Source organism: Lycium barbarum, chromosome 12 (genome assembly GCF_019175385.1).
Source record: "Lycium barbarum isolate Lr01 chromosome 12, ASM1917538v2, whole genome shotgun sequence".
Lineage (NCBI taxonomy): Eukaryota > Viridiplantae > Streptophyta > Magnoliopsida > Solanales > Solanaceae > Lycium > Lycium barbarum.
Window position 1 is genome coordinate 78,514,676 of NC_083348.1, and position 135,294 is coordinate 78,649,969.

At 34.8% G+C, this 135,294-nt stretch overlaps 13 protein-coding genes across 17 annotated transcripts in view; 8 read left to right on the forward strand and 5 right to left on the reverse strand.

Annotated features, from left to right (window-relative positions):
- LOC132621702 (two-pore potassium channel 3-like) overlaps positions 1 to 315 on the reverse strand; it is a 9,801-nt gene extending 9,486 nt beyond the window's left edge. Inside the window, exon 1 of one of the 2 annotated variants that reach the window (XR_009575636.1) lies at positions 1 to 315. This exon is cut by the window's left edge and continues 940 nt beyond it. Coding sequence is in view for 1 of the 2 variants with exons in the window: in XM_060336058.1 (XP_060192041.1) it covers positions 1 to 145 (145 nt within the window). In the remaining variant the exon portion in view is untranslated. The other variant, XM_060336058.1, reaches the window with a different exon arrangement.
- Positions 316 to 9,185: 8,870 nt separating this feature from the next.
- LOC132621868 (uncharacterized) lies at positions 9,186 to 15,312 on the reverse strand. 3 transcript variants are annotated; one of them, XM_060336336.1, is made up of 7 exons: positions 15,153 to 15,310; positions 13,796 to 13,861; positions 13,632 to 13,684; positions 13,466 to 13,530; positions 9,741 to 9,832; positions 9,571 to 9,642; positions 9,186 to 9,478 (listed from the first exon to the last, which is right to left on the reverse strand). In XM_060336336.1, exons 1-7 carry the CDS (start codon positions 15,153 to 15,155, stop codon positions 9,440 to 9,442), a joined length of 390 nt encoding a protein of 129 aa, XP_060192319.1. In that variant the 5' UTR covers positions 15,156 to 15,310; the 3' UTR covers positions 9,186 to 9,439. The 3 variants fall into 3 exon arrangements, 2 of the variants coding, with proteins under 2 accessions (XP_060192319.1, XP_060192320.1); XM_060336337.1 differs by lacking the exon at positions 15,153 to 15,310 and adding an exon at positions 14,467 to 14,539; XR_009575720.1 differs by lacking the exon at positions 9,186 to 9,478 and adding an exon at positions 12,293 to 12,399 and having other exon boundaries at positions 9,586 to 9,642; positions 15,153 to 15,312.
- A 1,499-nt stretch (positions 15,313 to 16,811) lies between these two features.
- LOC132621548 (probable methyltransferase At1g29790) lies at positions 16,812 to 20,893 on the forward strand. The gene is made up of 2 exons (XM_060335868.1): positions 16,812 to 18,337; positions 20,505 to 20,893. Exon 1 carries the CDS (start codon positions 17,203 to 17,205, stop codon positions 18,322 to 18,324), a length of 1,122 nt encoding a protein of 373 aa, XP_060191851.1. The 5' UTR covers positions 16,812 to 17,202; the 3' UTR covers positions 18,325 to 18,337; positions 20,505 to 20,893.
- Positions 20,894 to 25,165: 4,272 nt separating this feature from the next.
- On the forward strand, positions 25,166 to 29,248 carry LOC132622681 (coatomer subunit zeta-2-like). Its single transcript, XM_060337334.1, has 6 exons — positions 25,166 to 25,329; positions 26,714 to 26,873; positions 27,447 to 27,594; positions 27,690 to 27,767; positions 28,738 to 28,822; positions 28,948 to 29,248. The coding sequence occupies exons 1-6, from the start codon at positions 25,327 to 25,329 to the stop codon at positions 29,005 to 29,007; spliced, it is 534 nt and encodes a 177-aa protein (XP_060193317.1). The 5' UTR covers positions 25,166 to 25,326; the 3' UTR covers positions 29,008 to 29,248.
- Positions 29,249 to 33,573: 4,325 nt separating this feature from the next.
- On the reverse strand, positions 33,574 to 44,659 carry LOC132623353 (uncharacterized). 2 transcript variants are annotated; one of them, XM_060338097.1, is made up of 10 exons: positions 44,267 to 44,659; positions 43,043 to 43,086; positions 42,423 to 42,522; positions 42,197 to 42,311; positions 41,410 to 42,005; positions 39,783 to 40,065; positions 38,917 to 39,190; positions 35,992 to 36,153; positions 34,552 to 35,013; positions 33,574 to 34,137 (listed from the first exon to the last, which is right to left on the reverse strand). In XM_060338097.1, the coding sequence occupies exons 1-10, from the start codon at positions 44,439 to 44,441 to the stop codon at positions 33,850 to 33,852; spliced, it is 2,499 nt and encodes an 832-aa protein (XP_060194080.1). In that variant the 5' UTR covers positions 44,442 to 44,659; the 3' UTR covers positions 33,574 to 33,849. The 2 variants fall into 2 exon arrangements, with proteins under 2 accessions (XP_060194080.1, XP_060194078.1); XM_060338095.1 differs by having other exon boundaries at positions 41,410 to 42,026.
- Positions 44,660 to 48,375: 3,716 nt separating this feature from the next.
- LOC132622282 (carboxyl-terminal-processing peptidase 1, chloroplastic) lies at positions 48,376 to 56,270 on the forward strand. The gene is made up of 13 exons (XM_060336866.1): positions 48,376 to 48,811; positions 50,451 to 50,570; positions 51,231 to 51,368; positions 51,926 to 52,030; positions 52,114 to 52,282; positions 53,024 to 53,100; positions 53,183 to 53,227; positions 53,353 to 53,436; positions 54,235 to 54,273; positions 54,394 to 54,456; positions 55,469 to 55,598; positions 55,677 to 55,733; positions 55,809 to 56,270. The coding sequence occupies exons 1-12, from the start codon at positions 48,425 to 48,427 to the stop codon at positions 55,730 to 55,732; spliced, it is 1,413 nt and encodes a 470-aa protein (XP_060192849.1). The 5' UTR covers positions 48,376 to 48,424; the 3' UTR covers position 55,733; positions 55,809 to 56,270.
- A 1,535-nt stretch (positions 56,271 to 57,805) lies between these two features.
- Positions 57,806 to 60,702, forward strand: LOC132621956 (leucine-rich repeat extensin-like protein 5). The gene is made up of 4 exons (XM_060336442.1): positions 57,806 to 58,395; positions 59,185 to 59,889; positions 60,000 to 60,078; positions 60,167 to 60,702. Exons 1-4 carry the CDS (start codon positions 58,350 to 58,352, stop codon positions 60,348 to 60,350), a joined length of 1,014 nt encoding a protein of 337 aa, XP_060192425.1. The 5' UTR covers positions 57,806 to 58,349; the 3' UTR covers positions 60,351 to 60,702.
- A 471-nt stretch (positions 60,703 to 61,173) lies between these two features.
- On the reverse strand, positions 61,174 to 66,624 carry LOC132621957 (cold-regulated 413 inner membrane protein 2, chloroplastic-like). Its single transcript, XM_060336443.1, has 6 exons — positions 66,367 to 66,624; positions 65,883 to 65,999; positions 63,444 to 63,539; positions 63,282 to 63,346; positions 61,691 to 61,760; positions 61,174 to 61,613 (listed from the first exon to the last, which is right to left on the reverse strand). Exons 1-6 carry the CDS (start codon positions 66,525 to 66,527, stop codon positions 61,448 to 61,450), a joined length of 675 nt encoding a protein of 224 aa, XP_060192426.1. The 5' UTR covers positions 66,528 to 66,624; the 3' UTR covers positions 61,174 to 61,447.
- An 8,471-nt stretch (positions 66,625 to 75,095) lies between these two features.
- LOC132624940 (amino acid permease 6-like) lies at positions 75,096 to 76,552 on the forward strand. Its single transcript, XM_060339706.1, has one exon. The coding sequence runs from the start codon at positions 75,096 to 75,098 to the stop codon at positions 76,542 to 76,544; it is 1,449 nt and encodes a 482-aa protein (XP_060195689.1). The 3' UTR covers positions 76,545 to 76,552.
- A 12,458-nt stretch (positions 76,553 to 89,010) lies between these two features.
- On the forward strand, positions 89,011 to 90,468 carry LOC132622944 (amino acid permease 6-like). The gene has a single exon (XM_060337637.1). The coding sequence runs from the start codon at positions 89,011 to 89,013 to the stop codon at positions 90,457 to 90,459; it is 1,449 nt and encodes a 482-aa protein (XP_060193620.1). The 3' UTR covers positions 90,460 to 90,468.
- A 10,356-nt stretch (positions 90,469 to 100,824) lies between these two features.
- LOC132622945 (amino acid permease 6-like) lies at positions 100,825 to 102,273 on the forward strand. Its single transcript, XM_060337638.1, has one exon. The coding sequence runs from the start codon at positions 100,825 to 100,827 to the stop codon at positions 102,271 to 102,273; it is 1,449 nt and encodes a 482-aa protein (XP_060193621.1).
- Positions 102,274 to 113,612: 11,339 nt separating this feature from the next.
- On the forward strand, positions 113,613 to 115,061 carry LOC132623530 (amino acid permease 6-like). The gene has a single exon (XM_060338301.1). It carries the CDS (start codon positions 113,613 to 113,615, stop codon positions 115,059 to 115,061), a length of 1,449 nt encoding a protein of 482 aa, XP_060194284.1.
- A 6,891-nt stretch (positions 115,062 to 121,952) lies between these two features.
- Positions 121,953 to 123,523, reverse strand: LOC132623024 (two-component response regulator ORR10-like). The gene is made up of 2 exons (XM_060337722.1): positions 123,091 to 123,523; positions 121,953 to 122,967 (listed from the first exon to the last, which is right to left on the reverse strand). Exons 1-2 carry the CDS (start codon positions 123,200 to 123,202, stop codon positions 122,528 to 122,530), a joined length of 552 nt encoding a protein of 183 aa, XP_060193705.1. The 5' UTR covers positions 123,203 to 123,523; the 3' UTR covers positions 121,953 to 122,527.
- Positions 123,524 to 135,294: the final 11,771 nt, after the last annotated feature.

The window sequence follows — 135,294 nt, forward strand, 5'->3', positions numbered from 1 at the left end:
CTTTAAGTTCAGAAGGGGTAAGAGGGACATTTAAAGGTGGGACTGAAATTTCATTGTTTTCAAGTAAAGGGCATAGGGAGATAGGGGTGGGGCGGGGTGATGCTCTAGGGCTGAGATAACAGGGGAGGAGTGGTTCTTTTTCCATTGCCGGAATACAAGAAAGTGGCAAGAGACAGTAATTCTTGATATGATTGGTTTTTAAGGTGACAGAATTTGTGAGTCTTCGGGGCTGGCTATGGAACAGGCGAAAGAAGAGAGACGGGAAAGGTCTTGTTTAGGTGTGAAAAAAGAAGTACATTACTTGGCACAATAAACAGTTACATTAATTAATCGATACACTAATTTAATTGTATAGATTAGTACTGATTTTGTTGGGGCCCACTTTATTTTGATCGAAAACATTGAGCTCAACATCTGTACATTCATATTCTATTCTGTTTTACTACTCCCTCCTTTTCAATTTATGTGAATCTATTTCCTTATTAGTTAGTGTTAAAAAAAATAATTCCTTTCTATATTTGGAAACAATTTACTTTTATGCAATGATTTATAGCCACACAAAATATATGTGACTCATTTTACACCACAAGTTTAAAAGTGTTCTCTACTTTCTTAAATTCCGTGCCCAGTCAAATGAGTTCACGTAAATTAAAACGGACGGAGTATAACTTATTTTGGCATCAAGTGAAAGTGCAGGTCAACATGCCTGCTTTGGCAATTTGAGGGCATTCTGGTCATTTCAATTTTATTTATATGCATTGCTGCTTGTTTGTTCTGTTGGCTTATATTGTTATCTAGAGACAATTTTGCCCTTTGGAGGGCGCATGCTGTATCGCTTATGTCACTGAATGAGGTGGAGCCACTGAATTTCCAATTTTGACACGTAAGTAACACATATGCTCCTAATTAGACTTTTGAGTTATCACTCGTCAGCCCATCACCCAAAGGATAAAAAGGTACTCCTATTGGCTGTGATAATATTCTCCCGGAAGCTTGAAAATCAGATTTTTGAGCTGATTGAAAAAAGCAAAAAAAAGGAGGTACTCCCATTCTTGGACTTGAACTTTATGTTAATTGAAAGTAGTTGAGTATCAAATTTTGGCATTTGATATGCCTAACTAAAGCTAAAACAGGTAAAAAAAATAATTTAGTTATATTTTGTCCCTTTAAGCCTTGTCATTGTCGTTACTTTTTTGGGTTAATATATTATTAAAAAAAATGAGAACTTTAAATGAATTTTTTAAAGATTTTAAATATGATATCGCATAAAATAAAATGAAGGAAGTAATAAATGTCTGAAGTTCATTCATTTTTGCCTGAACTTTAGGGAGAAAGCATGTCTGATTAGTTTAGAAGTGAGTAAACGTTCCAAAAAAAATTTAAAAATTGAGTATAAATTAAATGACAGTGTCAAAATAAAATATGTGAATAGTATTAAACCTAGAGAAATTTCCATAAATAGCTGCACCAAAATAATAGCTAGCAAATTATTCTTTGTATATTAATGTTTTATATACATATATGTAACTTTTCCTTAAATATATAATGCTTGGGCCCGTGCTGTAACTAGTTGTACAATGTACGTACATAATATTCGCTCTGTCCCAAAATAAGTATCATCTTAGCAAAAAAATATTGACCAAAAATAAGTATTGTCCTACAAATTCAAGACAAAAATTGACAAGTGTTTCCAACTATGTCTTTAGCATTAAAGAAGTAGTCTTCTTTAATATTGTTCATTCTCAAAAAACATCTATGGAGTAATAAATAGGGATAGTTTAATAAAACTTCACATTGTATTTATTGATTTCTTAATAGGCATGATGTTTGATAAGGTGACACTTATTTTGGAACGAATTAAGTACAATAAATGTGGAAATAGATTAATATGGTGAAAAAGAGAGTAGTATTAATTGGAATCAAATAATAAATAAGGATAATTTGGTCAAATTACCCTTCAGTTAATATTTTCTCAAGGGACATAAAAATAAAACATGGCAAGTAAAATGGATCGGAGTGGGTAGTAGATTTGTACGGGTAGTAGATTACTACTACGTTTGTCCCAATTTATGTGACATCATTTGACTAGGCATAGAGCTTTAAGAAACAAAGAAAGACTTTTGAAACATGTGGTCCAAAATAAGTCTTAAATATTTATGTGACCATAAATCATCTCATAAAGTTAAATTATTTTTAAATATAAAAAAATGACATTCATTTTTAGACAGACTAAAATGAAAAGTATGCCACATAAATTGGGACAAAGGGAGCTAATTAATGATCAATTTTATTGGGGCCCTCTTGGTTTTTTTTTTCCCAAAACATTGAGCACAATATTTCTGCATACATACTTGTACATAAATTATTTTTCTCATTTTATCCTTACGGCCTGTTTGGAAAGCCACCTGATAATTGGAATCGGTGTAATTACTAGGGTAGTAATTATACATCCTAGTAATTACACTACTGTGTAATTACAACGACCTGTTTATCTGTCATAACATAATTACAGTGTAATTACAAGCGTGTTGTTTGGTTGCACAAGTGTAATTACACAGTTAGTTTAAGTATAAAAAATTTAAAATTAATATTTAAAAATATTTGCCTTTAGAAATGATATTAAATTGGTTATTTAATAACACGTTGTTTCTTTAAAATATATTAATTAATAATCATATATTTTTAACTAATATTGTAAAAAATAATTGATATATATATATATATCAAATTAATAATATTTAATTTTAATTAAATATAAAACTTAAAAAGAAGACATTTTATGTGAGAACGTCATGGATTGGATTTTTTAGAAAAAAAAATATTTATAAATATAATGCCACAACATTATTCAAATATTTGACACAAAAACCATCAACTGTAAGTGAAAAATAACCGGCATGCAATGTGAAATAACAAGTCAATAGTACTAAAGCAAATAATTTAAAATTGAAAATATAACCTAAATTCAAAATCCAAAATAAAAAAAGTTGAACATAATACTCTTATATCAAATTCCAACATTACATAAGTAAGTTCCAGCATAACTTAAGTAAATAATTTAAAAGAAAGGGAAAATATAAGTCTATAACCTCTTTGACAACGAAATTCTACTTTAATAACGTCACTCGTTATATGCCAAGTTTGTTAATGACTCATTCTTTTCAATATTAAGAGGTGTAGTTTCAAAAATTAGAATAATAACACGGTTATGCTAAATGCATAAAATAAAAAGCATAAAAAAAATACGAGCAATTACATGGAACCACAAGAAGTAAATGTTGGGAATAAGAAGAAAGGAAATGAAGAATAATTAATATAAAAAGAAAAATACATTTTAAAAATAAAAAAGAAATTGAAATAATTGAAATAAAAAAGAAATTAAAATAAAACAAAAAAAGAAACAAACTAAAGTAACTTTGTAATTACATGGTTCTCAACCCCCCCCCCCCCCCCCCCCCCATCCTAAAGAATTGGAGAGTGTAATTACACCCTCTCAATTACACTCAATTCCTACCTAACTCTATAATTACTTGATTAAACAAACAGGTCAAACTCTGTAATTATACCCAATTCTAATTACCTGGGTGGCTTTTCAAACATGCCCTTAGCAGTAATTGTTTTTTGGTGCTACAAACATCGCAAGATGACACATAAATATAGTAAATATTTAATGACGAGAAATTATATCTTAAGACACAAATAAGGGTAAAATAGCTTAAAGCTCTCCTAATTAATGGTTTTTTATGGATGTGGAAAAACAAATAATCTGAGATGGAGAGAGTATAACAATTAGGGTGTCAATGTAATAAAAATATTTACATATTAGGTAACTTATAAAGTAGTTAATTAAAAGTAAATATATATGATAAGCACAATATGCAACATGATAAAAAATGGTAACTTATTATCATGTGTTAAACTATTCTTTACACTATTTTAGTATATATAAGTTAAATCCCAATTGTAATATTTGTTTGTTAACCAAAACAAGTTCATAATATAAATAGTTTTGTTAATTACATGTTGTCACGAATCTAACGAGCAAAATTGCATTCGATATATTGATGAGATTTAGCGTAAGTAATGAATAGATGATACTTATATTATCTTCACTAGTTACCTGCTTGTTTGATTTACGTAATTGGTCAATGATCCCCATACTAATACGCATAGCATTGAATAAGTACAACATGAAAATCCAAATTGCAATAAAAATATTTGCGAGAGTACGGGTCAAATAAGTTTTTAACTTGCAAATGACCTAAGTAACAATATCAGATGCAACGAAGAGGTCACGATAGTATCTATCATCCTGTATATTGGAAGTTTGTAATACTAAACAAGTGTACTCGACTCGAATTTTATAATACATTAAGAATAGTTAGAGATGAGACCAAAGGAGACGTGAATTAACGGGAAAAAGAAGTTCAATTGGGATAACGAAAAAAAAAGGGTCATATTTTACGGAGTTATCCTTTAATTGAGTCACACATATACATAAAATCCAGTTGATATATAAATTAACATTTTATTTTGAGATAAACGTCAAAAACACATCCTAACTATCACTTTTTTTTTTAGTTTCATACCTAAACTATCATAAGTGTGAGAAAACTACCTGAACTATCATTATCTAGTTTGCAGAACACACCTGAACTAACTGTGTGAACTCACTCTCCAAAAGGCAAGTGAAGCTGAAATTTTCTCAAAATATTTGTCCACATGGCATAAGTAATGCTATGGTGGCACCTACATAGAAAATAAAAAATAACATTTTTTTATAAAAAAAACTATATATTTTTTAAAAAAGACTGCATTATTTTTTTTATTTTTTAAAAAATCAGCATTTAAAAAAAAAAAACAAATCTGGATTTAAAAAAAAAAACTGAAAAAAAATATCAAAAAAATTAGAAAGTCAGAAAAAAAAGATTTAAAAAAATGGAAAAGTTGATTTTTTTTTAAAATAACTTTTCCATTTTTTAAACTGTTTTTTTATTTTCTATAATTTTTGATATTTTTCTACAAAAATTATTATTTTTCAGTTTATTTTTTAAAGCAAATAATTTTGTTTTTAATTTCCATGTAAGTGTCATTGTGACATTATTTATCCACGTGGACAACACTTGCCAATATTTTGAGGTGTGTAGATCACATGCAATTCAAGAATAATTTGAGGTGTGTTTTGTAAACTAGATAATGATAGTTTAGATAGTTTTCTCAACCTTCTGATAGTTTAGGTATGAAACTCAAAAAATAATGATAGTTGGAGTGTGTTTTTGACTCTTATCTCTTTTCTTTTCAAGGCAGGACCCGCATATAATATTATAATGTTAACAATATATTGAGAATACAGTGTGCATTCAATCACAAGTTCGAATTTAATGTACGTAATTCCCATGTCCCAAAATTATCGACTGTCACATCATATGCTGATTAACGTGTGCACATATAATATTTTAATATCTATTTAAAGAAATAAATTATTATGGGAAAAGTACACGAATATATATAGGTTTTTACACTTAGAGCCCGTTTGAATTGACTTATAAGTTGCTTATAAGCTGTTTTCAATTTTTTTAAGTGTTTGACTGGCCAGCTTAAAATCATTTTGTGCTTAAAATAAGCTCAAAAAAATAATTGGACCCATTTGACTTAGCTTATCTAAAGCAGCTTATAAGCCAAAAAAAAAAGTTAGACTACCCAACTTATTTTTTAGCTTATAAGCTGTTTGCAACTTATAAGCATAAGCCCATCCAAACAGACTCTTAATTGCAAACCGGTTTCATCAAGACATTCGTATGATTTATGGTTCTCAGCTTGTTTTACTCTATAATATTGGGGAAGATATCTAATTCCAGCAAGAAATTATTTACCAATTCCCCTCAACAAGAAGTTATTAATAGAATTGATATAACTCATAGTCACGCACTACAGTTTCAGATTTCTAAAGAGCCATTTGATCATGATATGAAATCAGTGATTTGAAATCATGATGATTTGAAGTTGAAGTACTGTTTGGACATGTAATTTGAATTTTTTAAGTTGTATTTTTTCTCATAGATATAAAAACCCTACAAGTTGTGAAAAGCATCAAAATTTTCTCAATTCTTATACAATCTTACCAAATGAGCAAATCATAGTTCATAACAAAATTAATATGTTAGAACGCCTTTCTAAAAAATACAACATCAGTTGATTGAACTTTAGTTCAATATAAAGGAACATTGAACATGAGTTGGTAGAAGTAAATGCAATTGATAAATGGTCGTTAAGAGTAAAATTGTTATAAATATATTACCAACTTACATATCTTTTAATATTTGATATAAATGGTTAGTAAATATATCTACCGAGTATGGATCTTATTTTATAAAATATAAACTTACAGGTCAATTTTTACATTTTAAAAAAAATGAAATCATGATTTGAAATCCCAAATTATACCTTTTTTAGAGAATTTGAGATTTGAAATCATAATATGAAGTTGAAGTTGAAATTTCAGGAAAATTACATAAACAAACACGGATTTGAAATCAAAAATATGAAATCATGATTTCATATTGAATGGTCAAACGCCTACTAACTCATATTTCCTCAGGCTCCCAAAAGGAAGAAACTATATAAATTTTTGTTCTTTGGCAACCAAACGCGGCCTTGGAGGAGGCGACAGTATCTGTCTATTTGGATTTTGGGGAAAGTTGTTTGATGCTCTGTTTCCCCGTCACATTGTTTATTTTCCGCATCCAAACGCGGCCTTGTTGTCCATAATTATTTTGATTCAGTCGTGTTTCACGGCCATACTTTTCCCCTTTTCCGTTCTTTGATTCCTTAAGAGCGGATGTACCGTTTACTGTACGTTGTTTAACAAAATTTAATAATTAATAATTCTAATCTCCTCATAATCTTAGTTCAAACTTTATAGTAATTTTTAAAAATGATTTAATATATAGAAATTATAAATTTTATATTCTTACAACAGACGTAATATTATCTTCTTATTTTTTTGGTTAAAACACGTAATATTATCTGATCACAAAAGCCACGCGGTCTTCTTGGATTTTAGCTATGGGTCCCAACAAATTATGATAGGCGTTGAGTCTGTAAATGATTGTACCACATGGGATCAACTCTTAATTAGTGTTTATTAGGTGAAAGATTTAGGACATTTGTGGGGTTTTCATTATATTAAATCATTAAATAAATGAGATGATATTGACATTGTTTAGCTGTCAAAAGAATAAGTTAGACAGTAAAGGATGCAAACATAGACTAATTATTTTAATAGTAATATAAATATGCAAGTTTGCCTATTAAAATTACATAGTAATTTGCTATTGGCTCGTTTTAAGAAATGTCAAAACGCATTCGTCAAATGTACTGAATATTGCAACTGATTGTAAATCGACAACGCGCCTATCTTTTTGTTGGTAAAATAAGCATTCATTTATTTATTTATATATATTATGCATCATTACAACTGGAGTATCTGGCATTACTGCTAGCATAAGATTGTTTGCTAGCATAAGATTGTTCTAGCTTAAATAAGAGGGTTACAATCCAAAATACATAATGGCTTTTTTAGCCTAACAAACGAGTTGCATCTTTGTCAGCCTCCAACACTCTTATTAGAACAAACAAGGGGGGACAATGTGCCTTATGCCAGTAAACTGTATGCATGGTGAAGCGAAGGGACGGAAGGGGTCATCCGAACTTCCTTAGCCTGAAAATTACATTACATATATAAGATCAATTTTTTTTAAAATCTATATTAAATGTTAAACTTTCTAAGCTTCTTTTGTGCATTTACTTTTGTATGAACTTCCACTCACATGATAAATCTGTATAGCACAGTATGTGAAGGTGTTATTGAAAGTCAACAATTTTCTTTTGGTTATAATTCTCTCAAGTAAATTGATAATTTTCACTCACGACTTTTTTCCAAATGAAATTAATGTTCACACTTAATTTTAACTTGCGAATACTCGTTTAAACTTCAACTTTTCATAATATTTTCCTTTTTTTATTAAAAATCTGCACCTTGAGAAGATTAGACATTGACTACTACTCGTGACTTTAGATCAAAAAGTGAATACATTTAGAAAGGTACAAAGAACTTTACCTCATTTAAACCTCAAAAATGTGTCAAACGTTTTTTTTTCTTCTTATTATCAAAAGGGAATAGAGAGGTTAAGAACAATGGAAGGACTGGGTGGCGGATAGCTGAATTCCAGGCTATGATTGGAGAGAGATATATTAAGGGCTTGATAGGTGAGGTGATGAAATAGGGGTCACCGGCACTTATTCCCTATTTTGTGTTGGCCTTTAATTTTTGGCCCTCATAATAAATACTAGTAATTTTTTCGTAAGGAATAAATTTATATTTTCGCATTATAATATATCACAACTTATGTCCCGCATGACTAAAAAACTTATGCATCCCAAGATATAAGTCTGATTGCTAAAGGGAAAAAAAATTAAAGACCAGCCCATTTGAACAGCAATTCATGCAATTTATTCTGTGATGAAATAGCAGTAGGTGTAGGAAAATTTTGGTCCATAAACTGAAAACCAACCAGCCAGTAGCGAAGGTGACAAGATATCCAGCGAATTGATATGTTCATGTCTAAAGAAAGAACCCAAAACACGTCAAAGTGGCCGACAGATTCCTGAAAATGACACTAATTGCCGCAAATTACATCTGGCCAGTTATGTACACCCCCTTTGAATTAAGATTGAGCAACGATAACTAGTCAAACCAATACTATACAAAAGAGAGCCTTCCAGAAAACCTTAATCGTCCACACTGAACCGATATGTCATTCTCAGGCATATAATCGTATGAGAAAGTCACCGACATTGGTACCAAACATATGCACAGTGCTCATACATCTCAATGGTTCAAATATTATATTTTGAAGCTAATTTGACTGCTCCGTTGCTTCGGCTGAGGTGAACATAAACACCCAACACTCTTTATGTGACTAATAAACTGTTGTTCATGATCTCTTCTACTTCTGCTAACAATAACTTTTTTGCTATATCTTATAATTATTGTGCAATTTATTTACTATTAACCACGGTAACAATAACTTTTTTGCTATATCAATTCATGAATCACGATACTAAGTTCTAATTGTCTAGACCAAATTTGGTTGATAAGACATATCTTTAAGAGCATACCGAAATTACCGAACCACAAAAATCGAAATCGATAAGCAAAAAACCGAACCATACCGAATAATAAATTTGGTATGATATCGGTATAACATTCTTGAAACTGAAAATCGAATTCTTTCAAAACCGTACCAAACCGATCGATGAACACTCCTACTCAAGAGTTTGACAAATTGTGAGTATTACAATACACACCACAATCAAGCGTCTCATATAAATTACAAATAGAGCACTATATTATCATGCCTGTCATATGCCGAATCACTCAATCATCGTCCTCAAGAACATTGCGACGCCTCTGGATCTGAGAAGTGGTCAGAACAAGCATGCAAGAAGATTCAGGCTCGGCTTTACAAACCAAAAAGGATCAAAAAGTTGAGCAGAAGAGCGACTTACTGTTACTTTTGTTTGCTTCGTAGTTTGGGTGTTAATTTGTTCAAGCAGTTCTATAAGTTTCTGCTCAGAAACCTGCATATGTAAACATCATCCCACCCAAGGCAGTAAGGACACATAATCAGATAGAAGGAAAAGATTAAAGGAAAGAAGTAAATAAGAACAGAACTTACCTTTTCTGTTATCTGCCCATATTGGGCAGCTCGGAGTATAACATCTTCCACTCCTTTGGCTTTGTCAGGCTTCACAAGAGCAATTCGAGCAACTGCGCATACAAAAATGAGATCCAGACCACAGGTCATTATAATAAGTGAGGAGAAGAAAAAAGAGGCCAAACTTTAATAGGGACTTGCAGAATTATGAGCTAATATTTATAACTCCCAACCCACAAATCCCTGTAATCTCACACTATATAACTGCTTATAACATGAGACTGACGAGAGAATGGAATTCCGGAGATATTGCTTCATTGTGTTGTTATGGCAAGACAAAGCCGAAAAAACTAAAAAATGGAAAGAGCAAAGACTACCAATTTTTCTGGTTATAATCTTTGCAAACTAGAGCAATAGATCAACCATATAGAGTACCTACTTTTTTTTCTTTTGAGAAAGTAACAGCTGTATATAGAGTAACTACTTAAAAAAAATAGAGTGCCAACATAACAAAATAAAGGCAATAACCAATTTCTTGGCCAAGAACTATTACACCCGACCATTAGATAAGACAGGATATAATATCCAGTTCTGCAAGAGAGTTAATGTTTTATAAGTAAGGTAAAATCTACAAGTGTTCATGTGGAGATCTTTAACAACCTCTACAGACAGAATGTCTGTGATCTACAGAACTCCATTTCTTTTTCTTGGAAGGATCACTTCAAGATATCAAATATGCATCACCAATCATGAATGAGCCTATATATGTTGAAGATGTAAAACACCATCATAAGGAAATATTTTTCACTTGTTAGTTGTTAAGCTCCAAGGTACAGTCAAACCTCTCTAATAGCGTCGTTTATCTGTATATTTTTTGGCTGATATAGCGAGATGCTGTCATAGAGAACACATAATATAACATAATACAAAAGTCAGTTCAAGGAAAACTAGGCCGCTTTAGTAAAAAATCTTTTCCTTCTCTGAGAAGTGACTGAACAACTTTGGCAGTTCTTCATCAATTTGAGAGGGCTCAATTGGACTATGCCTTGATGTTCTGGCTTGCTGGAACGGAGATGGTAATTTTTCTGGTCACAGGGAGAGATGGAAGATTGTTCCACTTTGCATCCGGTGGACAATCTGGAGCGGCTGAACCAGAGATGTTTTGAAGATAAGAGTATCACCTTTCAGAAATTGAAGATGAATTGTCTAGTGTTTTTCTATTTTTGATGTATTCATGAATTCCCCCAAGAGGCAGAGGATTTAGCTAGTATTCTAGATTGTTTATAGGGGTGTAGGTGGTAGATTTTGCTTTCTCTAACTACTACTTGTAATTACTACTGAAAAGTACACCTTTGGTCTATTTTCTTTGTTGATAATAGATATGCTAACTGTTCAGAAAAAAATAGTGAAATGTTATTATAGCGGATGACTGTTATAGATAGGTTTAACTGTAAAACATTATACTTACTAGTTGACTGACTCCAGCACAGATTAGATTATGTAGTTTCAACTCGACAAAGAGAACCCGCAAAAATCAACCAACTTGCATGCAGATATATAAAGCATGGAGTATTGAATCTAGACTCGATCTAATATTCCCGCAGTCAAATTGGATCTCCAGATGGACTCTTTACGGGCAGAAAGGAATCAGAGATGTTTTGAGAACAAGAGCTGCAATATTCAGAAGCTCAAGATGAATTGCTTAGGCCTTTTTTATTTTTGGTGTAAACAGGAGTTACTAACACAAACTGAAGATATTTTTGTTGTTATAGACAGTTCGTTAACTAGCTAAGGATATATGAACCCTTTTTGTAAGTGAACACTTTTGAGGGGGACTACACATTCTGTGTAGTATACCTGTGTATATTAATATAAATGTTATCATTATCAAAAACAAACAGTTCTATATTCACACCACATACAACAAAAACGGAACACAAGACTAATTTGACTCGTCGTGATACAACTTTCCCTATATATATTCTTCAAAACCAAACTTAGGGCAACTTTTCCCTCAAGAAACACCACAACATACATTCTTAGTTGTAAAGTTGAATTGCTAATATGTACAAGAAGCTATGTTAACATTGTCAAAAAAAAAAATATATATATATGTACAAGAAGCTAAAATGGAAAATTGGGACAATCTGGTATTGTCAAAATCTGGACAAACAGGGGGACAGGCTATGCTATTCTACGAGCAAAAGGCAGAAAAGGGGGCATTGTGTCACGCCCCCAAATTGGCGTAAGACGTGGTTGGCACTCGACCTAGCAAACTCGCCGAGTGAACCCTAATTTAGTTGATTGAATACTATGTAACATGCTTTTAAGATAAAGAGGCACACTCATAGTAATCCTGAAAAAAGAATGTCGGAAATATATTAAATCATGTCAGGTTGAATATCTTGGGAAAAAAACCCACTAGCTAAGTCAATGTCATGAGCCTCTAAAAGAATACTAAAAAATCTTTTAAAAAAGAAAAGTCTTCGGCACATTTCCCAGAATACTTGTTTGAATTGACTGAGTAACCTCTCCCACGAAATGAATAGTAGAGAGCTGGATACCGATCCTACCTGGTGACCTGGGCTTAGTGGTATCTGTGTCTGCATCCAAAAAAGAAGTGGGCCCTTGCGGGCTAAGTACCGACTTACAGGGTTCTCCGAAGTCTTGTGGAGTATCCCTAGATGGTGGAGCAAGACATACCGAGGAAAACATGAATTACAGAAAAGTACGATGATTTGCAAATTCATAACTAAATCTGAACTGATACTGTAACTGAATCTGGCAAACTGAGAATTTACTTAAAACCGATATCTGAAAATATTCTTAAAACTGGTTTAACTGATAAAACATTTTCTAAATAGATTTCACACAGTGCCATGCGTACGTGAAACTGTCACCATGTACAGGGAAATGTCAGTCTACTCTCCCACCGCAAGTGTTTTTCAGTATTCTTTTAGAGACTCGTGATTTTTACTTAGCTAGTGGGTTTTCAGATACTCTGTTTCAACATGTTTTGGGAGGCATACAGGCAGCTTTTCCAGTATTATTACTGTTTGTCTCTTTGACTTAAAAGTATGATTAAATAGTATTCAGTCAGCTAAATAAGCGTTCACTCAGCAGGCCAGTTAACTAGGTCAGGTCTCAATAACACCCCCTACTCCCTGGTTTGGGGGCATAACACAAGGTCATTTTATGTCTATGTTGTTCGGACTCTTCAAAGACTTGAAGCAGATGTCTTCAAATCTTTTGATTTACTTAAATTTATAAAAGAATTACATACATACTAGTATTAGAGTAAGTTTATGTAAGTCATGAACTGAAGTCAGTGCATAAACCTTATGAGTCGAAAAGATATACCAATTGTGGGGGCTTGGTTAACCCTTCTAGAAGACTTAGACAAGTTGCATCACTGGAAAAGACTTTTAACATTTACTTAATGATGTTGAGTAGATTCTAAAGACCAGCAACTAAATAAGAAAGTGTTAAATTTATCAAAATAGTGTTAACTTCAAAGAAGATGCTTCTGAAGTTTGTAGACTCCTACCGTGGATTAATCTGAAGATTCAAAGAGATGAAATAGAATATTAAGAAACTAACTACTCCACCCAATCTACCAAGAATAGATATACATATATCTAAATATAAACACGAAATTAAATATAAAAAACAAGAAGCCAGTTCTTAAGCCATACAAATTAAGACATCAAATATTTGGAAAATAGTAATTCACAAAATGCACCTACCTCTAGCCCTTGCTTCAGAAGTCAGAATCTGAGTAAGCATCACTTGCCTTCGCTCATCAGCCTCCCTACATCAATAGCTTCTATAGTGGATATCAAATATTGAAAGCGAGAGCTACATTACTAAGGATGACAACGTTTCGAACAAATGAGCTACAAGAAAATAAACCTTTTAGCTTCATCCTGGGCTTTTTGCTGGTCAGGGTTTTGCTGACTTCCTCCCTATTTGCCCAAAACTATTTTTAGTGAAGATATTGTGAAGTTCAAATCTTGACAAGGTATAACAACTCAACTCCAAAAACAGAAAGTATAGATACAGAGATCACTATTTACCGCGCCCTGTTGAGCCATGAGCTCTTGCATTCTCCTTTGCCTAATAGCTTCCAATTCTGGGTCAGCCTACAATTATTGCCAAAAGAAAAGGAATCAATCTCTCATCACAGACCAGATCATAAATTTTCAAGCTTCAGTTTTTATTTTATTTTCCTTTGACCAAGTAAATGTATTTTCATAAAAGTATCAAGGTAAAAAGCTTCAAAGTTAACCACTGATTCTAACATACGTTGCTCGGACTCTTCAAAAATGTTAACGGGTGTGTGTCGGATTCTCCCAAAGTAGTGTATTTTTGGAAAATCCGACACGGGTGCGGCATCGAAAGTGAAGAGTCCGCAGAACTTAGATTCTAACAATAGTCCAAGAATTAAGCTTTACTAGAATTGATAAACTAATTTAGAAGTCAATAAACAAAACCCTTATGCATTACAGGTAAAACCTAAAAAAGAAATCAAAGAAAATGCAATTCTTTTCCAACTTCAGCCCAAGTTACACTAAAGATTCATACAATCCCAGTTATCTCCCTTACCCTTTGTCCCAAAAAAGTTAGAACAACCCTAAAAGTTAACAAATTTAAGATGAATATCGAAAAAAAAAAAAAAACATAACTCAATATAGATGAAATACAAGAATTTGACATAAAGCGAGTAAGGAAAACAAAGAGAAGTAACCATTGTTGGAACTGCTACAACCCTAAAGAGAAGAAATAGTCTTCAAGATTACAAAAATGGCATTCAACCAAAATTGTATTAAGAAAAGCTTCAAAGTTAACCACTGATTCTAACCTACGTTGCTCGGACTCTTCAAAAATGTTAACAGGTGTGTGTCTGATTCTCCCAAAGTTTGTTATTTTTGGAAAATCCGACACGGGTGCGGCATCGAAAGTGAAGAGTCCGCAGAACTTAGATTCTAACAATAATCCAACAATTAAGCTTTGCTAGAATTGATAAACTAATTTAGAAGTCAATAAACAAAATCCTTATGCATTACAGGTAAAACCTAAAAAAGAAATCAAAGAAAATGCAATTCTTTTCCAACTTCAGCCCAAGTTACACTACAGAAGTACAGATTCATACAATCCCAGTTATCTCCCTTACCCTTTGTCCCAAAAAAGTTAGAACAACCCTAAAAGTTAACAAATTTAAGATGAATATCGAAAAAAAAAAACATAACTCAATATAGATGAAATACAAGAATTTGACATAAAGCGAGTAAGGAAAACAAAGAGAAGTAACCATTGTTGGAACTGCTACAACCCTAAAGAGAAGAAATAGTCTTCAAGATTACAAAAATGGCATTCATCCAAAATTGTATTAAGAAAAGCGTAGAGAAAGAAACAGGGGGTATGTGAGATTACCATCTTTTGGGAAGTAACCAAGTTGTAGCAAAAATATGAGAAAAGAAGAAGAGGGACACACAGCGTTTTGAAGACGCGATTTTTGAGTGACAACCCTTAAACTCTTTGGCACTTTGTTATGTGGGTATCCGGTTCCTTCTGTACAACTAGGCCAACCAAGGGCGCAATTTTGTAACCCCTTTACGAGCTAAAGGGCTCTTTTGGTTCGCGGACTATGTTATCGAGAGATTATAATTCTTAGACTACTATTTCTCCCGTTTATTTTTATTTTTCCACTATAAATTTTGCACATTCTTAAAAAATAATAAATAAAGTACATATTTTATCATGATGCTCATATTAATTGGTGTATAATCTTAATGGATTTAAAAAATTATTTGAATTGAATAATTAATGCTCAGTTAAAACATGAAAACGAAATTGTTTTTCTCTTGATATGCGAAAATGGACAAGTAAAAGTGAAAATCTATTTTTTTGAATATTGGACAAGTAAAAGTGAATGGAGGGAGTATAAAATAATTTCAATTTGATGAGATAAGGTGAGATATTTAGAGTTAAGTTTAGGAGTAAATTTATATCGTTAATCAAATGCATTTAATTCTGGGATATTCAACCTTCTAAACGACCACTAAGTTTAGATTTTTTATTTTTTATTTTTTTAAATTTAACCACTTTAAAAGTAATTTAGACACTCACAATTAAGATGTAAAAAATTCATGTTCGGAAGACATATTAAGCAAATCCCGACTTATCTTTAGAAGTTTGACTTGTCACAACTAAACCTAAAATGTAGTTGTTGACATCAAAAATTTGTGAGATTCAACAAGTTGAGTCCAGTATTTGTTAGGACTTGGAGACTACTTTACCCTCTAGTTCACGCCTATATAAAGGGACACATATTCCCTTGAAAAGACATCTTAAAAATCTCGGTGAGAAACTGAAATTGCCCTGAAATGTTGTAAATTGGATATTCACCGTGAGATAAAGGCATCAAATAATGTATGGCGTTCTTGGAGATCAAATACATCGGAGAGAAGAATCAAGGGAATAAACAGATTTGTACCGGCAATATTCATCAATAAAATCTCAATTTCAACATATTTTGTTTGTGATTTGCAGTTATTTTTCCGCACATAAAAAAATTGTTGCAAACAATAGCTTGTTAAGATTAAACGTTGGACGAAATTAAAATATAAAAATTAATAGCTTAAATAGATAATTGAAATCAAATGTAATCGAATGATATAACTTAATAGTTTTTTTTTTTTTGGTTAAAAACTTAATAGTTTAGTTACAACTTAGATTGAATTTAGTGAATTAATATTGAACATAAAATTAACTTCCAAGAAACCATAAGAATTGGCAATAAGTTAAAGAAATTACATGAAGTTATTTGTCTTATTTTTTAAGTTATTAATTTCATTTAACTTGGCCAGTTACCTGCAATAATTTTTCAAAATTGATCTGAAAATATTGATACTAACTTTTGCACTCTCATATATAGAAAGTTAAGCTTGCTCATCATTTTCGGATTATAATTCATGTATAATTGGTTTGGAACCAAATGATCCTTAACAAAGTTACATGAAACATTAGGTGTTCACTCTAGAAAATATCCCCATAAGCTAAAAATAGAATGCGCGAGCAATAATGTGGAGTAGAAATGAAAAGAATCCCATGTTCACGTGCCTCCAAAACTCCACTTGATCATTTTATAATAACACATCTAAGATTCACCAAACCACATTAACAAGTAAAATACTACTATTGCTGAAACACCAAGTTAAAATATATTGACTCAAAAAATACAAGTCCACATCCCAATTGGCCACTCCCATCACAGATCAAAACAAAACATTCACACATTATTAAAAAAAGATGTCCTTGTTCGTAGATCTAAATACAAAACTCCTACATTTAATGTAAACCTCACTGTGTCGGTAGTAGTAACATAAAGCACTAAACTTTATGCTTTTCTTGATCTTTTACACTCTTTAAAGTGTATCAGCAACCCAGAAAATCTTGCAGGAGCAACCCTAAAAAACAAAAAATGGGGTTCACAATGGGACTAAACTTGCTTCTTTTGGTAGCTATGGTCGCTACCAACATTCTATCTTTGTATCACCTTTCTTCTAATATCCAATCAAAACCCCCTGTTGCTCCACCTGTACCTGACCACCTTCTTCATCAACTTCAAACCATACGCGCCACCATTAACCACCTCACGCGCCTCCAACCTCAAACTCCTCCATCTGCTAAAACCAAGAAATCTTCACTTACTATTCCTTCTGACCTCTTACTTTACACTCATCTATCACCTATTGGTTCTTCTTGTAAAGATAATCCTGATTTGCTTCATCAGTACATGAACTATACACCTTTTGCACTTTGCCCCTCAGATTCTTCTGTAGCTGAGTCACTTATCCTTAGAGGTTGCCACCCTTTACCAAGGAGGAGATGTTTCTCAAGAACACCTTCTAGTGTTCCCACTTCACTACCTAAAACCCCATTTTCTACAATTCCTGAAAAGGCTTTGTTGTGGAATAGTTACACTTGTAAGAGCTTTTCTTGTTTGTCTAGGTCTAATCCCAACATGGGATTTGATATGAAAGTTGAGCAATCAAGATACTTGGGTTATAAATCAGATCTAGATCTCCCAATCCCACAGTTTCTTCAGCTAACTAAGTCATCAAAAAGTGTGATTAGGCTGGCACTTGATATTGGTGGTGGTACAGGTACTTTTGCAGCACAAATGAAGCTGAATAATGTGACTGTTGTGACCACAACAATGAATCTTGGTGCCCCTTATAGTGAGACTGTAGCACTTAGGGGATTAGTGCCATTACATGTGCCTTTGCAGCAAAGGCTGCCTGTGTTTGATGGGGTGGTGGATCTTGTGAGATGTGGGCATGCTGTGAATAGGTGGATTCCTCTGACTATGATGGAGTTCTTGCTTTTTGATGTTGATAGAGTTTTGAGGGGTGGTGGGTACCTCTGGTTAGATTATTTCTTTAGTAAAAGAGAGGATCTTGTTAAGGTTTTTCAACCCTTGATCTGGAAATTGAACTATAAGAAGGTGAAGTGGGCAGTTGCAAATAAGAATGATGCTAGTGGTGTGAAGAATGGGGAAGTTTATTTGACGGCTCTTCTTCAGAAGCCAGTTTCAAGATGATCATCTATTCCAGGTAGCCTCTTAGTCTCTCTGAGAATGAGATCATATATTTTTTTAGTGGTTGGAGTGAGAAATATTGATAGTAGTGATAGATCTAGAGTAGTTTAGTACTCCTATTATTTTTGGCCTGGCACTTAACTAATTAAAGCACCTAACAGACGTAATCAAATTCTCCTCGAGTGTCGCTAAGAAGCTAAATCATGTCCAAGTAATGCAAGTTCAGAGCTTTCTGTCTTTATTCTCTACTGAAGATGTTACATTTGTAGTAAATATGCACCTTCATTGGTGCACACTGCGTATTTGCAAGAAGAAATTAATGCTTTTGCTTCACTCACACTCACCCTTTTCTTTTTAAGGATAATTGTAGCTTGAAATTGAAATATCAGATTTCAAACTTTTCCATGACTTGTAGAGCTTTAGTTGATCCAAAGTAAATATGGTTGTATTCTGCATACCTTTTGAGGCTACCCAACTTCCTTAATTATCCAGTTTCTTCTGTTGTTTTAAAATGAGTCTTTGGCAGATTTGTTTCTTGGCACACTTGATTACTCATTAAGTAGAGATCCACCAATCCACTACATTAGATTCTCAATTATGAGATGGCTCAGACCCGCATGGCTGTTTCTCACTTCAGGTTTATCCTGTGGATAAAAAGTTTGACTCTTGATTTTCAGTAAAAGTCTTTTTTCCAGTAAGAACTGCCATCTTCTCAAGCGCATTTCCTATGCACTTAGCCTTAGAGGGAGAAACTGGCTGCTTAAAGTGAAATGTTTCAGTTTTGTACTGTGTCTCTTTCTTGTCAGATCTTCATATTGGACCAAAGTGCTGCAGTGATATCTAGGTTTGCTGTTCTTCGGTGAATTTAAGCTCTTGCCGTTCCAGACCCTATCAAGTTTGCTATTGCACAATTCTCTCAAGATGAGCCTCTTAAATGAGATTCTCAATAAGAGATCCCTGACTTGTCCGTTATGTCCAGCCCCTTAACTCCGGTAGAGGTTTACATGATTTGTCGATCCAATTGCGCTTTGGTAGCTAATTTATAAGGGCCGTGTATTCTGTATTCTATTTTTTTGAACTATGCATATAGTGCCCGAATTTAAAAATGATCTGCAAAAATGTTACCTTCCCTTAACAATGTAAATTTTACGTTAACAAGAAGTCATGTGCCTTACATTTTTTTCAGATGTTTTGAGGGTTCAAAGTGTGTTCTCGTCTATAAATTATTTCTATGGGCGATAAGATTCATTAATTAGCTCCAAAATCTACCCATTACCTCTTTATATATGTGCAGTTCTAAATCATCTGAATGTAGTGATAATAGTAAATTGACAATTTATATTAATGTTAGAGGTAACCAATAGATTTTGGAGTCAATTGATCATCTTATCCTCTCCAAAAATATACGTAGATGAAAACGGACTTTGAACCCTCAGAAGGCTGACAAATGTGTCATGCGCTAAGCGCTTGACTTTTTCATCCAAAAGTTAAATCCATGGAGCGATATCTTCAATTTTTTTTACATTATTTGGAAGTTAGGGTATGCATGTAAGTAGAGAGTATGAGAAGAACACGACTTCTATATAAGCTAAGCAGCCAAAGTGCCAACTGTTATAATTTGTTTGAATTTCCAACATATTTCAGTTGTAATTTGCTTGAATGTCATTTGTGCACTTTCTAGCTGTTTCTTGGATTGTACAAGTTTATTAATATCATACACGGTACCGTCTCACTGTCATTGTTTAACATTCAATTAAACACAGTACCATCCTGCAATTGATGTTTGATGTCCAGTTAGGTCCCGTGACAACTCAAAGTGATCATTAAGACTCTTAGTGAAGGCAGTCCTGAATGATGATTAACAAATTTCCCTTATATGACTGTCATGTGGTGCTACATTTCCCGTCTAGCTTGTATGCCAACTGCATGCCATATACTTCATTTGAAAACCTGATAGATAACAGATCAGACAATTAATACTGACTTGAATAACAGAAATCATTATTTCCTTAATGTGATGGGAAATGATTCTTGGCTCTAAAGTGATTTGCTACCAGATTCAATCATTCTAAGAGCTGCTCAAGTAGATTATCTCTCTACATCCTTTTCGAGGTTGTTTTTTAATTTTAGCTTTTGATTAGGAGGTCTTAAATTTTAGTTTTTTTTTTTTGGTTATTTTGCAGATACCACTGCTAGATGTGGATGATTATTCAATGCCAAATGCTACGTTGTGTCAAGATATTCTCTCCTTCTCCAAGATGGAGATATGTGATTAGTCTGCATTTGGGTTGAGAAAATTTTTAAGGATCAAAACTGTAGAAAGCTGGGCACCGCAGAAATAGAGTCTGCAGAAACAACAGTAGCAGCTCTAATAGATAGTTATTTCCCTTCATTCATTTGTCAGTTTGGTGTAATCTATACTGAATTTGGGACTATACAAATGGATAATTTGGTAGAGAGAACAGAGCTGGAGGCTTGAAAATGATTATTATAGCTGTAAAGATATTGCAGGAAAGTGAAAAATAACTGCAATCCCCTCTGCCATCTATAAACAGTGATGCTACTGTGACAATTGGATTGCTGAGTTCTTTGCTTCTTTCCTTATTTAGAGCCCGTTTGGATTGGCTTATAAGTTGCTTATAAGCTGTTTTCAGCTTTTTTGAGTGTTTGACTGCCAGCTTAAAGTCATTTTGTGCTTAAAATAAGCTCAAAAAAAAAATATTTGGGCCCATTTGACTTAGCTTATCTAAAGCAGCTTATAAGCTAAAAACAACTTATAAGCTGTTTGCAGCTTATAGGCATAAGCCCATCCAAACAGGCTCTAAACTAGTATTAATTAATGGATTTTCTTGCTTTCTGCTTTGGTATCCATTTCTTTAACTTTGTTTTTTGTACAGTGTGAATTAATGAAAAGCTGCACTTCACAATTAGTACAATTTATTCAAGAAAGTCGTAGCATATTTCCTCTTTGATTGCACCCGTAAAGCCATGTGTTTTATTTTTGAGTATATATAACAGAAGAATAAACTACAAAGTTGTACACCAAAATAATGTTTAGAATTAATTGGAAAGGCATATTGGAAACAGATCCTCTACAAATATATATAAGCAAAAAATGAAGAGATTACCTTAATGTAAGAAAATGTTTAATTTGGAGCCCCCTTAGGATCAACTACTACCGTCGGAGCTTGGACCTGCTTTTCTGCTATTTTCCACTTAAATACTAGATCTAGTTCATTCGGTGCGGGACTCGAACTTGTAACCTCAGTCAGAAGTTACTCAACTTTTGCTGATTGAGCTAGGTCCTGAGAGTCACTCTTTTTATGGTTAAATACGGGACCGTTTGCTTACGAAAAGGTATCAGTGGCCCCAAATCATAACGGGTAAAATTAGGATATTTCTTATCGTAGGTAAGTATTTTTTGACATCTTCCCCTTGAATTTATTACTTTAAGCTATTATTTTCTTTCGTAAGTTAAAATGGAGTTACAGAAAGATTGTTAAACAATATTTATGTACTGTACGAAATATCTTTTTACAAGATTATAAATTTCAAATTAATTCAAAACACAAAATAATTTATGCCTCATTTTTATTTTCAATACAAAATTAATTAGATAAGATTGTTTTATAAATATAAATTATTTTATTATAAATTATAATACAATCATAAGCTATAATGAAATAATTAGTAATTGAATTAAACTCTCAAATGGTACACAAACTATTATTTTATTTTATTTTGGTAATTTTTCTTTTGGTAAATCATAAAAAATATTTGAATGGAACAAACATGCAATTTATTTATTTTAATATAATGCTATTGTTGAAAACATATGTGTTCAGGCCATATGTTAATTTCTCTTAGACCAATTACTGTCTTGGTTAACATTAATTAAAAAGAAAAGACATCATTTAACCCCTGAACTTGACACGAAAACATACTTTAGCAACTAAACTTAAATTGTATTTATATACTCCCTTAACAACTTTCATCTTAATTAAATACAACCTCAAATGCTGACGTGGCAAAAAAAAAAAAAAATATATATATATATATATATATATATTATTATACAATTAAAAAAAAAAAAAAAAAAAAAGATGAGCCCCACAACCCTAACCCTTTCAGCCTTTCTCCCTTCTTCTAACCCACCCCTTCTTCCTTCTTCCCCGTTGTTTCAACCTCATTATTCATCCTCTCCTTCTTCACAACCCCCTCCGCCGTTGCCATGCCCCACAGCCCCGCCCCACCACCTTCCTCCTTCTTCTTCTTCACAAATCCCTCTTTCTCTCTATACTCATCATTCTTTTCTTTTCATTTTCACCATTTTTTGGTTTCTTGATTTTGATTTTTGTTTTCTTTCAAAAATAAAGTTATGGAAGAAATGGGGTTGCTAATAATAATCATAACGGTCAATAATAACAACCAAAACAACCAATTTGGACGAATTTGAGTGTAAGTGGGACTAATTTGAGAAGGAGTTGGATGAAATTTGTTGGGGAGATGATAGTGGTGGTTGTGGTTGTGGTTGTGGGTTAAAGATGGTGGTGGTGATTTTTTTTTCCTTTTAAGGGCAATTCGTCAAAACTAATAATATCCAACAATAATAATCAAAACAATCAATTTGGACGAATTTGAGTGTAAGTGGGACTAATGTGCGAAGGAATTGGATGAAATTTGGTAGGGAGATGATGGTGGGGGTGGTGGGTGTGGGCAGGGGCGGAGCCACATTGGCTCCAAGGGGTTCATCCGAACCCCCTCGACGAAAAATTACAGTGTATTTTCAGAGTTAAAATTATTTTGTTATGTATATATCGTAGATGTTGAACCCCCTGACTTCTTCCTGTATTTACCTTTTAGAATTTTTGAACCCCCTGGATGAAAATCCTGGCTCCGCCACTGTGTGTGGGTTAAAGATGATGGTGATGCTTTTTTTTTTGAAGGGCAGTTTGTCCAATTTGGACTGATAATAATAATGATTTTTTTTTTTTGCGGTGGTGGCGGCAGCAACGGTGTAGTGGTTGCTACAAGTAGGGTGAGGATGAGGAGAAAGAAGAAAGAGAAAAGGGAGAAGAAGAAGAAGAAAGAGAAAGAGAAAAAATAATAAAAGAAAAATAAAAAATGAAGTGTTGGTAATTTTTGACATGACAATGGCGTGGCAACGACGTGGCAATGACGTGCCGTGAGTGTAATACACCTCACATTGTGAGAGTGGTATTATTTTTTTAGGGTGAAAAATAATTGAAATGAAAGTTGTTAAGGGGGGTATATAAATACAACTTAAATTTAGTTGCTAAAGTGAATTTTCGAGCCAAGTTCAGGGGTTAAATGATGTCTTTTCTCTTAATTAAAATTAGGATACCTCATGTAGTAGGTAAGTATTTTTTGACATCTTCCCCTTGAGTTTATTACTTAAGCTATTATTTTCTTTCGTGAGTTAGTTATAAGTTAAAGGGAAAACTACATATATATATATACATGTTAAGGAGAAATATTTACGAAACGTTACGATAGTTTTTCTTATTTATTAAACATAATGATATACTACGAAACATGACGGATTTTCATATATTTTTATTTATTTTTTATTTTTTTTCCAGAAAATATATATATTTTTTTTTTAAAATTTTTTATTTTTATTTTTTTGCTCAAACGCTTAAAAAATTACCTCAAATTTTTGTGTATGAAATGTGTATATATGAGCGAAATTGTTAATATAATTTTCATATACAAAATTGTGAGCGAAAACTTTAAGCCTTGAATATTGTATGAAAGTTGTTACAATGTTATTGTAGTTGTATTAATTTTCTAGAAACCTAATATGAACATTATATATGAAAATTGTGAATGAAATTCTAAGTCTTGAGCGAGATATACACATTTTATACCATTCTCATGCATAAAATTTTGAGTGTAATGTTTAATCCTTGATGAGATATACACACTTCATACATAAAATTTGAGCAAACTTTTTAAGCCTTGAGTAAGATATACACATTTCATACACAAAAATTTGAGCGATTATTTTAAGTCTTGAATGTTGTATCAAAGTTGTATACAATATTGTTGTAGTTGTATTAATTTTACAGAAATCTAACATGAACTTTATACACAAAAATGTGAGCGAAATTTTAAGACTTGAGCGGAATACAAATTTCATACTGTTTTCATACACACAATTTTGAGCGGATTTTTAAAGCCTTGAATGAGATATACACAGTTCATACATTTTTCATACTGTTTTCATACACTAAATTTTGAGCGAACTTTTTAAGCCTTGAGCAAGATATACACATTTCATACATACAATTTTGAGCGAAAATAAATTAAAAAATATTAAATATTTTTTTTTAAAATTTAAAAATTTAAAATATTTTTTTAAAAAAAAAAATTAAAAAATATATATATATATATATATTTTTTAAAAGCATGTTTTGTATAGGATTTGTAATGTTATGTTTTGTAAATATAAAACTATCGTCACGTTTCGTAAATATTTCTCCTTAAGATGTATATATACGTAGTTGTTCAGATATTTATTGTAGTAGTGAAACATTTGAACTTGTTTCCCAACAAGAAACTTAAAAAAAGGAACTCTCACAAAGTTGTAAGGGAAAATTACATTTTCAAACTTTTGGGTGATTTAGTTTACAAAATATGACCTTTATATATATAGGAGCGAAGTTTATCCTCTGCGCACTCAAAGAGTAGCAAGTTACATATTCTTTTGTCATAAAAATAAAATACATATTTATACACATAATACATAATCAGGGTATAAATTCTAATATATTTTGGCCACATGAATAAATAAGTTTGGCGGAACTATACGTTTTGGTAAGTTCAGAAGTTGTAACGCCTACAAATAAAAGTTTATAAAAAAAAAAAAAAAAAAAAAAAGAGAGTAAATACCGAGGTTGACGCCACAGCAAATAGGTGCCTTTCTCCTTTCTCTACGGCGTGCGTTTCTGGTGTCGAGCGATCCCCCAATTCTCACTCACAATGGTCAGCTTTCCCTCTTTCATACTTCTCTTTATTTTTCAAGTTTAACTTTTTTTCTTGGCTCAAAACAAGGGAAAAACTTATGCATTTTCGGTTTTAATTTTAGTTGAATTGCTATACTTGGCTTACTGTTTTTTCCGTGATCTCTTTGATTGTGACTTTTTTTTTTTTTTTGTTTAAGTGTTTGTTATATGGAGATAAAATTGAGAGGGTATATCATTCAGATCTAGCATATGTAACTCTCCAACAATTGAAGAAAGTGAAATAATTAACAAAAGGAAGAAAAAAACGTACGGATTAACAAAAGGAAGAGAGAAAAACTTTTTTTTTTTTTATGTGAACCAGTAGGATTACTTACACTATATACAGCACCACTTAATCTTTTTGGAGGCTCTAATTGGAAGAAAAACAATGTTTATGTTGAACTGCAAACACAGAAACATTTAAGGGCTATCTGGGTTTAATCTTAGTTTCATGTTCCTTGAAACGGAGGCGGATCCAGGATTTAAGCTCTATAGGTTCAATTTTAAGGTTATTGACATTGAATCCATTATATTTTTAAAGTTATGAGCTCATCTCTACTATTTATTGCACTTTTAGCTAATTTATGCTTCGCGTTTAAAGTTAATTGAACCCATAACCATAATGCTACATACGCCTCACGCAAGGGTGTGGCCTAGTCGTCAATGAAGTGGGAGGAGAACCATGAGGGCTCAGGTTCAAATCCAAGTGGAGGCAAAAACACTAGGTGATTTCTTCCCATCCATCTAAGCCTTGGTGCACAAAGTTACCTAGTACCTGTTGTTGGTGAGAAGTCCGTGTAATTAGTCGAGGTGCGCGCAAGTTGGTCCGGACACCACGGTTATCAAAAACAAAAAGAAAAGGAAGCAGGAAATGTGGTACTTTATAATGGGGCATATGATGTGAGGCGAAGATATTTTTTCAAATAGTGAGGGTTTTCCATCAAGAGAATAAAGAGAAAAGGCCACTGAGCAAAACTCTGGGTTAAGGTGTTTGGAATTATCTGTTTTGCAAGGTAGTTGCTGGTCGACATTTATAGTTATGTAGGCCATGAAAAAGGGAAGGCAGCTTTGTTTATGCTGTAGTTGTGAATATGATTTATGTTACACTTGTGATTTAACAGAAAACTAAAGGAGAATATTAACAATGAGTGTATTTTGGAATTTTGGGACCACAGTTAAACTTGAACCATTGATAGATAGAACCACAAGCAATTCATGGATGACTTCTATATGTATTAAATGTGGCAATATATGTTTTTAACCTATTTCTCTACGAAGTGGCAAAAGAAATTCATCCCTTTTTCTATAATACGGATTTGTACACAAAAGATCCTGCTATAATGTCTTTCTAATCCTTTTTGCAGGAGTCCTGCCCTGCAATTAAGAACATTCTGCTTCTAGATTCCGATGGAAAGCGTGTTGCTGTAAACTACTTCTCAGATGACTGGCCAACAAATGCTGCAAAGGAAGCTTTTGAGAAGGCTGTGTTTGCCAAGACTCAAAAGACTAATGCTAGGGCAGAAGGTATGATCTCTCTTTTACTGTTGATTTTATTTATCTATATTTGGTCGTGCTCTTCCAAAATCATCTCCCTTTTAACAAGCAAAAGAAGCAAAACTCATCCAGCCAGTTGGTTAGGTTCCATTTTGCAATAGAGTTGTTTGTGGTACTATCTTATGCAGTATGCCTTACCAGTCTCTGGCTCTCTGCAAACATAGAATTTTATTATAAAGCTCTTCTGGTAGAGTCTTAAATCAAGGGCCGAGAACAAAGACAAGCTATTAGAAGTTTTGCTTATTTACCAAATAGGAACTATCGTTGGTGGTGGGTAGGTTGATAATAATAATCTTAAAAGATTTGGTGTTGTGTTGTTTGCTTCCTTCTTGAAGCGGACTGTCTTCAGTTATATGAATCTGAAGTCCTGCTCAGCGATTAATGCCAGTGACTGAATTGGAGTCATGAAAGAATGCCGTTGTGCTTAAGCAGTTCTGCTACATTTTGGTTCTTGTTCCTCCTTTCTTTTGCTGCTGAAACTCTAACTTAGTGATGGAAAGCCAACCTTTGTCTCTCTGATCGCTCTTCTTACTTCTTCTGCAGCGGAGATAACAATGTTTGATAATTATATTGTTGTCTACAAGTTTGCCCAAGATCTTCATTTCTTTGTTACTGGAAGTGACAATGAAAATGAAATAATCCTTGCCAGTGTGCTCCAAGGATTCTTTGATGCTGTTGGTATTCTTCTTAGGTTGTCTACAAGAGCAGTCTTTTCCTTTTCAATATGCATCCCTTGATATATTCATCTTCATGTACTCATCTTGCTGCAAATGCCTTTTATTTTAGGGGCAATGTAGAGAAGAGGGAGGCACTTGAAAATTTGGACATTATTCTTTTGTGTCTTGATGAAATTGTTGATGGCGGGTAAGAGAATCGTGCCATGATTATTTTATTTATTTTGTTTATTTCAAATTCTGAATATACAATCTCTGTTTGAACTTGCTTTGTCTTACCGTTTTTGCTGCAACTTTTACTCAATGTTTGTACAAATACTGCATGTCAGAATCCTTTATTTCTTTTGTAGTTGTAGAATTGGAGTTTCAAAGGCTTATCTAAGACAATTGTGAAGTTAACAAGACATTTTCTTTACTGGAGACTGATTAAGACAAGACTTCTGATCAATTGATTATTGAATCATAGGACACTTCTTAAGTGCTACGTCCAAAATATTCCACATCTATTTATTTGCTTATAGCTCCTTTTCGTTGTGCTCAATTAGCAGACTGAAGGCTAGAAGATTACTGCATAGCGACCAATCATTAAGTGGACCCATATTCATTATACTTAACCCCCCAAAAGGGAAAAAAAGAAAGAAACATCAATTATTAAGCCTGTAACCTGTGGACATATATTTCCTTAGCTTTTAATATTTTGATTCATATATAGATGGTAGTTCATCACACCCCTTATTTTGGATAGTCACTCTATTAGCTACCCTTTTTATATGTCAGTGACTTCATTTGTATGATAAGTTGCGTCGTGGGAGTTGGGTCGAGTAGCTTTTCTCTTTGACAGTATATGTTCATTGATCTTAGTCAAGCAGTTCTACTTTCCTGTTACTTTAGACTCACAAAGTCCACTTCTTGAGCCATCCCAAGCTTCCACTATGGAGCTTTAAGAATTCATACCCTTTTTGACATACCGTGTTTAGTACTTATTACTTATTAGTGTGTTTGACCTTGAGATTTGAAGTAGAGAATGGAAAAGAACACGGGCATTTAATCTTGCTCTCAATTTCAGTTATAGGAAACTAAGCTGATGAAGAATTTGAAACTACCTCTAATTAACTTACAATCTTATGAAGATCTTCCATTTCACTTTCTTATCCCTGTAGTATTATTCTTGAAACGGATGCAAATGTTATTGCCGGGAAAGTGGCAAGCAATAGCGTGGATTCTGGGGCACCTCTGTCGGAGCAGGTGAATATTGCTCTCTTTCCTTATGCTTTGGTCCTTCAAACTGATGGAATAGTTGCTTCATTAATTACCATTGCCTGTCCAATTAACTCATATTTTCACTATATGTCCTTTGTGGTTTTCTACAGACTATAAGTCAAGCATTGGCAACTGCACGAGAACATTTAGCGAGGTCTCTTCTCAAATGATTTGTTGGGTCGACAAAAGATAAGGAGACCAAGGTCTTGCAAGGCCATATTTCTTTCCTTCTGAATGAACTAATCGATGAGCATCAAGTTGCATGTATTTTGGCTCTTAAAGTTTCAGCTTACGCCGAGTCTGTTGTTTCTAAATGTTTGGATTTTGTTGGACACGCTAAGATGTAATGCAAACTTGATTCTTTTGTAGAGCGGGGGAAAGAACTCGTTTGCAATGTGGATTTTGGGCTCATATAGTGTCTCTGACTCTTTTCATGCTTTTCTTTTCTTGTCCCGCTTACTATAATGCTAATAGCAATTGTGCCCTACATCCCTAACATTACCTACCAGCCACGAAACACCATACACCCTATTTCAAACCAACCCCGCAACTACAACAATCCATATTCGACCTCCGACCGCCTATTCGTAAGTTCTTAATACCCAGAGATATCTACAGCGTAGACCAGTTCATATATATAAAGAAGAAGGGATATCTTACTGCGACGAAAAACGGAACAACGAGATCAAAGTAGTGGTAAAGCCCGCTATGCTGCCCCATGAAAAGAATTACACCCGTGCCCCTATGGAACGAAACACGTTGTTGCCGAGAAATCGAGATTTCACGTTCTGCTACATGAGATTATTTCTGCCCCAACTTCCATCAACTTAAATATCAAATGGAGTTAGCTTGTACAAGTTGTAAGAACTTATATAATCTTAATAATAATACTATGTGTTTTTTCCTGAATGAAGCATTTCTTCCAATTGAAAACTAATAGTACGAGGTAAGTACTTGACATCAAATTTCAGACGTTAGAATAAAAAACTAGCACATAATGTGTAACTACCCATTACAACAGCATCTCTGAGACTAGCGCTATTAAACTAATAAAGGGAATCTAGAAGACAAGATAAAATAGCTTAAAGAAGGAGATCAAACCTTGTGATCTTCTTGATAAAGCTTCTTGACAATGGTACTGGTTTCTTGTATTCAGCTAGAAGAAAGAAATATAAAGAGAGAGAAGGGAGTACAGCACCACAATATGTTCTCTGCGTGCAGTCCTTTTTTAATTTGTGCTACAATTTAATGCTCCCCAAGTTTTCTTTTTTCACAGGTTGCTGGTTCACTCAAATGAATAGAATGATTAACTTTTCTGAACTAAATCATTCTTGTAGTGATTTTCAAAAGGCGATTTTTTTGCTAAGATTTAACGCACCATTTTTTTATTTTTTTTTGGGTTTCTTCAAGTTATATGCCAAATTTTTCCATGAAGTGATTCACTTAAATGATACTCCTAGTCAATGAATGAACTTTTCTAATTTTCAGAGTTTTCAGAGATGGATCAGTAGCATCTCGTAGCTTTATTTGATAAGTATGTTGTTGTTGTTTTTTTTTTTTTTTTTTTTTTTTGGGTTTAAGATAAGTGTGCTTTGATATTAGCAGTACTTAAATAATTTTGCTTTCACTTTAACTTGATTTGCATGTTCTCTTTACGGTTTTAATCCCACAAGTGGGGCATGGGGAGTGGGGAGGGCAGAGTATACGCAGACCTTACCCAGTGAGCCGAGAGTCTATCAGAAACAGTCTCTCTAAACATTTTATTTAATTTTCTTTGTCTGTAACTTTTATCGTTAGCACATTAATTCTGAGAAAATAACAAAATGATTCCGTATGTTTTGGCTAGGTCTAAAATGAAGAAGTCCGGGTTCAGCTAGAATGAGGAGTGATGAGGTTAGTTACCAGTGTTAGGGATGTTTTAGGTTCGGCCTAACCCATTAAGTTTGATATAAACCCGGTATTATCTTAATAACTTCATTGAATATGTATAGATTGTTAATTTAGAGCCCAATAACTTAAAGGAATTAGAATTCATTTTTTTGCGCGGATTGCCCTTCTTTTGGGGTGGTCTTTAAATTTTGCTCCTCAAATTTGTGGTCTTTAAATTTTGCCCCTCATATTTGTGGTCTTTAAGTTTTGCCCTTTGCTTGAAAAGGTGGGCGAATACATGAAGTTCTGGGTTCGAACCCCCGCTCAGGCATAAAATTAAAAAATAATTTCGCAAGGCAGGACTGGGGGAGTGTATGTCGGATCCAGCATACAATCTTTAAGGAAAAGCTAAAGTTATGCCGGATCCGGCATAACTAAAAGTCTACCCCATAAGGCATAATTTTTCCTAAGACATAGTTTAGTTATGCCTTATGGGGCAGAATTTTAGTTAAGGCATAACAAAATTATGCCCCATAAGGCAAGAACTTTTCTTAAGGCATAGACTTTGCCTTATAAGGCAAAGTTTAAGTTATGCCTTAAGGAAAAGTTCCGCCTTATGGACATACTTTTAGTTATGTCTTTTGGGCACACTTTTTAGTTAAGGCATAACTAAAAGTTTACCTTGAAAAGTAAATATATATATATATGCCTCAAGGCAAAGTCTGCCCCCTCCGGCAGACTTTTAGTTAAACATAACTAAAAGTCTGCCGGAGGGGGCATAGCAAAATTTAAACTTTGCCTTATAAGGCAAACTTTTAGTTATGCCTTAAGGAAAACTTACGCCTTATGGGGCATACTTTTAGTTATGTTTTATGGTGCACACTTTTAGTTAAGGCATTACTAAAAGTTTACCTTGAAAAGTTAAAAAAAAAAAAAAATACATATATATGCATGCTTCAAGGCAAAGTCTGCCCCTTCCGGCAGACTTTTAGTTAAACATAACTAAAAGTCTGCCGGAGAGGGCATAGCAAAATTTAAACTTTGTCTTATAAGGCAAACTTTTAGTTATGCCTTAAGGAAAACTTACGCCTTATGGGGCATACTTTTAGTTATGTTTTATGGGACACACTTTTAGTTAATGCATTACTAAAAGTTTACCTTGAAAAGTTAAAAAAAAAAATACATATATATGCTTTAAGGCAAAGTCTGCCGGAGGGGGCATAGCAAAATTTAAACCTGTCTTATAAGGAAAACTTTTAGTTATGCCTTAAGGAAAACTTACGCCTTATGGGGCATACTTTTAGTTATGTTTTATGGGGCACACTTTTAGTTAAGGCATTACTAAAAGTTTACCTTGAAAAGTTAAAAAAAAAAATACATATATATGCTTCAAGGCAAAGTCTGCCGGAGGGAGCATAGCGAAATTTAAACTCTGCTTTGCAATTTTTTTTTAAATTTTTGACTGAGCGGGGGTTTGAACCCGGAACCTATGGGTTTTAGCCGAAGGGCAAAATTTAAAGACCACAAATATGAGGGGCAAAATTTAAATACCACCCCAAAAGAAGGGCAATTCTGCGAATTGCCCATTAGAATTTCAAACCCATAAGTTTCAAATTCTGACTTTGCCTCTGCCTCTGCCGAGGTTAGCTCTAGTAGGCACACAACATATAAGTTTGTATGTGTCGAGGAATGAAGAGTAGTGCATGAAAGCAGGGGCGAATTTAATTTATAGGTAAATTATGAGACACGTGAACCTATGGTCTCTCCTTAAAACTAGGTATTTTATGTACATATATTTTTTAAAATTGGTCTAATAGTATTTGTTGGCACCAATGCTACAAGAGGATTAAATGTGGTGCATTTGAAAAAAGTATTTTTTTAAATAAACTGTTCTTAGAAGCTCGGCCAAACAGGCTATAAAGCTCGTTATGAACCAAATCTAGCTTTTAGGTCTCGTGCTCAAACTGAAGCTTAAGCCAAAGTTGCCCCTATTAGATCTCTCAATTCATTATAAGTAAATCTTAAAAAGCCAGTACCATTTAATGGGGTCCATTTCACATTATAGGCTAGTCCACTGAGTCCACGATTATTCATGAGATAAGTCACCTCGATTTTGTTATGGCATGAAGGCATGAATTATCTTAAAATATTATGCCTACTTACTCTAAGTAGAAATTGAACCACATCTGACACCAAATAGGCTATATGTGATTAAAGGTTGGATTTTTATCTCAATTCCAAGGGGAAAAAGGGTCCAAAACTCACCCATATACAATCCGAAGTCTGTCACTTTGCCTTCATTACACTTTAAATCCGTTCATACTTCTAAAATTTACCAGAAACAAAGCTCCAGCATGAAATGGATTGACACACGTCAAAATTCTACAAAAAGAAAAGTTCAAAGGTACCCGTTAATTTTTACCATAGTTTAAATTAGCCTGAAGTTTGTGCACCATAGGAATCATTAATCAACAGCAAAAATGAGACTCCTTCCTACCCGCTAGGATAACATTAGACAAAAAATATAACGGACAGTTTAGTACAAGAGCAAATTCGACCCTTCACCCGACTATAAAAATGAGCCATGCATATGAATACATCATATAAGACGCTCACACAATAAAGGAGCGATCTTTGAGGTGACCCTCAACACTTCCTTTAAGGACTGAACCACAAAACTAGTCTTCATCAATACTACTACGGATATCACAATGTTAGTACATCCCATCCTATTGTGTCTGGAATTTTAGGCTCACTTAAAAGTAGGAAATCAATATAACCTGAAAATTAAACTACCGAGTCCAAGTAAGTTGTGCAACAAGCAGTGTCAAACTGGTTAGGAAACTAAGACGGATGGCAATCATTGCTAGTGGAAACAGAACATCACTTCTCACTATAGAAAAAGAGCAAAGGGGGTTAACTGTGTAATATAGAGTCAAAGAAACAAAAGACAAGTCCACTAGCACGAAGTTAGCTCGCAACCTACGTTACATTTGACTGATGACAAATATGTAAAGTACAACCTCGAAGCATAGGGCAGCAGCCAGTCGACTCTGAATTTTAGTTACTTCCAAAGCAACACCCTGAAAGGCCACTTTCACACTCACTACAGGACTCCAAAAAAGCAGGAGGCAGGTAAGAGATTAGTAGCCGTTTTGCCATAGCTGTTGAGACTGCTTTGGCTGGCCTTGGGAGCCGCCACCCAATGACCCATCTCTCGGATTTTGCTGTTGATGTTCTAATGAGATCCCAGCCTGAGAATGGTAGAAATTTGGGTAGCCTAAAGATCCATGGTTCTGCAGTGGCTGTTGAGCTTGCCTAAATCCACCACTTTGCTGGTTTTGACCTTGAAAACCATAATATGTGTTAGCAGGAACAGCTGACATTGTCCTTGATCCAGGTCCATGAAGCCACATAGCTGAGTTCTCGCTCTGAAAGGAAGGGAGAATGAACATATACATGAGCAAATACTGAAATAATAAAATACAACAAGCACAGAAAAATGATACAACACAGCATTCCTACAGCTCCCTTTCAAGAAAAGCGGGAGCTAAACAAAAAGAAGCTAACCAGACGAAAGCAGTTGCTATAAATACTATAGTTCAGAAATATATCTAAACCTATTACATTAGAGAAAGATTGGGCCGAGGGTCTATCAGAAACAGCCTCTCTACCCCACAAATGTAGGGGTAAGGTCTGCGTACACCCCAGCCTACCCAGACCCACCTGTGGGATCACAATGGGTATGTTGTTGTTGATTACATTAGAGAAAGACAGAATTGACGGCATTTTATCATATTGACTTTAAGGAATCGAACGGCTCATATACCAAATGAAATGCTTACCTGCTGAAGAGACATCAAATGATTGGTATCCTTGTACTGAGAGCTCAACACATCATCGTAATTCAAGTTAGTACCAGACGGAGCAGCAGGGGGGTTCATTGGGAAGTTACCAGGGATACTTGCTGTATTTCCAAAACCACCATACCCAGAAGCAACACTAGCTGACTGAGGTAAGCTGCTGACAGAAACACTGTTCTTATATTGAGGGAGCACTGCCGCTAGCGACTGATGGTAAGTACTGTTACCAGCAAATGGTTGCTGGAATGCAGATGGCATATATGTATAGCTCTGAGGCATAAAGGGATAACTGATCATGTTAGCAAACGGTCCCAGAGGAAGTGTTTGTTGGGAATATGGATGTACAGCAAGATGTTGGGGCACAGCAGGTCCAGTGGAGGCACTAGTTCCAGAAAGAGTGTGCTGTGCAGGCTGTGATGATGGATAACCAACAGTCTTCAAAGACTGCAAGTCAAAAGATACAAAATCAATTATGAACATCACGAAAATAAGAGATAGGGGCAAAATCATTAAACTTATTACTCTAGAAAGGAAGAAGACATAAGAGAAGAAAATCTTCTGTCCACATCTTACACCACCTTTTCATAATAAAGGAGAACTATAATAGATTTATACAATAGCTTTTGTATGAATCGTCAATTGAGCTTCACTCCACATTCCTCGTAGAGGAATCGATTTTATAGGTCCTATAGGAGTCGGAATTTAGCAACTTCTATTGTGAATCTTTAAATTTCAGGTTATTAACAAGTTATTACCCTTTCTTTTCTTTTGCAACAACCAAAAGAAAATCTTACATGAGAAAATCAAAAGGTAACAATTTTTATAAGAAGCCAATCGTACTAATACTTTTTTGATAAGGAAAACCAAAATATAGCTTTGTTATAGGAAAGTTATACACAGCTTCAGCCTCCTTGTTTTCCTAAATTCAAAGGGTGAATTTCCTTTCCTCCTTTCAACAAGCAAGAGCCTCTAAACTGTACCACACAAATATATCAAGTTAGCCTTTGAAATACTATGGAAATCCATGACGAGTATTATTCTCTTCGTATACAGAGTGAACACTATAGGGGTTTTACAAACTACCAAAAGTTGGCTGCTAAACATTTGGATGGATGTTAGGAGAGATGACATTCAAATTTTAGTTTTCAATAGCAAAAGCTATCTTCAAACTATCGTTCCCAATGTTAAGAGATCCCACAAGTGTTAAGAGTAACTATATCCATTATGTACATTTCCATTTATGCACAAATAAACAACCATAACAACCATTAGAATTACTTCAAGTATAAGAAAAGCGATATCTTTTGCATTTTACATTACATGAAAAATTTGACAAGCAACACATGAGCAATATGCCAAGTGCACATGAGGAAATAGACGTTCACTAGGAAGAATCAATAGGCTCCATCAGGATAGCATTACCTCGGGCAAGGAAATTGTTGAACCGCCAATTGAAGAAACAGAGTTGCCATATTTCGCTGCCATTGCTTGTGTTGCAGAAAACTGTGAATATGCGAGATCAGACTCATGACCAGCATGAACATTAGCTGCTAACAAAGTGCTGGGCAACGAATTTGTGAAGGCCTGCTCAAACAAAATAGGAAAATGAGCAACTCACTGTAGAAAACTCTGGTGCTAGGCTCTCTAAAAATGAAATGGTAACTTAGATGTTCCTATTTTGCTTCTCTTTTACACCATTGACCTGCCACTCCTCCTACGGGAGAAGCAGGTATTATAAGTTTTATCTTTCTGGAGTTTGTAAAACTAAAACCAATTCACTATACATTACGATTTACAAAAATAGCAAATTATCACTTATACCAAGTATGCCCAAATAGTGGTGCAGACCTACATTTTTTATAAGTTTGCCACTATTGTTCTATATTTATCAACTTCAAAAACAGATTAAGCAGAACGAAACTCTTAGCATTAGGCACTTCATAAGAAAATCCTATGAAAAATGATCACAAGAAAAGGGCAGGATCACAATAGATCAATTCCTTTATAGTGTACTAACAAGTTCATAAGAATCATGTTGTACTTGTGACATCTGCCAAAAATTAAGTTTCAAAGAACTAGTAATAATTAGACTCGAGAGAGTCAGAAATGGTCAAATCATTATTAGATTTTGAATGGATCAAGATTCTTAGCAGTTGACATCATTCCCACGCAAACCAAAAACAGAAACACATTTTAAGAACGGACAAGGGCCTAAAATACCCTCAAACTATTAGAATTGGTGCAAAAATACCCTCCATCCACCTTTGAGCCCCCAAATACCCCTGTCATCCACCTTTGAGCCCCCAAATACCCCTGCCATCCACCTATGGGGTCTAATATACCCTTATTTTCTAACAACCCCATGTTGACACCCAATTTTGTCCAATTTACATCGTTAAGCTTCTATTTTATTAGATTATTAATTTTTTTTTTATCACAACTTGTAGTCAAATTTCTTGATGATCTCTATTACTATTATTACTTTTATTATTACTATTATTATTATTAATAATAATCTTGAACTTGGACGGATTTTTCGAATAGATTCGGGTCCAAACTTCTGTCATTTTGTTCTTTGCATATTAGATGAAAAGAGGAAAAGTTTCGAATTCGCAATTAAGGAGGATATTAAGCTATGATTTTTATGATTACTAGTAAGAAATTAAGGTGAATGAATTAAGGAAAGAAAGTGGAATTGAAAAGAGAAGAGAAGAGAAAATCAAACTAGAATAAATGAAAGAATATAAAAGGCACAAAGAAAGGGATTTTGTAGCCATGGAATTTCGACGAGAATCGGGGAATATTTGATTTTAAGGAAATTTAGAGATGACGGGGTCTTAGGAATTTGAGTAAATAACAATGAGTTATGGATATTTGGTTTTGGGGGTAACCTGATGCCTTTGGGGATTTTTAGTTGGAAAGGGATTATGGGCTGGGTAGAAACTTCAGGAAATGGGTGAAAAAAAATTATTTGGTTTATTTGGGGAATATAGTAATTTCAAATAGATTTTCATGATTATAATAAAAGTAGAGGGACAAAATATTTTGGTAAATAGTTTTATCACTTGTACTAGTAAAGTAATCATAGAAATATAACAACAACTATAAGTGTGACGCTAATACAAAAAATATGTTTAAATAAATATTTATAGAGAAGACAAATAGGATTAACACTGCAATCAAGCCAGAAGGAGAATAATTGCATGAGTGATTTTTTTTTTCTAGTAAAACGAAAAGGTAGTAGTAGCAGTAGCAGTAGCAATAATAATGATGATGATGATGATAATAATAATAATAATAATAATAGTACTAATAATAGTACTAATAATAATAGTCCTAATAATAGTACTAATAATAGTAATAATAATAATAATAATAATAATAGTAATAGTAAGAATAATAATAATAGTAATAATAATAATAATAATAATAATAGAGATCATCAAGAAATTTAACTATAGGTTGTGATAAAAAAAATATAATTAATATTAAAATAGAAGGTTAACGATGTAACTTGGACAAAAGGATGGACAAAATTGGGCATCAACATGGGACTGTTAGAAATAAGGGTATATTAGACCGCATAGGTGGATGTCACGCGTATTTGGGAGCTCAAAGGTGAATGACAGGGGTATTGGGGGCTCAAAGGTGGATGGAGGGTATTTTTGCACCAATTCTAATAGTTCGAGGGTATTTTAGGCCCTTTTCCGTTTTAAGAATAATCATCCCAAGAACCATGTCACAAACTTCTAAACCTAACCCCAACCTCTCAATGCACCAAAAAACAAGAGACTTCCCATAGATATGAATGCATCATCTTTCAGAACAGTATTATGCAAACATGTATCCATGCGCAATAGGCAGATTGCATAATGTGAAGCCAACTAAACACCACAATTAGACCCTCTTCCCTCTGCTCAAATATTAGAAGTTAACTACCAACTCTGAGACTCCTACCATAGCATTCATATATCATTTTAAACCTAACAGAATAGTGAGCCACTAGTGAGGAAACCCTCTCTAACCAAAGAGAGAGTGAGTAGAAAGTATAACAGAGAGAAGCAATTACTTAATTGTGTATATTTTTTGATAAAGATTATTTATTGTGTATGTCTCCATACGGGTTATAACAAGTTCAACTATAATATACAACCCCCTAAGCCAAGAAACCTACTAGAAATCAAATTCGATGTACTTTATTTGAGCAGTAGAATTCACTCCAATATACTTTCAGACAGGTTTCAGTACAATTACCTTCTAAATTGAGCTACCAAAATTACACAGGCAAACATTGAATGAAGAGCAGAGAAACTAATTACATCCTTGACAAAGGGAGGAAACTCTTACCATTACATTAGAGAAAGCAGCAAGATTTGGCATCTGGGAACTTGTCTGAGGCTGACTAAATGCTGCAGCCATTTGTTGTGCACTTTCATATGTGTAGCCAGCAGCAGAGGAGGGATAGGAGTATTGATTTCCGTGTTCATTTATTTCTGCTTTCAGAGGTTCTGGTTGTGAAGCAGAAGGTGCATCATAATTTCCGGAACTTGAATTAGTTCTATGGTACAAGTTACTCTCAGATGCATGGCCAAGAGACTCGTCAGCATAGTATTCCGGAGCTCTGCGATAATACATTAGCAATTAAGAGGAATAATTTCAGCTACCATGTTTTGCATGGGAGATTAACTTCTGACACCTCAAAAATAAGATGATTAATGTTATCCTGTAAGATAGATATTTTATACTTCAAAATGATATGTAATCTAAAGCACCGCCTGTCTTAAATGATAATATATTTGACTGGAACAAAATGAGTCCGACTATAGTGAAGTGGTCTAGAGGACTCATACAGATACATAACCCCAATTCGTTTGGGATTGAAGAATAGTATTGATTGATCTGATCAATTACTATGATGGACATTTAGAACAAGCCAACTACAAAAAATACTAAGAGTTGCAAGGACATTTGCAGTTAGATTAGTAAAAAGGCAAAATTATGCATCTCCAGGACTTAATTTGATTGATCAAAATAAGGAAAATAAGATCTCTGAGGCAAAATAAATGATTGAGAATTATCCCAATCACCTAAGTGGAGAAAGTGGCCAGCAGAGTTTTCGTATATTAGCATAACATAATTTCTACATAATATGTTGATAATTAGATAAAGCAACAAAGAATTAAAGAAAATCTACAGTTTAGAAGGAGGCCTACCTGGATCCCAAGTGCCCAACTGATGAACCATCCACCTCCTTAGGTGCATCTTCCAAAGTAGCTTTCACTGGAGCAGATGCCGAAGGCCCAGAAAAGGATCCACCAATACCAGTGCCAAAGCTACCAAAGCTCAGGTGTGAGCAGTCTGCAGTTTGAACTTGAAGATGGTCTGGGATTACAACAGAAGGACCGTCTCCCTCGGGTGGCAACTCTCGATCATCCTGTACATTTAACTGTTGCAAGTTTGCAGTAACTGATGAAGCAGAGACATTAACATCTTCAACTGCAAAGAAGATGGCAGAGCATTGTTACACAAAAATATACATTCTATAAGTAACAGAACTCCATACATGGAACAACAACAATTTGATTATGCAGTGAAACTACACTGCTTTTTCACTAAATTGAAGCTAAACAATGACATGAAAAGCAGGTCTACATGCCTCCTAGGTAGCATCTCTATGTATGCTCCTCCCCCTCAAAAAAGAGAAGTTTCTAGATGGCCTGATATTTTTTAGGATTTTCTTCTCTTTCAAATAAGGGGCCAGGTACAAAGTATGACTTTTAAGGCATCTTTCGACTTTTTAGGATAAGCACCAAACATCAAATTACTTGTCAAAAGACCACCAAGTTTCAACTTTACAGGGTATATTCGATTCTGCAGGGGAAGAACCTCTTAATAAGCAATCACCTCATGTTGAGGCAACCTATGAGTATGAACAGGAGTACTCAGCCCCCCGGCCTTCCTTCTTTACATATATCTATCAGATGCCAGTAAATTAAACAAATAATGTAGGACCATCTATAAAATATTAATAATACCAAAATGTGCATACTGCAGGAAAAGATTGATATTCTAAATTCTTATCAAAAATCTAAAACAAACAGAAAAGCTGCGAGGAGTGCATTGTTTTAAACAACCAGGTTCTTTATGCTACACTACCATCAAAAGGTGAAAAGACAAACAAAAGTGACCACCAGTAAAATTACATGAAGCTCCAAATATAGTAAGACAGAGTTCCACAAGAAGTTAAGATGAACTTTCCTGCGCTTCACTGCTTCTATATGTCCCATTCCGCATACTAAATAATCCGTACATACAAGAGCCATAACTGCATGTCAAGCTTATTTAAAGACCAAGCTCTGGGTTCTAGAACTGTATCCCTAAAACTCCACGTGCCAGTGTAGTTTCTTAAGGGGCGGAGATAGAGTATTAACTATTAACCCAGTATCTACAACGAGTTATGGGTTCGACGTCAGTTCAGAACCATAACCTTCAAATCCTGGCTCCCCCTCAGAGTTTCTCTACGGAACATGCAATGATAACATTATACTTATGGTAGAAAGGGAAATGGAGAATCCTTCGTTTACTGGAACTGCAGACTTGCCAAAGCCTGGAAGCCTTATAGGGGAAAACAAAAACAATAGCCAGTAACATGTCAAAAGAACTATGACACAAGCTGATAATAAATTAAAAGCATATTACATATTACATTGTAGGGGTAAGGTCTGAGTCCACTTTACCCTCCCCAGACCCCACATTGTGAAAGGGATTTCACTGGGTACGTTGTCGTCGTTGTTGTTGTTGCATATTACAATACCAAATCCAAAACTGTGATATACTAACCTTGTTGATGCTCGAAAGTATGATTCTGGTTTTGATATCTGTAGAGGTCATTCTCATAAAGAGATGCCCCTCCAGCATTATCCTCCTGCAACTTTCTACTTGGAGGACTACCAAGATTTTCAACCGTGGGGTCATCTGTCTCCTGAACCTCATCAATCTCAGTTTGAGGATTAATTCTGTCATATGACACGTTAGCTGGATCAGGATGCAGCTCTGAATCAGCAGGAGGCTCCGAGATAGATGGCTGCTCGATCACGGGCCATTCCTCATCAGTTGAAAGATGTTGCACCGGATAATCCCCAGGCTCTTGATGCACCTCAGAAAATTTGGAAGTATGATCATCAGAGTACTGAATATTTTGATGTGATGCACCAGAAGGGAGCCCCTGAACATGGTTTTGGTTGGCATTGACATTGTGGTGAGCTACACTCGGCACTTTGCTCTGTGGTCTACCCATCTTCACAATATCAGCCATGGAAACTTGACCAGGCACCCCGCCCCAAGTGGGTTGATATCCAGAAGAATGCTGTGAGACTGATGAAACACCATCAACTGCTGCAGGTGCTGGCCATTTACTTTCATTTGCAGCAACATCACTGTAATACGTATCAGACAAGCTGATGGTAATTATTCAGTTAGTTATTATTAATGCCAGGGACACTTTAATAGAAAGAACCACATCGTGGGGTCATGGAGTAGTCTACTGGAACCAAAAAGACGAGCATCTAAAAGCAACTGATGTCCTTTTGAGAGAAACTAACCTATTTAAGAAGTTGAATCTACTAACCTGATGGTTGTAGCCCTCCTGCTTATGTTACTTCCGGAAACTCCAGGAGTAGAAGTCACATTACTCGTATTTGATCCGTTCTCCTTTCTGTATCCAGGAGTAGGCTTGGTAGACTCTGGCAAAGGCGGTCAGAAACCAAATGATATCCTCATGAGATAACACGACAAACTATAAGAACTCAGACTTGATTCTGTTTGAAGAAGATTGTACGTTATCATGCATATACCTGATCCACCACGCCCAACATATCGTTCTGCACCTCCCCTGCTGCCACGGCCTGAATTGCTAATTGCACCACGTGGCCTGGATTCAGTTATATCCTTACTCTGAACCAAAGATAAATATGGAATGTGAAGAAATGAACAAGCCATTTGATAGAGTAACATAATAACACCTTATAATATTCTGCTAGAGCATGTAACCCATCAGATAAGAAAAAAAACATATCAAGAAGAAGTGCGGTGCACGACTCAAGACAACATAATGCACCATAATTTTTTTTGAAAAGAATAGTGCATCATCATTTATTAGTATAAAACAGAAAGAGAGCTTGGAATATCAAGAATAAGAATCAGGTGCCTGTTAAAAAGAACTTCTACGGATCAAATTTCCAAATAAAGAATCGTTCTCTTTTCTCCTTTGTTTTTAAAGATGATATAGTCAGGATTCCATCAGAAGTTAATCTCAAACCAGGGTAGTGAGAGATCTGAGGAGACCAATTTTCGCTAATCTTGTATCAAATAAATCATAAGAGAAATAGGCAAGTACTAAGGACAAGAAAATTAAAATCAGAGCTCCATGACCAACTTGTCTCTAGAATTCTTGCTTTAAGTAAAGATTACGAACCTCTTTTCTCTTTTCACGTTTGCTCTTCACCTCATGAAAAGTATCTAGCCAATCAACAAACTTCAATTAGAAGGTGATCAAAATAATGACAAACTATGGTCGCCATTCAATAAGATGGCAGACCATGTAGTACAGAATAACAAGAAGTATTATCACCTCAAGTACAATTACAGCATAGAAGAGCACAGAGGAAGGCAAACATGATTCATTGGGATTCCCTAAAAGATGGGACACTCTGAACAACAAGAACACATTCAACTGCAGTAAACCAATGTTCTAAAAGTGAAAGCACAAAAAGTATTAAGTTACTGGGGCTTTAAGAGAGAAACGAGAAGCAAACACGTGCTTCTTGACAGTAAAGTGCGCAGTTCCCAAAAACAAAAGTTACATAACAGGGAATTCAGTACTTGTACCGCCAAAATTGCAACAGCATTAAAGTAAAAGTCTAAGTAAAGATTGTAAAAGAAGATTAATCGTAATCGTAAACAAGATAAGAATAAGACAATAATTAACACAGAACGCATTAGAAAAGAAATCCTAGTACTCGAAAAGCAAAAGCCCTTAAGACCGTATTTCTTTCTTTTCTTGAATCAATGAAACATCACCTCTCTTTCTGATATAGCTTGACACATAATTATCTAAACCACACATTGCATGCTCAATCAGCTAACATAACTTTTAATAAATCTGGAACTAACTAACAGGTATAGCAAAAAAAAAAAAAAAAACAAACCTTGCACTCAAGAAACGGGTATTATCTACACATGATGAAAGTTATAAACCATATACTTCACACGCACTCAATAAAAAAGAACTCTTTTACAGATTCTATTACTTTCCTTGGTTTTATCCATAAAAATCAAATCTTGCACTCAAGAAAATGGCATTGTCTACACATGATGAAAGATACCAATCATATAGTTCACACACAACCAACTGTTGTCACTTCTTCTTTCTTTAATAAAAAAGACCTATAAGCATGAAAGTGTTGTAATTTATTATTCTCTTTTTCCTGTTCCTCAAAAAACCACACACAGTTGCTAACTCGCAGTATTTCCAATTAAAAAAAGAACTATTCTTACAGATTCTTGATTCTATCCATCAAAAAGCAGTTACTTTTACTGAAAAATTAACAGAAACACAAAAAACCCTAAAACAATATCTAAAGACAAACACCCAAAAATGATATTAAAAGAATTAAAGGTTTATGGGGGGGTTAAAGACCTTGAGTAAGAAGCCTATTAACGGCTTCATTAGGGTCCATATTACATTCTTTAAGCATAGCATAGATCTCTGCTTCAGGACAGTTTACTATCTCCTTTAAGCTTTGTACCATCTTCCTTGAACCTGCTGGTATGGATTGTACCCCACCAACTCCACCATTCTTTCTACTACTCATCCTCTTTTTCTCTGAAAAAAGAGAGAGAGAGAAAAAAAACAACAAAATACCCACACAATATATATATTTCCTTCTTTCAGATCTGTTACAGTTAGGTTTTCGTCTGTATATCGTAGATATATATCTCTCTGAAAAAGGAGGCACACAGTGGAAGGGGTTTTTGCTGATTCTCTTCTCTCTCTGTGGGTTTGGATTTTTCACAACTATGTGGGCTTTCTCCTCTAATATACTAATACTACTAATAAATACTTGTGTTCTTGAAAAACCTTTTTTTTTTCCTTTGAAAACGATTCTTTTTTTCTTAGCAGGCGTTTGGCCACAGATACTAAAATCTTTTTCTTTTCTTTTTTTTTTTAATTTTTGAATTGGCGTTGGAGCTGTGCTTGGTCATAGTTTTTGCAAATAATAGTTTATTGTTGAAATGCACTTTTTAATAAGGTTTTGGTTGTTAAAAAAAATAAAAAATAAGATTTTGGTTGTTTTTCAAAGTTTAAATACAATTTAAAGTTGTATTTGAAATTTTCAGGATTAAACACTAATTTTTTTTTAAGTGAAAAAAATTCAAAAAAAAATGAATAATTCTTATGGCCAAACGGGTCCTTAATAAAAATAAAAGTATCTCTTTTTTGTGTCTGCCTAAGCTACTTGCCTACTTGTGAATTTAGCTTCTTTTTTGCTTCCCTTTTTTCTTTTATCTTCAAGTATTTTGGTTTGGAATTACTTTTGTAGTATAAAATTAAAAATAGATGTTCATGTTCATTTGTCTACTATGAGAAATTTAGAAATAAGTTATCATTCCATACATGTTTTATTCTTACTATTAACTACTCCCTCCGGATTGAAAAGAGTATTCACTTAGCCATTTGCGCACCTTTTAAGAAAATATTAATTCCTAGATTAAAAATAGGTGATTTGACTAAACTGTCCCTAATTAAATAAGTATTGAGATTTGATCACATAGCACTTTAATAGAGGTTAATTTGAAAAAATAAGGTTAATTCTTTTTTTTATTTAATAAGTGGACACTCTTTTTGACGTAACAAAAAAAAAATTAAGTAGACACTCTTTTTATCCGGGATGGAGTATTAGTTAGAAATTTCAATGAATTGTTAATGGTTGCGGAACTTTAAAGTATGTTTGATTGTTTTCAATCATTATCTGACTTAGTAATAATTAGAGTGATATAGTAAAATTGTCATTTTATTTATGATTTTTTAAGATGTATGTCAAGTCAATACAGAATAAGTAAAATTGGACGAGAGTATTGAAGACTGCTGAAATTTTAAAATAAACTTGGTTTGACTTTGTAGTAAGTGGGAACATCTATCTTTGTTTGTTTCCTTTTTGGAGAAAAAATCTTACTACATGCACTGGGTAGGGATGAATAATTACTTAAAAGATATGAGATTTGTTCAATACAGATAAATAATTGAATATGTGTTCTAAAAATCTGAAATCAGTTTACTATCATGTAAAAAAAAAAATTGGTTTGGTTTTCCACGCGATGTTCAGTACTTGCATTGGAGTCCGATCAATTTGAATTCGCGCCGAAAAGTTCCACATTTGGAATAAAGCGTTCTCTAACAAAAACGATTCTGTATCCAAGGGGACTTGAATCCGACAACCTCCGGTTAAAAGATAAAGGAATACTTGCCACTACAAGAAAGTCATACAATTTGAAATGAAATTTGTGTATCTATTTTGTGTAATTAATTTTAATGTGGAATGAATTTGCAAGTTTTTTTTTTTATCTTGTATTGATATTACAATTTACAAATACTTTTTTTTTTGCAACTGTGAATATTTTTTATTTCGCATCTTTTAATATTTTCTTATACATTTTACTAGCAAAAAAAAGTATTTTAGGTCTCATTTGTATTCAAATTATATATATCTCAACATCTACTTTAATCTTATTTCGAACAAATCAATACCTGAAATAGGATGAAGAAATACAAAATGATTTCTTCTTAAATCCTTTTTGGGAAGGGAATTATACTAAAAAAAAACAAGAAAAAACAATCAGTGAGAATTGTACCTGATTATGAATAATTTACTGGATATACCTTTAAGTTTTTTAAATTTCAGATGCAAGACAATATAGCCGCGTGAATGGATTTTTAATTAAATTTCACGCTCGGCATAAGCACGTGATAGAAAAGTGATTGGAAGCTCGGCATTTATGTGTTGGATTACACTCTGCGTAAGTCACGCGCTCGTTGATGAGACTATTGGAATCTAATTACCAAATGGTGTTTATCCAAAAAGTTTTTAAATATTAAAAGTCATTGATTGGTTGGTCCAAATTTCCAACTTACTAAGCATCTTTTGGTAAAGAAGATGACGTGTTGGGAAAAAAGGCTTATTCTTAATGGGCCACTAAAGAAGTAGAGTTTCCATTTTGGGCTCTGAAATTTGACTAGAGCTAAATTCTACAACGGGCCTATTAGAATGATACATGCTGATTGTTGGGTAAGCAGTTGGGGAAAGCCGCACTTTTTCGTTTCATGCAATGTTTTTTCCTTTTTGGGTGGGGTGGTGGTGCCGGGGGGGGGGGTGTTCACTCTTGGCGATCCGCTTTGGACCCCAATAAATTCGAGCTTACAACAGAAAGTCTCATTTTCAAAGTAAAATGGTTTATTCCCGCTTGAACCCGAGAAATGTAAGAATTGAAGAATGCTTATCATTCCACATTAATTTTTGGTGATTAAATGTAAATCTTATAGGAGTATACTCTAATGAAAACAAAAACAAGTTATCTTATGTTGTTTTAAAGGCACCATAAGTCGCTAAACTATAAGTACAGTAGTATAATCCTTAAATTTGGATTTGACTTTTCCTCTTAGTTTAAAGAGATGTAACTTATTTGTTTCATATATATGGCAATCACATGTCATCTTTAATCTCCTAATTGAATTTAATGATTTAATTTCAACACAACAACAACATATCGAGTGAAATCTCACAAAGTGAGATATGGGAGGAGCGTAGAGCGTAAACAGACCTTATCCCAAGATAGAGAAGTTATTTTTTATAGACCCTTGACGAAAAGTGGGATGCATCTGGGATTAACCCATCCTAGTACAAGGTTCAAGAGATTTTAACACCTTTCCTCTCATTAAATGCACCTAATTACATAGTATTATCCTTTAGGAATCACATTAGAAATACAAAAAGTTATAATTAATTAAAAATAGTTCTAAAACACATTAGTGACCTATAAAATAAGATGTTTGGTGTAGACTTTAACTTGTTTGGTGTGTACCATTAGGAGTCTTTTTTCTTTTTGGTTCACCTTCAACTAGATATTTTCATCAATTCGACCTTGTATATGACGAACCTTGTCCTATTAGGAGTTTTCAATTCTAAAAAACTTAATCAAATATTTCTGAGTAAGAATAGGTGTGTGTTCGATACGGGAAAATGTTTTTCAATTTTCTCATTTTTGGAAAACATTTCTTCCTTAGAGAAAAGGAGAATAACTTCCCTAATAATGTAGAAATAGGACATTTCATATTAATTATCTCCTCCCCACCCCCACACACCGCCCCCTTGGGATAATATTTTTTGTAACACAAAAAAATTAGCAAGAACCTTACTTATTTTCATGAAAAGTGTTTTCCTTCGTGAACACACCCTATAGTTAGTTAGAGGAACTTCATATCTCCTATATGTAAAATATGAAGATCTCACATAAAAGGATCGTAAAACTAAAAAAGATGAAGTTGATAAAGGGCCAAATAACTATTTTCCCCAAAAGTAATTTGATGACGCAAAATATATATCAATTATAATTAGTCAAATCAAACATATTTATGAGCAAACACATATCATAAGGAATGCTCGATTTTTTATTTTTTTTAATTTTTTTTTGTCATTGTTGTGGTATCATTGGCTATTATTGCTACTTGCTAAAGGATATAATTAAGTCAATATTTTGCAGTTTGCTGGAAGAAAAGATAGTGTACCACTTCACTCTGAAGATGAGGCTGCTCCACAACCCCATACCTCCACCATCTCCACCACTATTAACCTCCTTTTCAGCACCCAAATCTTCAATTCTTCCAAAAAAATCATCTTTGAACTCTCATCATAAACCCCTTCAACAAGTTGTCTCAACTGGGGTGTCATTAGTTCTTTCTTTGGGGCTTCTTGTTTCTGCTCCTAATTCCATTGCTCTGGAATCTCCTTCTTCACTTCAATCTTCATTGGAGGTAACAAATTGTCGCGACAACGAGGCGGAGGAGGAGGTGTACACTGAGGTGTCCAAAGTGGTGAGCAATGAAAGGATTGTGGAAGAAGCTTGGCAGATTGTTAATGACAGCTTTCTTAACACTAGCCCTCGTTCTTGGTCTCAAGAATCTTGGCTTGTAAGTTGTTTTTTTTCTCTATCTACCCTTTTTGAGCTAAAGGGGTTCTCTTGAATATTAATTCTTGATAGAATATGCTTTATTTCATTCTAAATGTAGAATCTTTTTTTTTTTTTTTTTTTTTGGTCTTTGTCTCCAGAAGTTTGTCTTGTAAGATGTTGTTTCTCTCTAAAAAATATACCTTTTTGAGCTAAAGGGGTTCTCTTGCATATCAATTCTTGATAGATATCTTGTTGAGTATTTGGTATTCTGCTGCTAAAGAATATTTTTTATGGTGTCGGGGCCAACTTGTGCCCCCTCGACTAATTCCACTTGGTAACTTTTTCCACCAAATCTTAGACAGATGACAAATAATTACCCAGTGTTTTTGTCTCCGCTGGGTTTGAACCTGAAACTCATGATTCTCATCCACTTCATTGATCATTAGGCCACACTATTTGACCACCAGGCCACACCCTTGGATGCACCAGAGAGTATGCTTTATTTCATTCTATATGTAGATATTTATTTCCCTTTTAGTTGAAGAGGTTCTCTTGCATATCAAACTTGATGGTGTACTTAGATCATTAAATTTGTAAAAATTTACATATGTGGAACATATTTGGTATATACTTACTAGGAGGATAATTTCATTCGTTATGTATAGTGGAACTTTTTTTATGGATTTAGAATCCTCTACCTGAAAATTTTCTTCCACCTTGGCATAGGAGATACTCTTATCAATTTGATAGAGGTTAAGATTCGTATTGAAATGGTCCTGAAAATGCTGATTAGATCTGTTGGTGGGGCAGGATGCAAATATATTTTGCTAAATAACTCGAATTGCATGCTGTAATGATATGGATGTTGTAGACCTCATAATGTTGTATTTGTATATACTAAAGCTATATGATTTTCTTGATTTGAAGGAATAACAAAAACTATTTCTAAGAACATTGAAAAAGAAAAAGTCAAACTAATTGTTGGAGATATGGACTTTATGTGATACTATTTAGTTTAACGAGGAAAACATCATATAGTGGTCAGATTAAGTAGTAGTCAGATTCTTGAAAGTTGTGAATGGTGAATGAATCTTATGTCAACTATTTTGGGATTTCTAAAATTAAACTATGTCACATCACACATCTTATGAGATTGAAGAAGTTTTAGTTTCTTTCTGTTGTAGATACTGCACTTAACTAAGGTATGTAGTAATAGTGGCAGAATATAGGTCTTTCATTTGTCAATGTAATAATTGCGGAAGGAAAATTCACGCTGCTTAGAGTACAGAGAAAGAAAAATCTAACTTTTGTTGCTCACCATGTCTAATATGATTAAAACGCGATAAATGGAGCAGTTGCAGCATTTTGCTAGTGCAAACGTCATATCTTTATATTCAAAAGTATTTCTTTCCATCTATAACATTGCATCATATCAAATTATTGAGTTTTTATGTCCATTTCAGAGTAATTATATCAAACACAACTAAATCAAGAACAAAATAGTCTGTAGATGACCTAAGTTTTTATGTTTCTAGTGAAATCTGTTTTCTCATGATATCATCCTACCTAGATCATTCCTTGCCCTATCATATCTTTGCCATGCTATCAACTTAGAAATATTCATGGCTAAATATTTCTTTTTCTATTATTATTACCAGCAAAAGAAAGATGACATCTTAAGTTCATCAATTCAGACAAGGTCAAAAGCTCACGATATCATCAAGCGTATGTTGGCTAGCTTGGGTGACCCCTATACACGTTTTCTTTCTCCTGAACAGGTAATAAGTTCTCTTTAGACCTAAATTTGCATCTGTAGTGTTGATGTTGATTTTGATATGCATGTTTAAATTGGCATTCAATTTTAGAGGAAGGAAGGACAACTACCACATGGGAATGTAAAACTTTTTTTGTTTGGATTATTACATAGGACTAGAAATCTTATTTCCGAGTTTAATATTGCAAAGCTTTAAGTACTCTGGATGTATTTTTTCATTTAGGTTGAAAGAAATCTATTAGTGAAGTTTGCAAGTGGTCTGATGCTTTTTTGTTAGCATTAGTGATTTGAAGTTCCTTTAGATTATGTCCCCACCTTTTTTGTGATACTAATATATGTTTGTATTATTTGTATTATCAACTGTCCTGATTCCGTACCGAAAGTACATCTGTCAGTTCTCCTGCATTGTGTCATCCTTTCATTTTGTTTAATTGGTTGAAATCCAATTTGATGAAACCATATGTGCTAGAGACTATTTTAAGCACTTTTCGGCTTTTAGTCATCTTTTCGGTCAAGCATGGGTATTGTATCATAAATCATGAGATAGATGACTTCACTTGGTTCCTTCTTTTTAATTCTATCTTGCATTTTCCTTATTCAAATAAACGTCTTACAAACTTTTCAGTGTTCTTGTTCCATGATATGTACTGCTTGTCATTGAAAGTTCTCCAAGATGGCTAGATATGATATGACTGGGATTGGAGTAAACCTCAGGGATGTCCCAGATGGCAATGGAGGTTCAAAACTGAAGGTTTTGGGGCTCCTATTGGATGGCCCTGCCCATAATGCCGGTGTACGACAGGTATGTCGTATACAGTCTGTTTACTACAAAAGCACTTGTAGTAATTTTTTGCTTAGCTTTATGCTATGTTTTTTTTTTTTTTTTTTTCTCTTGATGAAATGCTACATATATCTGCTATTATAGTCAAACTTGATAATGCCAGTCACAGCAGGGAATTTGTCTTGGTTATTTATGAATACAATACAATTGGAAAAGGAGAGAGAAGATTTGAACTGCAAACTAATAGCCTCTGATTCAACATGCTTTTCTCTCAAGGTGTCCAGTCCTTCTCACAGCATGTGCTTGGGGCCTTGCTTGTTAGTTTGATAGGTGTCCTGTACTGCGTGTTGGCTTATGATATATTTTACGTATTGGAATTTTCCATAGCTAAATATGTAGACCGCATGAAGATGTGCTATTTTGGCTGCAAGTGAGTATAAATATTAACACATACCAGTTCTTTACGTTCTCTCTCCCCACTGAAAGTATCTGGGTTTTACTACAGTTTTCCCTATTCTAGTTTGATTACCATTCAGTAACAAGAATTAACATGTAACTTTCATGTGACCTCATGGCAGGGAGATGAACTAATATCCGTGAATGGGGTGGATGTGCTGGGTAAATCTGCCTTTGAAGCATCATCTCTGTTATTAGGTCCAAATGGGACATCTGTGAACATCATGGTTGTGTTTCTGTACACTGCCGGACCTCAGTAGGTCTATTGTTCAATGACATCTTCATGCTGATTCTCATGATGTGATTGCAGGTTAAGCATGGGAATTGTGGACCTGTCCAGTCCATTAATGTGGAGAGGCAATCTATTGCTAAGACACCGGTTTTTTATCGGCTGGAGCAGATTGAAAGTGGTTCTACTTCTGTTGGTTATGTGCGCCTAAAGGAGTTCAATGCATTGGCCAGAAAAGATTTGGTTACTGGTACATATCTATTCTATATGCGGCCCTATGTTAAGCAGAATAACTGAAAGAGAATGTTACTAGTTTAAGTGCTACTAAAGAACTTCATCAGAGAAACTAAAGCTATTTTACTTTTTAACTAAACTTTCTTGTTAAGAGTGAAACAGTAGGTGGACAACTCTCACTAGAATAACGGAAGATGCATATGCGAAGATGCTGACACCAGAAGTAAACACTTAAATGGAGAATATAAAATATGAAATGAATCCAGTTTTATTTAACTAGAGGGTTTCATGTAGCTAATGGCTCTGTCAGATATGCTGAACTAAGCTCCACAGAAATCAAGTGGAAGCACAAACTTTAAGATATATGTGTCTAGTTAAGAGGTTTTGCATGTCTTGGGAGAACAACTTGAAACCACTCTGTGATGACTACAATTGCATTTTGTAGCTCTCAACGTCGTCGAACCATTGGGAACATCTTCGGTTGAACTGCATTACATGTTATGATAGCTTTTCATTAAAACCTGAATGGCTAATGAAATGTCAGGAGATAATGTGCTATTGTATTCTGGAATAACTTTTGTGTTGGCACTTAAAACTGTATATAGTCTGAATTGTTATAAGTATTGTCTATTCCGCAGATCTCACACCTGAGACATGGTCTGAACTCTTTCAGTTTTAGCAACTTAATGCGTATTAGCTTTCGCCTTTCTGGTTTCTGCTTGTAGTCTTTTTCTGAAATTGTCAAAACTTTCTGCAGCAATTAAGCGACTCGAAGGCATGGGTGCCTCATCTTTTGTTCTTGATCTCAGAGATAACCTTGGTGGACTAGTGCAGGTTTTCCTTTACCCCTTATTTGATATGCTCTATGAGTTTGACAGGTTAATTGTTTATCAAGCGGTGAATTTTTCCCTTTCAGGCTGGCATTGAAATCGCAAAACTTTTTCTGAATGAAGGAGACACGGTAGCCGTTTTTTTTCATCTTTTATATAGAACATTAGCTATTCTGTGATATGAATATGCTTGAATTGTCATCCTTAAATACTTATTGTTCAGTAAGAAACTATTCTAAGATAAAAATATTGGCAGGTGATTTACACTGTAGGAAGAGATCCACAGTATACAAGGAATATTGTTGCAGAAGCTCCTCCTCTTATTACAGCTCCAGTAATTGTAAGAGACTTTTCATGAATGAAACTAACAATTTTCATTGTATAAGAATCCACATCTCGGATATCATCTCTAAACCAGCAGAATTTTTCAAAACTTCCAATGGCATATTTTTGCTGTAGTTGTTACACTAATCCGTTTTTGTGACATCACTTATGAAACAGAAGAATCCATCAAAGCTTTCTTCAAACTGCATTTCTTTTCTCTCTTTTTTTTTTTTTTTTTTTTTTTTTTTTTGGAATGAACAATTGCATTAATATCGTCCTGAATGAGAAACCTGGGATCTTCCCTTCACTGTCAAGTATGAAGCAGAGACTTCACTTTGAATGATAACCTTTGAGTTTTAAAGTCAAGTGGATTGTAGATGTAAGGTGAAGTTTGTTTCTAATTTCACTTTGCATCAAATTAAACCACATGCTCCGCCAATTTCTTTAAGGTATATGACCACTGAAATATTCAAGTTTGCAGTTTCACCATATAAGTCTAAAGAAGTTTTGGATATTGGCTTTTAGTCCACTTATATGTCACGCCGCAGCATTAATTTGAGTCTTTGCTTGAAGCTGTCTCAAACTATAATGTTTCGCCTTAAATTTGCTGAAGTTGATAAGAGCAATGGATAAATGAAATAAACAGGTTTCATATATAACATTTTGGTGATTTTTGCTAACATTCTCGTGATCTTAGAATCATAGAGAGGCTCTGGTTATTGTTGCAAATTCAAGAAGACGTCCTTTTCTGTCTAATTCTCAAATATTACTAGTTGTTTTTACTTCTCTGATGGCCTTAGTAACTTCCATGCAGGTTTTGGTTAACAAGAGTACTGCAAGTGCTAGTGAAATTGTGAGTTCCTCACACTACATCGCGGCACCAGTTTTTTAATTTTGAAACATTTGTGTTCTAATTCCCTTTGTCCAAAAAAAAAAAAAACATTTGTGTTCTAATTTGTGAATTTCATTTCAGGTTGCAACTGCGCTTCACGACAATTGTAGAGCTGTTCTCGTGGGAGACAAGACATATGGCAAGGTCTGAATTTGTAGTTATTGTCTTTGGCTTTTGGTTTCTCTTTTCAATAGTTGAGCTTATTTATTGGCATACTAGATAGTACTCCCTCCGGATCAAAATAAGTGTCCACTTAGCCTTTTTTTCTTGGGTCAAAAAGAGTGTCCACTTATCGAATCAAGAAAGAATTATCCTTATTTTTCCAGAATTGCCCCTATTAAGTGTTATGTGATCAAATCCCAATGCCTATTTAATTAGGGGTAGTTTAGTCAAATTACATATTTTTGTCTAGGAGTTAGTATTTTCTTAAGGGGTGTGCAAATGGCTAAGTGGACACTTTTTTTTATCCGGAAGGAGTATATCTCTATAAATTGTAAAGCAACTTTTGTCAATGGTACACTATATTTATTAACTACTCCTCAATCCCAAATTGTTAACAGTATAATACAGAGAGCATAATTACATCAATATCCAGCTATACCAGGCTTCTTTGTTTCCTCCAGAAAGTGTTTCAAATCATCTAAATGCGTAGGTATAACTAAAGAAATTTCTTGAATGTTGGATTACCAAGATCAAAATGCTGTGCGGTGCACATTCATCTTGTAATGACCTGATTGAATGTGAAACTTTACCGTCCCTCTTTTCTTAAACTTTACCGTCGCTCTTTTCTTAACCTACTTTCCGCTTTTGCATTATTTCATGATTTTCATCCTATTAGTCAGTCCTCAAAGTACGAAAGCTTGATATAGATGCTCTGTCATTAATTCTCTATCAATGGCAAAATAAGCACGGTACAGATAAATTGAATATGCAAGGGACCTGGGGGATTTTTGGGGATGAGGCTAACATGTACTGGTCTGAGGCCAAAAATAATAGTTAAACAACTAATGCACATTGAGCTTTGAGGACCTTTGAAATTGGCTTGAAGCCAACTGTTTCTTATATCGATAGCTAGAAAATTGTGGTGCAGGGGAGGATAGGTTTGCGGGTCTTCTTTCTGAGGTACATCATCACTATATTCTTCGCATCATTGCAGGGCCTGATTCAGTCGGTGTTTGAGCTGCCTGATGGCTCGGGTGTGGTTGTAACAATTGGAAAGTATGTCACGCCAAATCACATGGATATTAATGGCAATGGAGTTGAACCAGATTTCAAGAATTTTCCTGGTAAGAGGCTCCGATTTACATGTGTCAACAACATATTCTTTCTCCTTCTCTGATTATAAAACTAAATAATATTTGCAGCTTTAAGTGAAGTAAACAATCGTCTGTCCAAGTGCCATATGCAGCAAGAGGGATAAGGTAACAGTTTCTATTTTCTTCTGGTTTCTTTATTAGCTTATGATTTCTTATCATGGCACTTTCTGTTGCATGCAGCTCGCTCGTTTTCCTTTCTGGGCCAATTCTGATTATTCTCCGTGATGGATGAATAACCTGGGCTAGTCCTTGGTCATGCAACACATGGATTGATATGATAATAACAGATGTTATTAACCTGCACACTCGTTTAGCTTCACCCTTTGACTGAGCACCATCAGGAAGAAACAAAGATTGGATTCATATTGCAACCTCTTCTATTTGCCTAGGCATCACTATTAAAGCAAAAAATCAGACCAATATCAGCAACTTTAATCAGATCAAGTGCAGGACTGGCCAGTGGATGTTGAAATTAGCCAGAACCAGCTGAGCTATGTTATATTGTATTTATCTTACTGATGGCAGGTGCGCCAATGGATGCTAGTCGCACAAGGTGTACATATATAACTAGCAATTTACCCGATGTAAACAACAATGTATATTGTATATACATTTTCTGAGTAAATCAATTTTATGATGGAATGTGAGCCTCATATTGAACTAAATGAATAACAGAGGACATCCCTATTCAGCTGGAGTTTGACACTTCACAAGCGATTAAAGTGTTCCTCATTCTCTCTCTGTGTAGGTGGATTGACGAGATTCTATGAAGACGAACTTTTAGAATAAATAGATGTTTTTAGAATAAAAAACACAATTGTCTTAGATGTTCCCAAATGAGGTGTACACATTACTCATTGAATAGAGATACAAAATATAAAGTTAACAATAGAAATAATGAAACATTATGAAGTGTTAGATTCCTCCATCTTAAGCCTCTGGATTAAAGTACTTTTTGCATTTAGAGGATAACAACAACAACAACAAGCCCAGTATAATCCCACTATGTAGGGTCTGGGGAGGGTAGAGTATACGCAGACCTAACCCCCACCTTGAAAGGTAGGACGGCTGTTTCTGAAAGACCCTCGGCTCAAGAGAGGAGAAAAAAAAAAAAGGACAAGATAAAAGGTCGTATCGAAAACAATATGAAAGCAAGGAATAACAAGATAAAAGATCCCACTAAAGCAACTAATCACATGCATATTGTATGAACATCTAGTCGCACAAATTTCACAGTGCTATAAAAAGCCGCTTCAAGTGTTACCCGTCCCACACAGTTGATTTTTGGTAGAATGGTATTACCCCAAAGTGTTTCATTGCTTGCCTTGGACAGAGGTGGTAATTGTTTACAAAGGGGGTAATTGCCACAGAGTTGTGTTCTCCAAAATTCTACCTGTATTTTACATTGAATTCGCAAAAAGTTTTTCTCCAGGCCAAGAATACTTTGGAACTCAGTAATGATTAAATTTCAAAATATTTGTAACACCTGAGGAAAGGGACGGGCCAGAAAAGGTAAGGTTGAAGTTACCTTAATTTTCCTTTCTGGTGTTCTTTTTTCTTTGGCCATGTGGACAAGATATGATTTTGATGATGTAAAGTGTAAACACGATTCTATTATGTGCTAGAAATCTTGATTAGGCTGCTAATATGAAGTATGGTATCAAAATGCAATTATTAATACAAGAATGGTGTCACCTAAGTTTCATAAAGGTGAAAAGGTAGTATTGTCTCATAGTAGTTTCTGTAGGCTTTTCTTTAGACAATCTGAATATATACACTTCATATGACTGTCAAATATTCAGCAAGGCAAAGGAAAATTTGGCAAGACATCCCGCAACTTTTTACCCTCAGAGCATAAAATGTAAAGCAAGTACTAAACAACAAAAATCTGCCATTTTCCCTTCTCCTTCTTACTTTACCTCTCAAGGTATTTGTATAATAGTGAAAAGGAAGGCAGAAAAAAAAAGGGGAGAAAATTGTAACAAACTCAACCATCATATGTTAGATCATATACAGGAAGAATTTCTGAGAGAGAAACCAAAATTCTTGAAATTCCAAAGTGGTTGATTCATATGAATAGAACATATTAAAAAGAAATCTGTACAAAAATTCTTATTTAATTTTTTTTGTTATTGTAAAAATTATTTTAAAAAATATTATAATGTAACTACCACTTGTATAACCAAACATTATGCCGCAAATAAAATTGTAAGCGCGTATACAAGTCTTGGACATGGTTATCAGGTATATGTGCTCGCAAGTATCTCGTAAAATTAGTTGAGGTGCGCACCAGCTGTCTCGAATACCATAGCTATAAAAAAAAAAAAAAAAAAAAAAGCACAGTGGTGTCGCAAGCTAGGAGAAACTTCAGATTTGCATCCAAAACTAGATTATCTTTTGCCTTACTGAGGCAACAACCTTTTGCTATTTAGGCACCTCCAATTGCTTGCAGTTTCTAGCTACCTAATGCCTCCTTTCTCAAGTCTCTTATATTCCTCTAAATTAAAACTCAATAAACCTGTATTCTAATGCAAGAAAGCTACGATTCTGTTCCCTCCTTAACTTTATCATAACTTATATTATATATACACATTACATGCAGCTACGAATGATTGCTTCCTCTTCACAGCTTACATTTCAAGTGCTTCTCTTCTTTGACAAACACTCTCATAGAAATCAAGAAGGAAGAACAAGTATACAAAATCTATTGAAGAAGTAGCTATGACAGTTTCTTGCTGTTTCCTCTTTTGTCTTCTGATATTTTCAGGTGAATATCACTATGTTCCCCTTTTCTTTTATAATTTTTGAAATGTATTTATATAATCTTAAATTCTAGTAAATTGTAAGTGATATTTCTACCAGAACTTGTCCTTTGATCCTTCTATATTGTAGTCTACCGCTAGATATTTTTTTGGACTATGCATATTTCGATATGTTCCAACAGATAGCTTTCAATCATGAAATGCCCAAGCTAATTTTCAATATTTCCATTCAAAAAAGTTAGTTTGCATACTAAATTTTGGAGCTAATTCGTGCATGAGATTATGTTGAGAATAGAGGAATACTGATTTATTGAATGAAATGTACAGTTTTGTACCACTACTTTGCGCCCCATCGAATTCATTGATTTGAAATTCATTTACTTTACCATCTCAATATTCTCTTGCATGCATGCAGTGTTGTAATTTTTTAATTCCCGTGAAGCATTTCGATTTAATCAATTTGAATTATGGACATACAAATAACTGTAAAGATTTTATAAGTCAAGCTTTGGCACAAATATAGGCTACTAAGGAGTTTGCCTTTCTCCCAAAAGAAAAACAACTACTTAAACCAACAAAATTTCAATTTAGTTCTTATGAAGCTCCATTGTTTTCTGGAGATATATCAACCCCTAAGAAGATAGTACAACTGCTTAGCAGAACAAATTCTTGGTTCAAGGATATGATATGGAATCAAACAACCTTGTGATAAGCTACTCATTCTCTGAACATGCAGAATCTGAAGAAAAAAGAAAGAACAAACTGACACACCTATCTGGTATTACTTACTTCAGGTACAAGCATTGCAGACAAGCCTCCCACAGAAGCCATCAGGAAAATTAAAAAACTAGCATTCCAAGAAGAGGACATTGCCATTTCACCTTCCATGTATTCTAACCAGCTAGATGTTCCCATTATTAATCCAACAACCCCAGGTTCAACAAATCCAAACCCGAATCCTAGTCCAGACCCAACGATGGATAGTCCCCCGTCACCATCTACCACACAGCCGATCACAAATCCTAGCCCATACACGAATCCCAACCCGAACCCAAGCCCATACATGAATCCTAACCCGAACCCAAGCCCGAACATGAATCCAAACCCAAGCCCGAGCACGAATCCAAACCCAAACCCAAGCCCGAGCACGAATCCAAACCCAAACCCAAGCCCGAGCACGGATCCAAACCCGAACCCAAGCCCGAGCACAAATCCTAACCCAAACCCAAATCCGGGCAACAATCCGGGGCCATCTACTGGGGGTACTTGGTGTGTAGCCAGCTCCTCTGCTTCACCAACTGCTCTTCAAACAGCACTGGACTATGCTTGTGGCTTTGGAGGTGCAGATTGTTCAACTATTCAGTCTGGAGGAAGCTGCTATAATCCAAACACAATTAAAGACCATGCTTCTTATGCTTTCAATGACTACTACCAAAAAAATCCAGCTCCCACAAGCTGTGATTTCGGAGGAACAGCACAAATTACTAATACTGATCCAAGTAAGTGGAAGATTGCACCTAAGCTACTAAACATCACACATAAGTAATTCATCAATCTGCTAATTAAAAAAAGTTGGCAAAGCTTCTAATTTTTCCTTTCATTACTGCAGGCTCTGGCAGTTGTCACTATGCATCATCAAAATCAACCCCCACCACACCCCCTACCATGCCACCTCCAACTCCTCCTAGGTATAAACTATCCGAAATTATTTGAAATTTTATATTATCTCCTAACCAAGAAATGTTAAGATGTTTGTCTGATTCCTTGTAATTGCAGCACAATGACGCCAGTAAATCCCTACACACCAGGTGGACCTCCGAGTGGTTTTGGTTCAGAACCAACAGATTATGGTTTAGAACCAACGGGCAGTCCCAATGGAGCAGATAACTTATCAAGCAACCTCCAGTTTATCTTCGCCGTGGCCTCTTTCATGGTGGCAGTTACAGCAACTCATTTCTAAACATATTGGGCAAGCATTGTTCACTGGGGCTGCAAGAAGACAACACTAGTTGTCTCCATACTTCCATTGATTCTAAAGAGGCACAATCATCATGAGATATGAAAATTCCCATGGCATTCAACACATGAAACTTGTTATACTTCTTCATCCATTTGTGGCTTTTAGTCCAAGTAGGAAGCCAGTATGTAGTGACGAACAGCATCTTAATGTAGCCAATTCTCTATTAAGATATTTCTGCAGTTAATAATATTTTAGATACGATATCTCGTTTAGGAATTTCAATGAAGAGTCAATGTACAAAATTCGGGAACTGATCCATCGACAGGAGACTGCTAATAAGATCTGCTATTCATCTTCCAAATTATGGCATATGAGATATGCTGCTTCCCAGATACACAGAGAACACAGTAGCACACTACAAAAATTGCGACAGCACAACTAACTTTCGAAGAATCAATTGAAACTCTGACCTCTTTTTGTTTTGCGTTTTTCTTCCTCGCATCAGCCACTACTTAAGATTACCAGAACAAAAGGACCAAGACAGTCGTCTCTTATACAGCTACATTAGAGACAAAATATAATTGAGTTAGAATATTTTGAACTACTTCAGAAGAATGTTAACTCATGTTAGAAATCAACAATTTGTTAAAATGTGAAGACTTCAATGGAGAAAACATGTTCTGCAAGCCACTCACTCTTCATGAATCTGAAAGGAAGGTTCTTTATCTCCTGGAGGAACCATTGGAATTTGCAAACTCATTCCATGCAATGTAAGCCCAAAGAAGAACTTTTTCTTTCTTTAGGTCAACGGCAAAACCCAAAATAGGTAACATTGTGTTTCATTGATAAGTAGGCCAAAATGTTGCCCAAAGTATAGAATTTAATAGGATATAAGTGAAAGCTTGTTCACAGAGGTCATCCAATTTATTCCTGCATAAATACATTCAACCCTAGTTTGTCCAACATAATTAACTAGATATACAGCTTGAAGTATACATAAGAGGGATTTAAAGAAAGATATTAATTTGCGTGATCTCCATCCCTCAAATACTCAAATAATTTACAGGACTCCTTTGAGAAATCATCGTAGTTTCAAGTCAAATCAAGAGCAAACATGGCGTAGCGACAATACAAATGATGGCTAGGGTGGCAATAATTGAACCTTGATCAAACACCTTCTGCAAGCTGCCAGCACGTGTGAAATGCTGAAAACCCAAATAAGCTGCTATAACCAAGGAAAGAATAACACCTTCCTTTGTCCCCCTGCCAAGAACAATATGAATCAAATATAATTCTAGTCCATCTAGGAACGATCATTTATTTGAGGAAGATATACCAACCTTAGATTTGCAACTTGATAAGGAGCCACAATTACCATCAAGAATGCTATAAATGGCAATTCCAATTCACCTAGAATGGTCAAGATCAAAGCCAGATGTTTCAAATAAATCATCTGGTGATTGATTTTAGTAGCTAAAACCATAATAGCATTCAAAGATAACAATCTCCTTATCACCTTTGACAACACAGAAAGGGTCAAATATTCAATTCGTACTATCCATTCACAGTTTTCTGCTGACCAAAAGCAACATGAATACATGAACCTGATTCTGCTTCCTACTATAAATTTATCCCGTTAGTTGACTTATCAAGTTCAATTCACTTCGGAGTTGTTTGGTTTGTGAACAAGTTATACTGAGATTATAACATGGGTATTATAATACGGAGATTAAATAATGACAGGATCATTTAATCGATATACTTTTATTGGTATATGCTTGGTTCATTGGACGAATTATGGGATATACGGAGTATAATATAAAACATGTGTTTGGTTTAATATAAGATAAACTTGGATAAACCTTTATTTCCAATGTTAACCTTAGTTTTCTTAAACAACTTTGGGGCAAGAGCTTTGGAGAGGGACATCTTTGTCATTTTGTTGTTTTATCTCGAGACAAGGTGGGAGTGGCCTCGGTGGAGGGTAAGATGCGGGAAACAAGGCTGAGATGGTTTGGGCATGTGTAGAGGGGATGCACGGATGCCCCAGTGCGGAGGTGTGTGAGGTTAGGTATGGACGGTTTCAGGAGAGGCAGAGGTAGGCCGAAGAAGTATTGGGGAGAGGTGATTAGACAGGATATGGCGTAGGTCCAGCTTACCAAGGAAATGCCCTTAGATAGAAGGTTATGGAAGACAAGGATTATGGTAGAAGGCTAGTAGGTAGTTGAGCGTTGTCCTACTTATCCTTTCATACTAGTAGCCGTAGTATTATGCTGGTAGTTTCTTGTCCATCGATTTCTGCTACTATTTGTTGTTTCTTGTACTTCGATTATCATAGTATTATTTTGTGGTTGTTACGGCTCCTTGTTTTCAGACAGCTTTATTATGCTTTTTATAGTATTTTGCCATGGCTTTTTATACTGCTTTGAACTGCTTCTCCTTGTGCCGAGGGTCTACCGGAAACAACCTCTCTACCTCCCAGGGTTCTGGTAAGGTCTGCGTACACTCTACCCTCCCCAAACCCCACTTGTGGGATTTCAGTGGGTATGTTGTTGTTGTTATCCCAGGATCAATAATCCCGAGATTGTTATCCCAGACTGGGTGTAGTATAAAAATAATACCACAATTATGGCATTAATAATCCCAGACTTATCCCAGGACTGCTATCTGCTATCCTCTTATCCTTGTAACCAAACAACCTGAAAGGGTTGTTCACGTTCAGCAGTATTCCCAGCAGTACTTTCGACCAAAAAATTGCTGACATTTTCACCTTAAAACAGAACAAGGAAAAGACCTGTGTACAATTTACTAGCTTGCTTCCAAGGGAATACGACATACAAAGAAACACAAAACAAATGATAAAATAGTCAATTTTCAAATTTGACGTTTAAATCATAGAGGCATAATAAAGGGACCACCCAGAAGACCTACCAGGAAAAGAGAAGAAGAGGCGAGCAATAAGTGCCAAAAATGCTGACCAAAGGCCATATTCACCCCTGAAAGTCATTTTTCATCAGTTTGCTGTAATGTGAGAACTCCCAGCTTTATGAAGTAACCAAAAGCTAGTACACACATGCTAAACGAAAAACTTACTGGATCCATGAGACAACCGCTGTAGGAGCTTGTAAAGCAAATAAAGGAACAAGAAAAGACTTGTGAATACCAGTGCCCTTCGCAACCATGAGCACACTAGAAAATCCAATGACTGTCAGATTGCAATATCCAAATAACAGTGCAGCATGCAGAACAGGGTTTACTTGGGAAAAAAAGAAGAGATAGTTCCTTCGTCATAAATTATACTCTATAAGACTTAATAAAGGGCACATATTATGAATCTTCTAAGATTAAATAGACTTAGGCCAAAGAAACTTAATGTGCACTCAGACTCTAGAAAAAGGAGAATGCAAAAAGTAAATCCCTGGAAACAAAATAAACTAATGTTACATGGCAGGAAAAAGTGTACAGTCTATACAAAGGACTTATTCACATTTCCCAAACTTACGTTAACATGTTCCAAACATTTGGACACCCTCATGTGGGTCCCACATAGCTCAAGTTCACTTTAGTGACATTATTTAAGCTCAAAATTAGCCCAAACTAACTATAGAAATTCACGGGGCTTCACAGCGTGTTACGCAACCAAGCTAATGTGCTAATGCCAAGGGCCAATGCTTTCTCCTTCTTGATGATTCTAACCAGTGTGCTACCAGAAACCCGTTTTTCATATACACAGCTCTTAGAAGATTTAGCTTGTACGTAAGCCTGTAAGTGATCCTTAATCATCTAATAATCTAAGAAGCTTTGAAAGTCTAAGTTGCAGACTTGCACACATGAGGATAAAATAAGAGAAAGTTATATCAGATGGTTTAGCCATGTCTTGCACTCGTCAACAGATGCCATTGTGTGATTATTGAAAAGAATAGACCTAAAATCATAAGGAAGGGAATATGATCTACATAATCGTTGGTGCATATCAGAAATCTGTGAGAAGAATAGAAAAGCGACATCTATATTTTGAATTGGGAAATGGTATGACGATCAAATTTTGGCAGGATTACTGGTTTAGTCACATCCCTCATAAGGAGGAATTTCCAAACTTATTTAGCATCAGATCACGTCCTCATCGAGTCATTGTAGAATTGTCTAATGTAGAGAAAATAACAAGTGGAGTATTCCATGAAGTGGAGATGTCAAGACTGGAAATGGGAGAGGTTTACCTCTTTATTGACAACTGGATTTTAAAAACCTGGATTATTGGAACAGAAGATTACTGAGAAAAGAGGTTTACTTTAAAAAGGGGTGTTATCATAATATCATATGCTACAAAACGGAGGAACAAATGTTGGAATTTGGCCTTAGCAATAAATCTGAAAAAGTAAGGCTCCTCCGAAAGTCTTTTGAATGAAGCATCTGTCACTCATGATAACCCAAGGAAGAGTATCGGTTTTGTGCAATAAGTGACAAGTTGAGAGAGAAGGATATGTAGGACAAAATCTCTTTTTCCTACACAGTGAGATGACAAATGACATATAGAATATGTTTCTAAATCTATTTGGCATCCAATGGTAATGCCAAAATCCCTTAGAATTACATATTGCAGTTGAATAGGAAAAAGCCACACAACTCTGCAAAAGGTTTGGTACATGCAAGGGCGGATCTACAGTAGCTGGTGTGGGTTCTCGGGAACCCACATCCGCTACCGTGGGTCCTATTATTATATTGAAAAATATAGTAATGTATAAGTATTTTTAGTTTGGAACCCACAACTAAATGACCCGATCAGTCAATGGCAAACAGGGGACACTTGAAGCGGATTTTGTCCAGATGTATGCGGGATCGATTCCTATTGGACTCATTTTTAAAATTCAAATCTGCTTATTTTTTTCCCCAGCAAAACGCAGTAAGAGACTGTAGCTTAGTAACCCATGTTTCCTTTCTTCTTTTTTCTTTTTCAGAAAAAAAAAAATTACAAAATCAACTAAAAAGAAATCAACTAATAAAATTACATGTTTCCTTGGTTGTTATTTATTTTTCTGGGAACCCACAATCTTAAAATCCTAGATCCGCCTCTGGGTACACGATCCCATAATGCATAGTTTTGGCCCTTATGTAGGGAGAGGAACTGGAGGTGCTCTAGTGGAGTTTCTGAAGCTAATCACATTTTGAATCTTCCTGTTTGAATAATGCAGACGCTTTGATGGACTTCATATGCTCCCTACAACTTCAGATAGGGGCTCAGGGGCTCTTTTTTATACTTATTCTGTCTAAAAGCATCTCCTTGGTGCTGGAATTCTAATAAAATTTACTTACTTAATTTAACAAAAAGCAAATGGCTTCGTTTTCTCAAGTCAACATATAATTCGCCTGTGCTAAAATATATTCAAGCTACACCTACCTCCTGCTATCTACTCCAATTTCACTCGGTAAAAACATGGTAAAAATGGAAAGGAAAAAGATTAATACCCCCATTTTACCAGCAAATGATGAAGCAAACTTAGCAGCAATAAGCATAATGAAGTAAAGGAGACTTACAAAGAGGAAATAGCACAGACCCACTGTAGATTTCTAGGAGCAAGAGCTGCAGAAGCATAACAAACCACTCCTCCACTTCTCTTCCTCTTCATCTCTCCACTTAAATCAATTGAAACTCTGTAAAACAACAAGAAGAAAAAAACCAGTGAAAACCCCATAAGGTGGAAAATACAACTGAGAGAGTTCATCCATGAAATAAACCAGTGAAAACATCAAATTTGGAAAATCCATCAACAAAAAGAAGGGTAAAAGATCAAATCTTTGAAAACACCAAAATTGAAGGAAAAAAAGCTCATAAAAGGGAAAAACAACAGTCTTTTTTTTCTTTTTCTTTTGTTAGGGGTGGGGGGATATCAACTTTCAAGAACCCCACAAAAATAAAACATGTTTGGGGGGGAACCAACAAAGAAAAGGGGAAAAATAGACCAAATTTGAGATGGGATTCACATATTGAATCATTCAAATAAATGACAATTCAATTTACCTGAAAGGGTTATAGCCAAGAAAACTGGAACTTGGCTGCAACTTTGGCTGAGAAATCTTAGTCTGATGAGATTGAGGAGATCTCAAAGCGCATATCTGCTGCTTATTGTATGAAGCAAAATGGCATGTAGGAGAAGACAGAGAAAGAGAAAGGGACATCATTTTCTATCTTTCTTTAAGATTCCTCAACTGTTTAACTTATTTTGCTTTATGAAGATAAACAAAGTGGAAATGAAGAGTCGAGAAAATGGTGATGGGAGGGAGTGAGAGTGAAAGTATATAGTATCATATGTACAAGAAATGGTGTGCCACTTGTCAAATGAAGAGCATTCTTAGTTGGACAATTTGAGATATTTGACAACTGTGTCTCGTTTGGATTCATTGTATGTATGATTGGAGTTTGAAGATTTGCTCTTTGCTATTTTTAAGCGTACACCTGCAAAGTGGCATTTTTTGTGGGAGATTTTTATGCTCAAGTCACTATAACACCACGTTTTTTATATTTTTTTGAAAGAATTCATCTTTGCTTTATTTTTTTTATATAAAGATAAATACTACTCTCTCAGTTTATTTTATATATAGGAAAAGATAAAGAAAGATGCGTTTGATGTTTGTGATTTGTTGTATAACAGTCTTTTGATAATCTATCGGCTCATAAATATACTACTCTCTCAGCTTTTATCGTTAGTGCGAGGACATACTTAAATCCCTTTTTTTTTTTTAACTGTTCAGGGATGTATTTGATACAGAATATGATATTTGAAGCTTCCATGAGCGAATAGGTTAATGAAGACAGTCTATGAGATATATCACATACGTTAAGGGCATATAATTTTTTTTCCTTTTGTACTAATGGCATTTGAGTAGACACAATTCTTTTTTAGGCTGAATACATAGAGAGCCCCCTAGATTTGTCCGAAAATTTCATTTTGACACTTTAACTACACCTCGTTCTTGAACACCTATTGTACATAAATTTAGTACACTTTTTTTATGAAATGGCAAAGTGAGTACAATGCCCCAACTCTAGGCGTGTGAAATCCATAATGTTTTTTATTTTTTCTCCTTTTTCGTTCTCTCCCTCCCACCACCTTCCTGCCACCACCACCGTCATCTTCTCTCATCCCCAACACTAAAATTTTCATCATATGTCTATGGCTGCTAGTGTCCTTTCTGTTTAATAAATACTATTTGGTCTAATTTCAAAAGAGCGCCAGATTTCTTAAATATTCTCTTCCATATATTCGCTTGTTGATGCAGTAAACTTCACCAGAGAAACAAATTGAAGAAAAGAAGGCCAAGGGAAGAGGGTGAGTAGGCGGGTGGGAGAGAGAAGAAAGTTTTTCTTTGTTTTCACGTGTAATTTTCTTATTTGTTATATTGACACGTCAGCGGCATTTGAAATTCAGGCCTTTAAGATTTGTGGGTTTTTGTAAAACAAGTGCCTGACAGGTGCAAAATTTGACTATTATAGGTGTTCAGTAGGAACAAAGCATGGGCGGAGCTACAGCCCACCAAGCGTGTTCAGATGAACATCCTTCGCCGAAAAATTATACTGTGCGTGTAGGTGAAATACTGTCTTATATCATGACATATAGTGTTCTAAACACCCTTGAATCAACTAGAGAAGTTGGTCCAGTGATAAAGGCTGTTTCAAAAGCTTTTGGAGGGCCCAAGTTCGATTCTCAGCAGCAGCTTTACTCTTTTAAAGAGCAAAACAAACATGTACCAATTCACAACATCTCATAGCTTTACTCTACTCAAGAGCAAAATTACCTCTGTTTGACTTTTCTTTTTTACTTTTTAATTAATCTTTTATTTCAAGTAAACAAATCTTAAAAGTCATTTTTGAACTAAATATAGTATAGTTTGATTTAAAAAAATCTGGTGCACCCATTTATTCTTTTTAAAAAAAATTTACTTAGCTAAGTTTGAACACGCTTAACAAAGTTTCTGGCTCCGCCACTGGAACAAAGTGTAGTTAAAGTACCAAAATAAAATTTTGGGACAAGTTTAGGGGGCTTTGTATGTATTCAACCTTTTTTTTTCAAAAAAATGCACTTTCTTCTTATATTCAAACTTGTCTTAGAACTTACTCCCTCTGTTCTAATTTATGTGATATTATTTGATTAGGCACGGAGTTTGAAAAAAAGGAAGACTTTTGACACTTATAGTCTAAAACGAATCATAAATATTTGTGTGGTTGTAAATCATTTCATTAAGGATAAAAATGAAAAGTTTAAGTTAAATTATTTCTAAATATCATTCTTTTTGGGACAGACTAAAAACGAAAACGTATCACATAAAATGGGACAGAGGGAGTACAATATTACATCTATATATAATACTCCCTCTGTTTCAATTTATGTGAACCTATTTCCTTTTTAGTCCGTGCCAAAATGAATGACCTCTTTCCTAATTTGAAAATAAATTCACTTTATGAAATGATTTACAGCCACACAAATATTCAAGACTTATTTTGAACCACAAGTTTCAAAAGTCTTCACTCTTTCTTAAATGTCGTGTTCAGTCAAATGGGTTCACATAAATTGAAACAAATACTTCAAGGAACGAACTTGCAGGCCTTACCTTATACCTTACCTCTGAATGAGTATAAAACTAGGCATAAATAAGGTGATGTGGCCTCTATTCATATTTATTTATTTTCTCCTTTTTTTGATTTTTTTTTTTGTTTTCCTACTAATTTTATGTATCTTTGTAATAACATTAAATGACACAATAATTAATACCCCACTTTTTCCTTTAATTTTTCGAAAACCTCCAAATTTTAATTACCAGAACTTCTTAGTGGACAACAACAATTTTCATTTTAATTAAGGGATAATCGTGCTCTTTCCAATTGGAAGATCAAAAGCCTCAACAGTTTCCCTTTTTCCCATCCTATTTCATTGTGAATTAAATATGATTGATCTGTTAAATATATATGTGAAGCAGAGAGGAAGGTAACTCTATGATTGTGAAGGGTAAAATTATGAAGGGTTGGAGCTTTCACGAAAGGGAGGGGAAGATAAGGAAAAGATTGCTCTCTACAAGGAAGTAAAATGAAGGGAATGAAGTTTTATGGATGATCATCACACTTTAAGGCCCCATTTGTTCATAGATATAAAAAAAAAATCATTTTTTTTTTTTGGAATTTTGGAGTTGGAGTTGTGTTTGGCCATAGTTTTTGAAATTATAATTTTTGGTGAAATGTAGTTATAAAAAGGTGAAAAAAGTGATTTTTTTTTAAAAATAATTTTTTTGAGTTTTTGGTATTTCGGAATACAACTTCAAGTTGTATTCGAAATTTTCATGGCCAAACGGTGATTCCGGAAAAAAATGAAAAAAATTCCGGAATAAAGTAAATAATTTTTATTGTCAAACGGGCTAAGAAGATTGGTTCCGTAGTGTATTTTAAAAAGGTCAGAAATTAGGTATTTTGATTTCTTGGCTTAATATTAATTATTACATCTAACTTTTCTAGGCCTTGGTAGCCAGATTCAAAACGAAAGTGGTTCCTTTTTTATACTTTCCCTTTTTAGTATTTATTTATCTATTAGTTTTACTTTATTCAATTTATTGTTCATTTAATTGAGAAATAATCATTTTTTGCCTTAGTTTTATTTAACTACTATGAAATAATTGTAGCTTAATTCTACATGCTTGCTTGGTGTTTGATTTCATCTTTCTCTGTTACTTTTATTTTATTTTCTTTTAACTTCAAATTTTGGCAGATATGAATTTAAGTATGGAGATTCTGGTAAAAAAGATCTTTTTCTTTTTTCTTTCTATTTGACTATCGTAGTATTTGCTTTGAGTTGAGGGTTTTATCGAAACAATCTCTCCACCCTCTCAAAATTTGGGGTAAGATCTATGTACACACTATCCTTCCCAGACTACACTTGTGATATTACCAAGGATGGATCTATGTACTATGGTGGGATGTCATTGCACCCGGACACCTCGATTGAAATTCTGTGTATATACCTATAATATGTATAAGATATTCTTAAAATATTATACTTGCCACCCCCAGTAAGAACGAAGGGCATGGTGCCAGTGGTGAAGGGTCAAGTTTTCTGTCACAGGAATGCGAATTCGAATCCTTTGGCTGGCTTTGTACTGACTTTTTTATGCTACGTTTTTATTTTCTTTTGCAAAAAGAGAAATCATGCCCAGACTCGAACACACAATGTGTCTCATTATTAAAATTCAAACGCCTTATCCATTGGGCCACAAGACCTTTCACATTACTATATTTATTTTCATTACACATATCTGATGCCAAGTTGAAGTTTTTAACTTAAATTTTTGTTTACATTTTTTCGTTTTAATTTTTGCTGACTTTTTTTTCTTCCTTTTTATTTTAAGCATTAAATATTAATTTTTCCATCTCAATTTATGTGACACACCTTTTTTTTTTATTTTATCTAAAAAAGAATGTCACCTTTCTATAATTAGAAATAACTTAACTTTTAAATTCTCCTTTTACTCTTAATGAAATGATTTAAATCCTGTTGAAAATTTTAATTTACAAAAAAAAAAATGCATGTTGCAACAAAGGACGACATGAAAACTATATTGAAATCTCATTTGATTTCTTTGGCTTTTTTTTTTAGATTTTCTATTGTTGTGAGTCGAGACTTTCACATAAAACTTCGTCTTTGTTATTGAAATTATGTATGTGAAATTATTCGGTCTCTTTAAATAATTATGCCATCATTGAGTGTTTTTAAAATATAATAACTCATCGAGTGCAATTATAAATGAGTGATGTATAAATATTTTATGCAATTACTAATATTGTTCAAAGTTTTTTCCGTTGAGCCAAAGTATCATAATTATTTCATTTTTTGTTCGATCCATTTGTCTTTATAAATTGACAAATTATATATGTGTTGATAACAAATTTACCCTATTTTCGACCTTGTAAATAGTAACTTTGTCTTACAAGGTCGAAAATAGGGTAAATTTTTTATCAACACATATATATTTAAAACAAATGGTACGGCACCCGTAACCTCCAAATTTTGGATCCGCCTTTGGATATTACACTAAATTTATTGTTATTGTAGTAGTATTTGTCTTAGAAGTTGAATTCACTTCTCGTACAGTTGACAGTGTAGTTAAAATTGTGAGAATTTCTTTAGTGAATTTGGATGAGAGATGAAAGGAAGACGCTGACGTGAGGAACTGCAATTAGAAAATAATAATATACGTCACAGAGAAAGGAAAGAAAGAGGAAGGAGAAAAGATAAGAAGATAGAGAAAAAAAGGCCACAACAAAGACGAAATGAGAAAGTAAAGAAATTAATGACACATTATTGTAGGAGCTTGGTATCCAAACCATCACGATTCAAGTGTGTGATATGGCAACTTTTTTTTCCCCGTCTTTCTCCCTTTTTAAATTTTTTCTCTAAATGAAAAAAGAAGAAGCAACTAGCTACAAAATAAGACAAGTTAAATAACTTCTTATACTAGAATTAAATATATCTAAAAATATAGGAGTAATATTTAGCAAAATTCTTCTAAAGTTGTATTCAAATAATAAAAAATATATTTTTATTTTCTTCCTAAAAACGACTTAGAGCCTATTTGGATGGGCTTAAAATATAAGATGCTTATAAGCCGGAAACAGTTTATAAGCCAAAAAAAAAAAAATTGGGGTAGACTAACTTTTTTTTTTTTGGCTTATAAGCTGTTTTCAGCTTATAAGCTGCTTTAGATAAGCTAAACCAATCGGACCCAATTATTTTTTTGGGCTTATTTTATGCACAAAATAGCTTTAAGTTGGCCAGCCAAACACTCAAAAAAGCTAAAAACAACTTATAATCCAATCCAAACGGGCTCTTAAAGTCCTAGCTAGATTAGCAAAAATATTGAAAAGGAAATGGGAGAATATTCATTATCCGCGTCAATAATATGTAAGAAGCATCTACAAATAAATTTTGATTGCCTCCTGTTTGAATTTTTGTGATTGGCTAAAGCATCTTCGTGGATGTAAAATTGCAATGGACTTTATTATTGTTTTTATCTTGGGACTTACATCTATCAAACTTTTAATTTTCTTTTCCATGTCAACAATTCATAAATAGTGGACCACTCCCTCCGTTTTTGTCAATAGAAATGCAATATACTAACCGGATGATATCATTCCACAAAAAAATGAAAGAAATCATTCTCTTTTTAATTTATTTCTGTTTTTTTATTTTGTAACTGCGTGATGTTAGGCTAAAAATGCATATATTTAGTCATCATTGTCTCATATTCTAGTACTTTTAATCTTCGTTTGAGTATTAATTATAATGGTTTGTGCTAATATTATATTTTTACCATGTAAAATAAAACGGTGTGTAAATAAAGAAATTTTGTAGCAAATATCGGGCAAAAAGAAAATTGGAGCAGCACATGAAACTAAAAAAAATGGAGGACTCAAGATGTTTGTCTACGTGGCATGAGATGAAGTGTAACATTTGAATTGTAAGAAGGGAAGCAGCAAAATGGACATAATGATTATTACATTTGAATGATTGAGGGAAAGTAATGAAAGTGATTGAACTACAATCCCAGGAAAATTAGGTGTACAGCCTAAAATTAATTTAGATTCGAACCATTTAGTTTCGCTGTGTTTAAGTTGAAGACTTACTTGGCAGCATGGTAGCGGTGAAAACAAGAAGAGACCCAAAAACGTTGGCATCTTTATGCGTTGCGCCACCGATTTTGGCAAAATTTTGAACCTAGAGAGAGCTTGGAGTCGCCGTGAAGATCGTAGTTACAGGATTTTACCTTTTTTCTCTGTAGTACTAGTTTTTACATTTTTATTATGATGATATATTGTTTTTCCTTCATGTCTATGTGAAGCTAAACTCTTTAATTCTAGTATTGTGGCGAAAGACATAATAATTGGTTTGACGGCAATTTCTATTAATTAAATTTTCATATTTTGGGTTGCTTATTTAGTTTTGTGCTTAATTATTTAATTACTTGTTTACTAATTAGACACTATCTATGGTGCGTGAGTTGGATTTGAAAGAGGGAATTCACGTACGTAATAAGAATAAATAGTGTTTGTTCGATTTCATCGTTTCGCTGCTGAGGATAGAGATATACGCTTTAGCCCTATTTAGTTGGTTACGGAGAAATAAATATGTTCTTGTTACCTCTGGCGACCATAGAGATATAAGCGTTATACTAGCATCTACAGGCTTGTGAGTAGTTTGAGAGAATATCATAAAGTTACAATTAACCCGTCAACTAGTAACCCAGGAAATAAGATAGGTAGAATTGTTAAAAGATCAACTGGATTGTCGAAAGCGATGACCCTGAAACTTTTTCTCATCTGATAAACCTTACAGTCTTCGTCACAAGTTTCTCAGTTACAAAGAACACTCATACTCAATTGTTTACTTTCAATTTTAGTTTAATCACAACAAACACTTTGATTGTCACCTTTTTGAATAGTTATAACGAAATTTGAATTAGTTGAACAGTATAAAATCTAAGTCTCTGTGAGTATGATATCTGGACTTAAAAATCCTATATTATTTGTACGATCGCATTTACTGGTGTGTGTGTTTGGGAGCAACACTGCACGAAGCGCGGACTAATTCACTAGTTTTGATATATCTTTGAGGTATAAAAGCATGCCATTAAGAATATAATATTGAAAATTTTAAGGAAAAGAAAAGAAAAGAAAGAAAAAAAAAAAACGCATCAACTGATGCATGGTTGCAACTTGCACGTGTGAGGTAACTTTAGCAGGGGAAAGCAGTCACGTGGCATTTGATCCCATGATAGATCCAACATGGGAAATAGCAGCCACGCATTCAATTAGTGAGATTATTCAGGTGGAAAAAAACAAAAAGAATTGGCCTGCTTTCTTTTTCTTTTGTTCTTGACAAAAGATTACGAATAAATCTGAGATATTTTTATCCTTACGGATGAAGATAAGTGAATTTTATAATTATAAAGTTTAAATAGCATTATCACATAAATGTTAGAATAACAAGTGGTTTTACTCCACGGATGAAGATGGAGGAGGATGTTATAATTACAAAGTTTAACTAGTGGTACGATCAATGTTAAAATAACATGTGGTTTTACTCCACGGATGATAAAGGAGTCTGTAGTATGTTTTTCATGTCAAAATCTCTCGGATATATTTAGGTAGGTGCAAAGTATTTAAAGTGTAAAATTTAAGATACATTGGACTGAAGTTCAACATTTTTTTTAGTCGAAAGGGAAAAATTTATTCAACCAACTGGAAGAAGTTCAAAATTACAAGGACAAAAAGGTTATTCACTAGATTTGTTTTACTTTTCTATATGTTGGATAACGTTTTATATTTGGGCCTAACCGGTGGTCCAATTGCACTTAAAACCTATATAATTTGTCTAGGGCTTGCTGAAGGCCCAATTAGAGAAATCTAATGGGGCTAAGCACGTCCATAAAAGGACTCACTCACGGTAATCAAACATATAACCAATTGGAATGGGATTTGCTATTTTCCATAGGAAAAATTCCGTGAAGTTTATTATGGGAATTAAACTTCTACCCCAATTAGTAATTCTAATCCTTAACCAAAGAGGAAAAGGTTTATATGTGATGTTATATAAAGAGTTCATAGCAAGTATTATGAGTACTAGACCTAAACAATACACATAGACTAAGAAATTCTGAAGTACTAAAGCTCTCATTACCAGACACACACTTGAAAGAACACTTTGAATTATGGCACCCGAGTTTCACAAGAACACCGTATCCTTGCCAATGGAGCTCGAAAGTGGAGACGTTCAAGAAAACTTTGATGATGATGGACGCGAAAAAAGAACAGGGACTTTGTTGACTGCAAGTGCACATATTATTACCGCTGTTATTGGTTCTGGAGTGCTATCTCTAGCATGGGCAATAGCACAATTAGGATGGGTGGCTGGTCCTGCTGCTCTCTTTGCTTTTTCTTTCATCACTTACTTCACTTCTACACTTCTTGCCGACTGTTATCGTTCCCCGGGCCCTGTTACTGGTGAGAGAAACTATACTTACACGGACGTCGTCCGCTCTCACTTAGGAGGTGTGAAGGTGACACTCTGTGGAATTGCACAATATGCTAACCTTGTCGGAGTTACCATTGGATACACAATAACAGCATCTATTAGTATGGTGGCGGTACAGAGGTCAAATTGTTTTCACAAAAATGGCCACGAAGCTAGCTGCTCAATTGAGAATTACCCGTATATGATCATATTTGCAGTGATTCAAATAATTCTTAGCCAAATACCAAACTTTCACAAGCTCTCATGGCTATCAATTCTTGCTGCTGTTATGTCTTTTGCTTACGCTTCTATTGGTCTTGGACTCTCCATAGCCAAAGTTGCAGGTGTGGGGCACCATGTAAAGACAAGCCTAACAGGGGTGGTAGTTGGGGTGGACGTATCTGAATCAGAGAAAGTATGGAAAAGCTTCCAAGCCATTGGAGATATTGCATTTGCCTATGCTTATTCCACCGTTCTCATTGAAATACAGGACACACTGAGATCATCACCTCCAGAAAGCAAGGTAATGAAGAGAGCATCACTAGCTGGAGTTTCCACCACAACCTTGTTCTATATACTATGTGGTACCATTGGCTATGCAGCCTTTGGAAACAAAGCTCCAGGAAATTTCCTAACTGGTTTTGGTTTCTATGAACCCTTTTGGCTTATTGACTTCGCCAATGTCTGCATTGCCATCCACCTTATCGGAGCTTACCAGGTTTTCTGCCAACCATTATATGGGTTTGTGGAGGCTCGATGCAGCCAGCGATGGCCAGACAGCAAATTCATCAACTCTGAACACGCTGTGCAAGTTCCAAGCTGTGGCGCTACTTACAGCATCAACTTGTTCAGGTTGGTATGGAGAACAACATATGTTGTAGTGACAACCGTGATTGCCATGATATTCCCATTCTTCAATGACTTCTTGGGTTTGATCGGGGCAGCATCGTTCTATCCATTAACCGTCTACTTCCCAATAGAGATGCACATTTCCCAGAGAAAGATACCAAAGTATTCTTTCAAATGGGTATGGCTGAAAATACTGAGCTGGACTTGTCTCATCGTATCACTTGTTGCAGCCGCTGGATCTATCAAGGGTCTTGCCGCTGATGTCAAGCATTACAAGCCTTTCTCAACTCAACAATAACTTCCAGACCTGTTCAAATTAACTATGTAATTTTTTCAATACCAAGAGTAGTGGCTGTAGGTTATTCTTACAAATTTAATACAATAAACTTCTTTTACAGAAAAAGTAGAATGCAGCTTCGTTCATGTCATATCATTTGAAAGATAGATTATTATTAATGTGGTATGTGCTTGAAGTAACAATTGTCAATAAGAATAATATAATGTTTGAACCCAATATTTAACTACAACAAATTAATTTTATCTAAGAAGATTAAATGTCCTTCCAGTAAGTAATTTTTTTCATTATGATCATTAAACTTATGATTTTTGTTCACATATGGCCATCCCAAGTTATGATAAGTAAGAAAATGTTTTTCTCTACCTTTGAACCAACAACTCCAGCAAATCAATTATGAATATTTAACTCCAGCAAATCAATTATGAATATTTTTGTTTCCAAAGACAATTATCTTGACAGTTATATGTTAGACAGCAAGCGATTGTTTTTAGCAAAATACCACTGTACATCTCTTTATGTGGGCTCTGTTTTCTGTTTGGTGAAGGCTGTGTTATCTTTGACTGTTTGGTTATGATTGTTTTCTGATTCTCTCTGAATAAAATATTTTCATCATTGCTTTATTGTTAATCTGGCGTTAGATTTTCTTTTTTTTCAGTTGCCTTAACGAAAGTATATTTGGCAAACAAAGCATGATCTCTCCTGGTTGATGCTTCTAATAAAGTGGTGCAACCAGCAACCTGGTTTCCTTGTACACCTTAGCTCTTAGAAGATCAAGCTTGTACATAAGCTTGTAAGTACCCTTAATCATCAAGTAATCTGAAAGCTTTGAAAGTGCAAGTTGCACACATGGAGGATAAAACGAGAGAAAGTTGTATGAGATAGTTTGGCCATGTCCTGCTCTGCTAGACATGTTCTAGCATTTGATGATTGAAGGGGGTAAGAGGAGAAATATTATCTACATGATCACTGGTGCATATCAGAAACCTGTGAGAAGAATCCAGAGGCAACATCTATATTTGAATAGGGAAATTGTATGAAGATCAAATTTTGGTAGGATTAATGCTTCTAGTCACATCCCTTGCAAGAAAGAATTTCAAAACCTATTTAGCTTCAGATCACGTCCTAATGTACAATAGCCTATTGTAGAGGAAATAATAGGTGGAGTATTCCATCAAGAAGAGAGTCGAGATTGGAAATTGGAGAGGTTTATCTCTTTGTTGACGAATGAGTTGAGAAACTAGGATTACTGAAAAGGAAAACTCAGTGACACGCAAAAGAGGTTTACTTTATACAGGTGGTTATCATAAACGGAGGAACGAATCTTGGAATTCGTCCATGGCAATTAATCTGAAAAACTAAGGTTCCTCTAGAAGTCTCTTGTTTTAATTGGACAGCACAAAATGAAGCATGTGTCACTCATGATAACCTTTTTTTTTTTTAGACTGGTAACATTTGTCACTCATGATAACCTGAGGAAGAGAGAAACTGTTTTGTGCAAAAGGTGATAAAATGTGAGAGAAGGATATGTAGGACAGAATTTCCTTTTCCTACACTGTGAGGTAATTACCGACTTTGTAAATTTACCTGGGATCCAATGGTAATGCCGAATCCCTTAGAGATTTATATATATTGTAATTGAACAGGAAAAAAGCCATGGAACTCTAGCGAAAGCTTTGTTACATCCCATAACGCATTTTGTGGCCCTTATGGAGTGAATGTAACTGGAGGTGTTCTAATGGAGTTTCGTTCGCTACATCATAGGGTAGTTTGAATACTGAAAATGCTTTGATGGACTTCATATGCTCCCTATAACTGTTTGGGGCTTTTTTCTTTGTATATTTATGTTGTCCGCAAGCATCTCCTAATATTTACTTTATCCCAAAAAAAAAAAAAAAGAGGATTTATTTTCCTTAGTCAATCTAGAGTTCCCCTGTGCTAAAACACTTGAAACAACACCAGTGTGAGTAGCTTACTAGATTTATACCTCCCAATATCCGTTGGTCAAAATGAAAAGGAAAAATCAAGACTTTAGATGCCCCATTTTACAAGCAAACTTAGCACCAACTCCAGTAAGCACAATGAAGTAAAGGAGACTTACAGAGCAGCAGAAGCATAACAAAAAGCTCCTCCACGTCTCTTCCTCTTCATCTATTTCTCACTCCAATCAATTGAAACTCTGTAAAACAAAATGAAAACAAACCAGTGAAAAGAAAAAACACCAAAATTGAAGGGAAAAGATGATAAACTGGGGAAAACCAGTTTTTGGGGGGAAAGACATCAACTTTCGAGAACCCCACAAATATTTGAAGAAAAAAAAAAAAGACAAGTTTGGGAAAAGACCATCAAAGAAAGGAGGAAAATAGACCAAATTTGAAATGGGTTTCACATAATAAATGACAATCAACTTACCTGAGAAGATTATAAACCAAGAAAACTGGAACTTTGCTGCAACTTGTGCTGAGAGTTAGTGCATAGCTGTTTATTGTAGGAAGCAAAATGTTTTGTACGAGAAGACAGGCAAAGAGAAAGGGAAAGGGACATCATTTTATAAAAAGCATGACACGTGAACAGATAAGTATACCCGGTAACTATTACGAGTTGGATATTTAATTGTCCAGGCGGTAACGATAGTATCTTGTATCTGAATTGGTGGCTAAGTAATAGGGAAGATGATCAAAACGTGCCACTAAAAGACTCTACTGAGACAAAGATGGGCTGTCAAGAACGTAGAGGAGGTAGGATGGACAGTTGGTCAGATCTAGTATGGATCGTACATGGACGGTAGTTGGAGTCGGCGGCTCTCCCAGGGTTCCCTCATCTGAGATCCCTGGGGAATAGGATCAAGTTGACCCTTGCAAACAGCTTGATGCACTATCTCCCTTCAACCCTTTGAGCGAAATGCGGTAAAAGAAAAGGATGAAAAATCCATGGACCGACCCCATCATCTCCACCCCATAGGAACTACGAGATCACCCCAAGGACGTCTTTGGCATCCAGGGGTCACAGACCGACCATAGAACCCTGTTCAATAAGTGGAACGCATTAACTGTCCGTTCTCAGGTTGCGCAGTCAGGGTCGGAGAAGGACAATGGCTCTTACCTTTTGAGTGAGATTTTGAGAAGAGTTGCTTTTTGGAGAGCACAGTACGATGAAAGTTGTAAGCTGTGTTTGGAGGGGAGTTATTGTCTATCGTTGGCCTCTATGGTAGAATCAGTCGGGGGACCTGACCCTCTAAAATTTATGTGTCACGTTAGTGCCATGTCAGCATTTGTGTTTATGTATTTAATTTTTTACAAGTTGAGATGCCTACTTGTACACACTTCAAATGGAGGACATACTTATCAGATGAGACCAAGTTTAAGTGTCTGTTTATGTATTATGTCTTTTATAAAATCTATGTTTAAATTCCTCTCCTCTTAACATTTGTTTGGGTATTTTGCAAAAACATTTAACTTTGAGCATGTTAAAAGTTCTAAATATTCTTTTTAAACAGGTAAGGCTAGCAGGGAGAAAGGACTTTTGGCCTTTTACACAATTTTTTTTAATTTTACGACTCTTTTACAAGTAATTTTTATTTTTTTTTACATACAAAAAATACATAAGAGATTTGAAAAAGATATTTTCTTTTATTTAAATTATAAGAGGGCAAGAGATCTCATTTCCTCCCAAATATTAATGTTACACCTCGGAAAATTTTTCGTTCATGCACAGTGAATTGACTTACGAAGGGCATGATGCATACGATGTTTTGATAAGTAAGAAATAATATTTAATGATTATAAATGAGATTTCAAAGACATTGGAGGTAGGAGACGAAAGTTGTTAAGGAAAGCAAGATATATGTTGTGTGTCGGGTAAGAATTTCGAATATCGAATTAATGATGGCTTAATGACATTTTGGAGAAGAGTTATAATGTCTCTTATATTGGTAATGAAGTGTTAAGTAAGTGTCAAGAAGGACCCATAAGCCAAATATGGGCATAAGCCATCCAAAAGGGCGAGTTAAGGAAAATATTTTCGGATGATCTGGTTTGGAGGGGCCAAAACGCAATTATAAAGTTGGAATTTGGGAAAAACACCACAGGATGAAAGTTGTAGATAATTGAAATAGCTTTCTAAACATAGGTCGTGGGCCCTCACAGAATATCGAGATAAAAAGTTATGGCCATTATACGACAGACTGTCTGAGCAGAAGAGTTCTACGGACCATTTGACGGTCCGTAGAAATTTTTGACGAACCGTAAAACATTTTTACGGTCCGTAAAATGGACCCAGACCAGCGTAAAACGGTCACAGAAACTCATATTTTGCTGGGAATTTTTACGGTCCATTTTGACGGTCCGTCAAACAGTTTGACGGTCCGTAAAAATGGGCGTAGAGTTGCCCGAAGGATCAGATTTCAAGCCATTAAAAAGAGGACCCAAGTTCATAAATTCATTTCATTTTCCACACCACTTCTCTCTAAGAACCCTCTAGAACCCACTCCAATATTCATCCACAAGAAAAATCAAAGGGAAATCAAGATCAACAACACAAAATTCATGGAACAAGGTGTATAAAACTTGATTGAAAGTTCATCTCTTTCAAGAAATCCCAAGGAAGGTGAAGAAGGGTTTTGGTGCAAAAGGAGGAATTCTACTCAAGGCTTGTTCCTACACCATCTAAGGTAAGTTTTATGACTTTCTCATGATGATTAAAGTATTTATATGTTGAAACACTTGGATTATAGGAGAGTGTAGAAAATGGGTTACAAATATGGGAATAGTGACGTTTTTGAGTTGTAGCTTAATATGAATCATGATTCTTCGTGTGTTACGAGTATAGCTATGTTATAAATGATATCAAGAACATAAGAGAAACATTATATGGGGATGAAGGTAAGGTTGTAGTATGATTATGACTATGGATGACCATGAGAGTAAATTGTAGGAATTGAATAATGACGATGATATTATGAATGCTATTATTGATGTTTGGGAGTTGAAATATGGCATGGGGAGAGTAGTATAAACAAAGGAAATGCTGCACAAATTTTCCTAGAAATAGTAAGCACGTTTAAGTAATCGATTGACCAATGTTAATGCGACTTCTCTTGAAGGTAGAAACGTGAGCATCAAAGGAGAACAAGCAAGCGATAGAATAGTTAAACGACAAAGGTATGTGAGGCTAGTCCTTTCTTTCTATGGCATGAATCCGATGGTATGATTCTCCTTTCTCTACATGAATTCTCTATATATACCACAGAAAGTCAAGAGTCTATGATCATGAATAGCTATATGAGATAAGAGATATGTTATGAGTACAATGATGATAAGCTTGAGTCTAAAGACTCTAGAGTTAATGTTATGACATTCCTATAACGCTAATGATGTCGTATGTTGCATACACTCACCTCATACATTGTTTCCTCCGAGGTGAAGCAGAATACCATTAAGTTAAGTATGTCTTCTATTGTATACACTCACCTTATGTATTGTCCCTTCAAGGTGAGGTAGAACATTATTAAGTTACAGATGTCTATTATGACATACACTCACCTTATACACTACTTCCGTCATGGTGAGGCAGGATACGTATAGATGTCCATAATGAAGTCGGGGGATCACGACCCTACGTCACCCCGACAAAGTATAGTTGTCCTTGAGTTCTCATGCATGTATTACGATGAGTATATAATGATGAGCATATTATGATGATGATATTACACCGCTCCTATATGGACGGGCAGACATACACACCACTATAGTGGGCAGCTTATACCCCGGACGCGGGAGGCCTGGACGCAGGCTATGATTATCACACCGCTCCTACATGGACGGGCAGCTTATACATTATCACACCGTACCTATATGGACGACCAGCTTATACATTGTTGCATACATGAGATGATGATGATTATGAGTAAGTCAGCATGTGTTATTTCTTCTATAAGTTACAGTCATATACAGTTGCATCCTTATTGATGCTTCATTCATCTCATTGACGTATTTTCATTGTTATGCCTTACATACTCAGTACAATATTCGTACTGACGTCCGTTTTCTTTGGACGCTGTGTTCATGCCCACAGGTAGACAGGGAGACGGCGCAGACTTATAGGAGCTATCAACAGAATTTCAGGAGCACTCCATTATTCCGGAGGTGCTAATCGGGTTTATACTTTTGTGTATATATATGTGTATATATATTTTGGGCATGACGGGGTCTTGTCCCGTCCATATGTCTAGTACTCTAGTAGAGTGTTACATCCGACATTTTTGCTTATTCGAAAAATTCAAGGTAAATTGACTTGTAATGAATAAGGCCACAATTGGACCTTACTCGGTATGAATGTGTAGGTTATGAATACAATGGTGTGGAATTACGAAAGGTGGCCAAGGGCAAAATGAGAATTTTGGAAACTTGCCTCATGAATTACAATATGTAGCCAACTAGTTGGACTCAAAAAAAAAATAAGAAAACAAGGCCCAAAGAGGGAAGGCCCAACCGGCCAAGAGAGAAGTCCAAGCCCATGGACTAATTAATTTCCATGTGGAATTATAAGATCATAGTTATCCAAAGAAGGTTCAAGAAAAATGAAAAGAAATCAAGAATAAGAGAGAGAGAGAGGTTTCAGGTGAGGAAAGAAAAAGAAAGAAAAGAAAGAAAAAAATTTCTTGGAGCAAATCCTTGGTTCAAAAAATTAAATTCTTGTGAGATTAGTACTAAGCTCAAGGCGCTCTACAAGTTGATATAAGTATTGTGGCAAGAAAGCAACCTTAACCCCAAGTGAAGAAAGGTAAGAATTTTATGCTTTTGACATGTTATGAGAGGTGTATGTATGTTGTAGTAAGTTGAAATGAATGAAAAACATGAAAATTTTGTGTGTTGTGGTTGTATGTATGTTGGCCGAATATATGCATATATATTGCATGATTATGGTGACTTGAATTCATGTTGAAATTTAGTTGTAGTGTGGTAGAAATTGTATTAGAAATGAAAGTGGAATGAATTGTGGAAGTTGGAGAAACATAGGTTGTAGCCGTGTGGTGTTGTGTGGTGATGGAATATGAATTTAATCTTGTTAATATGTTAAGTGTGTTATGGTGAAATGAATGGAAAAAAAATAGTCTTTGTTGTCATGGAAAAATGGTTACTAAGTTGTTGAAGGAAATTATGCAACCTTGTTATAGCTTATGTAAAAATGGAAATGGAAGGAAGTGTTAAGAGGCAAATTATGAGTAATGTTGATGAATTTGGAAGATGGAATTGTATAATGAACTTGTATGTTGAAGGTTAGGAGAATTGGATAAATTGTGGCTTTGATGGAAAGTTTGTAAGTTTGCATATCTTATGTATATCTTGTGAGAATGGTATGATATGCCTCCAAATCGTGTTGTAATGAATTTGATGGGTAATGAACATCAAAATAATAAGTTTGGTTTGGAAGTGTAAGGTCGGAACGGAAAATGTTAAGTTATGACGGAAAGTTGGCAAATTGTGCCTTATTATGTATTTTGAGCTACTTGCCGTTATTATGAATATTGTTGTTGGGTTGTGTTGATTGTTTGGCTGTGTTTAACTTTTGGGGATGTCATATATACAGAGGAAATGCTGTCGAAATTTCGGTAGGCAAGTATGTGTTAAGTTTGGACTATTGAAAAGTTGAAACTAACAAATGGTAAACTTGACCATTTCTAGATTTTGGACGAAATTGAAGTCGACGCCAAGCGAGCGTAAGGCGCTATCGAGGTATGTGAAGCATTTCCCTTTGTTCCTAGGCATGTTCTGGATGTGATAGGCTCGACCGCGAGCCTTAAGTACGACTCCGTTCCCCGGAATTCGAGACGGAAAACCGCTCCAATTCCTTCAATCCAATTGAAGCTATTTTCTTACAATTGCCTTTAAAATGAATTTTTGTATGAAACTTCCCTAAACGGAGTCGGAACACTTCCAAACGATTACGGATGACCTCATAAGGTCTATTGTCGGTAAATTACATATGTTGCCTCGAGTTGGTCCGAGGCGGGCCCACAAGGCCCGATATCTTCTGTAATACTTTAAATACTTCCATTTTGTCCGATTTTCTCAGAAAACAATTGAACCATTATTTTGATTATGATACAACTATTTTTATGAAATTCTTACAAAATGACTTCTGAACATCTGAGAATTCGATTCTGATAACGATCTGTCGTGCCTTCCCAAGTAGAATGTAGGCGCGTACTATGCATACTATCTGGATACTCTGATTTTGGCTCGCCATTTGGCACCCTTCAGTCTGATTGAGTCGGTATGTGAGTCTGTATGTATGTGGTTTCTCATGGATCTGTTCGTGGCTGTCTCAATGCATTCCTTCACTGCGTCCCGGGCCAGGTTCTGTTATCGTGCATATTCCTCTGCATTGTTCACCGCGTCCCTCGGTGTGCGGGCCGGGATCTGTTATATCTGTATGATTATGATATATTGATCTGTGTATGGGGATGGCGGCCAGGATGGCATCTGATATGATCTGATTTGATCTGATTCTGTCTGTCCACCGCGTCCCGTACTAAGAGGGACGGGTTCTGTTACCGCGCCCCCAGACAGGGCCGGAATCTGTATGTCTGTATGCATGTGCCATCAGTATCTATATAAGCACATGCCTCTGTATGATTCTGTATGGTTCAGTATGACTCTGCACTACTCTGCATGCATAATTCTGTCTGTCCGTCTGAATTACGACTATGTCTGTATGTCTGTATGACTTCTGATTCTATATGTCCGTATGGATTCTGATTCTGTATGTCCGTATGGATTCTAATTCTGCTCGTCTGTCCGGGTTATGATTCCGTCGGTCTGTCCGAACCATGATTCTGTTTATCTGTATGGACCACGATTCTGTATATCTGTCTGGATCATGACTCTGCCCGTCTGTCTGATGTATAGTTCTGTCCGTTACATTTCTGTGACTCCGGTTCGGACTATGATTGTATCTGTTATGTTTCTGCTTTACATACTCGGTACATTTTTCGTACTGACCCCCGTTCTTCGGGGGCTGCGCTACATGCCCGCAGGTACAGACGCACCAGGTGATACGCCGCCAGCGTAGGTTTCTGACTCTGCTGTTTGAAGAGCTCCTTTGATCCGGAGCGTACACTTTTGGTATATATCTTCTGTTTTCCGCATATCCTGTATGTATGGAAATTCTGGGTACGGCGGGGCCCTGTCCCGTCATATGATTCTGTATCTCTGTAGAGGCCTGTAGATAGATGTGTGGGTTACGGGTTTCGTCTGTATGTTAGCCTTATCGGCTTATCTGTAAATGTCTGCATGTCCAGGTATATATATATATATATGTTTGCGCGCGTGCCGTATCTGTATCGGCCTACTTCTGTAACATCTGTTTGAAAAAAAAAAATCTGTATGATACGAAATTCGGTCAGGTAGGTATGTACGGGTACCCAGTTAGGGTACCTGTCACGGCCCACGGGGTTGGGTCGTGACATAGAGGCTCGCAGATATGCAGTGTGGGTTAGATGGTCTCACGAGATGCTATTTAGTATAAATGTTATTTTGATGGCCAAGAGATATATATATAAGTATTTATGTTTTATATGGAATGTGATTTTCCTACGATTTGAGTATAAAAGTGATAAAAGAGCATTAAATGAGTATGATGAGACATAGAACGATTGGTGCTCGGTAGTTAGCCTCGGGTACCCGTCGCGGCCCCTAGCTGGGTCGTGACAATTAAGAAGATCTACTGCCCTCTTATAATTTGAATAGATTAAAATGACTTTTTCAAATTTCTTATGTGTAAAAAATGAAACTCTCTTGTAAAAGGGTCATAAAATTTAAAAAAAAAAACTTTGTAAAGGATTAAAAAGTCAGTTCTCCCCCAAATATTCCTCAATGTTGCTTCCATCATTAGTTTGAGGACACATTTTAATCTTTTTAATTATTTAGGGATATATTTAAGATAAAAATAATATTGAACGCTTTTATGAGCCGATAAATTAACAAAAAGCATATATAAGACAAATCACTTTTGTTTTTTACTCTTGCTCGTTCTATAAGTGAACTTAAATTATGTGAGTTTACATTTTACTATATCCATGCGGCTATAAAAATATATCATTAATAATAAAATAAGAAATTTAAAGTTAAAAGTTTTAAGTATTAAAAACAATTAAGTAGGTTTTTGGACATGAATTTGGGAAATATTTGTAAAAAATAATAGTATTCAAGTTAAATTGAAGGAAAAAAAAAACATTTATGAACTGAAATACCTTCTTTTACCAAAAAGAAAAAGAAAAAAAAAAGGAAGAAGCGCACCTTAGTTCATATCATGTCATCTGAAAGATAGACTATTATTGTGGTTCATTTATGTGATTGAAGTAACAATTGTCAATAAGAAATAATATAATGTTTGTTTGTACTCAACATATAACTCCAACAAATTAATTTTCGCTAAGAAAATTGAATGCCCTTTCAATAAGTAAACATTTTCCTATGATCATCCAAATTATGTTTTATTTCACAAATGGTCATTCCAACTTATGATAAGTAAGAAGATTTGATATAGTAGGGCCAACTCGAGCTAAATTGATCGGTGTATTATTAGGTAGCGACATTGTCATCAATTAATTGTGATATTGTTTCCATACACATAATAAATAGATAGGGCAATAGGGGGTCACTTTGGCGTATGCCTTAAGAAGATTGAAAAAAATTAATACGTTTACCATTTACAAGTAGAGGGGAAAAAAGAAGTTCAGATACACACAACATGATCAATTGGATGACTATTCTAGGAAAATTAAGGCGTTGAAGTGAATAGTGGATAAAGGACCCTTCAAGGCGATCAAAGGCCTTTTAAAAATCTATTTTGAGAATTATTAGTTCGTGCATTCGTTTAGATTTTAATAGTGACTATAAAACTTCTTGTACTATGACAGCATTATCAGTAGCCCTACATTCTGGCAGGAAGCTACATTGAGTGGGGCAGGTAAGTTGAGGTAGCAGAGGGCGGATACGATTAACTACAATCTTGGTAATGGTCTTATATATAGTGTTACAATTGCTTATAGGCATGTATTGAGTAAAATTCCAGGGCTCTTAACCTTAGGAATTAAAGAGATATATGTAGTATTGATGTCCTCGAGAATTTTAGAATTAGTAAAAGTTTTATGATAAAATTGCATTATTGTAGTGTTTTTGAAAGAAAATAGGGTGTAAGCCATCCGGTTCAGGAGCTTTTAGAGGCTTGAACAACATAATAGTGTTGTAAACCTCAGTATTTGACTATATTTGTCAGCGGCTTAATAATGGTAACTTAATCTTCTAAGGTGAGACAGTAAAGGAATGTTGTAGGAGTATGTATTGTACAAGATACAAGTTAAGTAGAGTAGAGTTCGTCAGGGTGGGTAATAATAATATTTCAAATATTGTCCAGAAAAAAAAAAACCAGTTTCTACTGTGTCATGAAGGCTTAGGATACGGCTACGACGACGACATTGAATGGTGGATGAGTGAAAACTTTTGTGTTCGCGTCTCCATGCATTAGCTATTGAACGCATGATTTGAGTTTCCAAATCTTCTTCACGTTATAGAACTAAATTAAAATCAATTATCAGAAGGTTTTTTTTCAGATTACATTTAATGAAAACTAGTTTTATGATTGGGGTCCATAATATGGAGGTCAAGTAAACGTGCCAGAAGTACTTATGTTAACAAAAAATATTTTCAAAAGAATGCTTATTCCAGTAAGTGACGTTTATAGGTAATTAAGTGCAGTAGAATAATTTCGATTATTAAGGGGCGGCAAAACCAGGGTAATGGTTAACAAAGCACGTCCATAAAAGGACTTGTGCTACTCAAGGAAATCAATCATATACCCAATTGGATTGGGATTTGCTATTTTCCATGGGAAAAATTCCATCAAGTTTATGTTAGGAAACTAAACTTCTACCCCAAGTAATTCTAATCCTTAACCAAATAGAAAAAATTGGCGATTTGACTAATTTGCCTCTCAAATATATTTTTCGTTTAATTAGTTATGTAAACATTTTTTAAAGTTCCTTCACAAGCAAACATCATACGTATATGATTACCCAGCATTTGAAGTAAAAGATGATTACATAAAAAAGAAACAAAATCATAGAGAATTCATAGTATATACAAGGAGAATATATATATATAAGTTAGATGTCAATTCCTTTTGCCAAGCTCCCATATTTCCACGAACACAATTTTAATCAATGACTGCATACCCAATTTGATTGGGATTTGCTATTTTCCATATAGGAAAAATTCCATGAAGTTTATTTTAGGAATTAAACTTCTACCTCAATTAGTAATTCTAATCCTTGATCAAATAGGAAAAGGATTATAGGTGATGTTATATAAAGGGTTGCATACTACACCAAACCAAAACACAGACCAAGAAATTCTGAATTACTAAAACTCTCATTACCAGACACACACTTGATAGAACACTTTGAATTATGGCACTTGAGTTTCAGAAGAACACCATGTCCGTGCCAATGGAGCTTGAAAGTGGAGACGTTCAAGAAAACTTTGATGATGATGGACGCAAAAAAAGAACAGGGACTTTGTTGACTGCGAGTGCACATATTATTACTGCTGTGATTGGTTCTGGAGTGCTATCTCTAGCATGGGCAATAGCACAATTAGGATGGGTGGCTGGTCCTGCTGTTCTCTTTGCTTTTTCTTTCATAACTTACTTCACTTCTACACTTCTTGTCGACTGTTACCGTTCTCCAGGACCTGTTTCTGGCGAGAGAAACTATACTTACATGGACGTTGTCCGCTCTCACTTAGGAGGTGTGAAGGTGACATTGTGTGGACTCGCACAATATGCTAACATTGTCGGAGTTACCATTGGATACACAATAACAGCATCTATTAGTATGGTGGCGGTACAGAGGTCAAATTGTTTTCACAAAAATGGCCACGAAGCTAGCTGCTCAATTGAGAGCTACCCATATATGATCGTATTTGCAGTGATCCAAATAATTCTTAGCCAACTACCAAACTTCCACAAGCTCTCGTGGCTATCAATTCTTGCTGCTGTCATGTCTTTTGCTTATGCTTCTATAGGTCTTGGACTCTCCATAGCCAAAGTTGCAGGTGTGGGGCACCATGTAAAGACAAGCCTAACAGGGGTGGTAGTTGGGGTGGATGTATCTGAATCAGAGAAAGTATGGAAAAGCTTCCAAGCCATTGGAGATATTGCATTTGCCTATGCTTATTCCACCGTTCTCATTGAAATACAGGACACACTGAGATCATCACCTCCAGAAAGCAAGGTAATGAAGAGAGCATCACTAGCTGGAGTTTCCACCACAACCTTGTTCTATATACTATGTGGTACCATTGGCTATGCAGCCTTTGGAAACAAAGCTCCAGGAAATTTCCTAACTGGTTTTGGTTTCTATGAACCCTTTTGGCTTATTGACTTCGCCAATGTCTGCATTGCTGTCCACCTTATCGGAGCTTACCAGGTTTTCTGCCAACCATTATATGGGTTTGTGGAGGCTCGATGCAGCCAGCGATGGCCAGACAACAAATTCATCAACTCTGAACACGCTGTGCAAGTTCCATGCTGTGGCGCTACTTACAGCATCAACTTGTTCAGGTTGGTGTGGAGAACAACATATGTGGTAGTGACAACCGTGATTGCCATGATATTCCCATTCTTCAATGACTTCTTGGGTTTGATCGGGGCAGCATCGTTCTATCCATTAACCGTCTACTTCCCAATAGAGATGCACATTTCCCAGAGAAAGATACCAAAGTATTCTTTCAAATGGGTATGGCTGAAAATACTGAGCTGGACTTGTCTCATCGTGTCACTTGTTGCAGCCGCTGGATCTATCAAGGGTCTTGCCACTGATGTCAAGCATTACAAGCCTTTCTCAACTCAACAATAACTTCCAGACCTGTTCAAATTAAATATATGTAATTTTTCAATACCAAGTGCAATGGTTGTAGGTTATTCTTACAAATTTAATACAGTAAACTTCTTTTACAGAAAAAGTAGAGCTTAGTTCATGTCATATCATTTGAAAAATAGATTGTTATTGTGGTTCATTTATGTGATTAAAGTTACAATTGTCAATAAGAATAATATAATGTTCATATCCAAAATCTAACTCCAACAAATTAATTTTAGCCAGGAAGGAATGCCCTTCCAATAAGTAAACTTTTTTCCTATGATCATCAAACTTATGCTTTTTTGACAAATGGTCATTCCAACTTATGATAAGTAAGAAAATGTTTTTTCACTTCTACCTTTGAACCAACAACTCCAGAAAATCAATTATGAATGTTTTTGTTCCCAACACAATTATCTTGCTAGCTATATGTTAGACAACAAGCGATTGCATTCTAGCAAAATACCACTGCATATGTCTCTACGTGGGGTCTGTTTCTGTTTGGCGATAGCTTTGTTATCGTTGACTGTTTGGTTATGATTGTTTTCTGATTCTATGTGAATAAGATATTTTCATCTTTGCTTAATTGTTAATCTGGAGTTAGGAGGTTTTTATTTTCTTTTTTCCAGCTGCCTTCTTTGTGTTGACTTTGGAATTCATTGGTATTCTTTGGGTAACCTACTGCTACTTTTATGATCCAATTCCATTTTGTGATTATATATGTGGTCAACCTACCGATGGAGCACTTTGTTGTTTCATACGGAGAGTTTTGATGGGAAAAAAGATTTTAAAGGTTCTCAAATGATTATTCAACTTACGATTTTCTCTTACAAAAGTCACTAAAATCTTACATTCGACTATTCGTTGAACTTTTATAAGTCTAGCGTGCAATTTAGGAGATATTGAACAGTCATTTTCTGTCATGAAATGAAATAAGGCATTTGCGCAATATAGGATCTACAAAAGGTAAACAGAAAATATAATTTGAAAACATGACAAAAGAATCAGGCTAATTCAGTGGGCTAAAGTTATTTTTTATATGAATTCCATTGCTACATATCCTTTTCCAAGAAAGGAGAAAAATAACACATTTGATTCCTCAGCTTGATTGTGTACAATAGCAAAAAGAAACTATGAACTATTATGCATATGACCAGCCTAATTAGACCAAAATCAGATCTGCTAGATTACAGTAGCTTCATTGTAAACAGAAAATATAATTTAGAAATCAGGATCCACAAAACCACATAATTATTACTCCCTCTGTCTCAATTTATGTGATGCGATTCAGCGTATGAGAGTCAAACTATCTAAATTACTTTGACTGTAACTGACCCTTAATCATCTACTAATAATCTAGGAAGCTTTGAAAGTTAAAGTTATATGAGATGGTTTGGCCATGTCTTGCACTGGCCATCATGTGATGATTGACAAGAATAGACCTAAAATCATATGGAGGTGAATATGATCGTTGGTGCATATCAGAAACCTGTGAGAAGAAACCAAAGGCAACATCTATATTTTGAATTGGGCAATGGTATGAAGATCAAATTGTGGCAGGATTACTGGTTTAGTCACATCCAACATTCTAGTGGAGTTTAATAACAATTTGAATCCTCCTGTTTGAATAATGCAGACGCTTTGATGGACTTCATATGCTCCCTACAACTTCAGATAGGGGCTTTTTTTTCTATACTTATTTTGTCTACAAGCATCTCCTTGGTGCTGGAATTCTAATACATTTTACTTCCTTAATCCAACAAAAAACAAATGGCTTCATTTTCCCAGGTCAATTTACACTTCGACTGTGCTAAAAATATTCAAACAACACCATACCTACGTCCCGTTATCTACTCCAATTTCACTCGGTCAAAACATGGTAAAAATGGAAAGATAAAAGATTAATGCCCCCATTTTACCAGCAAATGATAAGGAAAAAAAAAAAGAACCAAAACCAGTAAAAATCCCATAATACAACCTTGGAAGTTCATCAATAAAAAATGGGGGAAAAATAGACCAACATTGAGATGGGTTTTCTCATATTGAACCATTAGAATCAAATTACCTGAGAAGATTATAGCCAAAGAAAGCTGGAGCTTAGCTGCAACTTGTACTGGGAATGAAGAAGAGAAATCCAAGTGTGATGAAGGAGATTTCAAAGCGCATAGCTGTGTATTGTGGGAAGCAAAATGGTGGGCAGGAGAAGAGAGGAGGCAGTAACACATAACTCATCTAATTATGGGTACTCCCAAAGTCTCTTTTTTTTTTAAAACAGCAACTTCACCCAACTTTTCTTTTACTAATTCAAAAGTCACTTAATTAATATTTGCCCAACTAACTATGGCATACATTTAATTTAGGAAAAAGGGTCAAAAATGCTTTTTTACTTTGGAAAAGTACTAAAAATGTTCTTCATTATAAATTTGAGTCAAAAATATCCCTCCCGTCATTAAATATTTAAATATACCCATGTCTTAATGAAAATCCTAACATAACCCGATTTTATTTTTAAACCCGCTCCATTTAAACCCAACCCAACCTAACTAAATTAAACTCGCTCAATTTAAACCCAACCTAACTAAAGTAAAAATGCATATGAGTTATCTGCTTCTGTGCCTAGTGGTTTCAGATGTAAGACTCGGAAAAAAGTTGGTCGCATATGGATTTTTTATGTGGTTGGATCATGTTTAAATGGAGCGGATTTAAAAATGAAATCGAGTTATTTTTGGGATTTAGAGATTTCCGTTAAGATAGGGATAAATTTGAAAACTTTAATGACGATGTCACTACCCCAAATTACGGGCCGTGTGGGCACCCATCGTATTATTACCTTGTAGGCGAACCCTTACCAATCAACCCAATATTCAAACAAATTTTATTTTCAGAAATAAAATAATGGTCACAATGGAAAAGTAAATATTCATAACGACTCTATTATCAATACAAGAAAACTGAAAAGTCTCCGGGATCTAGTCTAGACAGGTACAAGAGCTCCTATTACACAAGAATAAAACCAAAATAACGACACAACCTCTGCCTGGAATGAGATGAGCAAGGCTGTTGGAAGATGTCCGGTAATCCACTAAGGAAAACTTCAAGTAATAACCTGCAACACATCTACACCAAAAAAGGATGTAACAAGAGTAGTATCAGTACACCACACGTACTGGTAAGCATCATCGGTCGACTAAGATTAGTTCACGCAACACAATATAAAACCAGCAAGATAAACAGATAAGTCAACGTACACCCTCAAGACTCCCAATATAGACAACTACACCGGTACGAACTCACCTTTCTAACTTCTGATTATTCCGGTTCCCTTATTACCACAATAACACCAGCTACTCGACTAGTCAAAGTGTAGTCCTACTTCGTATTTCTTTTAGGGCCCAATAATTAGTCTTTACCTCATCAATTCCATTAAAGTCTATCCTCTGATTATTAGCCATAGAGTTTCTATTCGGTTCACTCGCTAGAGTATGATGCGTCTACGTAAACGTACTCAACACACTTCCACCAAACACTGTGACTCTCTAAATCATTCTTACGCTAACATCTTTATGCATGATCAGGATGCCTCAGACAGTTCAACACAAATATAGGAGATGCATAATGCAAATATAGTAGAATGGCAGCATGTAAGCATGAGGATATGAAGGTATGTAATGCAATGCAATGGCCCAATACACAAACTGTACATACATGTTAATTGGTGTCTTTGCCCAATAGTCATGACCTGCAGAGGACTCATGGTGTCCATGTACCACTCGCTCCGGAACTGACCTCGGATCACGAGCCCATAATCTAGGTCACATCCTCACTTCCTGTCAAATGTGTCCATAATCTAGGTCACATTCTCACCCCCTGTCAAATGTGCCTTTTCATTTATATAACGGTCACATCGCTATCAATGATCGATTTTCAAGTAGTATCTCATATTCGACCTAACTTGTCCATAAAACCAGTAGTACAACTTATATTTACTCAGACTTTCTGCTCCATGCAGTGTTCAATATATACAAGAAAATATATGCAACGATGTTAATGAATACACTCAATATCATGGAATATGCCCTTGACGAGTGCAACACTGTTATGCCTTAGCTTCAACTCACCCAATACAACCCTCTTATTGGCAAGAATGAACAACCTTACGAATGTTGCAAATAACTCAACAAATTACCGCGGAAACTAAATATACCTCAGATTAATTACGCTGACCTATGGGGTAACCTTACTTAGTAGCGACAAGTGATCTCTCCCAATCAGTAACACACAGACATCAATAAACCTTAGTATCCATTTATACACTCGTTGGTATCCTTGTTACTTTACAACTTTTCCTTAAAGTATATGTATATCCATCCTAACTCCGTGTCTGAAGACCTAATCATGCTTTCTCCCATCAATTCTATACGTATATACGACTCACTAATCGAAGTCTAACTCAAGTAAACCGTAACCTACCTCAATGACGAGCAGCTATTCGAACTTCCATGAACTATCCACCCCCCTAGCTTTTATCCGGAATCCGTGAGAGATGATTGTTGATGGAGAAGATGTGAAGAATGTTGAAGGAGCCTCTTTTTCTTGGTGTCAAGGTTTTTTCTCAATGTAAAATCTAATAGCAGCCTTAAAGGGCCTTTTATTAAAAAAGAGGGTGAAATATAAAACTTGGGTGAAATATAAAACTAAGTGTGGGAAAATGCGTTCACTGGTCCGTGATGTCCGCTACGTGGCGGACATCAGGCTCGCTACGGCGAGACCGCTGCGGCGGACCGAAGCTTTCCCGGGCCCACAATTTTTAACTCTTTCTGAAATTGATTTTTCTAACTATTGTTCATTTTAGACACCCTATAGGACTTACCATTTAAGATCTTAGTCCTAGATTTGGTACGGGTTCACTAAGTATTAAATAGCAACCGGGCGGATCGTTACAGACGGGGGTATTTTTTTACCCAAATTTGTAACGGAGGATATTTTTAGCCCTTTTCCCAAACTAGAGGAGCATTTTTTATCCTTTTCCCTTTAATTTAGTCTATATGAATTTTTTTCCAATCTACTGGCAATAAGACACGACCCAATTCAAACTCATAACCCAAATTAACCTGTATTAATCTTATTCTGTCTTAATTAAATTTCGTTTCACTTTGTTTGAAAAAGATTGACCCATCATTTTATTAAAATCGTTTGTCTTTTCTTTCCTTCTCTCGTGCCCATAATACTTTTTTCTAACTACATTAAGTAAATGTAGTTCATAAAGTCTGGCCATTTCCTTCTGACTTATAAATAATCCTATCATATATTGGCAACGCTAATAATTAATCAGAATAGGAGCACCCTCGATTTTTCTGATGTTCCATGCAGCACTGTCAATATAATTATCTATTTTTGTATTAAATAATGCCTGTGGGGAAGAGATGAACCTCTTTCTTTGAGATTTCATAGTTTTTGACTTCAGCACACCAGTAGTTTTCTAGTTTTGAGTTTTTTATGCGAGCAAAAAGTTTTCCTCGTGATTCTGTCCAACTAAATAGTTAATAAGGTTAATTTGGGTTATGGGTTTGGGTCTGGTCGGGTCTTATTGTCATGTGGACTAAGAAAAAAGAAGAAGTCTGTGTGTACTAAATTAAATGACATGTCATATTTTGTTGGTCAATATTAATTGAGTGACTTTTGATGTGAGATAGAAAAAGTTGGATGACCTTGTTGTTTTTTAAAAAAACATGATCTTGGGAGATCATTATCATAGTTAGGTGACATTCCGTGTTACTAGAGAGGGAAAGAAAAAGAGAACGAGAAAGGGTCATCATTATAGTAATATTATTATAAATTCCTCTCCTGCTTAACTTATTTGCTAGTAATATTTTTTGTGGGAGATTTTTATGCTTAAGCCACTCTAACACAGTAGATTAAAAGTCCAAAGTGAGATTTATAAAAAAAACATATGTTTGATTTTGACAGAATTGGTCTTTACCTTATTTTTTATAATAATATAAAGACCACTCTCTCAGTTTACTTTATACATGGAAAAGGATAAAAGAAAATGTGTTTTACGTTTGTGATTTATCGTATATAAGTTCTTCATTAACATATCCGCTCATTGAAATCTACAATGTTATCTTCTATTTTAAATACATCCTGAATAATTGAAAAATGTCAAAATATGTTGCGATGTGTTTCCATCGGGAGTGTGAGGCCATATTTTAACTTCTTCTTTTTTAAATGTTCAGGGATGTATTTGAACAAAAGCTTTTGCTAGGCGTCACACATAACTTATAGCTTTTGCCTATAAAATAGAAGTTTAGGATATTTCAAGACAATGAACATGCAAAAATTATAACTTGTACCTGAGGGGCAACAAAAGTTATTTCCAACAAATTTTTCAAGTTAAGGTCATCTTTTAAAGATTTTGTTAGGCGGGATAAAAATTCAAGACCAGACACTTTTTGGGACACCATGCGTCATTTCCTGAAATGTCTAGCGCTTGATGTAGGCCCAATTAAAGAAATCTAATAGGGTAAAGTGCAAATTGCCATTTTTGAATCCCTATATAAAGAATACAAAAAAAAAATATAAAGTTTTAAAGCTTAGCCGACTCAAAATCAACTTAGACATGTTGGTCCGAAGTTAAAATCGTTGGCCTAATGTTTTCAAATTTTGACGCCAAGTATGAAGTTGGGCTCTGCCAAAGCCTAAATGACGTTCAAATTTAGACTGTCTAGTATGAATCTAGGCCAAATTTGAGTTTCTTTTTTAAACTTTTGATCTTGGAGCGTTAGAATCTCATTACTTTGCAATCTAGACAAAAATAAAATTATGATGTTGGGATCTAGGGTAGATATGTGCGGTATTTTAGTAGGTAATTAACACCCTAGGTCGTAAAAAAATCGTGCGTACATTTCAAAAGATAAATGGTCACGGGCAATATTTGGTATTCACGTGTTCGTTGCCAAAGAAACTTACCTAAAACTATCGATAGGTGGCAATGGTGAAACTATTTTAATTTGATTTCCTTATTCACCCTTGTGATGCTGAATATTGCAGTAAGCTACCAAAACAACAATGATTTAAAATGTTATTTTGATCATTAAAATGGCCACTCTCAAAATGATTTAGAAACTTGTTCAACTAAATCTCAAAAAGTTGAATCAACTGAATATCATAGGAGAACGTTTCTAGATCTTGTCACACATCGTATTGGTGCAGGGTGGATGAAATGGAGGCTCGCTTTAGGAGTGTTGTGTGATAAGAAGGTGTCACCAAAGCTTAAAGGCAAGTTCTACAAAGTGGTAGTGAGACCGACTTTGTTGTACGAGGCGGAGTGCTGGGCAGTCAAGAACTCGCACGTCCAGAAGATGAAAGTTGCAGAAATAAGAATGTTGTGATGGATGTGTGGGCACACCAGGCGAGATAGGATTAGGAATGAAGACATCCAAGATAAGGTAGGAGTGGCATCAGTGGAGGACAAGATGCGGGAAGCGCGACTGAGATGGTTTGGGCATGTGAAGAGGAGAGACACAGATGCCCCAGTGCGGAGGTGTGAAAGGTAGGCCAAAGAAGTATTGGGAAGAGGTGCTTAGACAAGACATGACGCAGTTCCAGCTTACCGAGGACATGACCTTAGATAGGAGACTGTGGAGGACTCAGATTAGGGTAGAAGGCTAGTAGGTAGTCCCACGTATCCCGTCGTACTAGTAGTCGCAGTTTTGATCTTCATTTTCCTGTCCTTTGATTCGTGCAATTATATGTTGGTCCTTGTACCACAATTATCGTATTTATCTGTGGTAGCTACTGTTTCTGTTTTCTCATACTGCTTTATCATGGCTTTTTCGCTTTCGTTAGTTTCATTTTCGTATTGCTTTGAACTGTTTCTGCTTATCTGACCTTTTCTCATCATGTTTTCTCTTGAGCCGAGGGTCTTCCGGAAACAACCTCTCTATCTTTCGAGATGGGGGTAAGGTTTGCATACATTTTACCCTCCCCAGATCTCACACTGTGGGATTTCACTGGGTATGTTGTTGTTATCGTTGTTGTTTACGTTTCTAGATCTCGAAAATTATGATTAAATGTTGGAAACCAGAAGCACGGCGCAGTTAACAATGTAGACACCAATTCTATATTTATCTAAAAAAATTAAAATATTGAACGTTAAGGTTTTAAGTCGGACAACACAGAGTAGTCGTAATTGAATAATTAACAAAGCACGTCAATAAAAGGACTTGTGCTACTCAATGTACACAAGCATATAACCAATTGGATTGGGATTTGCTATTTTCCATAGGAAAAATTCCATAAGTTTATGTTAGGAAAATAAACTTCGACCCCAAGTAATTCTAATCCTTAACCAAGTAGGAAAAAATGGCGATTTGACTAATTTGCCTTTCAAATATATTTTTTCGTTTAATTGGTTTTGTATCCTTCACAACAAAAACATCATACATAATGTATATCTAAGTTAGATGTCAATTCCTTTTGGCAAGCTTCCCATATACCGACTGAGAAAATTCATCCAAAAAATGGGTGAAGACATCAAATTTTGAAAATATTTGTAAGAAATAATAGTATTTAAGTTAAATTGAAAAAAAAATTAAGAGTTGAAATACCTTCTTTTACAAATACAAAAACAAAAAAAAAAAAAAAAAAAAAAAAACGACGATGCACTTTAGTTCATGTCATATCATCTGAAAGATAGACTATTATTGTGGTTCATTTATGTGATTGAAGTAACAATTGTCAATAAGAATACTACAAAGGTTTGTACCCAACATTTAATTCCAACAGATTAATTTAAGCTAAAGAAGATTGAATGCCCTTCCGATAAGTAAACTTTTCTCCTATGATCATCCAAATTATGTTTTTTTTTTTTCCACAAATGGTCATTTCAACTTATGATAAGTAAGAAGATGTGATATAGGAGGGTCAACTCGAGCTAATTTGATCAGTGTCCATTGTTTGGTAGCTACATTATTCTCAATTAGTTGTGAAATTGTTTTCATACACATAATAAATAGATAGGGTAATAAGGGGTCACTTTGGCGTATGCCTCAGGAAGTTTGAAAAATCTAGTAGGTTTACCATTTACAAGTAGCAAGGAAAAAGAAGTTGAGATACACACGACGTGATTAATTGGATGAGTATTCTAGGAAAATTAAGGCGTTGAAGTGAATAGTGGATAAACTGTAATCAAATGCTCTTTTAAAATCTATTTTGAGAATCATTACTCCCTGCTTTCGTTTAGATTTACATAGTAAGTGAAAAGCTTCTTGTACTATGACAACGTTATCAGTAGCCCTACATCCTGGTAGGAAGCTACATTGAGTGGGACTGATAATTTCAGGTAGCAGAGGGCGAATACGATTAACAAGTTACCTACATTGTGTTCACGTCTCCATCTGTTATCCATAGAACACATGATTTGAGTTTCCAAATTCTTCTTCATGTTTTAGAATTAAATTACAATCTTTTATCAGAAGGTTTTCTTGGATTATTATGAGAGATATTTTATGATTGGGGTCCATGTTTTGGAGGCCAAGTAAACGTGCCAGAAGAACTTATTTTTATTAAAAAAAATATTTTCAATGGAATACTTATTCCAGTAAGTGACGTTTTTACGTAATTAAAGTGCAGTAGGGTAATTTCGATCGTTTGGATTGGCTTGTAAGTGTTGTCCAGCTTAAAGACATTTTGTGTTTAAAATAAGTCCAAAAAAATAATTGGGCCCGTTTGACTTAGCTTATCTAAAGAGCTTAGAAGCTGTTTAGCTTATAATCTGCTTTTTTTAAGCCCATCCAAACAGGCTCTAAGCCAAGAGTCCTGGACTAGGGCGGCAAAACTAGGGTAATGGTTAACATTGGGATTTGATATTTCCATAAGAAAAATTCTTCGAAGTTTATGTTAGGAAATTAAACTTCTACCCCAAGTAATTCTAATCCATAACCAAATAGGAGAAAATGGCGATTTGACTAATTTGCTTGTCAAATACATATTTTTTCGTTTTAATTAGTATTGTAAACATTTATTTTAAGTTACTTCACAATAAAAACATCACACATATATGATTACCACAGCATTTGAATTTAAAGATGACTTCATACCCAATTTGATTGGGATTTGCTATTTTACATATAGGAAAAATTTCATGAAGTTTATTTTGGAATTAAACTTCAACCCCGATTAGTAATTCTAATCCTTAATCAAATAGGAAAAGGATTATAGGTGATGTTAAATAAAGGGTTAATGGCAAGCATTATGAGTACTGCACCAAAAACCAACACACATAGAGTACACACATAAGAGTAAGAAATTCTGCATCAAGACTCTTGTTAACAGACATATACTTGAAAGAACACTTTGAATATGGCACCTGAGTTTCAGAAGAACACCATGTACGTGCAGACGGAGCTCGAAAGTGGAGACGTTCAAGAAAACTTTGATGATGATGGACGCGAAAAAAGAACAGGGACTTTGTTGACTGCAAGTGCACATATTATTACCGCTGTTATTGGTTCTGGAGTGCTATCTCTAGCATGGGCAATAGCACAATTAGGATGGGTGGCTGGTCCTGCTGTTCTCTTTGCTTTTTCTTTCATCACTTACTTCACTTCTACACTTCTTGCCGACTGTTATCGTTCCCCGGGCCCTGTTTCTGGTGAGAGAAACTATACTTACATGGACGTCGTCCGCTCTCACTTAGGAGGTGTGAAGGTGACACTCTGTGGAATTGCACAATATGCTAACCTTGTCGGAGTTACCATTGGATACACAATAACAACATCTATTAGTATGGTGGCGGTACAGAGGTCAAATTGTTTTCACAAAAATGGCCACGAAGCTAGCTGCTCAATTGAGAATTACCCGTATATGATCATATTTGCAGTGATTCAAATAATTCTTAGCCAAATACCAAACTTTCACAAGCTCTCATGGTTATCAATTCTTGCTGCTGTTATGTCTTTTGCTTACGCTTCTATTGGTCTTGGACTCTCCATAGCCAAAGTTGCAGGTGTGGGGCACCATGTAAAGACAAGCCTAACAGGGGTGGTAGTTGGGGTGGATGTATCTGAATCAGAGAAAGTATGGAAAAGCTTCCAAGCCATTGGAGATATTGCATTTGCCTATGCTTATTCCACCGTTCTCATTGAAATACAGGACACACTGAGATCATCACCTCCAGAAAACAAGGTAATGAAGAGAGCATCACTAGCTGGAGTTTCCACCACAACCTTGTTCTATATACTATGCGGTACCATTGGCTATGCAGCCTTTGGAAACAAAGCTCCGGGAAATTTCCTCACGGGTTTTGGTTTCTATGAACCCTTTTGGCTTATTGACTTCGCCAACGTCTGCATCGCCGTCCACCTTATCGGAGCTTACCAGGTTTTCTGCCAACCATTATATGGGTTTGTGGAGGCTCGATGCAGCCAGCGATGGCCAGACAGCAAATTCATCAACTCTGAACACGCTGTGCAAGTTCCATGCTGTGGTGCTACTTATAGAGTCAACTTGTTCAGGTTGGTGTGGAGAACAACATATGTTGTAGTGACAACCGTGATTGCCATGATATTCCCATTCTTCAATGACTTCTTGGGTTTGATCGGGGCAGCATCGTTCTATCCATTAACCGTCTACTTCCCAATAGAGATACACATTGCCCAGAGAAAGATACCGAAGTATTCTTTCAAATGGGTATGGCTGAAAATACTGAGCTGGACTTGTCTCATCGTATCACTTGTTGCAGCTGCTGGATCTATCAAGGGTCTTGCCACTGATGTCAAGCATTACAAGCCTTTCTCAACTCAACAATAACTTCCAAACCTGTTCAAATTAAATATGTAATTTTTTCAATACCAAGTGTAGTGGCTATAGGTTATTCTTACATATTTAATACAGTAAACTTCTTTTATAGAAAAAGAAGAACGCAGCTTAGTTGATGCCATATCATTTGAAAGATAGATTAGTATTGTGGCATGTGATTGAAGTAACAATTGTCAATAAGAGTAATATAATTTTGCACCCAATATTTACCTTCAACAAATTAATTTTATCTACGAAGACTGAATGTCCTTCCAGTAAGTAATTTTTTTCATTATGATCATTCAACCTATGATTTTTTTCACATATGGCCATCCCAAGGTATGATAAGCAAGAAAATATTTTTCACTTCTAAGTTCTACCATTGAACCAACGACTCCAGCAAATCAATTATGAATTTTGTTGTTTCCAAAACACAATTATCTTGACAACTATATTTTAGACAGCAAGCGATTGTTTTTTTAGCAAAATACCATTGTACATCTCTTTACGTGGGCTCCGTTTTCTGTTTGGTGAAGGCTGTGTTATCTTTGACAGTTTGGTTATGATTGTTTTCTAGTTCTCTCTGAATAAAATATCTTCATCTTTGCTTAATAGTTAATCTGGACTTAGATTTTCTTTTTTCAGTTGCTTTAACGAAAGTGTGTTTGGAAAACAAGGCATGGTCTCTCCTGGTTGATGCTTCTAGTAAGTGGTGCAACCAGCAACCTGGTTTCCTTATACACCTTAGCTCTTAGAAGATCAAGCTTGTACATAAGCTTTGTAAGTACCCTTAATCATCAAGTAATCTGAAAGCTTTGAAAGTGCAAGTTGCACACATGGAGGATAAAACGAGAGAAAGTTGTATGAGATAGTTTGGCTATGTCCTGCTCTGGTAGACATGTTCTATCATTTGATGATTGAAGGGGCTAAGAGGAGAAATATTATCTACATGATCACTGGTGCATATCCGAAACCTGTGAGAAGAATCCAGAGGCAACATCTATATTTTGAATAGGGAAATGGTATGAAGATCAAATTTTGGTAGGGTTACTAGTTCTAGTCACATCCCTTGCAAGGAAGAATTTCAAAACTTATTCAGCTTTAGATCACGTCCTAATGCACAATAGCCTACTGCAGAAGAAATAATAGGTGGAGTATCCCATCAAGAAGAAAGTCGAGATTGGAAATTGGAGAAGCTTCTCTCTTTGTTGACGACTGAGTTGAGAAACTTGGATTACTGAAAAGGAAAACTCAGTGACACGCAAAAGATGTTTACTTTATACAGGTGGTTATCATAAACGGAGGAACGAATCATGAGAATTTGTCCACTGGCAATTAATTCGAAAAACTAAGGTTCCTCTAAAAGTCTCTTGTTTTAATTTGGACTGCACAAAATGAAGCATGTGTCAATCATGATAACCTGAGGAAGAGAGAAACAGTTTGTGCAATAGGCGATAAAATGTGAGAGAAGGATATGTAGGACAGAATCTCCTTTTCATACACCGTGAGGTGACTACTGACATATAGAATATTTTTTTAAATCTACCAATGGTATTGCCAAAATCCCTTCGAGATATACACATATATAGATATTGTGATTACAACAACAAACAACAACAACAAGCCCAGTATGATCCCACCATGTGGGGATATATAGATATTGTGATTGAACAGGGAAAAAGCCACGGAACTCTCAGCGAAAGCTTTATTACATCCCATAACGCATTGTGTTGGCCCTTATATAGTGAATGGAACCGGAGGTGTTCTAATGGAGTTTCTTTCGCTAATCACATTTTACATCTAGATGTATGGTGTAGTTTGAATACCGAAAATGCCTTGATGGACTTCATATGCTCCCTACAACTTTTTGGGTTTTCTTTTGTATATTTATGTTGTCTGCAAGCATCGCCAAAGTCAATCTAGAGTTCCACTGTGCTAAATAACTTAAAACAACACCAGTGTGAGTAGCTTACTAGCTTTACACCTCCCAGTATCGCTTGGTCAAAATGAAAAGGAAAAATCAAGACTTGAGATGCCCCATTTTACTAGCAAACTTAGCACCAACTCCAGTAGGCACAATGAAGTAAAGGAGACTTACAGAGCTGCAGAAGCATAACAAACCACTCCACCACTTCTCTTCCTCTTCATCTCTCCACTTAAATCAATTGAAACTCTGTTAAACAATAAGAAAAATACAACTGAGAAAATTCATCCAAAAAATGGGTGAAGACATCAAATTTGGAAAATCAACCAACAAAAAAAAAAAATGGGTAAAAGATCAAATCTTGGAAAACACATTAGAGAAAAAAACACCAATTTTTTTAGGGGAAAGACATCAACTTTAGAGGACCCCACAAAGATTTGAAGTAAAAAAAAAAAAAAAAAGTTTGGGAAAAGGCCATCAAAGAATGGGGGAAAATAGACCAAAATTGAGATGGTGTTTATCATGTTGAATCGTTAGAATAAATGACAATTAACTTACCTGAGAAGATTATAGCCAAGAAAACTGGAACTTTGCTGCAACTTGTGCTGAGAAATCCCAGTATGATGAAATTGAGGAGATCTCAAAGTGCATAACTTTCAGTTGGAAGAAAAATGATGTGTAGGAGAACTGGAGAAGACAGGGAAAGAGAGGGGGACATCATTTTATATCTTTCTTTAAATTCCTCCTCTTAACATTTGTTTGGCTATTTTGCAAAGACGTTTAACTTTGAGCATGTTTTGAGAAGTATCAAAATGATATAATATAGAGATAAAAGGTGAAAAGTACACCGAACTATCACTGTTTTTTGAGCTTGATATATAAACTATCAAAAAATTGAGAAAACTCTCTAAACTATCACTATTTAATTTGAAAAACGCACCTCAAATTATTCTCGCATGACATGTGATCTACACTCTCCATTTTATATAAAAATATTACCAAGTGTTATTCACGTGGATAAATAATGTCACAATGGCCTACATGGAATTTGTTTTTAAAAAAACTATTTGTTTTAAAAACATACTGAAAAATAATAATTTTTGTAAAAAAATATCAAAAATTATAGAAAACAAAAAAAAAATAGTTTAAAAAATGGAAAAGTTATTATTTTTTTTTTAAAAAGAAAACTGATATCTAGTTTTCACATTAAAAAAAAAATCAACTTTTCAATTTTCTAAATCATTTTTTTCTGATTTTCTAAATTTTTTAATATTTTTTTACAATAAAATTATTATTATTTTTCAGATTTTTTTTTAATTTTAAAAATGCTGATTTTTTTTTTAAAATAATGCAGTTGTTAAAAAAATATTAATTTTTAATTTCCATGTAGGTGCCACCATAGCATTACTTATGCCATGTGGACAAAAATTTTGAATTTTTTTTAGCTTCACTTGCCTTTTGGAGAGTGAGTTCACACATTTAGTTCAGATGTGTTTTGCAAACTAGATAGTGATAGTTTAGGTAGTTTTCTCAACCTTCTGATAGTTTGGGTATGAAACTCAAAAAAAAGTTATAGTTCGGGTGTGTTTTTAACCCTTATCTCTATAATATAATAAACATATTACATAGGCGTTTGGACATGAATTAGGAAAATATTTGTAAGAAATAATAGTATTTAAGTTAAATCGAAAAAAAAAACCATTTAAGGATTGAAATGCCTTCTTTTACAAATACATTAAAAAAAAAAAAAACAAAGAGAGAAGGAAGACGCACCTTAGTTCATGTCATACCATCTGAAAGATAGATTATTATTGTGGTTCATTTATGTGATTGAAGTAACAATTGTCAATAAGAATAATACAACGTTTGTACCCGATATTTAACTCCAACAATCAATTTTAGCTAAAAAAGATTAAATGCCCTTCCACTAAGTAAACTTTTTTCCTATGATCATCCAAATTATTTTTTTTCACAAGTGGTCATTCCAACTTATGATAAGTGAGAAGATGTGATATAGTAGGGCCAACTCGAGCTAATTTGATCGATATCCATTGTTTGGTAGCGACATTGCCCTCAATTAATTCTGATATTGTTTTCATACACATAATAAATCAATATCAATATATATAATAAAGCTAGGAATAGAAAAAGTGATGTGGCACCTCTCTTTCGCCAAGAAACACAATTATCTTTTTTTTTTTTTTTTTTTTTTTTACATTTTCCCCAATTTTTCTCATTTATATGCTAAGTAAGAAAACTCAAAAAATAACCATTCAAATCTCTTAATTATAGTATTAAATCTGCTTCAGTTTATTTCATTCCAAAGATGATTGAAACGGTGCATAACTCAATAGTATGGAGGAATGAAATGGCATTTAAGTGTACGAACAAAACTCATATGCATTAAATTCTCTTTTGCTCTGGCTTAAATTTAGCTTTTATATATTTATATTTTTCTCATATATTTCTTTTTTCCTCTATTAGCTTTTATTTAATTGTTCTTTAGTAACAATTAAAGTGGCATTCATTTGTTTAAATTTTACGTGCAACCTCTAATAATTGCATTGCACCACTCACACTATACGTTTTAACAATTGAAGGGAATTTATTTACTTTAAAGTTCAATTGAAAGTGTTATATATTTGTCTTCAAGTTCATTGGAGACTATTTATTTAGAATGACAAAAATACAATTGCCGGACGATTAACTGCTTGAGCCAGGCAAATCCTCCGTCTCTTTTCTTTTAGATATTTTCTCAATTGAATTATATATTGAACTATGATTCCTATTTGGATATTTAGATAGTTTGAAATGTGGGTGTCATATTTTTGTGGTGATTTGGTTTTTCTTTTTCTTATGGATTTTTTTTTTATTTCTGATGATTTTCTTTAGCCCTTTTAGTGATAGTGTACTATATTGAATTAAGGGTATCATTCGCAGTCACAATCTGGTGGCAAACGATAACAAAAATTTCAAGTAGAGATTTTAAGTATTTTTCTTTTTAGTATTTTTGTGATGTATTATCAGGGTTTGAAGTATTTGATTGATTTCTGTTTGTTAAAATATTGAACTTGATTGAAATATACAATTTTTTGTAGGAACACCATTCTGATTGCATGTGAGCGGATTGTGTTTGCAAGAATAAAAAGGTTGTCATATTAGAGATTTTTCAGAACTGACATATGATGTTGTATGATGTTGAGGAGCAAAATATAACAAAATCTAAATTACTTGAATTATACTATACCAAAGTTAAAATTCATAGCAACTCTAGATAATCAATACTTAGAAACACGTGTGTGTCTATCGCACAATTATCTAATTTGATCGAGGGAGACCTATGAGCTTTTTCTATTGTGCAATTGAGTTTTGATTTCTAAGCTTTTCAGTTTTTACTTTAGGATTCTGTATTTGCATTTTCTATTTATTTGAAGAAAAAAGACTCAGAAAACTGAGCTTCTCTTTGTTTTATGTTAGGTGCTTATGGTTTATTTGAAGAATTTCATTCTTAAGAACGAGTATGATATATGTCAAGCATGAAGAATAGAAAATCCAATGTTTGGTTATTATAAAAGAGATCAATTGATATTAAGAAAAGTGTTATATCTGAAAATAAATGTTATGAGAACATAAAGAAGAAAAAATACATCGAGATTTATTTTTCGAATTACTCATTCAATTTTCTTGGGATATGTGCTTGATAACGCCAAATCTTATATACTTTTTATTTATAACTCAAAGCAAAAAATTTAACCCAACACACACACATATACGACTAGGAGTTAAATAACATTAGATTTTTTTTTAAATCAAAATTTTAAGCATGTATATGAATTTATATATTGTTTATTCATAATATTTGAATTTTTTTATTTTTTGAAGTTTAATGAGATCTATTACTGCCGCGCGAAGCGCAGTCAAATTCCCTAGTAGATAGGATGATAGAGGGTCACTTTGTTGTATGCCTCAAGAAGGTTGACAAAATTTAGTAGGTTTACCATTTACAAGTAGCATAGAAAAAGAAGTTGAGATATACACGTGACGTGATTAATTGGATCAGTATTCTAGGTAAACTAAGGCGTTGAAGTAAATAGTAATGGCGATCAAACACTTTTTTAAAATCTATTTTGAGAATCATTACTCCCTGCTTTCGTTTAGATTTTCATAGTGAGTATAAAGCTTCTTGTACTATTATAGCGTTATGAGTAGCCCTACATCCTGGTAAAAAGCTACATTGAGTGGGACTGATAAGTTTAGATAGCAGAAGGTGGATACGATTAACTACAATCGTGGTAATGGTCTTATATAAGGCGTTACAAAGGCCTATAGGCATGTATGAGTAAAATTCCAAGGTTCTTAATCTTAAGAATTAAGGAGATATAAGTACTATCAATGTCTTTGGGAATTTTAGAATTAGTAAAAGCGTTATGACAAACTTGCATTACTGTAGTGTTTTTGAAAGAAAATAGGGTGTAAGCCATCTGGCCCAGGAGCTTTCAGAGGCTTGAACGACATAATAGTGTTGTAAACTTAGAGTCTGACAGCAGTTTGATAATGGTAAGTTGATCTTCTAAGATGAGGCGGTAAAGGGATGTTGTAGGAGTTTGTGTTGGACAAAATATAAGTTAAGTGGAGTAGAGTTCTTCAAGATGGGCAATAATAAATTTCGAATATCTATATATCTAAATAAAAGCAGGACCTGTGATGTGGCGCAACAAAAATGAAGGGAATGTATTTATCTTTTTTTACAATTTTTTGACAATTAATTTAATTTGCTCACACGTAAGCAATTAGTTCCGCCAATTGAAACCGCCGCTTCGGCACATTAAAACGCTGCTGCGCCATTGTACCCCCAAAAGCTACGACAATATACACCCCTTTACCACATATGTTTTGACAATAAAATTGAATTCCAAAACCATTTTAAGATTTCATGACACTTTCCAATGTTGGATAAATTTTTCTTTGCAAGATTATAAGGAAAAATGCGTCCTTTTGGATTTGCGAGTACTTGATTTGGAAATTTGGCTTAACACTTTATATCAACTTCTGAAGAGAAATTTAAAATTCTCTTTCACGACATTCAAAATCCCTCCCGACTTTGAAATCTCTTCAGGCCAGACAATCATGTTGTTTTTCCATTCTCAACCACGTTGTTTTACTGCTTGCGCATCAATCTTTTTCGTGTAGATTTCCTCCTACTTCTTTCATTTAGCTTACACTTCGACTCCCTTATGTTTTTATATAAAAAAATTGGACTTCAAATAGTACATGACAATTGATTGTGTTCTCAAATACGTTAACTATATTTCTGTCAGTTCTTAACTACTTTAAAAAAAATAGTGAATTTAGAGTATTTAGGAGTGAGGGTCGAAAAGTGGTTTCTTTTGTGTTGGCCGTAAAACTATGATTGTATTCATATTTGTAATTTCCTCTGTGATATGTTTAGACTTTAGAGTTTGTGACGACTTTAGGTACAATGCGAATATTTACAACTACTATTTTATTTGATAATATGCTTCATTAGTGATAATATGCTTCGTCGTCCTCTAATTAACTGTATTTATATTTGTAATCTCTATTGTGATACGTCTAGACTTTTGAGTGTATTACGCTCCAGGGACGCTTCAAAGATTTACAACTACTATTTTATTTGATAGAATGCTTCATTGTCTTCTAATTAAAGTTTTTTCCTTGCAAGGTAAAAAAAAAACACTTACCAAGTTCACACTTATGTTTATTGCCGCACCTATTTTCATGGATATACATTTATTCCTTCCCTGTTTTCATGGATAAATATATATCTTTCCCGACCAGTAATAGGAGACATTGAAACATGCTCTCTTTCAAACAGTTATTGTAAAATCTTTTTGTTTAGGATTGAAATTTGCATTTTCTTCCTCCTAATATTTGCTTTACTCTTTTGCGACTACATCTGAGATTCAAATATATATATAAATAGTGAACTTTTGGTATGCATCGCATTTCTACAACTATTAGGACTGAATTTTTCATTTTCTGCCTTTGGATATCCGTTTTACTCTTTTGCAACTACATCTATGCTGAAGAAGCAAATCTGTAGCAGTACACTCCACTTCCATTGTCATCATTCGCTCTGTTATTTTGAGTATCGGTTTGTTTTCAAAATTTCTATACATGTTCTATTTAAATATCATTTTTGTGGTCAGAAAAGATGAGGCGCTTCTTGCTTAATTATGTTAAGCAGTCGGCCATTTTTCCTATGTCTTCAAAGAAGACGAATTACAATTCCAGAAAATGTAAAGAAGAAGCAAATCTGTAGCAGTCCACTACCATTGTCATCATCAGCCTAGAGATTTAGAGTTTAGGTTGGTTTTCACAAATTCCATGTATGTAAATAGTGAATTTTTGGTACACCTTGAATTTTTACAACTATTAGGACTGAATTTCTCATTTTCTTCCTCTGAATATTTGTTTTACTCTTATGCAACTACATCTATGCAAAAGAAGCAAATCTATAGCAGTACACTCCGCTTCTATTGTCATCATTCACTCTGCGATTTTGAGTATAAGTTTGTTTCTGAAAATTCTATGCGTGTTCTATATAAGTATTATGTGCGATCAGAAAAGATGAGGAGCTTCTTGCTTAATTATGTTAAGGAGTCAGTCATTTTTCCTATGTCTTCAAAGAAGACGAATTAGAATTTCAGAAAACGTAACGAAGAAGCAAATCTTAGCAGTGTACACTCCATTATCATTGTCATCGTCCGCTTAAAGATTTAGAGTTTAGGTTGGTTTTCACAAATTTCATGTTTATTTTTTTTATATATCACATCGCTCCATTATCATTCATCATCCGCTTACAGATTTAGAGTTTAGGTTGGTTTTTCACAAATTTCATGTTTATTTTTTATATATCACATCACTCCATTATCATTGTCATCGTCCGCTTAGAGATTTAGAGTTTAGGTTGGTTTTCACAAATTTCATGTTTATTTTTTATATATCACATTTTTCCTGGCCAAATATTTCTTTTTAAATGAGGATTTATTTTTGGTTCAGTATTTCTATAGTACTTGCTAATTAATTTAATTCATGTGCAAAAAGTAGATCTTTAGATTCGAGAACTTAATTTGAAATCAAACATAATATGCGATGTGTTAATAGTTAACACCATGTATACAGAGATGAGCATATATGAAAGAAGCAATAGCTTGAGGTTGTGAAACAAGATAAGAATTTCACTCTTAACTGCTTAAATAAGAGATACTAACATGTCGCATACACTTCCTCTTTCTCTTGATTTTTACCTAACAGAGTCAAATTGGGAAGATTAATTTGTTCAGTTGAGACCTGATGAGAGATCCTTTAAGTTTATTTGGAGTTATCAATCATCGACATGAAACAAGAGAGATACACAAGACTTATTGCTCCAGCAGCCTACTTTTCGGCTGCCAACAACACAAGAGTACGATTGATTAGAATGGAAGTGCTTTCCAGAAAAATCATATCAACTTTTCACTTGATGTGCATTTGTATATTGTGTTTGGTTCTATGCGCATTTTATATTTGGTAAGATTTTTTCCTAAATTGAATATTCTGATCGAGAACTCTTTCCTTTTACCATCTCCATGAAGGATAGAACATCTTTTGGTACTTTGCTTGCTATTCTAACGATGGATATAAAGCATATATATATTAATTGTAGTCTTACATGTCAGATGATACTGGAGCTTAGTAATGATACAACTATGATTATTGTGCAAGTCTATAACCGTACATTCAATTAGTAACAGAACGGTTGCCAACATGCATGAGACACCGGTGGAATAGGGAACAATCATTAAGTAAAAATGCAGAAACTATAAAGGCTTTACGAGATGTGTGAGAAGAAACAAAGAAATCTTGTAACGTTTGTTGAAAGAAATATTCATGTATTACCATTTGGACAAACTCAATCAGTACTAAAGTGGAGAAGGTGTTGTGAAAAACGCTCATAAGCATCACATGGTCCAAGCAAATTAGTGTGTATCATTCTGTTTTTTATCAGTGAATATATCATTCCACATTTAGCACATCCAAAAGAATATTCAATTTTTATCATTTCTATTTACAGTAGACATTGAACTTAACGAGCAAATTGAAATTATTATTTTTTGATCTTGCATTGGCGACAAATGCATTACCTCCAACTGGAAACTTGTATTAGACATAAGGTTCGAGATCATACCATCTGAAACATTAAGATATCTTTTATGGCTACATTAGTGTCTACTTCCTCGGTTACTCATGATTTTATGGTGTACCAAAGTAAGTTAGTTCTTAATGTCAATTTCTTTCTTTCTTTCTTTTTTTTTTAAAAAAAAAAAATCTTTGTGCTTAAAACTTTATATCTTCTATCACAACTATATTTACAAAATTGTGTATTTCGTAGATTAAAAAATGTCTTTTATGATCGTGCGAAGCGCGGAGAAATTAACTAGTTATCCAGATAAAAAAAATAATTTCCTACGAGGTCATGAAGTCTGATACGATTACGGCGATGACGTTCAAATGGTGGATAAGTGGAAATTTTTTGTGTTCGTGTTTCCATCCATTAGCCATTGAACGCATGATTTGAGTTTCCAAAATTCCTCTTCCTAATTTAGAATTAAATTAAAATCATTTATCAGAAGGTTTTTTTAAAGATTATAATGAAAACTATTTTTATGATTGAGATCCATGTTTTGGAGGCCAAGTAAAGGTGCCAGAAGAACTTATTTTTATAAATAAGAATATTTTCAAAGGAATGCTTATTCCAATAAGTGATGTCATTAGGTAATTAAAGTGCAGTAGAGTAATTTCGACTGTTAAGCCAAGAGTCCTGGACTAGGGTGGCAAAACCAGGGTAATGGTTAACATTGGGATTTGCTATTTCGATATGAAAAATTCCATCAAGTTTATGTTAGGAAACTAAACTTCTACCCCAAGTAATTCTAATCCTTAACCAAATAGGAAAAATTGGCGACTTGACTAATTTGCCTCTCAAATATATTTTTCGTTTGATAAGTTATGTAAATATTTTTTAGAAAAACATCATACGTATATGATTACACCAGCATTTGAAGTAAAAGATGATCACATAAAAGAGAAACAAAATGATAAAGAATTCATCAGTATATACAAGAAGGAGTATATATCTAATTTAGAGGTCACTTCCTTTTTCCAATTAGTAATTAGTAATACTAATACTTAACCATAGACAAGTTTATTTTAGGAATTATACTTCTATCCCAATTAGTAATTCTAATCCTTAATCAAATAGGAAAAGGATTATAGGTGATGTTATATAAAGGGTTGCATAGTAAGCATTATGAGTACTACACCAAACCAAAACACATAGACTAAGAAATTCTGAATTACTAAAACTATCATTACCAGACACACACTTGATAGAACACTTCGAATTATGGCACTTGAGTTTCAGAAGAACAGCATGTTCGTGCCAATGGAGCTCGAAAGTGGAGACGTGCAAGAAAACTTCGATGATGACGGACGCAAAAAAAGAACAGGGACTTTGTTGACTGCAAGTGCACATATTATTACTGCTGTGATTGGTTCTGGAGTGCTATCTCTAGCATGGGCAATAGCTCAATTAGGATGGGTGGCTGGTCCTGCTATTCTCTTTGCTTTTTCTTTCATCGCTTACTTCACTTCTACAGTTCTTGCAGACTGTTACCGTTCTCCAGGACCTGATTCTGGCAAAAGAAACTATACTTACATGGACGTTGTCCGCTCTCACTTAGGAGGTGTGAAGGTGACATTGTGTGGACTCGCACAATATGCTAACCTTGTCGGAGTTACCATTGGATACACAATAACAGCATCCATTAGTATGGTGGCGGTACAGAGATCAAACTGTTTTCACAAAAATGGCCACGAAGCAAGCTGCTCAATTGAGAGCTACCCATATATGATCATATTTGCAGTGATTCAAATAATTCTTAGCCAAATACCAAACTTCCACAAGCTCTCATGGCTATCAATTCTTGCCGCTGTTATGTCTTTTGCTTACACTTCTATTGGTCTTGGACTCTCCATAGCAAAAGTTGCAGGTGTGGGGCACCATGTAAAAACAAGCCTAACAGGGGTGGTAGTTGGGGTGGATGTATCTGAATCAGAGAAGGTATGGAAAAGCTTCCAAGCCATTGGAGATATTGCATTTGCCTATGCTTATTCCACCGTTCTCATTGAAATACAGGACACACTAAGATCATCACCTCCAGAAAGCAAGGTAATGAAGAGAGCATTACTAGCTGGAGTTTCCACCACAACCTTATTCTATATACTATGTGGTACCATTGGCTATGCAGCCTTTGGAAACAAAGCTCCAGGAAATTTCCTCACTGATTTTGGTTTCTATGAACCCTTTTGGCTTATTGACTTCGCCAATGTTTGCATTGCCATCCACCTTATCGGAGCTTATCAGGTTTTCTGCCAACCTTTATATTGGTTTGTGGAGGCTCGATGCAGCCAGCGATGGCCAGACAGCAAATTCATCAACTCTGAACACGCTGTGCAAGTTCCATGCTGTGGCGCTACTTACAGAGTAAACTTGTTCAGGTTGGTGTGGAGAACAACATACGTTGTAGTGACAACCGTGATTGCCATGATATTCCCATTCTTCAATGACTTCTTGGGTTTGATCGGGGCAGCATCATTCTATCCATTAACCGTCTACTTCCCAATAGAGATGCACATTGCCCAGAGAAAGATACCAAAGTATTCTTTCAAATGGGTATGGCTGAAAATACTGAGCTGGACTTGTCTCATCGTATCACTTGTTGCAGCTGCTGGATCTATCAAGGGTCTTGCCACTGATGTCAAGCATTACAAGCCTGTCTCAACTCAACAATGACTTCTCTGAACTGTTCAAATTAAATAGCATGTAATGTTTTCAGTAGCAAGTGTAATGAATAGCTGATTGGCTGTATGTTATATTTACAAATTTAATACAGTATGCTTCTTTTATTTGAAGGAATTACTACTTCTCTCTTTCTATAGAGTTTGAAATCATAAATAGATACTGTTGCTATGAAATAGAGTAACAACAATAGGATAAGCCATAATCCTTCCAATTTTGTGAAAGGAAGGACTTAGAACAAACTTAATCACCTTCAGCAAATAAGGTTCCAGAGTTCTTCCTCCAATCACTTGCTGGTAAAATTTATCTGGAGAGTGCTAATTAAATTCACATGTTAAGATAACCTTTATTCCTTAAAAGTCACTTTGAGAGTATACCACATCAAAATAGTTATCCTTCTTCTGACACAGCAAGGCAATTTGATTTTTTATAAATAGAGTAGCAAAAGCCACTGTTGAGTAACCCAACAAAACTACTATGAATCAAGTAAGTTGTACTGTGTTTGCACACTCACATTCAGGTAATGTGCAAAAATAAACTTTTATAAAGAAAAATAACTGAAATAAAGTTGGATCTCTTCATTTAAAATTACTGAAACTAAATAGATTGAATACGACAATTCATTTTAAAGCCAATCTTATCAGGCCTCAAGGATTGGATTAAAAATTTCTCTAGCCTTTCATTATCTTCATCTGGTTTAGCTGATCACCGTATCCATTTACATATAAAAGTAGATCATAAGTGTGAGTTCATAAACAAGTGAGTGAAGATTGATAATCTGGTAAAACCTTGAAGTAATGAGCGCTCAGGAACCAAGATATGACAGCCAAAGGTTTCTCATTTTCATCTATCAACTGTGAGTAGTAAGTGGCGAGCAACAAATCTTCTCATTGAGGCCCCTTCTCCGATATTGCTCTTTTCTGCCTCTTTTTGGGAATACTGCAGCTATGTTAGAAAAAAGATAAAAATCACTTCACGGATTACCTAAGCTTGTTTTTAGAGATGATGTTGATTACTGAAGGGCGTAGTCTTGGGGAACTATAGGATAATTGTTAGAAACCAGAAGTCTTGAGAACATACCTTTTTAAATTGGGGCTTCGGAGCAAACATTTGATGATATAAAAAAGCAGCAAAACGGATAACCATTTGAGCAATGAAAAGTCTAACTAATGAGACAACAAAGTTCAAATCACAACAGTTTATATCAAGAATATTCACCACTAATTAACCTAAGCAAGGAACTCAAAAAAGAGAACTCACTACATGAACTGCAGACTGAACAAAGTTTCTAATTGCTTCTAGTGAAAAATATGACTATCTCAAGAAATTCAACCTTGAAGGAGCAACAAATACATGTCTTTTTTCATAGAGTATCCAGAAAGATGCATCATTAATACAGCATAACGCAATAGATCAAGTGTACCATGAAATACATATGGTCCGTTGATAGTTTCGTTTCAATTCTACCAAGCATGAAATTTCCTCACCTTTTGATCTCTTAAAACATGTAAATTCTCAATCACAAAGTAGAATTTTAATAGCAAGCAGAAAAAATAATCAAAGATAGCATGATTCACATAAGTAATAAATTTTCGTGCACGTCTCTGTTAGCTCAAGCTCTGAAGCACCCATCTTACGGGTCACATAGTGAAATATTTGCTGCTCTTCAATGACCATGTTCATCAGGTTCTATTGTTCCAATATAAGTGTTCCAGATCCAGCTGCAACAACCAGAAATTTCGCATGTGTCCATTGTGAAAGAAACCATCAACTAACTCCAGAATAACTTTACTGATCTGCATACATGTGGTGAGAAATTAAAAGTCGAGCAACTTAGACAATCTACCAAAAAAATGATACTGAACTTGGCTTTTTCAACCTATATTGTCCAAATTCTTTAGTTAGCCTGCCTGTAGATCTTTCACGAATATAATCAAACCCAAGCTACATATTATGACAGATGTAGACAATTGTTGGCTTTATATGATGTCATTAAAATTATAATGTAGTAAGAATTTTACCTCATCTCTCCCGGACGGTCGAAAAGACATGTAGGGAAACAGAAGATCATAACCACCAATACTATCGCACAAACTACAACTGGAAACAAAGAATTAACAACCACCACAAAAAAACTAAATTAATGAAAGATTAAGGGAAGTTAAGAGAATAAGAATGCTTTAGAAGAATCCGCAATTGTCGCCTTGCCCAAAATTAAAACTTCAACATGAGGAGTAAACTTTTCCCCCGCAAAGTCGATCATCTGTAGCCTAATTCCAACTTTTCCTGAGATGAAAAGCTTTGGAGGGAATGGAAGACTCAGCTCTTGCTTGCTGCTTGTTGTCTACTTCGCGAGCCTTCACTGCCCCGTTCTGTAACTTCCCTTCTTTCATTCAATCCAAAAAAGCCCCGTAGCTGTAGCTATTCAAGAGTGAGAGTGAAATTCAAGCGGACGCGGATGCCATCGAATGGGCTCTTTGCCTCAGAATGTGATGTCTTAGAATCTCCTTCCTTGAAAGCTTTCGGTTTTCAGTTCAGAGGAGGGCAGTGCTTTTTGTTTTTTCATGTTGCAAAGATTTGAACAATGAATATAGATAGCGAGTGCCTGATTCAATCAGGTCATGTAGGAACTTGAAAATCAAACACAAATATAGACTATTACTGATCTACAAACAAATCATTTAACATCATGCTCTCAAAACTTTGTGGGATAAGAATAAGAATATCATGTAAAGGTATTTCAATCTCAACTCTTGGAATTCTTGCCATGTAAGACAGTTTTATCATTGAGGCTACTTCCTGCTCTTTCAAATGAAAGGAAAGGGCTTGGGCATTTGAAAAGGCTACCGAAGACTAATGGATGGACCATCAACACTCACATAGTAAGAGTAATATAGTGCAACAGAGATGCACCCGGGGCGAATTTATGTAGTAAATTGGGGCATGTGAACATGGCCTCTCTGTAAAACTAAGTATATTTTTAAAAATTGATATAATATTAACTGTTGAAATCCATGCTATAAGAAGGCTAAATGGTGCACTTGGTTGATTGAATACTTACGGTGTAGCACCAAAAAAGGCTAAACGGTGCACCACTAATACAATTTTTTTCCTTCTATTTTTAGTGATGCACCCATGTTCAAGAAATTCTAAATTTGCCTCTGAATGCACAGAAACATTTCCACGTATAACTTATAGGCATCTTCATGTAGTTCTTTACATGCCCTCCAATTTAATCAGCCTTTCAAGATTTACAGTCCCTCCACCAAGCTTGTTTCAGGTCTATGCCACTGAACACTGCATAGACTCAAGCAGGGACGGAGCCAGACTTTTGACAAAGGGATTCAAAAAGGTAAAGGGATATCTCTATCGAGACTTGAACCCGCAACAATGGCTAAACATTATGCCCTTCAGCTGGTGAGCTGAAATTCATATGTTGTTGAGGGGATTCAAAACTTCATACTTATACATAACTAAATAAATTAATTTTATATATATAGTGTAACTGGTAAAGTTGTTGTCATGTGACCAAGAGGTCACGGGTTCGAGCCGTGAAAACAGTCTCTTGCATTTCTGCAAGGTAAGACTGCGTACAATAGACCCTTGTGGTCCGGCCCTTCCACGGACCCCGCACATAGCGGGAGCTTAATGCACCGGACTGCCCTTTAGTGTAATTTTTCGAATGGGGTTCAACTCCCCTAGACTCAAGCCCAAAGTAATGATCGATCCCATGTGAGTCTGGCGCCTAAATGGCACATTTTTTGACCAAAAACTCCAGAAGGGGTGTATGAGTACACGGTAAATCAAAAGGGGTTTATCGTGTGACCCTATATGATTTACCAAAAATTCTAACGGCTTCCATCTGTTTCCTGTCTTCAACGAAATTTAAAAAAAAATTATAAGGAAATCGTGTACCCCTACACGATTTGCCTTATTAATTTTTTTTATTTTATTTTTTTTATTGAACGGAACAAAGTAAATGCATATAGAGCTAAAAGAAGTGCTACCAAGTAGTAGTCTTCATTTTTTTTTCATTGTGTTTCTCTTAATTTCTTGTTTTGGGAATGCACTAAAATCATACCACGTTGGTGGGAGCAATTTGTTTAGCTATGCGCAAATTGTAAAGCATTGGGATGGGTGACAGCCTGACAGGTGTTCGTCATTCTCCAAAGTTTCAATTGTGATTCATGTCCTTGCAAGACATAGACATTCATGATTGATGAACATGATTAGGAAAGTGAAAATGTCTATGTCTTAATTAGTTAAGGTTCCAATAACAAGAAAAGTGAGTTATCCGTTCACAATGAATGAAGTTCAAAGTCAAATCGTGTAGGCGATTTGACTTACTGAGTGGCACGTGGTAGACGATTTAATAAGTACACGATTTGCCAAAAAAAAAAAAAAAATCTACGCTATTTGCAAAAATCGATTTTGGCTATTATAATTTTTTTAAAAAAATTTTTGTTGAAGACGAAAAACAGACGGGAGCCGTTAGAATTTTTGATAAATCGTGTAGGGGCTACACGATAAACCCGTTTTGATTTATCATATAACCCTACGCCCCTTTTGGAATTTTTGGTCCAAAAATGTGCCATTTAGGTACCCTACTCGATCCCGTGTGGCTGAACAAACTATAGCATTATTATTAAAAGCTTCATCATCAACATCTATAATCACATCAAAACATTTCCATCAATTAAACTCAATCACTAATTTTTCGGGCAATTGTAGTTCAATTATGCTATTCCAATCCATATGGAATAAGAACAGATGTCGACAATAAATTGCACCGTTTTTACTGATCAATACACTGAAAGGCAAGTTATATAAAACATAGCATAAATGAACTCGAGCATTTTTCTGTTTGGAAGAAAAATAGATTATAGGAGGTTCAATTTATGACCAAGCTAGAAGATAGAAGCGGATAGAAGTGCAGCGAAGTTTTTTAATATGTGTCTCACACGCCTGACATTAATAGTGTGAGACTTTTTTTGTGAGACAAATAAGTGGACCTAAAACTTGTGGACCCAAAAGTGTAAGATGTGAGTCCACTTTTTTTGTCTCACAAAAATGAGTCTCGCACAACTAATGTCAGCACTAACTCGAGCCTGAAACGACGAAAGAAACGGATGCAGTATTAGGATGAGGCTCCTCTCCATTTATCTTCTCTCTATTTTCTCCAAATTCCTATTTGAATGAGAGACACATGTCAAAGTTAAAAATTAAAGGTTGAGATCTAATTACCCAAATTAAGGTTCTAATCATGGTATGAATAACAAATATATATTTCTTTATTTACTCTAAAAAAAATTGACAATCCCAAAATTCTAACTAAACCATTATCTCACCTATAAATTTATTCTAAAATTTTCTCTCTTTTCCTATTTTATTATGTGCTCTTCTTTTTCCCTTCTTTTGAACTTTTTTTTTTTTTTTGGTTAAACAGTTCTTCTTAATTTTTTCCCCTACTTTACATTCTATTAAATATGGGAGATCTGGATATGTTCCCAAAAAAATTCTAGTCATGATTCTTGCTTATTTACACAAAAAACTTATTCACTTAACATGATTAGTTTACATGAATGTTGTACATGATCCGAGATGAAAATATTGAAAACTGAAAATACTCTAACACTTGATCACTAAACTAAAAAGAGCACGTAATAAAATAGTAAAAGGAGAAAATTTTAGGATCAATTTATAGTTGAGACAATATTTTAGCTAGAATTTTGAGATTGCCAAATATTTTTAGAGTAAATAAAGGAAATATTTGTTATTCTAATCATGGTTAGGACCTTGATTTGGGTAATTAGATCTTAACCTTTAATTCTTAACTTCAACATGTGTCTCTCATTCAATTAGGAACTTGAAGAAAATGGATAGAAGATAAATAGAGAGAAGCCTTATGGGTAATTTTTTTTCATTATGATCATTCAACTTATGAGTTTTTTTCACAAATGGCCATCCTAACTTATGACAAGTAAAAAAATGTTTCCACTTCTATCTTTGAACCAACAACTCCAGCAAATCAATTATGAATCTTTTTGTTTCCAACACAATTATCTTGACAGCTATATGTTAAGACAGCAAGCAATTGTTTTCTAGCAAATTATCACTGTACATGTCTTTACGTGGGCTCTGTTTTTGTTTGGTGAAGGCTGTGTTTTCGTTGACTGTTTTGGTTATGATTGTTTTCTGATTCCCTCTGAATAAAGTACTTTCATCTTTGCTTAATTGTTAATCTGGAGTTAGTTTTTTTTTTTTTTCCTTTTTCTTTTTTTCAGTTGGCTCCTTCGTGTTGACTTTGGGAATTCAATTGTTGGTATTCTTTGGATAACCTATTGCTACTTTTGTGATTCCAAAATTTCCAAATCGATTTTGTGTTATAGTCAATTGTTATATCATACGGAGAGTTTTGATGAAAAAACAGAGAGGAGGATTTAAGGGATTCTCAAATAATCATTCAGCTTACTATTTTTTCCTACAAAAATCAGAAAATTATATATTCTTTAAACTTTTTCACACAGTCTAGCGTGCAATTTAGGAGAGACCACATCGACATGGATTCACAAGCTGGATATTTGTGTGTACAATTGTATCATAGGTTGGTTATAGCCAACATCTATTGTGTTCTATGGCTAAGGTTTTCATCCTCCTTACGAGGAATATGATTTTTTTGGCAAATATACGGGTTGGAGTTGTGCTTAACTCCTCGGATAGAACCTTGAAAATAAGAAAATAAAAATAAAATAAGTCATTCTAATTGCACAAAATTGGATCTACAAAAGGTAAACATAAAATATGATTTGGAAACATGACAAAAGAATCAGGCTATTTTAGTTGGCTATTCGATTGTGCACAGCTAGTGAATTCTACTGCTATATCTTTTTCCAAGAAAAGAGAAAAGTAACATATTTTATTTCTCAAATTGATTGTGTACAATAGCAAAAAGGAAATATGTATTATTCTGTATATGACCTAAAAATTAGACTCAAATCAGATCTGCTTTATTACAGTAGCATCATTGTAAAGCTACTTGGATCATGGCTCCCAACACAAAGTGCTAATCCAGTCACTTGCTATCCACAACCCATAATTGCATAATGAGGTTTTCATCATCTTGAACATTTAACAGTATGTTGTTGCTAAGTGATAAAAAAACATTTGTTTCAAATTGGATTGAACATTGGCATCTATGGTTCCAGGGTGACGACTTTCAACATCTCTTGTGACAAATCTTTTTCGAAACTAATGTTTACATTCATTCGTTTGGTGCAACAGATCTGTCCCGAGACACATGTCTTGCATCCATTTGTTTGGCGCAAACATCGGGATACAGTTTTCTCCGAAACCATGTCCTTTTTCCTCTTAGATTTTCCTTCCACTTGAAACATTCCCTTCTCCGTTGAAGAAGAAACTCCTTTGTTACTTCAAAATATTTCAAAGAATTCAACATCCCTTCACTCACAAATGTTTTGCCAAAAGATGCCACACAAGTTGTTGTACTTTCTTGGCTTCTCAGGGGAAAGGCATTCAACCATAGCCTTTCTCTTAAGACTATTTGGTGTCACTTTCTGCCTTTTCTCCCTCATCAAATGAGGCTTAATTCTATTCACATCTGCTTGTTGAACTGGCTTTAGAAAGAACTCTTCAGCTCCTTCTTCCAAACATCTATTGATTCGTGATGGAACATTTTCTGATGACATAATTATTACTGGGATGTCCTTCAAATATGATGATCCCTTAATCTTTCTCAAGAGTTCATAACCAGTCATTCCAGGCATGCTATAATCTGTAATAATCAAATTGATTCCCACTTCTCTTATTTCAACCCCTTCATTCTCATCACTTAACAATCCAAGAAACTCTAAGGCCTTGCTTCCAGAATCCACAACAGTAACTGTAAAAATCCAAAAAAAAAAAAATATATTAGAAATCAAGAACCAACAGTCCACATAATTAAGTACTACCTAACAACATCACATAAATTGGAACAGAGATTAAGGAGGAAAAATCAAAGTACCTTGATAAGAAGAAGTCTTGAGGAGCCTTTCAATAAGTTTTCTATCAATAATACTATCATCAACAGCTAGAACATGAAATTGTGTATCCATTATTGGGGCAACTTGAGCCATATTTCCAAAATATGATTTTTGAATATGTGAATTTTTGTTTGTTGAGGAATGTTAATTTGGCTATGATGTTTGGTGTTGTGAGGTTGTTAATATATGGCATGATGGATAGGGTGTTGATTTCAAGAAGATACGCAAAATATTTGACAGAAAGGAAAGAGAGATACGAATGGAGATATCAAATCAGAATCTCAAGGATTTCCTATGTGATTTTCTTAGACTTTTTCTTGGATTTTACATATCTTTGGGACTTTGTCAAATGAAAGTGACCCTTTGAGAAGGCAAAGGCTGGATTCAGAGGATAGTGAGGTCCTACCATTTGATTTTGTGTTTTTAAAAATCAAGTATAAGAGGTCCCATGCACATGATATGTATATATATATCTTATTTTTTCTTTCTTCTCTATTTTTATATTTTTAATATTACAATAATAACATATTCAGTATAATAACACAAATGAGGTCTAGGAAGATAGTGTGTACGTAGATATCGTTATTTCCGATAGATCCTCTGGTCAAAGGAAAAACATATCAAAGTATTATGAAAAAGAAATAACGGAAGTAAAAAAAACCACAATAAAATACTAAAGATAGCATGACAAAACATTCTTAAAAGGAATAGTAACTACAATAAAATAATGATATAACAAACTAGAAGAGGTTCCATGCACATGATATGTATATGAGCCCGTTTGGATTGGCTTATAAGTTATTTTCAGTTTTTTTGAGTGTTTAGCTGACCAGCTTATTTGAGTGTTTGGCTGACCAGCTTATAAGTCATTTTGTGCTAAAATAAGCCTAAAAAAATAATTTGACCCGTTTGGCTTAGCTTATCTAAAGCAGCTTATAAGCTGAAAACAGCTTATAAGTCAAAAAAAATAAGTTGAGCTACACCAATTTTTTTTTTTTAACTTATAAGTTGTTTTCAGCTTATAAATAGTTTTTTTTTAAGCTCATCCAAACAGGCTCTATATTTCTTCTTCTTTTTTTCTTTCTTCTCCATTTTTATTTTAATGTTTGACAATATTGACTATACTTTTCTTTTTAATTTTGACATGAAGTTTCTATGGAAGGGATTACCATTTCCCATTTGCAGGACCACACGTCCACACGTTTTACGTGTATAATCTAATAGTAGCAGGTCAATCTTGAAAAATTGTTACGGAGTATCTTTTATTCTAAATCTTCCGTTTGGCCTTTAGTCAAGTCGTGAATTTTCTAGTATTCCTGTTTGTTTATACAAACAATATAAGTGGTAAGCAACTATACACCACTAACAAATATTAGGTGGGAGAATTGCATAAAGCAAGATAGGGCCTGTTAGGCCAAGCAAAATCAGTTTTCTCTTTTGTACTATCTTTTTAAATTATTATTAAAAAGTAAGAAAATAAAATTTTAGGAAGTAATAAATCCTCCCACATGCTTATGTTACTGTTAAGTGTTAACCACTTCATCATCCGACTCCTCTTTGGCTCTTCCCAATAGCCCAAATAGAGGTGGCAAATTTAACCCATGAAAATATAATTTGTCCAATCTGTTCATGTTTGGGAGGGTTATTGACCCGTTCATTTATTAGCCCACTTCATTTCAGTCCATCAAAAATTGGGTTGATATTTAGTCCAAATTGACTGGTGAGAAATCTTATCAAATATTTTCCAAAAAAAAACCTTTTTTTCTAATTTGATATGTCATAAATAGTCACGATAAAGAAAAATAATAATTTTATAAGGTACTAAAAATTACTATAAAAGAACAAATAAAGCAATTAAAACTTAGTAAAAATTGTGCAGGTTGAGATATGACCCGCATTTTAGACCATTTCAGATCAATTAACTTTTGAGCGAGTCAATAATTCAATCATTTATTAACTCAGCCATTTTGATCGCTCAGATTCGGCCAAACCAGTCAATTTGCCACCTATAGCCCCAAGGAAGAAAGTAAAAATTGAAGACATAAGAAAGTTACTCAGGCCAAGAGCTCAATGTAAATTTTGATGAAAACCATGAAATTATTACGGAACTGGTGAATAAATAAGTTTCACAAAATAAATCAATCGAATATAAGAAAATAAACATGAAAATCACATCCTATAGAATCACACGATACTGATGACCCACCAGAAATAGAAAGAAGAGAAATACTAGAACTGTCTGATTGTTTTGTCTCCCTTCACTGATACTGCACGCAATATCGTGGCGCATGCAGCAAACAGGTCTAGCCCACAGTTATACACATATGCTAATTCCATCTTGATCATTCAATTTATTTATGATGATGTTAATAATTCAATCTATTGCAACAAAGTCATACAAATAAATCTTTTAACAAAGAAAGTACACACTAACATATTCCTAATATATTGAAAAAAAAAAATAGCTCAGCAAGTCTTCAGTCAATGTCGATTCATTTTGCCTTCAATTTTCACGTGCGTGTGAGCCAATTCCTTTTTTCACTCTTTAGTCTTTACTAGTCCATTAGATAGGTAACTGTTAGGAAAGTCAAAAATAAAAAATAAAAAATAAAAAGCTTTACTCAGTTAGAGATCATATTGCCTTTTGAGATTATACATTCTTCAACACTTGCATGAACTCTTTATACTTTAAAATTGTGTGTTTAAACTTAATACTTGTTAAATGTAATTATTTTCAAGTTTTGTATCGAAAATAGAGGGTTAAGATGAACCCATTTCTTAAGACTGCATTCACCTTATGTGTCAGTTTAATTGTAATTTTTACTAACATCGTGAACTTTCGATATTAAGAAACGTGTGTAGAGCCACTAGATATTTCTTTTTTAATTGTAATAGATCATTACTTCGACAATCTTCGACTCTTATAATTAGCTGTCAATCTTGATGACTGATTGCTCCATTCAACATTATCGTCTACCATGAATTCCTTATACATGGTACTATTTTTGTTTTTTAGTTGTCGGTTACTTATGCATAATCTTCAAAGCATGGAGGTAGATGATGCTTGCTTAGGTTGCTGAACTAACCTAAATCAAACTTCCTTTGTCTTTATCACATATATGTACATATACAACATATAAATAATATCGTTTTTATTTATTTTTATTTTCTTATAGTGTACGCTCTTTATGAATAATCATAATTAAACATACTCAACTAGAATTTTCAGAATCGTTGTTAGTCCTAATTACCGAAAGATCGTAGGAAATAAGAAATTTCACGCCAATTGGACATTGTTAAAAAGTTTTGACCTTTTTTTTTATTTACTTCTTTTGGTGTTTGAATGAGTTTGTGAGTGACTGATAATTTTATGACCTTCCGTCATTAATGTTTATCGACTGATTTTCTATGAATTATCTGTACAAATACTGAAACAGTCCTTTTCATTTTTTTAATGGTTGGTCATTGAAAAGTAAAATTGTTTGGGAAAATATTTTAACATTTCAACGGACAAACCAAATTCCATATATGTGGGAAAACACGTATACTTTTCGAAGGCAAGCCTTAAAATGAATGTTATTGTAACTATAAATAATATTTGAGAAATATTAAATTTAATTTGCTACTGGCTAGGCTTTTTAAAATACACCTTCTTCTTTTAATCTTTTTTAAATACCTATAATTGGGTAACTTATTGTAAATACGAACATTAATATTTTGATTTTAATAATAATAATAATAATACGAAACATTATAAATTTATAGGTTTTAGCCACTGTGGATCAAGATTTGTTCATTAGAAGTAAAGAATAAAATAAAAATAAAAAACATAGATATGAGAAGCACAAGTATTTTCCATACATATGTTATTAATGAATTAGGAAAAAATTATTCAAATACGAAATTCTTTTTGAACAGATCATCCCCATAAAAAAGATTCATATATAACTATATTAACAAAAGATCGAATTAGAAATATAGATAAAAAAAAAAAACTGAAACAATTAGAGCATGTACTTGGTTATCAAAAGGAATTAGAGCACATAATTGCACCCTTCAATTATAACAAATTGATTGTTAATCAAATAATTACTTAAAGGACCAAGCTAAATGATGCAATTATTTGTAGTTACACCCAATACTATTCTCCGTAAGAGTTATCATGTGTCTTTATTTTATGTGACATTTTCCCCAATAACATAAGGACACATGATAACTATTACTAATATACAAAGAATGGAATTTGGTGGTTTTGATTTAGTTCAGTAAATATGTTACGATATGTTAGTGATATTATCATTTTAATTTATTTCACTAACTATGTTATATTGTTATTATACTACAGTGAATTTTGAACTAACAAAAAAAATATTATTTTATGTTAATGGAGAGGGGCATATCTATACCACCTAGCTAGTGGTAAGAATATTCTTGTACTAAAAAGCAAATGACATAATCTTTTTATTTTAATAAGTTATGAGTATATCTGTTCCACTTAGTTTACATTTAACATAACTTTTCATGGAGTAGGCTGGTGTTTGAGTTTTGACCCACTTTAAAAAGTTTGTGCATATATATATATATATATATATATATATATATATATATATATATATTTTCTTTTTCTTGTCCCCCACCTTCTTACATGCAATAGAATATTAAAGACTAGTTGCTTGTTTATAAATATTTTGAATTGGTTTGGGTTGAAAAAACATTTAATTGGATGTTATTGAGCTCAAGCTTAAGGCTCTGCAACCAAAGCTTAGGCAACTGAATAATGAGCACTACAGAGGGGTGTCACAAAGAATTGAACAAGCTAGAATTGAACTGACTCACACACAATAGAGACTTGCAAGACAATGCAGTGATGAACTAATTGAGCAAGAAAAGAATGTTCTTATTCAATTAGAAAAGTGGTCTCTTGTTAAAGAGAATACTATGAGACAAAAGTCAAGGGCAAGGTGGATACAACTAGGGGACTCAAACACAAAATATTTTTCTGTTGTAATGAGGGAAAGATGTCATAGAAAACAAATCATGGGGTTGTTCTCTACTGATGGGATTAGACTGAACCAGCCTGCTGATATTAAACTGGAAATCATTAAATTTTATAAAGGATTAATGGGAACTCTTGTCAAGCTCTACCAGCAGTAAATATACTTGTCATGAGAAAGGGGCCAATGCTCAATCAACAACAGAGGGTGGAATTAGTTGCTGATATCACAAAATAGGAGATCATTGATGGACTTCGTGCTATTGGTAATGAGAAGGCTTCTGGATTTGATGGATATAATGCAGGATTCTTCAAGAAAACTTGGCCTATTATCAAGTTAGATGTCATCTAGGCTGTGAAAGAATTTTTTGTAACATGCAGAATGTATAAAGTTGTTAATTGTGCCACTATCACTCTGGTTCCTAAAGTGCCAAATTCCTAGAACTGCCAAGGATTTTAGACCTATTGCTTGCTGCACAGTTGTATACAAGATTATCTCCAAAATACTAGCTACTAAAATGCAAAAAGTGATTGCTAGTGTTATTAGTGAAGCTCAAGCTGGTTTCATTCCTGGAGGAAAAAACTGTCGCGATTTCTATTCCTGCTAATAGTTTAGCACATTCGTTGTTGTTACTATGGGGTCCTGAAAGCAGATAATATCCTTTTGGTACATGAATTGGTGAAAGCATACTCTAGAAAACATGTGTCACCCAGATGCATGCTCAAGATTGATTTACAAAAAGCATATGATTCTGTAGAATGGATATATGTGGAACAAGTGATGACTGAATTAGGATTTCCTGAGAGGTACAAGCACTGGGTAATGGAATGTATTAAAACTGTTGGCTACAATGTTTTGATCAATGGGAAAGTTCAGAACCATTTCCTGCTACTAAAGGGCTCAGGCAATGGGATCCAATTTCCCCCTTCCTATTTGTCATATCAATGGAATACCTAAGCAGATAACTTAATGAACTGAAGCATCATCCAAGTTTTAAGTACCATCCTAGATGTACCAAACTAGGTATTACCCACTTGAGCTTTGCGGATGACTTACTGTTATTTGCTAGAGGAGAATATGAGTATGTTATGGCATTGCACCATTGTTTCACTTAGTTCACTGAAGCTTCTGGTTTACAAGCAAATTTAGACAAAAGTTCTGTGTACTATGGGGGTGTTGCAATTGAAGAGAAAACTAGAATTCTGGATTATTTGAAGTATTCTCCTGGAGAATTGCCTTTTAAATATCTTGAGGTTCCCTTATCCACTAAGAAGATTTCCATTCTCCAATGGAAAAACCTGATTGACAAAATCATTGCCAGGATTTCATCATGGACTTCTAAGAAGTCATCATATGCAGGAAGAACCCAACTTGTTCATATAGCAATTTTTGGGATGCAAGCTTACTGGGCCTCGCTCTTCATGATCCCTGCCACAGTTATTAAACTCATTGATGCTTACTCTAGAAGTTGCATTTGGTGAGGTGGAAATACAATTACAAAGAAAGCTCTAGTTGCTTGTGAAAGAGTGTGCTATCCCAAGTCTGCCGAAGGTCTGAATATAATAAATATAAAGGTGTGGAATGAAGCTGGTATTATTAAAAACTATTGGGATCTTGCTCATAAACAAGATAAGATGCATAAAAAGTTGGCAGTTTTTGGATGCACTGGTGCCAAATTAAGCAAGTTGGATGGTTAGAAAAATCTTAGAAGCTAGACCTTTGTTATCTCAAATAACATTGATATCAAAGCCTAATCAGAGCCTCATTAGAACTATCTATCAAAAGCTTCTGGGAGAAATGCCTCGAGTTCCTTGGATTAACTTGATGTTTAACAATAGTGCAAGCCAAAAGCATTGTTTACTACATAGTTTATGCTGTTGGATAGATTGCTAACTGCATAGGTTAGCTGTATGGGGGATGGATGTTGGTTAACAAATGTGTCTTCTGTCAGCAGTTGAAAAGGATAGAAACTGTAACACCCCGTACCTTTAACGAAAGTTTTGACCACGATCCTAGACTTAGAAAATCAGATAAAGAATGTGGGAATTGAAATTTTCCTGTTCAGTTGTGATATGGTGGTTTACGCCCATGAACAGTGGTCGTATTTCAATTTACGCCCATGAACAGTGATCGTAAACTGAAACCAAGAATTTCTGAACATTTTGGAATTTGACATTTTGAGGTCATATGGTTAAATACGGATCGTATTTCACTTTACGGCCCGTATTTCAAAATGTATTTGGAATTTGGGAAAACTTCCTTGATGAAAGTTGTATAGCTTTGAAATACCTTTCCAACGGTATATTATGGGGGTAAAATGGACCTCTGTGCAAAAAGTTATGACTATTTTACTAAAGAGAGGCAGTGCAGTCCGTAAATCAAAATACGGACCGTAAATCAATTTACGACCCGTAAAGTGAAATACGTCCAGCACTGTTCTGGACGTAAACTATAATTTCACAGGGCAGTATATATTCATCCATATCAGTTCAAGTCATTATTTTTCATTCCCTTAAACCCTAGAACTGTAACACCTCGTAGCTTCGAGCGAAGGTTTGACTCATAAGATTATAATATAATGGAACCAATATGAGGGTTATAGGAAGTGTTTTGAAAACCAATCAAGTCATAAGAAATGTCTTTGAGCAAAGCAAAGTTGGAAGCCACTCTACGGGGCATGTTTGCAAGTGAGTTTATAGAAGGTCTTACTTCCAACGATATTAATTTGAAATTTGGAAAAACTTCCTTGATGAAAGTTGTAGCCCTTTGAAATAGCTTTCCAACGGTATATTATGGGTCTTGAACGGAGATATGTACAAGAAGTTATGCCTATTTTACCGAACACTGTGCAGAACCGACACCCGTCGTTTCTCGGGGCGCGTGAGGGCGCGTGGGAGAGCGCGCGATGGCCGCGCTTTGCGGACAGATCGCGCAACTCTGAGTTTTTAGCTGCAGAATGTTGCGCGATGCACCCGCATCGCGGAACCATCGCGAAACAGGTCGATTTCGGGTCAAAAGTCGGGTTTACGCGTTTTTTTGTTATATTTGGGGTTTATTTCCCCAACACCCCATTCACGAAAATTCTCTCTAAACTCATAGAGAACAAGTCCCAAACCTCAAGATCTTCCAAGGTAAGCTTTTATCATGATTCTAAGTTGAATTTAAGTCCCTAACCCCTTTCTAACTTGAGTAAACTTTTCTAATCCATAGAGTTAGGATTGGAACATTTTTGTTGGATGTGGAAACCCTAGAACCCGAATTTAAGAGGATTGGACTTCAAAAAGGTAATTTTTCTACTCTCTAATCATTTATAGTTGTGAATTGATGAGTTCTTGGGAGAGTAGTAAATGGGTTTGATGAAGAGAATTATATGAACTATGCTAGAGTTGTTGGATTGTTGACTTGGGATTGTTGTATTCATATGGGTGATGAAGAATGATGTTAATTACATCTAACTGAGATTGTAGAATTAGCTAGAAGTAATAGAATGGGGATTTGGTGAAGAAAACACCATTAATGAGGGTTGTGGAGCTTCAAGCCCACCAAGTGTTTGATAAAATGCTTAGATGAACAAAACATGGATATTGTTGCTAATATAGAATCCCTATGACCTGTATATAGATTAAAGTTGAAGGGATTGGAGGACATTGTGATACGCTCAAAAGCAGAAAGTTAAGGTATGTAGAACTTCCATCCACATGTGGGAATCTCTACGTTCTTCCCCATGATCCGTTTCGTAAAATCTATGAAGTTCAAATCCTAGGGCATTAAACCCAACATATTGGTAGCCCGTAATTATGTATGTATGTACATGAATTTTGTATCTATGTTCGTTATTGTATTCCTAATCTTCCATTACGGATATTAGGAATCCTAGCTTAATCCATGAATCATGAATTCTTTCTCATATGTTCTCATTATGTTCATATGAAACTGTATGATTTTATTTTGCAAGTTACAAGCATGTTTTCAAGTCAATTACAAATATATGATTATGAACTATTGTATTACTCATAAATCAAGAACATGTTTACAAGCTATTTCATGAAACCATGTTTATAAGTTATTTCGTGAAATCATGATTACAAGACAAGTACAAGTTAATTCACGAAAGTCATGGGCTTCTTAGCCAACTATATTATGTTCATGTTTTGGGAGTTGCACGAATTACCGAGAAGGCTCAGATAGCCTGAAACTATGTAGCCACCATAGGACAAGGATCGCTCCGCCCAGTTAGGACGATACCTTAATTTTACACTGAATTGATCCATCAGGTACGTTACCACCTTATACCCTGGCAAGGTATAGGGGCTCTGCTGGTCCGGCGAGGTACCAGACTCCACGTACCCACGTGGTGATATCACATGTCGGTTTATGAAATGCTCTCCCTACTTATCATGTTTTTACTTATGTTATATATATGTACTCATGCTCATGATCATGTCCAGGTTTTCAGTTTCAGTTCTTATCATGTTATTCCATGTCCCATGTGGTTTCTTTCGGTTGCTTTACATACCAGTACATTCAATGTGCTGACGTCCCCTTTTATTGCCCGGGGGCCTGCATTTCACGATGCAGGTACGGATTTACAGGACGACGCTTCTGATCATTAGGATTTGCACGTGCCAGCTTATTGGTGAGCCCCATCTCATTCGGGGTTTAGACATTGTATTTCCTTATTTAGTTTTGCATCTAAAGGTATGCTGGGGGCCTTGTCCCAGTAAGTATGTTTTCAGTCAGGCTCATGATAGAGGTTTCATAGACTAGACAAGTTAGTTATGTCATGTCAGACATTTGGAGTCGTATAGCCATTTTGGCTCACTCATGTTTAAACAAGTATTCTATTAAGTATTATGACTTATCATGTTTTATAAAGGCTCATCATGCATTCACATTATATTCCGCTTATGTTATGTATCATGATGATTCAGCAAGCCATGTGGTTCGCTCGGTCACATGCAGTCAGGCACCGAGTGCCGTGTTTCGTCCAGGCCATGGTTCGGGGCGTGACAAGAACGACCTCCTACTCTCCTCCAACATCAAGAACACCAAGGTAAGTCCACTCTAATTATCCCAACTCAATTCTAACATACATCCTTGTAATCTAAGCAAGAAATCATCATTCCTAATCTAGGGTTTTCAAGTAAACCCATCTCAAGATTCAAGAATAAAGATTTAGGAAATCTTCTCCAAAATCCAAGTCTTTAATTCAAGTTTTGGAAAAATTAAGGTATGTAGAACTTCCATCCACATGTGGGAATCTCTATGTTCTTCCCCATGCTTCGTTTCCTTGATATTCATGAAGTTCAAATCCTAGGGCATTAAACCCAACATATTGGTAACCCGTATTTATGTATTTATGTACATGAATTTTGTATCTATATTCGTTATTGTATTCCTAATCTTCCATTACGGATATTAGGAACTCCAGCTTAATCCATGAATCATGAATTCTTCCTCATGTGTTCTCATTATGTTTACATGAAACTTTATGATTTTATCTAGCAAGTTACAAGCATGTTTTCAAGTCAATTATATATATAATTACGAACTATTCTTATTACTCATGAATCAAGAACATGTTTGCAAGACTATGACAAGTTATCTTATGAAACTATTTTACAAGTTATTTCATGAAACCATGTTTACAAGTTATTTCATGGAACCATGTTTACAAGTTATTTCGTGAAATCATGATTACAAGACAAGTACAAGTTAATTCACGAAACCATGTTACAAGTTATTTCGTGGAATCATGATTACAAGTTAATTCACGAAAATCATGGGCTTCTTAGCCAATTATATTATGTTCATGTTTTTGGGAGTTGCACGAATTACCGAGAAGGCTCAGATAGCCTGAAACTATGTAGCCACCATAGGACAAGGATCGCTCCGCCCAGTTAGGACGATACCTTAATTTTACACTGAATGGATCCATCAGGCACGTTACCACCTTATACCCTGGCAAGGTATAGGGGCTATGTTGGTCCGGCGAGGTACCAGACTCCACGTATCCACGTGGTGATATCATGTTGTCGGTTTATGAAATGCTCTCCCTACTTATCATGTTTTTACTTATATTATATATATACATATGTACTCATGCTCATGTTCATGCCCAAGTTTTCAGTTTCAGTTCTTATCATGTTATTTCATGTCCTATATTATTTCTTTCAGTTGCTTTACATATCAGTACATTCAATGTGCTGACGTCTCCTTTTATTACCCGGGGGCCTGCATTTCACGATGCAGGTATTGATATACAGGACGACGCATCTGCTTAGTAGGACAACATTCATATCAGCTTATTGGTGAGCCCCATCTCATTCGGGGTTTAGTTAACTTTTGTTTATGATTAATTATGCATCTAAGGTATGCTTGGGGCCTTATCCCAGTAAGTATGTTTTCCAGTCAGATTCATGATATAGGTTTCATAGACTAGACAAGTCAGTTATGTCATGTCAGACATTTCGGAGTCGTATAGCCATTTTGGCTCATTCATGTTATTTCCGCACTCATGTTTAAACAAGTATTTTTATTAAGTATTATGACTTACTACGTTTTATAAAGGCTCATCATGCATTCACGTTATATTTCCGCTCATGTATGCCTCATGATAGTTCAGCAAGCCATGTGGTTCGCTCGGTCACATGCAGTCAGCCACCGAGTGCCGTGTTACGTCCAGACCATAGTTCGGGGCGTGACAGAAACTATCTATTTGCTGCTTGTGAATTCACCTTGAGACTATGGAACAGGCTACTCACTTGGCTGCTGGGTCGACCACTGAGAGTGCAAACTTGGGATCAACACTACCAATGGGTTCTCAAGAATATCAAAGGGAAATCTAGAGCTGCTCAAGTATTCAAACTGATAGATGCTGAGTGTAACATAAATTACGGATGGAAAAGAACCTCAGAATATTTAAACATTCAACCAACAACATGGAGAAAATTGCCAAAGAAATTGCTTTTGTTTGTAATGTTAGATCCCCTGTTAGAATTAGTTGTAGGTTACAACCGTTAGTTTTCTGAGTTATGGTCAAGTTGCATCTTGGCAGTTAGTAATCTGGGTTGATATTGTAGATAGTTGGTTGTGTTAACTAGGCTATGGTGCTTGCACTATCAATTTTGGTATCAATAAAGTTATTAGTTACCAAAGTTTGAGTTAAATCTAACAATCGAAAATTGTTCC

Bases quoted from the DNA above. Each gene is read 5' to 3' on its own strand.
- LOC132622681 (XM_060337334.1), top strand. The intron at 26,874-27,446 runs GTATGATCTCTC...CTTCTTCTGCAG, and splicing joins GACTAATGCTAGGGCAGAAG to CGGAGATAACAATGTTTGAT. The intron at 28,823-28,947 runs GTGAATATTGCT...GGTTTTCTACAG, and splicing joins GGGCACCTCTGTCGGAGCAG to ACTATAAGTCAAGCATTGGC.
- LOC132622944 (XM_060337637.1), top strand. From the start codon at position 89,011: ATGGCACTTGAGTTTCAGAAGAACACCATGTCCGTGCCAATGGAGCTT.
- LOC132622282 (XM_060336866.1), top strand. From the start codon at position 48,425: ATGAGGCTGCTCCACAACCCCATACCTCCACCATCTCCACCACTATTA. The intron at 48,812-50,450 runs GTAAGTTGTTTT...TATTATTACCAG, and splicing joins GGTCTCAAGAATCTTGGCTT to CAAAAGAAAGATGACATCTT. The intron at 53,101-53,182 runs GTTTTCCTTTAC...TTTCCCTTTCAG, and splicing joins ACCTTGGTGGACTAGTGCAG to GCTGGCATTGAAATCGCAAA.
- LOC132623353 (XM_060338095.1), bottom strand. From the start codon at position 44,441: ATGAGTAGTAGAAAGAATGGTGGAGTTGGTGGGGTACAATCCATACCA. The intron at 42,312-42,422 runs GTATATGCATGA...CGCCTTTGCCAG, and splicing joins TGTTGGGCGTGGTGGATCAG to AGTCTACCAAGCCTACTCCT. The intron at 42,027-42,196 runs GTTAGTAGATTC...AATTACCATCAG, and splicing joins AGGAGGGCTACAACCATCAG to CTTGTCTGATACGTATTACA.
- LOC132621548 (XM_060335868.1), top strand. From the start codon at position 17,203: ATGGGGTTCACAATGGGACTAAACTTGCTTCTTTTGGTAGCTATGGTC.
- LOC132623530 (XM_060338301.1), top strand. From the start codon at position 113,613: ATGGCACTTGAGTTTCAGAAGAACAGCATGTTCGTGCCAATGGAGCTC.
- LOC132622945 (XM_060337638.1), top strand. From the start codon at position 100,825: ATGGCACCTGAGTTTCAGAAGAACACCATGTACGTGCAGACGGAGCTC.
- LOC132624940 (XM_060339706.1), top strand. From the start codon at position 75,096: ATGGCACCCGAGTTTCACAAGAACACCGTATCCTTGCCAATGGAGCTC.
- LOC132623024 (XM_060337722.1), bottom strand. From the start codon at position 123,202: ATGGCTCAAGTTGCCCCAATAATGGATACACAATTTCATGTTCTAGCT. The intron at 122,968-123,090 runs GTACTTTGATTT...GGATTTTTACAG, and splicing joins CAAGACTTCTTCTTATCAAG to TTACTGTTGTGGATTCTGGA.
- LOC132621957 (XM_060336443.1), bottom strand. From the start codon at position 66,527: ATGATGTCCCTTTCTCTTTCTCTGTCTTCTCCTACATGCCATTTTGCT. The intron at 66,000-66,366 runs GTAAATTGAATT...GTTGTTTTACAG, and splicing joins CTTGGCTATAACCCTTTCAG to AGTTTCAATTGATTTAAGTG. The intron at 63,540-65,882 runs GTAAGTCTCCTT...TGGATTTTCTAG, and splicing joins GTCTGTGCTATTTCCTCTTT to TGTGCTCATGGTTGCGAAGG.
- LOC132621868 (XM_060336336.1), bottom strand. The intron at 13,531-13,631 runs GTTTATTTTCTT...CTATTGATGTAG, and splicing joins GCCCAGGATGAAGCTAAAAG to GGAGGCTGATGAGCGAAGGC. The intron at 9,833-13,465 runs GTAGGTGCATTT...TTGTATGCGCAG, and splicing joins TTCTGAAGCAAGGGCTAGAG to TTGCTCGAATTGCTCTTGTG.
- LOC132621956 (XM_060336442.1), top strand. From the start codon at position 58,350: ATGACAGTTTCTTGCTGTTTCCTCTTTTGTCTTCTGATATTTTCAG. The intron at 58,396-59,184 runs GTGAATATCACT...TACTTACTTCAG, and splicing joins TTGTCTTCTGATATTTTCAG to GTACAAGCATTGCAGACAAG. The intron at 59,890-59,999 runs GTAAGTGGAAGA...TCATTACTGCAG, and splicing joins AATTACTAATACTGATCCAA to GCTCTGGCAGTTGTCACTAT.